General features: G+C 45.4%; 3 protein-coding genes across 3 annotated transcripts; 1 reads left to right on the forward strand and 2 right to left on the reverse strand.

Moving 5' to 3' along the window:
- Positions 1-42,606: 42,606 nt before the first annotated feature.
- Positions 42,607-66,040, reverse strand: C5H8orf89 (chromosome 5 C8orf89 homolog). The gene is made up of 5 exons (XM_028864615.2): positions 65,645-66,040; positions 50,950-51,113; positions 48,810-48,951; positions 44,441-44,496; positions 42,607-42,893 (listed from the first exon to the last, which is right to left on the reverse strand). Exons 2-5 carry the CDS (start codon positions 51,074-51,076, stop codon positions 42,745-42,747), a joined length of 474 nt encoding a protein of 157 aa, XP_028720448.1. The 5' UTR covers positions 51,077-51,113; positions 65,645-66,040; the 3' UTR covers positions 42,607-42,744.
- A 7,533-nt stretch (positions 66,041-73,573) lies between these two features.
- On the reverse strand, positions 73,574-76,933 carry Rpl7 (ribosomal protein L7). The gene is made up of 7 exons (XM_028864618.2): positions 76,828-76,933; positions 76,062-76,170; positions 75,663-75,829; positions 74,989-75,126; positions 74,780-74,889; positions 73,976-74,185; positions 73,574-73,638 (listed from the first exon to the last, which is right to left on the reverse strand). The coding sequence occupies exons 1-6, from the start codon at positions 76,875-76,877 to the stop codon at positions 73,977-73,979; spliced, it is 783 nt and encodes a 260-aa protein (XP_028720451.1). The 5' UTR covers positions 76,878-76,933; the 3' UTR covers positions 73,574-73,638; position 73,976.
- Positions 76,934-78,217: 1,284 nt separating this feature from the next.
- Rdh10 (retinol dehydrogenase 10) lies at positions 78,218-106,033 on the forward strand. Its single transcript, XM_028864621.2, has 6 exons — positions 78,218-78,781; positions 80,288-80,523; positions 100,902-101,000; positions 102,141-102,286; positions 104,503-104,634; positions 104,719-106,033. Exons 1-6 carry the CDS (start codon positions 78,493-78,495, stop codon positions 104,840-104,842), a joined length of 1,026 nt encoding a protein of 341 aa, XP_028720454.1. The 5' UTR covers positions 78,218-78,492; the 3' UTR covers positions 104,843-106,033.
- Positions 106,034-143,821: the final 37,788 nt, after the last annotated feature.

Raw genomic sequence — 143,821 nt, forward strand, 5'->3', positions numbered from 1 at the left:
GTGATCAAGAGATTCACTGTTGCATTATAATTTCTCTTTTAAATGAGTGTAGATTCAAAAAGTTGCATACATTGCTTGGAATCCCACACCTGCTTTCCACAGTAGTAAGCCCTTCTACAAAAATCTTACCAGTTTTTTTTCTTCCCTTCATTCCTTCCCCTGTCCCTCCTCTCCCTCCCTCCTTGTGCTCTGCTATCATGTATATGACTTGAATAACGAGGAAACAGTCCTGTGATGTAAAACTATGGTACAGCCCTAGGGCAGGTACCTCCCTCACCAGCACTTACATGCAGGTGGGTCCAGCGGGGCCCTGGTGGTCTCGCTCCGCCATCTGCCCGGTGGTGCCTGCTGTCATGTCAGAGCAGCATCTTCCATCTTTGTTTACACTCGGCCCCCACCACCGCTTGACCATGGCATGCTCCTGCCGCAGCTGCCCTCTGCAGTCCTGTATGCTGAGACCCTGCCCCTGTGATGGCCCGTGTTTATCACCAGGACAGAGGGGTGTGGCTCTCAACCCACAAATGGGATCCCTTCAAGACTAGATGCTCCCTAAATGTTTTCTGTGCAACACAGTCAACAGATGCCACATCAATCCTCCCAGGGTCCGGAACATGTCATGGCTCCATGCAGGTCATTCTGAGCCTCTTGACAGCGTGCCCCAGTGGTAGATACAAGCAACATCAAGTGATGATTCTCTTTTCCTCCTCTCTACAGACATTATGGAGATTTCCTGTCCAGTGTGAAGCTCGGATGTCTTTATCTTATTTTGTTGTAATAAGGTGTATATATGTGTATTTGTGGACATGTGTGCAGGCAGATGCCCTCAGGTGTTCAGATCTCCTGGAACCGGAGTCCTGACCTAGGTACTGGGAGCCATTCAGACTCTCCAGAAGAGGGGACTGTACTTCTAACCACTGAGCCATCTCTTAGCCTCCTATCTCCTCCCCACTCCTTTTGAGCTGATGCTAACCTGATTCTTACAGCTGTCCCCCTGCCTCAGCCTCCTGAGTACTGGGGTTACCTGCCTGATTCGGATGCCCTTGTTTTCTGTCTTTTGTTCCCCTTTTCTTGGCTTTGATAGCTCTACAGGCTGGGATAACCTCTTAGGGGTTGGCTCTTCTGACAGTCACACAGAACAGGGCAGATAACCTACCTGAAACACCAGCGCTGGTGGCATCCTTATCTTCTGTCATGTTGACACTCTGACCTACACCAAGCTGTCCCGCTGAGCAATCAGCTAGAACTTCATTCCTGAGACTCTTGGAACAGACCTTAAGTAGCTGAGCCTCATGGACTGCTCCAATAGAGTTCATGATTCTATTATAAAACATGCTTACATGATCGCTTGTGGCAGTAGTGCCTCCGTTATCCAACTTTTATTTTCCATTATTGCAGGACTCAGGAGTAACTAAAAATAGTAAGGAGAGGCTAGAAAGATGACTCGGTGTTCGAGAGTGCTTGCTGCTCTTGCAGGGGACATTCATAGCACCCACGTCAGGTGGCTCAAAACCATCTCAGAGTCCAGCTTTGGGGGATCTGACATTCTCTTCTGACCTCTGTAGGCATGCATTCATGCACGAATGTGAGTACACACACAAAATAATAATAATGATAATAATAATAATAATAAATTCATTAAAGTAAATCTTTAAAAAATGGTTAAGTAGAAAATTCCAGAAATAAGCAGTTTGTTGGCAGTGTTGGAGAGCAAACCTGGGACCCCCAGCTTGCCAAGCAAGTGCTCTACACAAAGATCTCCCCCAGCCCACTGTGAACAGTGATTACATATGCATGTCTTCCTCAGCGAAATGATGCTCAGTAGAGTACCTAATGAGACTGACTTGTAAAAGGAAGAGAAGGTCCAGGACCACAGCTCCAACATCTGCGTATCTTACACAAGGCTCTGGGTTCAAAACCAGTTGGAGGGACAGTGAAGATTGAAATTATAGATTTAAAAAATCTGTATGAGAAAATGTCTCTACCACAGCCAGCCTCTGAAAAATCCCTGTTTCAGTCACTCCAGGCCTGAAGATGTGTGAGCTATGGACATGAAGCCGAACAACCCAGAGGCAGAGACCATCAGCCTCTTCCCACCTTCCGGCCTGCCCATAGTGACTCCTGGTTGACAACAGACGAACAGTGCCATACCTGCCTTTTCATTCCCAATGTGCTCCTGAGAAATTGCAAAGATGTCACACTTCTCTGTCTCCTAGTCCCTCCCTCTTCTCTCCCCCTCCCTTCCTCTCCCTTTTCCTCTTTCTGTCTCCTTCATCCCCCTCCCCACTTGCTTGTAATTATACATGCAAACAAAATTGGGCACCGTGGCCCACACCTGTAATGCCAGCCCTTGGGAGGTAGAGGCAAGAGGATCAGAAGTTCAAGGCCATCCTCATCTACATAGCAAGTTTAAGGCCAGCCTGAGACACATAAGATGCTGCACTCCCAAACACACACTCAAAAAAAGAACATCAAAGATACAAACATAGCCTTAGTCCTGCTCCTCTGTGAGCTCTGACCTGTAGAACAGAGTGTAGAGCAGAGGATAAAGGGTATTTCTACTCTACTTTCTCAAGGAAACTCAATCTGTAACACATACTCATCCAAGTGGTTATGCATTTATGCATGTATGTGTTAACACAGGTATGAACATATTTTAACCAAAGAACAGGGCTAATCTCCATGTGCGGGTGGGTATAACTTGGAATAGAGGAAATAATTGGCAAGACAGGTATGGTAGCACACACCTTTAATCCCAGCAGTTGGGAGGTAGAGGGAGGCGGAGGTTTGTATGTCTGAGGCTAGCCTTGTCTACATAGCAAGTTCCAGGACAGCCAAGAACACCACAGAGAGAGAACCTGTCTAAAGAAAACAAACAAACAAACTGGCAGAAATATATGGCAAGACAGTTCACACGCTGGACCAGTCGGGGGAGTGGAGCTGGGTGCCATGCAAAAACAAGCCATTGGTGACTGCCCCGGGAATTTGCACAGCTGTGAGGCGGGAAATAGTTCTCTGCAACATTCAGGTCATATTCAAAGAGGTCTTCATAAATGAAGAGGGAGCGTGACCCTCACCAACATAGACATTTGAAGTCTCTAGAATCCAAACCATTATTTTTCTTATAAATTCACAGGCTACAGTCTATGATGTGTCTTGAGCTAACACACTTCAAAGTATAACCACACGATACAAGTTTGCTGGTCCCATCGTGATTTTAATTATCTCTACTCTCTCAAATGAAGCAAGCACATCAATGAACCAAAGCAAACAATAACTTAAAGAGAGGCAATGTGTAAGGAGAAGGGACCATGGATACTTTGATTGGTCTAATTTTTGAGACATAGTCTCGCTATGTAGCCCACACTGGCTTCGAACTCACAATGCTCCCACCTCAGTTTCTGGAGAGCTGAGATTACAGGTGTGCATCATCAAACAGCTGGAGTTACATTCCACAGAAAGACCCATACTGCTCAGTTTGGGTCTACATACTCCATGCCAATGTTCGTTCTTACCAGTAGCTCCCCCTTCTGGGTAGGGGTGGAAAGACAGAACAAGGAGAAGGGTTTTTGTGGTTGTTCCAGCTGACATGGGACCACCTACCATGGTGCTGTCACCGTATACCAATGTCTGGGCTTTGACAGAGAAACAAGATGCTTCAGGTGGCACGAGACAGCAGCAATACCTGAACTAAGAAAGGATCTTAATCTAAATGCTGTTCTTGGTTCCAAGGAGAGGATAAAGATCAAGAGGGATTTTGGGTTTATGTTTCTTAGGAGAGGGAAAAATAGTAATTTGGGAACCCAGCGGTGGCCTGTATTCCAGCAGAGCTCATTTCTTAGGTTTTTGTGACAGATCCTTGGATAGGAGTGCTGTGTTTTAGGCTATGTTGAAACCCATGACCCTTTACAGTTGCTGGGTAACAGTAGCACATGGATGGTGTTGGCTACTTTTGTAAAAACAAAACAAAATTCACCCCTGCCTCCATATAACTTATCCCATCCCTTCCTCGTCTCAAATAAAATACTGTTTTGTTCTGTTTTGTTTTGTTTTGAAACAGGGTCTCGTGTAGACGAGGATGGTTCTGAACTCATCATCCTTCCTCTACCTCCTGAATGATGAGATTATCGACGAGCACCACCACATCCAGTTTGTGTGGTCTCGGGGATGGAATCTGGGGTTAAGTACAAGGTACTCTACCAGCTACATCCCCAACCCTCACAATATTGTTCTTGATTCCCTGAAGTTTTTTTTTTCAAAAGTCCAAACATGACAATATTTTTTTTTCCCAGACCTGGGGACCTAACCCAGGGCCTTGTGCTTGCTAGGCAAGCGCTCTACCACTGAGCTAAATCCCCAACCCCACATGACAATATTTTTTAACTTCTAAACTTTCTTAGCAAGTGTAAGTCTATGTACAATTCAAAGGCCAAATGAAAGAAATGTGAGGTTTGTGATTTATTTTTAAAACCCAAAACAACATGTTATCAGGGTTAAGGAGAAAGGTCACTACCAATGGAGGCATCTGATGGGCCTTGCTACCATGGTTCTTCAGCCGCATTTCTCTTACTCAGCAAAGCGAATCTCCTCTGACTAGCTGGTGGATTTCACAATAACACACGCAGAGACCAAAGCAGGAGTCTGTGCAGGGCAGCCGGTACCCATCAGACCAGGGCTGTGCGCCTCCTCAGAGGAGGGGTGAAAACCAGAGAAGCATCAGGTTCCCTCTGTGTCTCTGTGTCTGTCTGTCTCACTATCTCTGTCTCTGTCTCTGTCTCTCTCTGTCTCTCACACACACACACACACACACACACACAGACACACACACACACACACTGAAAAGCTTGCTAAGATTTCAGTGAGATGTCCCTGCACACAGCACAAACAGCAAGACATCAGGGGGGCTCATTCTCATCTTGTGGGATAGGAAAATCAGAATTTCCTTCAAGAAATTTAACTCTCATGGAAAAGAGATGTTCTTGCCCCTGCCTAGCAGTAGCAGGCTTCCACTTGGCATCAGAGAAAAGAGCCTGGCCTCAGATTCTAGAAGCAACTAGAAATTCTACTCTGCTAATTGTCAAAGAGAAAGTAGAGTTTCATTATCCGAATTTAACTTTGGATGAAATGGCAGTGTTTTGTGACTTACAGGTCGTTACCCGCGATGGCTAATAAGTTCAACTTTACAGAACCTCAAGTCGTCTCAGAGATAAACTTCAGGCACGCCTGTGAGGGATCGTCTAGATTAGGTTAACTCGGGTAGGAAGACCCACTTTAAATGTGGTGGCGCCATTCCCTGGGCTGGGGTCCTGAACCAAGTGAAAAGGAGGAAGCAAGGGGAGCGTGGGCCTTCAGGACTCCGCTTCCTGACTGGATGTGGTGTGACCAGAGCATTGTGTTCCCTCTGCAACACCTTCCCTGCCCTGGTGGACTTCCCCACTGGAACTGTCCCCAAATCAACCCTTCCTTCCTTAAGTTTTGCTTTTTTTTTCAAGTATTCAATTTCAGACACACGACAAATAACAAATGACTAATAACTAATAACTACCAAATAAAGATTAAAATCACCCCTAAGGGACCAATAAGGGAGTCTTTCTGCTTTGTCCCTGACCACTGCTTCTGTGTCTCCTTCGAGTTCCCTTGTCCCTTCTCCATCCCATGTGCAATGTTAACTGTCCCCGGCCCAGGCATGGACAGTGCTCTGTTTGTGTCCCATCCTCAGGAATCCCATCCAATCCCAAGACTATCCAATTGAACCTTTGTGGTGGTATTGTGTTCCCCAAAATATTGTGTACCCTAATAAATTTATCTGGGGTCAGAGAATAGACAGCCACTAGATACAAAAGCTAGAAAATGGTGGCACTCACACCTTTAATCCTAGCATTCCAGAGATAGAAATCCCTCTGGATCTCTGTGAGTTCAAGGCCACATTGGAAACAACCAGGCATGGTGACTCACACCTTTAATCCCAGAAACCCAGCCTTTAATCCCAGGGAGTGGTGGTAGAAAGCAGAAAGATATATAAGGCGTGAGAACCAGAAACTAGAAGCATTTGGCTGGTTAAGCATTTGGCTGGTTAAGCATTCAGGCTTTTAAGCAGCAGTTCAGCTGAGAGCCATTGGGATGAGGACACAGAAGCTTCCAGTCTGAGGAAACAGGACCAGCTGAGGAATTGGCAAGGTGAGATAGCTGTGACTTGTTCTGTCTCTCTGATCTACCAGCATTGACCCCAATAACTGGCCTCGGGTTTGATTTTATTAATAAGAACTTTTAAGATTCCTGCTACATCTGGTGCCCAACGTTCATGTTGCGATTTCATGAAAAAGCTGTTTGCCTGTGGCCTTGTGAGCCCCAGCTCAGGCCCAAGCTACACTCAGCCAGTTGTGGTGGTGCATGCCGGTAGGATTTGCTGAAGGAGACAGAGGCAGTAGGATCCCGAGTTTGAGCCGGCCTAGGAGGCTTGGGAGAAGCTTTGGCCCGGACTGAGCCACAAACAGTGGTGGGACCATGGAAGCAGTGGCTACTGCTCCATGTTGCCAGCTCCTTCTCATCGTGTTGGTGACTGCGGTGATGCTGCTACCTGGGACGAAAGGTTTACTGCTGCTGGTTCAGAGAAGAATCGCCAGGACCATCGTGTTACAAGAAAGCATCGGCAAAGGTCAGTTTGGAAAAGTTTGGCAAGACAAATGGTGGGGAGAAATTGTTGTGAAGATTTCCTGTTCTAGGGAAATGTTCATGGTTCCAAGAGACAGACATTTATCAGACTGTGATTGCTCCAAACCAGAGGAGGCACAAAAAAAAAAAAAAAAAAAAAAAAAAAAAAAAAAAAAAAAAAAAAAAAAAGGCTGCATGGAACCATGACCACACCTAACAGCAACTTTGAAATCTTCAAAAGGACTATGGTAAAGCCATTAAGCTGATTAACACCACGGAAAGATCTGCTTTGGACTACAAACTGCTTAGGACAAGTTTGAGATGGCTAGCTGAGATGATCCAGCCTGACAGACTACTTGAACAAGGCCTTGAAACAAGCCCTGAACTTTCCTTTTATGCAGAGACTGGACAAATGATACAGGACTTGATGATTAACCCCAAAATTTTCTTTTCAAGATTCCCTAAAGATATCTTCACCCCTAGTAAGAAAAAAAGAAAAAGAGAATAAGATATGAGATAGATCATTGAATCTACTCTGAGAAAAAAGATAAAGAAATAATAGGATAAATAGGTAGATCATTGAATCTACACTGAAGAAAAAGGGGAGATATAAAAAATGACAAAAGGTAGACTACTGAATGTATCATGAAAAGAAAAAAGAGAGAATATGGATATAATAAGATAAAAAGAGAGATTATGGAATCTACTTTTAAAAAGGAACCACTTGTTTTAAATAAGATAAGTAATGAAAATTTTTTGGTCTGAGTTTATTAGATGTTACTGGACTGGACATTGTTAATATATATAATGGAGTTTTTATCTGAATCTGTCAAATGTTAATGGACTAGACATCATTAATGTGATTTTTGGCTGTATATATTGTATATATTTATTGGATAGTTTTTCTTGTATTAGTTATAAGCTTTCTTTAATTTTAGACAAAAAGAGAGGAAATGTGGTGGTATTGTGTTCCCCAAAATATTGTGTACCCTAATAAATTTATCTGGGGTCAGAGAACAGACAGCCACTAGATACAAAAGCTAGAAAATGGTGGCACTCACACCTTTAATCCTAGCATTCCAGAGATAGAAATCCCTCTGGATCTCTGTGAGTTCAAGGCCACATTGGAGACAGCCAAGCATGGTGACACACGCCTTTAATCCCAGAAAGCCAGCCTTTAATCCCAGAGAGTGGTGGTAGAAAGCAGAAAGATATATAAGACGTGAGGACCAGAAACTAGAAGCATTTGACTGGTTAAGCATGTGGCTGGTTAAGTATTCGGCTGGTTAAGCTTTCAGGCTTTGAAGCAGCACAGTTCAGCTGGGATTCATTCTGGATGAGGACTCAGAGGCTTCCAGTCTGAAGAAAGAGGACCAGCTGAGGACTGGTGAGGTGAGATAGCTGTGGCTTGTTCTGTCTCTCTGACTTTCCAGTATTCACCCCAATAACTGGCCCCAGGTTTGATTTTATTAGTAAGAACCTTTAAGATTCATGCTACAAACCTTCACAGGTAAGTTGTCGAATCAGAATTTCCCTGTGTCCTGAGATCAAGTATCTACTCCTGGTGACTGCATACCAGCTCTTGATCTAGAACCTCCCATTTGGTGCCAACACTTGATCTAGAACCTCCCATTTGGTGCCAACACTTGATCTAGAACCTCCCATTTGGTGCCAGCACTTGATCTAGAACCTCCCATTTTGTCCCAGCTTAGTTTCTGCTGCTGTGATCAACACCCTGACAACGTAGCAAAGAAAGGGTCGCTTTAGATCACAGTTTACAGTCCATTGTTGTAGGGACATTAGGACAGAAACTTGAAGCATCCAATCATATTACATCTGCTTTCAGGAGCAGAAGGAAATAACTTGTACTCAACCCCCTCTACTGTCCAGGATCCAAACCAAGGGGTGGTTCCCACCTCAGTGAAAGCGATCAAGACAATTCCACCAAGCCAACCTGATTGGCTTTGTTTGCTTTCTATTGCTGTGATAAACATCATAGCCAAAAGTGACTTGAAGGGAGAGGACTTATTTTTCACCTCCCAGCTCATAGCCCATCATGAAGGAAAGTCAGCACAGGAATTCAAGGCAGGAACTGAAGCAGACGGTATGGAGGAACACTACTTACTAGCTTGCTCAGCCTGCTTCCTGGACTTTTAATATTTTTTCATTTTCTGAAATTAAAATATAATTACATCATTTCCCCTTTTTTTCTTTCCTCCCTTCAAACCCTCCATGCATGCCCCTTCCTCCTTGACCTCTTTTTCTTTAATTGTTTATATTCCTAAATATATAAATTCAACCTGCTCAGTCAATATAATATACATTATACAACACATATACATTACACACATGTATGTAATATATAAGATTTCAGGGCTGACTACTCAGTATTGGATAATCAATTATAGGGCCCTTCCCTGGAGAAGACTATTTTTCCTGCTCTCAGTATTTCTTAGTTCTCTCTAGTTATTTGTCTAAAGTTGGGATACCTAGTTTTTAGTTACTGTTTTAGTTTTAGTTGTTCTATTTCTGTGAGGAAGCACCATGACCAACGCAACTTATAAATAAAGCATTTATTGGGGGACTTGCTGACAGTTTCAGAGGGTTAGTCCATGATCATCATGCTGGGAAGCAGGCAGGCATGGCGCTACAGTCATAGCTAAGAGCTTTACATCCTGGTCCACAGGCAGCATGCAGAGAGGAATACTGGGCCTGGTGTGGACTTTGAAACCTCCGGGATACTCCTCCCCCAACAAGGCCACACCTCCTAAGCCTTGGCAAACAGTTCATCAACTGGCAGCTAAACAGACAAATATACGAGCCTATAGGGACCATTCTTATTAAAGTCACCACAGGACGTTCATGTCAGCAGGTGTCTTAGTGTCCTTGTTTGGGTCTTGTTTAGGCAGCCATATTGTTGAGACTTCATGGGTGTAGCTTCCCTGACATTTCTAGAAGACACAGTCTCGTAGCAGACTTCCATCCCTCTGGTGCTGACAACCTTCCTGCCCTCTCTTCCATGATGTCCCCTGAGCCTTAGGTGTAGGGGTTATGTTATAGGTGTATCTGTTGGGGCTAAGCATAACACAATCACGTGTTCCCTGCATTTTGATTGGTTGTGGTTTTCCATGATGGTCTGCATCTGTTGGAGAGAGAAGTTTGTTCAATGAGAGGTGAGAACTGTATTTATCCTTGGGCATAAGGATCAGTATTTAGAATGTAGCTAGAGATTATGCTGGTTTAGTGAAGTAGAGGTTGTAGTTTTTCATACCAGATCATTAGCCTCAGGGTATTGGCTAGCTTTCCGATAGCAGGCATGATTTCCCTCCGGTTGAATAGGCCTTGCTTGAGTCCAGTTGGAGAGCTGTTGCTTACTACCAAGGTGTGCATGGCACTGTGTCACCCTTAGGGATATTGTGCCGTCCTGGTCATTGCTGGAGTTCACAGGTACCGCAGTTGGGTAGGACCTTAGCTGCTTCCCTTCCTTGGAAGCTTACAAGGTACCTTCTAGTACCATGAAAGCTGGTCCTCAGGGAGGAGGCTTTCGGGTCCGATCCCCTGGGCCCTGTGTCAGACGTGCATGGTGTCTTCAGTGATGAGGACTGTCTTTCCACCTGTAGGAGGTAACCAAGGGTCATAGCAACAAAAAGGAGCTTTTCATGTCTGGTTTTGAGGTTTTGGTTAGATAGTTTTGTTAGATGGCTCTTGAGGAGAACATTGTCAGCCCAGATGAGAACATTTCACTTAAACTATATATCTATACACATAGACTTACATGTATTATATGTGATTTGGGGTACATATATAATATTATTCCTTACAAATTTTCAGGCACCCTTACTGTTATTTACCCCTCTGTGTATCCTCTCCTTACTAAGTAAAGTGTCCCCAGAGAACATGCAAACTGGACAGTGGTGGCACATTCCTCTAATTCCAGTACTCAGTGATAGAAGCAGGTGGGTCTCTGAGTTTGAAGCCAACCTGGTCTCCAGAGCCAGTTCCAGGGCCACACAATGAAACCTTGCCTCAAAAATCGAAAGAGAGAGAGAAAGAGATAACACGTGAGATTTGGCTTTTTGTGTCCTGGTTGCCTCACTCAATATATTGTTTTCTAGTCCCATTCATTTATCTGCAAATTTCTTGGTCTTGTTTTTCTTTACTGAATAGTGTGCCATAATGTATATTTACCACATTTTCAGTTAAAGGACATTTAGGCCATTTCCATTTCCTAGCTATTGTGACTAGAACAGCTGAGGAAACATCTATAAGGCAGGATGTCGGGTCCTTTGGCCATAGGCCATGGAGTGGGATAGCTGAGTCACATGGTATGTTTATTTTTAGTTTATTGAGGGTTCTCCGCACTGGCTCCTGAGTGGCTGCACCAGTTTGTAATCCCATCATCAGTGCACGAGGGTCCCTCCCTCCAGCATCTGCTGCCCATTTCTTTGTTGATCTTCATCAGCCTGAGTGGAATAAGATGAAATCTCAAAGTTGCTTTGATTTTTCAGCCATCTTTTTATACAACTCGGGACCACCTTCCCGCAGGTGGCGCTACCACTCACACCAATCAGTAATCAAGAAAATGCCCATAGAATTGTCTGTCTACAGGGAACCTGATGGGGGCATTTTCTCGGCCGAGGTTCTTCATACCATTAGCTTGTGTCCATGGTGATGGAAAACCAACCCGGACGCTGATCTAGACAGTCCCTCGCTGAGGCTCTCTTTTGTGGTGATTCTGGGTTATGTCAAAACTAACCGTTAAAACCAACCACCACACTCGTCCAGCCTAGAACCTCGGCTCCACATTCTCTCCAGGTCTGTTTTCCTACCGGTAATATTCAGTCCCATGCCCCAGAGTCATTAGCTTTTCCTGCTCCTCATTCTTTTCATCAGTCCTTCATTAAGTGCTCTTAGTTTGCTTTTAAAATGTGCCCTGGGGCTGGGGGCATAACTTGGTTGTAGAATGCTTGTCTAGCATGCACAAGACACTGTGTTTGATCCCCGGTACCCCATAAACTGGGAAAGGTAATATACGTGTGTCATCTAACAGGAGATGGAGGCAAGAGCATCAGAAATTCAAGGCCAGTCAGGACTACACAGCATGTTCAAGGCTAACCAGGATACATGAGACCCTGTCTCAATAAATAAAATAAAACATGTCCCAACTCTTCCCTTCTCCTCTTGCACCATCTAGTCCAGACTGCCATCCCATCACGACCAAACTCCTGCCTTGCTAGCCTCTCCTCCCACTCTGCCTCCCCAGAATGCATTTCCCGTGAAACAGCCAGGGGCAGCTTTTGAAAATATGAATCAGATAATATCCTTCTGTGGTTTGAAGCCTTCCAGCAGGTTCTGTTTCCACTTAGGTTGATGGATGCCATAAGAGAACACAGATCCCCAGAATGGAAAAAAAAAAAAAAAAAAAAAAAAAAAAAAAAAAAAAAAGTAGCAGGGCGTTTGCAAAATTGTGCTTCTCCAAGCTCACCAAACAATTGAAGTCACAAGGCAAACAAGTACCCTGAACTCCAAAGGCTGATGAGCCTAAGAGAGAGGAGGCTCAAATAGCATTTCACCTTTGGCCATGAACAGAATGAAGAGTTGGCTGCCATGCCACTCTATGATCTAAATTTTAAGAGGGTTGTTGTTTTTTGTTGTTTGTTTGTTTTTGTTTTTGTTTTGTTTTGTTTTTTGCTTGCTTGCTTATTTTCAGACAAGGTCTCACGATGTAGTTCAGGTGGACCTAAAACTCATTCAGTTTAAGACTAATGGCAACCCTCCTGCCTCAGCCTCCTAAATGCTAGGATTACAGGCATGAGGCACTATCTTGGCCTAACATAAAAGCCAGTGTCGGTGGGTGTCAGTTTGAAATAAGTAGAGTCACCAGATGCAATGGGGGGCGTGCTCCGCTGAAAGCTCTTCCCCATTGGCCTCTCTCAGATGCCCATAGGGAAGGTGCAGCAGGAGTCAGAGAGCAGTGAGCCATTGTTCAGTGGGACAGACAGACCTGAAGCCCGACTACAGCCAGCGTCGTCAGACCGGATCTTCTTCACAAGTAAGACCCAAACATGTGCAACTTAGAAAGACATTTTAAAAATAGAAATGTGTTTGGATCTTCATTCACGAAGAGACGTCGGTTCTCTTTACCATGTGGCTTGTAGGTATCGAACCCAGGTTGCCAGACTTGGTGGCAGGTGCTTTTACCCACTACGTCTCACCTGCCTTTGTAGGTTGAGTAGAGCGGTTTCTAAACATCACTACCGTCTTACACATTTTCTGTTTGTTTGTCCAGTTAATCACTGAACAGGCCCACAAATATATGAAAAAGTTAGTGAAATATTACCTCTCACTTGATAGCTCTTAGAACAACAAAACAAAAACAAAAAACCATAATGCAAGTATTGGCATGAGTGTGGAGGAAAAGGAACTTTTTTATACTATTGATTTGAAAGAAGGCTGGAATTGCCATTAAAGAAAGAAGTATGGATATTGCTCAGAAAATTTAAAATTTTCAGATGACCCAGCATCACTGTCTGGCATACAACCCAAGAAAACAAAGGTTGCCCTTCACAGAACTGTGACTACAATGTTCATTTCAGACAGGATGTAGAAGCCACCTAACCGTCCACTGGTAGATAAATGCATAACAAGTCATGAAGAACATACCTTACATGGATATATATTTATGCAACTATATGACATGTTATTCTACATTTGAAAATGAGATCTTGCCATTTCAAACAACATGGATGAAACTTAAGGACATTATGTTAGACGAAATAAACCAAATGCAAAAAGAAAAATGGGATGGGGGAGCAGTGGGCTGGCTCAGAGGGAAAAGGGGCTGAACAAGTCTGATGACAGAGCTTACATAAAGGAGGAAGGAGAGAACTAATCCCACAAGGATGTCCTCTGATATCCACATGTGCACCTTGTCTGTGCACACACACACACAGAGACACACACACACACACAGACACACACACACACACACACACACACACACACACACACACACACACACACGGGTAGTGATAAATTTTTACAAAAGTCTAGGAGAAATATTGGGGTTTTTTTCTTGTTGTTTTTTTTTTAAGATTTATTTATTATGTATACAGAAGAGGGGTGCCAGATCTCATTCTAGATGGTTGTGAGCCACCATGTGGTTGCTGGGAATTGAACTCAAGACCTCTGGAAGAGCAGTCAGTGCTCTTAACCTCTGAGCCATCTCTCCAGCCCTTTTTCTTGTTGTTTTTAAGATTTATTTATTTGCCATGTATATAGTATGCCTGTACACCAAAAGAAGGCACAAGATCTCATTATAGATGGTTGTGAGCCATCATGTAGGTGCTGGGAATTGAACTCAGGTGTAGCTAGAGTTTTCCTGCCTTGCCCACAGTCAGGACAAATCTTTGTCACCCGCCAGTCCCACAGCTGCTCAGACCCAAACAAGTAAACACAGAGACTTATATTGCTTACAAACTATGGCCGTGACAGGCTTCTTGCTAACTATTCTTATAGCTTAAAGTAATCCATTTCCATAAATCTATACCACGTATTGCCATGTGGCTCATGGCTTACCGGCATTTTCACATGCTGCTCGTCATGGTGGCAGCTGGCAGTGACTCCTTCCGCCTTCCTGTTCTTTCTTTTCTCCTGTTAGTCCCGCCTATACTTCCTGCCTAGCCACTGGCCAATCAGTGTTTTATTTATTGACCAATCAGAGTAATTTGACATACAGACCATCCCACAGCACTCAGAACCTCTGGAAGAACAGTCAGTGCTCTTAACCCCTGAGCCATCTCTCCAGCCCAAGGAGAAAATATTGTATCATCTCCCTTATTTGAGTAAACTAAATAGTAGGCTCAAAACATAAGAACAGAGAGTAGATAGCTGGCTACCAGGATAGGGTAGGAGAGCAGGGGCTGAGAAGGTTTATCAAAGGATTCAAAGTTACACTTATGAATAATTCTAAAGTTTAATATAGCAAGGGTACATAAATAACCATGCTGCGTGGAGGGGAGGGAGGGAGGGAGGGAGGGAGGGAGGAGTTTACTCTAGAAATGTCAAGAATTTAGGAAAAGCAGAGAATCTGAAAAGGCAACTTAGAAAGCCAGCCCTGTGTGACCTCCACACTCACGTGAGGCTTTAATAACCAAGACACTGTGGTATCGGTGTCACACACAAAGTGATCAGTGGCTGTGAATGCAAGACCCGTGAGGGACTCATACAGATGTACACAACTGATTGTTGACACAGGTGCAAGGTAGGCAAAGAGAATCTTTTCAACACGTGGCGCTGGAGCTGCTTACCTCCTCTTATCCCCTCTGCGGTCGCTGATTCACTTTCTTGCCCTGGCCAACAGGGCTGCAACGGGTTCTCGACCACCCTAAGGACGGAATGATAGGAACAGGAGACACAAAGGAAATACACTAAGGCAAGATTCTGATCAAGGTGCAACTTTATTTTTCTCTAGAAGGGTTTATATAGTTCCCGCAGGGTAGGGGGAGCAAGAAGCTGTTATCTGCGGCAAGCCCACAGGATGTTTATGTAGGATGTTTATGCAGGATGTTGACAGGGTGAAAGGGTCAAGGGTTCTGACTCAATGTCCTGTCGCTAGGCAACCTGACCGTAAGATGTTCTAGTCCCCTGTCTTATGGGGATCTGTATTTTTTCACTAACTAGGGATTCTGTCCTTGTCCCTGACACTTTCTCTTCCCAACTCATCCCCTTTCTAGTTCCATGTTTTAGTGTGTGTGTGTGTGTGTGTGTGTGTGTGTGTGTGTGTGTGTGTGTGTGTGTGTGTATGAGAGAGAGAGAAAGAGGAGAGAGAGGGAGAGGGAGAGGGAGAGGGAGAGGTGGGAGGGAACATGAGTTTCCCTGGGCACGTTTACAGGAGCATGGTCACCTATAGCTACATCACTGAAGAAAATGTCTCTCCTTCCCCAGCAAACATAAACTGCATACGAATCCCCGAGAGTTCCTCCCTCTTCCGTGACAGCACACTAACAGGCCTGATCTTGTACAGACTCTGTACAGATAGCCATGTTTGCTATGAGTTCAAATGTGTACTACCCTGTCATCCCCGGAAGTCAGCATTCCATGTCACTTCACTTCACCCCTTCCTCCAGCTCCTGCATTCTTTCTGACCCTTCTTTCACGCTGGCACCCTGTGGGGGTGACATAGGTGTCCCATGTACAGCAGGGCACTCAGCAGTCATTCATTCTCAGGACTCTGACTGGTTATCTGTCTCTGCACTCACCAGTGAGCTCTTCAGAAAGAAGGTTCTCTGAGCAGAGCCGTGAGCGGTGCCAAGCTACCAACACGGGTGTCCAGGAGGCGATCTGATGTGCACATCATATCCATTTAGCAAAAGGACAGCAGTGGCCTTCCCCCACTAGAGCTTATGACTGCCCTAGCCACAGGCTCTGACTGCTTTAGAGAACCAAGCCTAAATCCCCTCTGAGAGCAGTCCATCACCCATGACAGACCTGCCACAACGGCACCGGGGGGCACATCTGGACCGGAAGTTGGTGCCGTTGCAGAGTCCGCGGCTGAGGAAGACAGGTGACAGTTCTTCCCGACGGGTGTCATGGGATGTTCAAACACTCTGAGGGTTAACCAGCTGGGAACAAGTCTGGCCTAGCTTGGGTTCTCTTTGCCCTGCAGCCAGGGTTTGTGGTGTCTTCAGAAATAGGTTCTTCAGTTTAGTGGGCCGCCAACACCACGGCAAGAGCCTGTGGTGTCTGGGGAACCATGTGGAGGTGGCCTGCCCACACACTGGCATTTTAATTAATAACCTGTGGCCTCTGAATCAGCTTCATCCCACCCACAGAGGAGCCTCTATTCAAGCTCTCTTTTAAAGAATTATTTTTGCATTGGCTTACCAATAATCAGATTTCCTGGCATCCTTTTCAGGCATCATTACTTTTGATTGACCCTCCTATCCCTCCTGGGCCCCATCCTCCTGCCCCATCTCTCTGCTAAAGCTTTTCTACCTCTGGTATTCCTCCTTCAATTTTCCTATCACACACATCCCACTGCCTGTTAAGGAATCTTTTTCCCTTCTCCTGAGCTCCTTTCTAGTTTCCCTGGCTCTACAAAATCTCCCACATAAATGCATATGCATAAATGTAAAAATATGGGATAGACATATGAGGGAGAAATATGATGTTTGTCTTTCTGAGCAGGGGCTACCTCATTTCGTATAATATTTTCCAATCCCATCCATTTCCTAGAAATTGCATAATTTCATTTTCCTTTATGGCTGAATTAAATTCCGTTGTGTATATGTACTACATTTTCATTATATGTTCCTCAGTGGATGGACATGTAGGCTGACTCCACATCCTTGATACTGAGAACAGAGCCACAGTAAACACTGATGAGCAGGGGTCTCGGTGGTAGAACACACAGTCCTTTGGGTTTATGCCCAGAAGTGTTACAGCTGCACCTTAAGGAAGTTCTGTTTTTAGTTCTTTGGGAAACCTCCATGATGGTTTCCTTAGGGGCTGCACTGTTTCTATTTCCCACCAACGTGTGTGTCTGTCTGTCTGTCTATTCTGTCCAATTGATCTACAGAACATCTAGCCTGGTTTTATTACTGAAGCTCTGAAGTATAACTTGATATCAGTTATGATGAAACCTTCAAGTGCAGTCTTTGTGCTCAATGTGAATTTTAAGATTTTTCTCTATTTCTGTAGAGTGATTTCTTTTATTTTTATTAAAATCCCATTGACTCTGTAGATAGATTTAGGTAGGAGAGCTATTTTCACAGTATTACCATCTCAATCCATGAGCATGGGAGGTCTTCCCATCTTCTAGTATCTACACCAGCTTTCTTCTTCTTCAGTATTTTAAAGTTTGTATCACAGAGATCTTTCACTTCCTTGGTGTCTTATTCAGTGTCCTATTGCTGTGAAAAGACACTGTGACCATGGCAACTCCTAGGAAAGAAACCATTAATTGGGGCTTGCTTACAGTTTCAGAGGTTTAACCCATTATCATCCAGGCAGGATGCACGATGGCACACAAGCAGGAAGGAAGAGACACTGGGCCTGGCTTGGGCTCTTGAAACCTCAAAGCCCACCCCTACCCCTAGTGACACACTTTCTCCAAAATGGCCGTCTGTTTCAGTAAGGTTCCACCTCCTAATCATTTCAAATAGTGTCACTCCCTGTGACCAAGCATTCAAATTTATGAACCTATGAGGGCCATTTTTATTCAAACTACCATGCTTAGTTAGATTTATTGCAAAGTATTTTTTGAGATTATTGTAAATGGAATTGTTTCCTTCATTTCTTTCTCAATATGTCATTGATAAATAGAAAAGCTACTGATATTTCTATGTTAATGATGTGTCTTGCATCTTTGCTAAAAATATTCACCAACTCTAAGATTTGGGGGGGGCGGTCTTTAGAGTCTCTGATGCATAGGACCATATCGTTTGCAAATCAAGACATTTTGACTCCCTTTCCTATTTGCATTCTCTTTATGGTTTGTTTAAAAGAATGGTTTGGATCCGGTGTTCTGTAGATGTTCATTTTGTCTCAATATTTCTCTATTTACTTTGTGTCAGGATGACCTGTCTATTGGTGATAGTAGATTACCAAAGTCACTCACTATTACTGTGACATCCTATCTAGTAGTATGTGTTTTATGATAGTGGGTGCACCTTTGTTCAAGGGGTAGATGCTTATAACTATAATGTCCTTTTGATGGACTGTTCTCTTGTCAAGTGACCTTCTCTGTCTCTCCTGTCTAATTTTGGTCAGAAATACCTATTTTGTCAAACATTGGAATAGTGACACCTGCTGGTCTCCACTTCAGTTTGCTTGGAACACCTTTTCTATCCTCTTGCCCACTCACATCTGACTTGGATGATGAGTCATCACTGTCAGAAACAGCATGAATCCTTTTTGTCGTTGTCTTGATCTGTACTGGTTTTTGAGACAGGGTTTCAGTCTATGTCTTTTGATTGGGGAACTAAGGCCATTAATATTCAGAGTTATTATTGGAAGGTGAATAATATTTCCCGTCATTTCGTTGATTTTGTAGTGTTTGATATTTTCCTGATTCTCGTTTATTTACCTATTGACCTAGCACTTTTATTTTCCCGTAGCCTCTTTAATACATCTATAATTCTCTTCGGCCCAAAGAATTCCTTCCAGTATCTTCTGTAGAGCTGGACTGGTGGCCAGAAATTCCTTATCCTTCATCATGGAATCTTTGTATTTCTCCATCAGTATGACAAACAGTTTCACAGAGTGCAGTGGTTTGACTGGGCAGCTGTGTGTGGTCTTTCAGTCTTTCAGAACTTGAAATGCATCATTAATGCCATTCTGGCTTCTAAAGTTTCTCCTGAAAGATTAGCTGTTGGTCTGATGGGCCTGCCTTTCTATGTGGTGTTCTTAAGTTTAATGTTCTTACTTTCAGTTTTCGCATATTTTCTTTGTTCTATACATTTAGTGTTTTAACTATAATGTGGCACAAGGAGTGTGGTGGTTTGAATGAGGATGGCCCCCATAGGTTCATATATTTGAATTTCCCCAGTTAGTGAAACTGTTTGGGAAGAATTAGGAGGCATGACCTTGTTGGAGGAGATGTACCAATGAAGTTGGGCTTTGGGGTTTCAAAAGCCCATGCCAGGCACAGTCTCACTGTCTCTCTATCTGTCTGTCTCTGTTTCTCTGTTTCTTTCTGTCTCTCTGTCTCTCTCTTTGTCTCTCTGTCTCTGCCTACAACTTATGGATCAGGTTGTAAGCTCTTAACTACTGTCCAGCATCATGCCTGCCGGCAGCCACATTCTCCACCATGATGGCCATGGACTAGCCCTCTGAAACTGTAAGTAAGCCCCCTACTAAACGCTTTCTTTTATAAGAGCTGCTTTGGTCATGATGTCTCTTCCCAGCAGCAGAACAGTGACTAAGACAGGAAGGTTGTTTGTTTGTTTGGTCCTGTTTGCTTTGTGGGCCTCTTGTTCTTGGACAAGCCTCACTTGACCTAGATTTTGAGAATTTTCTGCTCATATTGAAAATATTTTCTATGCTTTTAGCATGGAGTTCTTTTCTTTCTTTTATGATCATAAGTCATCAATTTGGTCTTTTTGGTGGTATCCTCATATTTTTTCATGTTCCATTCATTTTGGGTTTTTGTTTTGTTGTTGTTTATTATATTATTACTGTGTGTGCATGGAGGCAGGCTTGTGTGGAGGTCAGGGACAACTGTGAGAACTTAGTTCTTTGCTTCTGAACTTGAGGCAGCACTGCTCTGTGTACCGTACTCCAGACCGTCTGGCCCATGAGCTTCTGGACAATTCTCCCATCCCTGCCTCTCACTATAGGAGTTCTGGGATTACAGATGTGTGCCACTACATCCATAGGATCTGGGAATCAAACTCAGTCATCAAGTGCTTGTAACTGATGCATCACCTTGCTGGCCCTTGTTCATTTTTTTAAATTTTTATTATTGTTCTTCACCAAAGGTATTGATTCCTCTTCCTCGTCTTCAAGATCTGATAGTTTGTTCTCCCCATGATCAATTCTGATTTTTATTTCTTTATACATCATTCTGATTCTTCCTCCTCTCTCCCACTCTCCAGCCCCTGTGAGTTCCCTTCTTTCCCTAGATAGATCCCCACTATTGGTGAAATTATTAAGGCCACTCCACGTAGTTAAAAGGGAGGTTTATTTTGTGGGATAACTTACAAGTGAAGGGATAGGTTACAGGGTCTGGGAAAGGTGTAGCACAGTCCGGAGGTGTTCTCTGGAGAACTCTGCTCAGTCTACCTCCACCGTCCAGGGTCCAGGAACCAAGAGAGCCGGCACATTCAGATCTCAGGTCTTCAGGGTCCTCTCTCGGCCCTGCCTTGTAGGCGTGACAATTACCGAAGCCTCGATGGGAGTTGGAACTTCCAGATCAAAGCTGGAATGGCTACCCACTACACCCCACTCTGCTTTTTATTCTATTACTCTTTCTTCTCCCCGACCCCAAGATTTTCTGGCCCCCTCTCTACCTTCATAACACACACACATACACACACACACACAAAAAAAAAAAATCTAAATTCTGCATATGAGTGGGAACACGAGTTTCTCCATCTTATTCCATCCCACATAATGATTTCTGGTCTATTCTTTGTTGTGATTTCATTTTTCTTTATGCTTGAATAAAATTCTGAGTTTTATTTATCTATTCATCTGCCAGTGTGAAGGGGACCCTGCAATGTCTAGGGCAGGGAAGTGAACCACAAAAATTTGAAAATGAAAATTCAGTTCTAATTGACTTAGTCACCCTGGACCAGACTTGGGAGTCCAATGCCAGGAGGTTCATTGTCAGCATATTTAAAACAGTATTATTTGGGGGAAGCTTCCAGGCAACAATCATTTCAATTCTAGGTGCACAATAAAGCTTAAGGAGTGACTACATAGAAACTCCTTCGCAAAGTACATGTAACCATGGGGTGTCGGGGATGGTTCTGTAGCACCCTAGAATCTAGTGTGGTCTCTGACCATGATAGCATAGAGATCATCAAGCTATAAAGTACATGTGACATCTTCCCTAAGGATAGGTGCTATTAACTGGGAGCTAAAGATAAAAGTCTAGGAAGGGAGAGTCTGGAATAAACATTTTGGAGAATTTGAGTGAGGTCTGCCTCTACAGCAAAGGGTAGGTATGATCTGCTGCCACAGATAACAAAAAAAGTTCAACAGGTAGTTAACAATACCCACTACCAGCCTTCGGGGTGGAAAACAGTATTCTTCCTTTGAGGAGAGGCCCCTGTGTGTCTATTCCTGCCTCCCTGGTGCTCTGAGGGCACAAGGACCTCTGTGCCCCCGACACCAGTGGGTAGCTGGGCTGGTTCAATTTCCTGGCTATTGTATGGCAGTCCTATTTTGAGTTTCTTCAGAAATGTCCATGCTGGTTTCCATAGTGACTGCAAGTTTGCATCCGCAGTGAAGAGGGGCTTCTTCCTCGGCACGTACTGCCATTCACTTTCTTTCTTGTTTTCCTTTCTTTTAAACATACTTTAAACATTTGTCTGCATGCTCTGGCTGCAGCTGAACTTCTTATACATGCATCAGAGAAGTCAACCTTTGAATCACCTATCACTGTCCTCTCTCCTCGTCACTGGTCCCATCTTCTAACACACAAGGGTCTCCAAACATTACCCCCATCCCAAGTCCTCTCCCTTCAGGTAGCACTGGTAGAAGATACAACACTTACCCTTTAGTCAGGTCTACTTCTTTCTTAACATTTCAAAAATTCTCCCCTGATCGATCCTGGAATAGTCCACATCTCACTCTTGACTGAGACCCTAAAACAAACCTGGAACCAGGTATTGGGGTGAATGCAGGAAGATCAAAAAAACCAGAACAAGCCACAGCTACCTCACCTTGCCAGTTTCTCAGCTGATCCTGTTTCCTCAGACTGGAAGCCTCTGAGTCGTTATCCAAATGAATCTCAGCTGAACTGCTTCTCAAAAGCCTGAAGCTTAACCAGCCAAATGCTTCTAGTTTCTGGTCTTCACGCCTTATATATCTTTCTGCCTTCTGCCATCACTCCCTGGGATTAAAGGCTCACTCCCTGGGATTAAAGGCGTGTGTCACCATGCCTGGCTGTTTCCAATGTGGCCTTAAACTCACAGAGATCCAGAGGGATTTCTGCCTCTGGAATGCTAGGATTAAAGGTGTGAGTGCCACAATTTTCTAGCCTCTGTATCTACTGGCTGTTCTGTTCTCTGACCCCAGATAAGTTTATTAGGGTGCATAATATTTTGGGGAACACAATACCACCACAGTGATTTTGTGGTATTCCTTGCCTCCCATACCTTTCTATATTAGCTGCAATACTAACAGTTTTTTCCTGAGCATTTATTGTCATTTGTTTTCTTTTTTTAACATAACTTTTTATTGATACTTTGGGAATTTCAGATTATGCACCCCAATCCCACTCATTTCCCAGTCCCTCCATATCTGCCTTTCACCCTTGCGATACCAAAAAATAAACAAATAAAATATTAATTAAAAAAAAAACACTTTGATCCTCTGTCTTTCACGCCTCTCCACCACTTCTTCATTTGTCTTGGTGGCCCTTTTGTTCAAATAGTTTTACTTGCAAATGTTCATTGAATGAGTTGTTGGTCAAGTTCAAGGCCTCTGGCTTCTGGCACACCATCAATACTTTACCCTCACTGAAACTCTTCTTGAGTCTCCTGCTGTTGCCTGAGTCATGGAGATCATGTGGCTGTGGTTCCACAGGACCAGTCCCTTCACAAGCTCCAGCTGCCCTATACCAATATCTACCCCATCTATGACCAGCTGGAGAGGGTCATTTGTTTTCTTGATGATGACAATTCTGACTGGAGTAAGATGGAATCTCAAAGCAATTTTAAAAATAAAATGTACTCAAAGCCAAAGAAAGAATAAGTGGGCAGAGGCAGGTGGATCTCTATGAGTTAGAGTCCAGTTTGGTCTACAGAGTGGGTTCTAGGACAGCCAAGGCTGCCTCAAAAAACAAACAACAACAAAAAAGAATAAATAAAATACAGTTTCCTCAAAATCACACATGGAGAGAGAGAATTTCTTCAACATCAAAAGAATGTTATGACTTTAGACTTCAGTTTAATTTGAAAAGCAAAATGTAGAGAACTGAACTGAATCTCTTGCATCTTGGTGTATAAGATATACCTAAGGACTAGAAAACAGACTGAGGTTAATTCAAAATTATCTAGAGTCATCATCCACAGGTTGTTCAGAAAGAACGAAAGTGCATTCTTCTGTTTTCTTTCTCAAGAAAAGGTTTCTCTGTGTAGCCCTGACTATCCCAGAGCTCACTTTGTAGACCAGGCTGGCCTTGAACTCACAGAGATCTGCCTGCCTCTGCCTCCTGAGTGCTGGGATTAAAGGTGTGTGGCACCCCACTGCCAGACTAAGTGCACATTTTTTAAAATTATTTGTGATTTGCACTTGGTTTTCAACACTAACATCATTTGAAAGTTCTGCTTATCTGTCAATGTATGATAAAAAGCTGTGACATCTCTCAGTCACCATTTCCTCATTTCCACATACGCAAACAAAATCTGGATTTGTTTCACACAGTCTCATCTCTCAAGGAAATCAAAATCTGACTGATGAGTTTGCCGGCAAATCTTTAATGTAGTGGACACTACCTTCTGTTTTTGTTTTTTATTTCAAGCTTTGTTTGTATTCTTTGTCTGTTTGTGTGCGCATGTGTTGGGAGATGGGGCACACAGGTCATGGAGCATTTGTGGGGGTCAGAGGACAACTCATTGGAGTTGCTTCTCATCTTCCACCGTGCAGATCTAGAAAACCAAACTCCCTTGTTTGGGCTTGGTGGCAGTCATCTCCACCAGCTGAGCCATCTCAGCGGCCTCCTTTGCTTAGCCTTTAACCACAGCTCTCTTCATTAGCCTGTGAGGGCCTGCAAGGCAGATCAGGTTTTCCCTGGAATACTCATGGAGACCACCTGCTGCCGAGTCTAGAAACAGACTACAGATTCCGCCTTCTCAGATGCTGGGAGGATTGTTTACTATGCCGTGGATGCAGCAAGGCAGTGTTTCAGAGCCCTGGTTTTGGAAGAGGAGAATGTGAGTCTGAATCCCAGCTTTGCCACTCATATGTTGTGTGAGCTTTTGCAAGTGACCTGACCTTTCTTTTTTCTTTCCTTTTTTTTAAAGATTTATTTATTTATTTATTTATTTATTTATTTATTTATTTATTTATTTATTATGTATACAGCATGTAAGACTGCAGGCCAGAAGAGGGCACCAGATCTCATTGCAGATGGTTGTAAGCCACCATGTGGTTGCTGGGAATTGAACTCAGAACCTCTGGAAGAGCAGTCAGTGCTCTTAACCTCTGAGCCATCTCTCCAGCCCAACCTGACCTTTCTTAACCCCATCTACAAATATCAATGCCTTATTTACATTTATCTTATTGGGCTAGTGGGAAATTAGATTAGATAATACATATAAAGTATTTTGCATCTCACTGACATGGTGAGATGTAAATATATGTATAATAATATGTTATTATATTATGTCTTAATGAAGAGAAAAATCTGATTGCAGAGTTTATATATATATATATAAATTCACTTCTGTTTGTATTTATTACAAAAGTACATATGATTAATTACCATAGTTTTCTTTTTTTTTTTGTTGTTTTGTTTTGTTTTTTTCGAGACAGGGTTTCTCTGTGTAGTTTTGGTGCCTGTCCTGGATCTCGCTCTGTAGATCAGGCTGGCCTCGAACTCACAGAGATCCTCCTGGCTCTGTCTCCTGAGTGCGGGGATTAAAGGCATGCACTACCACCACCCGGCTACCATAGTTTTCAACAGAATTATCAACAGACATTTCTAACATCCCATTTTGTTTAGGTCACTCAGTGCCATAGCTTGCAGAAAAGAAGAAGTAAATAATTATTTAGCTGAAACAGGTCTTAATTTAGCCTAGAGAAGGACTAGAAAGGATCTTCACAAATGAGAAGAATTAGTTCTTGAATTAGCTTATCAGTTATTTTTGTCAGGTGGTGCTTATATGTCTATAAAAATTATTTTATTTTTATAGCATTTTATTTATAATTTCTTTACACTATGGAAGATCTTCAAAGAGCCAGATACAGTGACTCACCTTTCTGATTCCAGTGCCCAGGAAACTGAGGCAGGAGGACTGTAAGGGTGAAGCTAGTCTGAGCTACATGATAAGAGTCCCTCAAAAAAAAAGTATAAAACCAACAACACACCCCCTATCATTTTATGACAGATAGAACAAAATTAAATTTTAATCAGTAGCAGTGTGAGAGGCACCCGCTGAGCGGACAGTGTGGATTGATGTGCTTCTCTGTATGCGTATCATGACATCCGTATGCACACACAGAGACAGAAAGAGGGCTCAGAGGAGATGCAAGCACCCAGGAGTCAGACCATCACTTTTAACCAAACCCACAAAACCTTAGTGCAACAAAGCCTTCTAGACTAGGTCTATAGATGTGCAGAAGCTGCTGGGCCCATCATTGCTTGAATTAGACACCCATCTTACCACTGGCAACTTCTGGATCCTGTACCTCCATGTTCAAAGGTAAAGAGGTGTTTTTGTACCCCTCCTAACAGTTCAGAATGTATGTTTGGCTAAGAGACTTGTTCTCGCACCACAATGCCTTGGAGAATGAACCCTTTTCTTTGGGGTTCAGGAAATAGATCTTTTTCAAACTCTTGGGCTGCTATTATGAAGCACGTCCCAGATGAAAGGCAACCTGTGGTTCCCTCTCTCGGTCCCCTGGCTCTTCCCCACCTTCAGATGAAGTCAGGAACCCAAGGCTGTGCAGAATTCAGCATCTGTGAAGACTGGGTGGGATGCAGCACAGAGCATGCGAGGATCCCAGCCATGTTCTCATGACCGAGAGAGACACTTTGAGGAAGCCTCACTGGCTAATAGAGAACAGGGCTGACCCTTCAACCTGACGAATTCAAATGCAATTTGTCATCCCATGTCCAATGAATCTGGCTGTGTGTAATTATCAAGAGTGTGAAGGAGGAGCATTGAGAAACCAGAGGCACAAAGTGGCAGCAAACGCAAAGCGATATGCACGTACCAAATTCCTCTTCCAAGTCATGAACAGCCCTGCGGTTCCTTGGGCTGTGTGGACTCCACTGACACAAACGGGTCAAATGGGAGCTTCTCCCTAGGGTTTGGAATGTTTCTCGAGTTTGTTTGCTATTTTCTCCTTCTTCCACTCACCATTAAGCCCTCGTGGTACAGTTACTTTGCTCCCTTAGTGACCATGGAAGGAGAAGGTTTGAACCGCAGCAACCTCTCTTTAGTTACTGAAGCTTCTTTCTGAGAGGCCGTCTCAGCAAATCCAGAGCCAGGACTGAGCATATCCCCTGCAGAGACTCTGAGAAGTGAGTCAGATCGTCCACATCTCTCGAACTGTCTAAGGACATAGCCTGGTGGCGACTCCAGAAGCTGTTCTTTTTCCATCCAGAGAGTTACTGACTGCCTCACATGACTCAAAAGAAAAAAAAAATCCTTGCTAATCGCCATGGCTCAGCCTGCAATCACAGATACTTGACAGTTCTACATGTCCATTGGAAATCTGTCAACTGTGAAGCAGAGCATCCTCACACATTGCTGTAGATAATCTACCACTGTGTGTGTGTGTGTGTGTGTGTGTGTGTGTGTGTGTGTGTGTGTAAGCATTGTATGCATATGAATGTGCTTCAATCAGTGTGCATGTGGAGGCCAGATGTTGACATCAGTGTCTGCCTCAGCTGTTATGATGCAGCACTCCCAAACACTGCTGCAAATAATCTAACCAGTGGTTTCTTTGAGTGTGTATGGGGGTGGGGGGGGGGAGTCCTATGTGTGTATACATGTATGTGCATGAATGTGTGTGAACATGTGAGTGTGGAGGCCCGATGTCAAACCCAGTGTCTTCTTCATCTGTTCTCTGCCGTATTTTTTGAGACAGAGTTTTCAATGAACCTGGAGCTCACGGTTGTGCTAGGAGGGTTTGGCAGGATCGGGAACCTGCCTGTCTCTGGCCCGTTGCACCAGAGCTGCAAGCATGCTGCCACACCCAGCTTGTCTGTGGGTCCTAAGATCTGAACTCAGGCCCTCATGCTGTATAGCCAAGCATGTTATTGTCTGAGCCTCTCCTCACCCCCAAGTAATCCACCAGTAGGTTCTTTTGCACAAACACAATTACTGATGGACATCACCCCGATGACTAGAGCAAGAAACAGGGAGCTATGGATTTGACCCATTTTATCTTTGTTTTCTTGTGAAGCGTTTTAAAATGTCTTCCCTTACAAGGTGAAGAAGATGCTCAAAGATCTCAGCTGAGCATGCCAGAAACACTTCAGACACCACAGTGAGTCCTTGTCTTACTTAGGGTTTCTTTGGCTGTGATAAACACCATGACCACAAGCAACTTGGGAGGAAAAGGTTTATTTTATCTTACATTTCCAGGTCAGGGTAGGAACTCAAGCAGAGCAGGATCCTGGAGGCAGGAGCTGATGCTGAAGCCATGGAGGGGAGCTGCTTAGTGGCTTGCTCCTCATGGCTTGTTCACCCTGCTTTCTTATAGAACCCAGGACCACCTGCCCAGGGGTAGCACTGCCCACAGTGAGCTGGGCCTTCCCTCATCAATCAAGAAAATGTACCATAGGTTTGCCCACAGGCCCATTTGGTGGCAGCGTTTTCTCAATTGAATTTCCCTCTTCCAAACCATATCTTGTGTCAAATTGACATAAAACCAGCCAGCACAGTTGCCATTAATCTTCTTTACAGGAAAAAGGAGCACTAGCACCTCTTAGGGTTTCTACTCTAATGGAGAATGTATTAGATAAAGTCTTCTAGCTCAGTGGTTCTCAACCTTCTAGTCCTGGTCTAGTATTTAACTTTAAACTATTAATTATACAGCCATAATATCCCAGCATCTCTACCATGTGGACAGTCAGTGTTGGGCCATGTAAGCTAATCAAATAACGAACCTGTGCAATATAATGTAGCTAGAGTTTTCCAGCCTTGCCCACAGTCAGGACAAATCTTTGTCACCCGCCAGTCCCACAGCCGCTCAGACCCAACCAAGTAAACACAGAGACTTATATTGCATACAAACTGTATGGCCGTGGCAGGCTTCTTGCTAACTGTTCTTATAGCTTAAATTAATCCATTTCCATAAATCTATACCTTGCCACGTGGCTGGTGGCTTACCGGCATCTTCACATGCTGCTGGTCATGGCGGCGGCTGCAGTGTCTCTCCTCAGCCTTCTGCTTCCCACAATTCTCCTTGTCCCACCTACTTCCTGCCTGGCCACTGGCCAATCAGTGTTTTATTTATTGACCAATCAGAGCAACAGATTTGACATACAGACCATCCCACAGCACTTCCCCTTTCTTTTTTTTTAAAAAAGGAAGGTTTTAACTTTTACACATCTCCAAAATCAGCTTGGTATATTTGGGAATTTGGGTGTAGCTTCTCTTACTACTTCCTGCTGGAGGGGGGCGCTGTATCTTATGGGGACACAAAGAAAATTTTAGGAGCATGGAGTAGTCCGTGAGACCGTATCGTCTGAGCCAGTTGCCTTGAAACGATTCTGGATGTTGGATCATCTGGGCCATGGTGTCATCGGAGACCTTTCAGGTGGTCTTGGCTGGTCAAACCTGATGTATCTTAATCTGGAACAAATCCATAGCCTCTGGCTTTCTGTAGAAACAAAAGCAGAGCCTCTTTTCCAAAGCAACATATCCTTATAGCCAAATTTTGAAGTCAAGGTACCTTTAAAATATACATTTTGGCATAACTCAACAGCTTTTGCAATCAAATATTTTTCTTCAGTTATGAATATCAAAGAGAACATAATCCAGATTCTCTGTGTGGTAGCCATCTTTATGTGGCTTATGTTTTATATTTCCTTGAGCCTATTGCTTTAAACTGCAGCCTATTAAGCCTGAAATGGCACTGTGGCTGCTGGCTCCGCCCACTTCAGCTTCCCAACATGGCGGTGGTACGTTTTCCGCCAGCTCTTGGAGCCATCATGGGTCTGTGCTTTTATCCAAGCAGCGTGTAGCCCAGAAACCTCTTTTTTTGTTTTGTACTAGCAAAGGCTAAATCCACCACGCAGCTTAATGTGCCACTTGCAGAGGCCTCATTCCCACCATACTGCAGACTGAGCTCACACGCTAGGAACCCGCCAGTAGCTCAAACCAGCAGGCTGCCGCTCATTTGAGAGAGACAATTAGGAAGCTGTTTTTAGCTCCGTTTTAGAATCTTTTCTCAGGTTTTAGGTAGAAACTTTTGCCAACACGTTGGGCGCCATTTGTAGCTAGAGTTTTCCAGCCTTGCCCACAGTCAGGACAAATCTTTGTCACCCGCCAGTCCCACAGCCGCTCAGACCCAACCAAGTAAACACAGAGACTTATATTGCATACAAACTGTATGGCCGTGGCAGGCTTCTTGCTAACTGTTCTTATAGCTTAAATTAATCCATTTCCATAAATCTATACCTTGCCACGTGGCTGGTGGCTTACCGGCATCTTCACATGCTGCTGGTCATGGCGGCGGCTGCAGTGTCTCTCCTCAGCCTTCTGCTTCCCACAATTCTCCTTGTCCCACCTACTTCCTGCCTGGCCACTGGCCAATCAGTGTTTTATTTATTGACCAATCAGAGCAACAGATTTGACATACAGACCATCCCACAGCAATATAATATCCATCCTATCAGTTCTATCACACTAGAACAGTGGTTCTCAACCTGTGGATCCTTTAACACAGTTCCTCATGCTCCGATGACCTCCAAGTATAAAATTATTTTTGTTGCTACTTCATAACTGTAATTTCTACTGTTATGAATCATAATCTGTGTTTTATGATGGTCTTAGGTGACCCCTGTGAAAGCGTCATCCGAGCTCGGGGTTGTGATCCACAGGTTCTAGTGTGATAGAACTGATAGGATGGATATTATATTGCACAGGTTCGTTATTTGATTAGCTTACATGGCCCAACACTGACTGTCCACATGGTAGAGATGCTGGGACATTATGGCTGTATAATTAATAGTTTAAAGTTAAATACTAGACCAGGACTAGATTTGTGCTTGAGAGACTGAGACAAGATTAAGGGTTCAGGCCAGCTAGGCTGCATAGCAAAACCCAACCTCAAAAAAAAAAAAAAAAAAAAATCTAGGGCCAGAAAGATGACAGCAAGCAGATAAAGATGCTTGCTGTCAAGCCTGACAACCAGAGTTCAGTCCCCAGGACCCACGTGGGAAAAGCAGAGAACCAACTCCTACATGTCGTTCTCTTGCAAGTGTGTGCTATCAGGCCCTGCTTCTTAATGTGGACTGTGAGGATCCAACTTGGGTCCTCATGTGTGCATAGAAAGCACATTCCCCCAGCCACCTCTCCAGGCCTGCACTAACCCTTAAGTGGGTTACGTTTGCATCTATAATCCTGGTGTTTTGTTTAGGGCTGACTTCTCTTTTGCTTCTTTTTCTTGGCTTTACTCCTGAAATTCCAACAAAAAGGCAAAACAAACAAAGACGCTGAAGCTTTATATAAAAGGGAAGAAGCCTGATGCATGTCGCTCTTCTAGCAGCTACCACAGAAATTTTGAGTGGAGAGAGGTGCCCAGATCTTGGGCTTTGCTTTCTGCAGCTACAGTGGGAGGCAGGCAGCAGAATCTGGCTGGCAGTTGGAGGTTCTTCTGCGTCTAAGTTCAGGTTTTCCTCAACCTTATAAAGGCCAAACAGAACTTCTCCTGCCTTGAGACCTGATGACTGCCAAACTCTAACTGGATCTGAGCTACTTGCCTTACCATGCTCTATGATGCTCTATGTCATGTTATGATGCAATAAGAAAGCTTCGCTGGATGCTGAGTTGATTCTCTGACTGTCTTTCTGATCTCCAGAATGGGGAGCCAAATAAATTTCTGTTCCTTATAAAGTACCTGATCTCAACAGAAAATAGACTGAGACCAAAGACTTGGGCAGGTGAATTCTGGGAGTTCTGAATCAATCAAGTCATATAGCACTGTTATATATATATATATATATATATATATATATATATATATATATATATATATATATAAAATGGAGTTTTGAAATGTCGGTTAGAATGCAGATGAACCATATGGGCTTTGAGGTCAAATCCTTACTCTGAAAATTGCTAGTTGTTTAACTTTGGTCATCTGGAATATGAAGATGTAAAAAAAAAATCACTCAAATAAATAGTACCTATTTCTCAGGGGTATTGGGAGACTGATATCCTTCATGCAGCATTGGCTGCATGGTATTTAATTTTTTAAAAACCCTTCAAGATGGCTCTACCCCACCTCTCAGGAATTGAACAAAACCTTTAGAGTATCAGAGGTAGGGTAAGAGCAAAATAAAAAAAAAGCCACATGAATAGGAGTGTAACTCAAGAGGGGCTGACGGGCTACTTTCACTCCATTTCTGTAGGACTGGGTGGGATTCAATTACCAAGCAAGCCTTGGTTTTGTGTCCCTTCTAAGCAGAAAGGATGTAATTTTCCCAAGATGAAAGAAGATTGGTGCCTGCTGATAACAAAGACTACGACAGACCACCTCGGCATGTCTGTGGCTTCCCAGACCATCCTAAGGAATTCAGATTAAGGGATCTGCTGCACAGGGGTGGTGCTGGAGTCTGGTAGTGACAGTTATGAGCATTCCAGCACTCACTTGGCTAGACTGGCAGCTCTGGTTTCTTAAATTGCCTAGCAGTCTATAATTTCACTCACTTTGAAGTTTAATTAAAATGTTAACATAGTCCCCTACATTAGTCATTTTTATAGTTCATAGATGATTTATTTCAGTGTGTGTGTGTGTGTGTGTGTGTGTGTGTGTGTGTGTGTGTGTACTTGTGTAGGTGGGGGTACACAGACACAGACAGTCACGCTAGCATAAGCCCCAGGCCAATATGAGACATAACAAACAAGGAGGTCAACTGTTCTTAGAAATAGCATCCAAGGTTGAGCTCTGGCCTCTGGACACACACACACACACACACACACACACACACACACACAAATACACACACTTGTTTCCATACACACTTGCAACACATACACACAGTGGTCAATGCAGCTGGGTGTGGTAGCTGAGGGATGTAATCTTAGCACTTAAGAGGGTGAGACTGGAGGATTATCAAAAATTTGAGGACAGCCTGTGTCTTATGAAAAAAATGTTTTTGGTATTTTAAGACAGGGTTTCTCTGGATCTGGCTGTCCTGGAACTTACCCTGTAGACCAAACTGACCTTGAACTTAGAAAGATCCAATTGCTCTACCTCCCAGGTGCTGGGATTAAAGGTGTGCACCACCACTGCCTGGCATGAAAAATAATTTTTGAAGACAAAAATAGTTAAGATGAACAGGTATGATGGCATATGCCTGAAATACATCTGGGGAGGTGAGGCAGGCAGGAAGTCTGTTTCTCTCTCTCTCTCTCTCTCTCTCTCTCTCTCTCTCTCTCTCTCTCTCTCTCTCTCACACACACACACACACACACACACACACACACACACACACACACACACACCATGAGCTAGAGAGGTGGCTCAGTGGTCAGTGGCTAAGAGCGCTGGCTGCTCTCATAGAATGTCTGGGTTCGGTTCCCAGCACCCACATGGTGGTTCACAACTCTCTGTAACTCCAGTTCCAGGGGATCTGATGCCATTTTCAGACCTCTGCAGGTACCAGCCATATATATGGTGCACAGACTTACATTTAGCCATCCATACAAATTTATAAACAGAATGATAGTTAAGATTATAAATGTTATGTTTTACATACATTTTCATAATAAAATTTTTTAAAGGGGTCAGGCACGTGCTATGTGATCTTAGCACTAGGGAGGTAGGGGCTGGAGAATCAAAAGTTTAAGGCTATCCTCAGCGACATAGTGAGTTCAAAACCAGCCTGGATTAAATGAAACACTATCTCAAAATAAAAAAAAAATTACAGAAACATGATTTATATTTGGGGAAGGAAGTTTTTTGAAACTATTTTAAGCATGTGTACAAATTGTCTAATTTATAAATCAAGTTGTAAAAATTATTTAATCTGCTAAAAATATATTTCTATTAGATGAAATCCTATTCATGAGCCAAAGCTAATGTTCTGTTCTTCGGTCCTCTTAGTTGTCATCAAAACAATACCCAGAAAGCCCAGGCCTTAAGTCTGTCAGCCACATCAGAAACTGTCAGCTCAGGCTACAGTCTCTGGGGACTCATCTTACCACAGCCAGACTTTGGTCTCTTTTCATGTGCACAGTGCCGAAGCTTTTACTCAGGTTCGTAGAGTTAGGGGGAAACACAGGCAGGCTCTAGTTTCAGATAAAAACATAACATGAGCAAAGCCCTCTGGATGAGTCAAAACGCATCCTCCCAACACATACCTAGTTGGAGTTCATGTCAACTTCTGTTCCAAGAACTGTAAATTGCGCCTGTGGTTGGGAATGCATTCATTTTCTTTGTTTAGCTTAATACCCTGGTGGGATCATCAGGTACCGATGCCATGCCTGTAGTTCTCTAAACAGACACATCCATCAGGATACAGGCTATAAGCATTTTGAAAACGCCATACATTAAGAGGCAAGAACTACTGGAGGAATCACAAATATTTATTGTAAAGCATGTCTCAACTCCGTTCTGCTCAGCGCTGTCTGCTGACATCAGTTACACAACACTCAGAGCCCGTTCAAGGAGGAACCCGCTCTCCATGTTCCCAAATGCAGAAAACTGCTCTTTGCCGGATAGTCTCTGGTCCTGGGTCTCTCTGTGCGTTCAGCTCTGTGCTCAGCGTCTGGTTCCCGTGGAGTTCATCACTCAGGCTTCACCGTGGACAGACTTCCAACTGGAGCTGGCTGGTGGGAGGCATTGGCAGGAGGTGGAAAGAGTCGGGGATTTATCCGCTCAGCGAGGCACCATCTCTAGTAACCCTCTTAACGACAGCTCTCTTCTAGAACACCACTTGCACTGGGTCGGCTGACACTGTCTCTCTCTGCCTTTGACTCTTTGGCCCAGTGAGGAGTGACAACTTTCTGTTCCTTATTCTCTGGATATGCCCAGTCTTAGGATTCTTTAATTCTGTCCATAATCCCTCTTCATTTGAGTCATTTCCTAACAGGAGCTTTACCAAACATGGCCACGCCATATTCTTTTCAAAATTGTTTCATTGCATCCCCACCCACCCCGCCTCTCTCTCTCTCTCTCTCTCTCTCTCTCTCTCTCTCTCTCTCTCTCTCTCTGTGTGTGTGTGTGTGTGTGTGTGTGTGTGTGTGTGTGTGTGTGTGTGTGTGTTACAGCACCATGGTATCCTGGTATCCATGTGGATCAACTCTCTGGAGCTCTGTCCCGGGATCACTCAGATCATCAGGCTTGGAGACAGGGCCCTTTACCCACTCAGCCATCTCACTGGCTCCAGGCCATTTTCTTTGTCCACTCTTAGACGCATGGATTCATTCTCTCCGTAACCTTTCTGTTCCTCTGTGCACACATATAGTAGATCCTGTCATGTGCTCTCAGAAAGCCTCACTGGAGCATGTGTGTGCTCCAGTTGCTTACCATGCTTGCTTCAGAGCCCTCTCTAGGAATTTCTCTCAGAAGGCAGCCACTTTGTTCAGGGTCTCACCCTTCAAGAACAGTTCACATTCTATGATCCAAAAATTGATCGGTGTCAGCTGGACAGCGGTTTTATAGGTGAAATCTCCTTGTTTCAGGATGAGACAATACTGAGGAGATTTTCAGCTCCCAGGGTCCTTGTGGAATTGATGAGTCGTCCTTCCCCAAGGCTGTCCTGGTGCATCATCATGTTCCTCCTTCTGCTCGGTGCAACTGAGTGACAGTACCCCCATAAACGTCCTGTACACTCAGCTCCAACTTGGAGTCTGGCTCTTCAGTAACTCTATCCTTAGACAGTGCTGAGTAAAGACCAGAAAATTGTCTCCCATGCTGCTAGTCTTCGAAGACCACGCTTGTCAGTCAAGACTAGGTCTCCTTCTGTCAGGTGCTAACCGAAGGCTGCCTACTGACTTCACCTTCTTGGGTCTCCCAGCTCTTTCTTGCTCCTCAGAAAGCCCGCTAGTTGGTCCTGCGTTCACGTTACACAGAGTTCAGAGTCTCGTCTGAACTGCATCATCATCAATGGACTTCCAGCTCCGACATTTTGTGAAAAATAATAAAACTTTTCTCAGTCCACACCATATGTTAAGCATAATAGAACATATTGAGAATACAGCAATAAACAATCATTAGTATCTGCCTTTGAGGAGTTCAAATCCCAGACATACCACAGGCTCTGTAAAATACCTGAGAAGTGACCAGAAAGGGAGGAGGAGGATGGAAAGCGAATAATAGTGCCTGAAAGTATTCTCCTCTTTGCTCATAAAAGGAGGAGAGCTCTATCAAATGCCCCTTTATTGGTCAAGTAAGGTAACAATGACAGTTCTCACTGGCTTGGCTACAGGGAGGTTACAGAAAGCTTGACCAGGGCAATTTCAGTGACATGACTGGAATGGGTAGAAAGAGAAAGGGAGTTGGGTCAAAGAAGCAGAGGCCATGGACAGACCACACATTGGAGGAGTTTGCTGTAAAGGGGAAGAGATGCAGAAGTACATCCCAGGGTGTGTGTGCGCGTGCGTGTTTGCTCAAGACGGATGCAGTAGTGCATCCCAGGAGCTGTGTGTGTGCTTGCCCTTGCACTGAGTTTCATACTGGCAGAAATAATTAAGAGGGGAAACTGTGGGACTGGAAAGATGGATTAAGCGCATTTACTGCTCTTGCAGAGGACCTGTATTCAGCTTCCAGCACCCACATGGTGGTTTACAACACCCTATATACTCCAGTTTTTCCTGGCTCCCACAGGTTCCTGCACAAACATGGTGCACATACACTTAAGCAGGCATGCAAGCATGTGTGTGCACACAGATGAGCACAGGGCCAGATGGTCTCTGTCTAGTTTGCTTTAGAAATAAAACAAGAAGGGTCATAATCTTGAAATGAGAGGTTAAGGAAGGCAATCACTTGTAAGGATGGTGTGAGAAGAAGAGAGCTGACAGGGATTATACAGTTGGAATGTTGTGAAGATTCAGTAAGACAAAAGATGAAAAGCATTTTGCACAGTGTTCTGTGCATAATGAGCATGTAAAAAAAAAAAAAAGAACAGTACTTATTAAATCAACCTGGTAATGATCAAGATGCCTCTGAAGAGGCATCCACAGGAAAATATGTTAACTAACCCTCAAGGCAGGGAATTAAAATCTGATCTTAATGAGGGAAAGAGGAACATGCTAGTAATCACTTAATGAACAGTATATGCTAAACCATTCTACAATTAGGAATAAATTAGTCAATGCCTTTTTGTAAATAAAGTTTTATTGGCACACAATCATACCTATTAATTGACAGTTTTCTTGCTGTAATGTCACGAGTTCAGTGGTTGCATTGAGACTGGATGGCTCGTCAACCCTACAGTATTTCTCCACTTCAAAAAAAGTAGATTGCTAATCTCCGACACAGAATTAGATAAAGAGTGATTGTAGACCTAAAAAACACATAAATTGAAAACAGGAATGATATCATTACAGAATTAATAATTAGAAACAGCGAGGAAGCAGAGCTGGAGGCTAGATAGCTGACCTAGAACAATGCTAAGATAATCAACAATGAATGGGATGGAAAAGCCCACAGATTAAAGCAATCAGAACGAAAATCGAAAATATTCACAAATTCCTTTTCTCCCTCTGCAGATATTTAGAACAGATGAAAGTGATCCCAAATAAGGATATTTTGTGCCTCTCGGGGAAAAGGGAGACTTAAAACCACAGAACAGAAAGAGTTAAAATTTCATAGCTGCAGGAGAAGATTTCCCCAAATGAAGAAAGGATTGAATCTGGGATCTTGAAACAGTCCACCATTCATCAGGGGACTTTGCTCTGAGACTTGCTACAGCGAACTATTCTTTTTTTTTTTTTTTTTTTTTTTTTGTTTTGTTTTGTTTTGTTTTGTTTTTCGAGACAGGGTTTCTCTGTGTAGCTTTGCTCCTTTTCTGGAACTCACTTGGTAGCCCAGGCTGACCTTGAACTCACAGAGATCTGTCTGCCTCTGCCTCCCAAGTGCTGGGATTAAAGGCGTGCGCCACCATCGCCCGGCCCAGTGAACTATTCTTACTTAGCTTTAAGAACCAAGAAAATCTTCAGGCACCCAGGCAAAAGTGACAGATAGGGTACAAGAGATTCGAGGAGGTCATTTACTCCTTATGGGGAGTCTGACGTGGCGTTATATGCCTGTAATCCCAGCACTTGGGAAGTTGAGGCAGGAGGATCGTGGGTCAAGGTCAGCCTGAACCACAATGCAAGATGCTATCTACACACACACACACACACACACACACACACACACACACACACACACAACGAATCCAACAGAGCATTCTGGGAAATCACCAATGTTAATATTCTGATCCCACCCCTTGGGGCCGCCCTGAGTCCTGACATAGAAGCCTCTTCTTAAGGAAAAACTCTGCCCCTTTCTCTCCTCCTTTTCCCCCTACCAGGTGTGCATCCATCCATCCCTCCCTCCCTCCCCCTCCCTCCCTCCCCCCCCCCCCCCCCCCGCCTCTCTCTGTCTCTGTAATCGCTCTATTATAATAAACTCTTCACGTGGATGCAGCGTCTGGGTTGTGAATCCCTGGCAGCCGCCACTGCCGCCATGTCCACATGGCACCCAGCCCGCCACTGCATCTGCCCAGCATGTTTCCCGGCTCGCCGGGGATATTCTCGCCCCCCCCCCCCCCCCGCCTCCACCCTGGCATAATAAATCTTAACAACCATAGTACCTTGTGGCGTGCAAAGCCGACAGGCGCAACCAGGAGGTAAACCGTGAAGAGCGTTTATTACTATGGAGGGAATGACGGTACTGTGGTAACTCCCAAAGCAGCATCTGAAGGAAGGAGGCAGAGGGATTGCACTGGGAAACTTGCTGATTTATGCCAGGAAGGCGAATCCCTGAGACAGTCTCCGTGGGAGAGCATGCTTCTTCATGCATACAAAACTGAGAGAGAATTTAGTATTTTAACAATTAGAAGAACACTTCCCTGTCATTGTGGAAGAAGATTAAGTCAGAGTGACTCCTTGTAGTTTTCCACTGAGAGCCTGAAACATACCAACAACTTGAGGGATCTCAACAGTTCCTAAAGGGACAGCCAGCAATCCCCTCAGGAGCCCCTCAGGGCTTCCCTCCAGATTTCCCAGCCGGCAGCTAACAGCACAGGAAGACAAGGAAACAACATCCATGGAGTTCTGGAGGAGAGAAAAAGGCTTATTTCGGTGTCTATTTTCCATAATTTCTCAACCTAAGAAGAGTATTTCTCTTACCTAGCTACACACACACGGTGCACACACACTCATGCCAGCACACACATATACACATAAATGTAATAAATAATAAGTGGAAGAGGGGATAATGTGATGATTTAGGGCTTCAACTGCTAGAGAGGAAATGGAGAGGCAAAGGAGTTCTCTTCAGAATGTGTATGGGCAATCACAGGGGCAGGAAGAGTTTTTCAAAATTACCCATGTCCAAGGGGGCACCCCAAACCAATTGGCTCACACTCCAGGATGGTGCCCGAATGAGCGTAGCTCTCCAAAGTTCACCCAGTGACCCTGAGTGTAGGAGTTGCTAACACAGGCCACTTACTGAAAAGGTGGTCCATCCAATACCCTGAGTGCAGGACATGCTAAGGCAGGGCTATTGAAACGGTCCATAATCAGCATCCTTAGCATCACAGGCGTTCAATCCCACTGCCACAGGAATCCAGAGTGTAAGAAGTTATCTGGGAGATTGGGACCCATTTGTCAGTTTGAAAGACCTCACAGAAGGATCTTTTAGAAATGAAGACTTAAACCGGGCGGTGGTGGCCCACGCCTTGAATCCCAGCACTTGGGAGGCAGAGCCAGGCGGATCTCTGTGAGTTCAAGGCCACCCTGGGCTACAGAGTGAGATCCAGGAAAGGAGCAAAGCTACACAGAGAATCCGTCTTAAAAACCAAAAAAAAAAAAAAGAAAGAAAGAAAGAAATGAAGACTTAGCTGGGTGGTGGTGGTGCACACACCTGTAATCCCAGTATTGGGGGCAAAGGCAGGTAGATCTCTATAAGTTCAAATCCATCATGGTCTATATAGTGAGTTTCAGGCCAGCTAGGGCTATATAGTAAGACCCTGTATCAGAGAGAGAGAGAGAGAGAGAGAGAGAAAGGGCAGGGAGGGAAGGAGGGAAGGAAACAAATTCAATTAACATTACCACTCTAAATCCACGATATTTCATCTAGAGAAAGCATTGTTTTTAGTGGATATGTTTACTGGGAAATCAAAATTACATATGAGGAATCTGCTGGATTTTAAAAGGAATAAAGAAAAGAAACTGAGTCTCCTTAGAAAAATAATTTGGAATAATCGTTGACTAGGAATTTTTCCTCCAGTGGAGTAACTATTCTGTGTAAAGAACTTTGATCTTGGGCTGGAGAGATAACGGAAAGGTTAAAAGCACATACAGCTCTGCCAGAGGACCAGAGAGTGGTTCCCAGCACCCAGGCCAGGTGCTTGTAACTCCAGCTCCAGGGATCCATCACTCTCTTCCAGTATCCTTGGGCACTGACCTCATATAAGCATAACACACACACATACATACATACACACACACACACACACACACACACACACACACACACACACACACACACACACACACCATACTTAAACCCTTAAATGAGCTGTTTTCTCAACTCCATTTTCCATCCTAAACATTATCATAAGGTTCAGGTCCTCAAGGTTGGAAATGGTGCTGCTTACTCTGGAGGGAGTTTCCAAATCACAAGGACAAAACACTTACTGTTCATGGTGACTGCAGTAATAGAAGTCAGTCTCTAGGGGCTGGAGAGATGGCTCAGCAGTTAAGAGAATGGGTTGCTCTTGCAGAGGACCAGGAGTTCTGTTCCCAGAGCTCACATCAGGGCTCACAACCATCTGTAACTTCAGTTCCAGAGGCTCCAAGGCCCTCTTCTGGCCTCCTAGGGCATTACACACAGATGGTGCCCAGCTATACATGGAGGCAAAACATCCATATGCATTAAAAATAAATCTTTTTTTTTTTCAGTTGGTTCTGATCCTTCTCTAAGTCCTTGGTTTGTCCAACTTGGAGGTGCCTTGTGCTTTTTGTGTTCTAAATACATACTAGTTTTCCTCAAAGTTCTATCAAGTACAAAAGGTAAGTGTGGCCGGGCGGTGGTGGCGAACGCCTTTAATCCCAGCACTCGGGAGGCAGAGGCAGGCGGATCTCTGTGAGTTCGAGGCCTGGGCTACAGAGTGAGTTCCAGGACAGGCTCCAAAACTACACAGAGAAACCCTGCTCGAAAAACAAAACAAAACAAAAAACAAACAAGAAAAAGGGTAAATGTGATCTAAAGTAGTAGAGTCTGTGAAATTTTTTTCAGCCTAATGAACCTGTTTCCTTATATGCTAATCATACATGCCATTATCCCCTGCACTTGGGGAGGTGGAGGATGAAAAATCTGGAATTCAAGGTCATCCTCCAACCTCATTTCAAGTTTGAGGCCAGCCTGAGCTACATGAGACCTTGTCTCAAAACAAACAGCAAGAAAAGATTTAATAAAAATCGTAAGCTAAATTGGATTCTAAGGCTAAACAAGTGATCAACTACTCTCAGTCCATCTCATTTGTTAAAAAGAAACAATAGAGGCTGGAGAGAGCTCAGTGGATAAGCATGCTTGCTGTTCTTCAAGTGGCCCTGCGTTTGGTACCCAGCACCCATGTCGGATGGCTAACAACCATTTGTAACTCCAGCTCCAGAGGATCCAATGCCCTCTTCTGTCCTCCAAAGACTCCTACTCACATGTGGTATAATTCCCCACAGTCCCTATAATAAATAAAAACAAATCTTTTTTTAAAAAAATACCAAAATATTCCACTCTGGAACTGGCTTAAGTTGATTTTTTTCCTAGGGAGACAGGGTGGTTCGGACATAGTAATCCATCCCAGGTTCCCATTCCACAGGCATGAATCCGTGATATCATATTGTCATGATTTGAAACAGCTATTTTTGTCTTACCCTAAATTTTAATCAATTGAACCATGGTTATATTTATTATGTATTTATAATATTTAATATAATATATATTATCAGCTAAATTTGAGGTTGGTTGATTGATCAACCACACAGTTGTAGTATTTGGCTATATTTGTTACTACAGCTCACTACATCTGCTGTGATAAAAGGATGGTCCTGTTGGCCTCTGACAGGAAGAGGATACTCAAACCATTTTGATGTGTCTTTTGGTATAAGTTGAAGATTTTTAAAAATTATTATTCCCAAGAGTTTATGTATATGAACTAGACCCTAGGTGGGTAGAATCCCAGTTCTTCCACTTTCTAACTAGAGACTCTCTAGATATTTGTTGGAAGTGTGGTATTTTGAATAGGACTGGCTCCCATTGGCTCAAATATTTGAATGCTCCGTCATCAGGGAAGCGGAGCTCCCTGAGAGAGGTTAGGAGGTACTACCTGCGTGTGTTCACCTGCTCCGTTCTAAAGTTCAGCACTGGGAGGTCCATTGCTGTCTCCCAAGCAAAGGCAGGATTACCCACCCAGACTTCATCAGCAAACAAAGACAAGACTTTGCTCTTCATCTGGCTGAATAGTTTCCACACAGGAAAAAACCCTTTCATTGACCCTTTCATTAAATAAAAACAAAAGTTTTTATTTTATGTGGCTGTATGCCACAGCTGAGGAGGTGAGTCAGATCCCCTGGACATGGAGCCACAGATGACTGGGCGCAGCCTGGTGTGAGGCCGGGCTTTGGGTCCTCTGGAAGAGCGGTGAGCATTCTCGCCAGCTGCGCCATCTCTCCAGCTACTGGTCCCTTCTAACGCCCACACTTACTTCCCTTTCATCTGTTTTCTTTGGTTGTTTTGAGACAGAGCCTCACTCTGTAATCCAGACTCAAAAAATCCTTTGGCCTCAGCCTCCTGAATGATAGGGTTCCAGATGTATGACACCATCCCTGGATTCTTCTTAAACTTTCTGCAACAACTAGTGAGGTCCATTGGAAAGATAAGTCTCAAAAGCATTTATCAAATTAGATCAAAAGACATATAATGTGCTTAAAACTTGTAGAATATAACTTCTATCATGCATATTTTGCATAATTCAAATGTTTTTTATGTAATATGTATAGGTGGGCAGAAAACTGAACTAGCACACACAGACATTTGGGTTCAATACCTAGTACCATTTTTATTTAAAAAGTAAAATCATTCCATTTTAATAATAAAATATCCATTTTCAAGAAAAAAGTAAAATAAAAGATGAAACGCCATGTTCAACAAAATACGAATTATCCCATATATAACATAAAATATTTATTTGCTATTTACATTTCCATTTGTATTATATCACATATCAAAAAAGACTGAAAGAAAGAAAAAGAAACACGGCAATGTGAGCCACAGCCCGGAGAGAAGCGTGGCGCGTCGTGGGACCCATCAGCAGTCTCGGAGATCTCGCTTCTTGCCTCGCTTGGCCTTCTTGTGTGTTTCCTGGCGAATAGTGTCATATTCCAATATGGCCATTCTGGAAAGCCTCTGTAGAAACTGAGAGGGCGCTCCTATGAAAGGGTCACTGAAGACAGAACCTGTGAGAGAGAAAGTCAGCTCTGTATATGATGAGGGAGTGTGGTTCCTTCCACTGATGCCTAGGAAACCCTACCGAGTCTTTGCAGGCACACCTGGAACTTTCCAGAAAGGCTAATGCCTACTTCTGACAAAACCAAAGAATGGAAAACTTTTGAGTATATGGCTCAGGAAACTTTACCACTAACTTTGGTTACCAATTACTTCAGGAAAATGTTAAGAGCTGATTACAGGGCTCACACACCAGATATGTCTATTCTGTCACATGCCATATGCATTGCCTCTGACACTATACCTCCAAAATCTAACATGTACAGGGAGGAGGCAGTAAATGCAGACGCCTGAATTCCTAGAAGGTTCTCTGTAATCTTGTAGATGTAATTAAGTTACCTGACTCAGCAGAGGTTTTGATGTCTACTCTCAAAAAACAAATTTCTAATCAAGTATATCAGAAGTGAGAAACTGGGAATGTCTGATTCTAAAGTAGCAAAGGACAGACTCCCTCCAGATATGGTAGGAATACTCAGTGGTGCTTAGAAAGAAACTGATTTAAGAGTCAGTTGGGGGGGGGGGGCAGGGCTGGAGAGATGGCTCAGAGGTTAATAGTACTGACTGGTCTTCTAGAGGTCCTGAGTTCAATTCCCAGCAACCACATGGTGGCTCACAACCATCTATAATGAGATCTGGTGCCCTCTTCTGGCCTGCAGGCATATATGCAGGCAGAACACTGTAAACACTGTATACATAATAAAAAAAAAATAATAAGAGTCAGTTTGGGGCTCTAAACAATTGCAATACAGACAGTTGCTGTAGCGAAATGTGTTCAGTACACAGAATTAATTTAAAAAAGAATAGAAGATAAGGATAGGGGGCTGGAGCGATGGCTCAGCAGTTTAGAGCACTGGCTGCTCTTCCAGAGGACCCGGGTTGATTCCCAGGACATGGAAGCTCACAACTGTGGATAACTCCAGTTCCAGGGGATCCTCGCATGCCCTCTTCTGGACGCTTAGTGCACTACACACATGGTGCACAGTACTACACTGGCAATCAAAGCACCACACACATAAAACAACAGTTGTTCTTCTAAAAAGATAAGGATAGCATGGAACTTTCTGGGAAGGTGGTAAAGGGTTCAGTACTGCATTCACATTTTAGTCCGTGGTAAGGAGCAGGTGTTTCTGAAATAGGGGGTAGCGTGATTAGGCGTCAAGGCTGCATGCTTCTGTTGCAGTGTTGAACGACTTTAAAACTCAGAAATTTAAAATAAGGTGGCCAGCTTGAAGGCTACTAAGTGGCCCAGGTGAGCTATGTTGGAGGCTGGCCTGGGTCCTGAGACAACAGAGCATGTGTAATGAACCTCAAACCCCCTAAATTTACAGACTAAGCAAAGCTTAACAGAAGCATTAACATGCAACCGGTGCTTGTAAGAAGCACTCCAGGGGACCGGGGCAGGAGGATAGCTGGGAGCTTGAGGCCAGCCTTGGCTACACAGGAAAACCCTGTTCAAAAAGCAAAGGTGTGGGGAGCAGGCAATGGAACAATGGAGTACCTTTTGACTTCTCCTGAAGGGCTGGCACGGTGCACGGCTCCTTGGTCTTCTTAATCCTAAAGATTACAGATGGTCATAAAATGGCATAGAGTAACCCACAGGCTGTTGACTTTGAAAGACACAAGAGGCTAACAGCAAAGTCTCAGTCACGCTCACTGGCTTCTTACATTTTGTGTGGCTCAGTTTGTTTCTGTGCGGGGACAAGTCCCACGCTCCTGCGTCTGGTTAACATATGATGTGTCCCACTAAAACTCACCTTGTCAAATGATATCACATGGGGACAAAAACCAGTGGTGCAGGAGAGACACAACTCCCCATCATTAACCCCAACAGTGGGAATGAACCAACCCAACGGTAGATTTCCTGATACATTTCACCAGGAGCTAGGCACTGAGTGTAATTCTTCACAGGCGTCTGTGGTAACTGTAAGTAGTCAGGACAGCAGCTACACTAATGTGTCTGGATGTGTTAGATGCAGATGCCCGGGTCCCATATTTTTGCACTTTTTTTCATCAGTCACCATGACCTGAACTTTTGCTATAATTTTGCACCTAAACGAATAGACTGGCATAACAAATTATGAGGGGAAATGGGTAAGGAATTGTAAAGATTCCACATTTCATATAACTATGGTAAACTTTAATCTTTACCTCTATGATGCTATTGTCAGTTACAGTCCTTGTGTGTTGTGAGAGTCACTGAAAATTTCTGGTCCTCATTAAGAACATTTGAGAAAAGATTAGACATTTACCAGAGTTTTGGAGTCAAATATTCACACATTGGAGGGCCAAAAAGAAGGTAAGAAACTGTGCACAAACAAATAACAGAGTACTTCCCTGCTTTGCCAAGATTGTTTTCTCAGAGAACGATGTGCAACATGCAGAGGGGAATAACACACGTGAGGCAACTTGGCGCGTCCTCACTGGAGTGGCTGAACTCAAGGCATTTCGACCAAAGGCAAGGAAACTCATGAACATTGACATCTGCCTAGAGTTCACAGACACCATGTCACCTAGTCCCCACACTCCTCTTTCTATATGAAGAACACTGGCCAGACTGTGATGAAATTCACAGCTGTCAATGGAAAATGTCAGAAGTGATTTCCTGAACAGCCTGATCACAAATGATAACCAACACCGGCTCAAGCAGGAAAGAGGGTGAAGATTCTCTGTCACGATCTCTATTTCTGCCTTCTCTTTTTGAGATTATTGTCTCATGTAGTTCACGTAACTGTACAACTGAGGATGACTTTGAACTTGTGAATGCCCCTGCCTCTACCTCCTGAGTACTGGGATGGCAGGATGCTCTACCAAAGTTTATACAATGCTAGGTATCAACTCAGGACTTCAGGCTTGGCAGGCAAACACTCGACCAACTGTACTAGATCCCCAGCCCCGCCTTTTACATTTTGATTCCAGAAAATCTGTCTTCAGAAAAATATCGAAAGTACTGACAAACGTTATATGTTCCCTTGTGGCATTATTTACAAAATTAAAGATGTCACAGGAACTCACAAGTCTAAAACAGGAAACGGTTGGGTAAACCACAGAGCAATACATGGACAATAGTGTGGCTAGCAAGACTATGTAAAGTGAAGATTATATGACATGGTGAGTATCAAGCTCAGCAGTTGGGGGGCGCTGGGTTTGGATATTTTTTGCTGTGATTTTTTGTGTTTTGTTTTGTTGAGTCAGGGTCTCAGTATGAAACCCTTGTTGGCCTGGAATTCACTTCGTAGACCAGGCTGGACTTGAACTCACAGACACTTGCCTACTTTGGTGCTGTGATTAAAGTCTTGTACCATGATGTCTGGTCAATAATAACTTTTAAAAAGCATAAAAAGGGGCTGGAGAGGTGGTTCAACAGCTAAGAGCAAAGAGTGTTCTTCCCCAAACTTACATCTATCTGTGGGCGCCAACACTTCTGGCCTCCTTGGGCACCTGAACTCATGTGCGCATGAGTGTGTATTCCTGCAAACAGTCTTTGGGGAAAGGCGCAGAATGAAAAGTACAGGGACACTAAAATCACAACTAAAATAAAAATCCATGAAAATGAAGTATAGAAAAACATTCGAAATTGTGTTTCTTTTTTTCTCTCCAGATTTTCTGTAAACTTGAAAATTTCCACATCATCTGGATAAATATCTTCCAGTATTTTTCAATTTATTTATTTATTTGGATATAAGGTTTCCCCACGTGTCTCATCTGTCAGAGAACTCACTAAGTGACTGAGCAACACTTGGGACTCCCCTGACTCTCCTGAGTTCTAATATTACAGGCCTAAGCCAGCGATCTGATCTGGTAAACTCAAGAAAGAAAGCTGAGAGCTGGGGAGGTGACCCAGCAGGGAAGAGCACTTGCTGTTCTTGCAAGAGGACCCAGATTCAGTTCCCAGCACCGGCATGGCAGCTCACAACTGTCCATAACTCTAATCCCAGGGCATCTGACTTCGTCTCCTGGCTTCTTCAGTCATGCATGTGGTACACAGACGTACATGCAGGGGAAGCATGCACACATATAAAATAAAAATATCTTTTTAAAGGAATAGAGTTAGGTGTGATCCACGTGCCTCTAGTCCCAGAACTTGACAGGGTATCAGGGATTCACAGAATACTCTGCTCCACTGTGAGTTGAAGGCCAGCCTGGGCTACATGAGACCATGTCTCAAACAAAATAACAAAGCTAAGGCCGGGAATGTGGCTCGGTGGTAGATTGCTAGCCTAGCATTCACAGAGCCCTGACCTCAATCTCCAGCAGCTCAAAACCAAACAGTACCAGGCGTGGTGACACACACCTTTAATCCCAGAACTTGGAAGGTAAAGGCTGGCAGATCTCTGTGAGTTCAAGGCCAGCCTGGTCTACAGAGTGAGTTCCAAGCCAGTCAGGGCTACACAGTGAGACCCCATTTCAAAGACAATTGAAAAAAAAAAAAGAAAGAAATCTCAAATCCCAGTCTTAAATGCTGTCTGTGGGTGAATGATTACAGTTTTTTGTAGTAGCAAGGCCATACAAAACTGTGTGCCAGGTATGGTGATTTGTGCCTATAACAAACAAAAAAACCCACCCAGATATATATGTGTGTGTGTGTGTGTGTGTGTGTGTGTGTGTGTGTATGTGTATGTATATGTATATACATTGTATACTTCCTTCAAAAAAGTTACAACTCAAATAATGTTTCTTTTCTATAAGAAATGAGCAAGAACTAGTCTGTGGTGGCTAATCTCGGTGCTCAGCAACCTCACCTGCGCGTGTGTCTGACCCCCTGGAGGTGGAATTACACGAGGTTGTCTATGTAAAGTGCCTGAAGAAGGTGCCAGAAGTCAAACTCCAGCCCCAGAAGAGCAGTGCACACACCTAACCTCTGACCCACCTCTCTAGGCTGGCTTTGTGCCTGCCTTATCCTCCAAGAGTGAAACAGTGAAAGGCCCACGCCTTTAATCCACCACTCAGGGACACAGAGGCAGGCGGACATCTGTGAGTTTGAGACCAGCCTGGTCTACAGAACTAGTTCCAGGGCAGTCAAAGATACACAGAGAAACTCTGTCTGGGGGAGGGGGGGACTCTTTGATTAGTATGTCAGAGTTATATTAATTATATTAGAAAAGTAGGGTTCTCTTTTTTAGGGGGATGGGGGCCTCCTTATGTAACCTAGGCTAGCCTTGAAGTACAAATCCTCCTGCCTCGAGCTGCTGAGTACTGAGATTACAGATATGTAGCCAAAGCTCGGACTTTTTTTTTTTTTCAGTACTGGAGATGAAACTCGGGACCTAGACGGCTGGATAAGCACCATGCCACTGAGCTACATGCCCAGCTCTTGAGCCAGACAAGGCTTTTAGTGGTAGTTTACAAAGGTGGGTGCCTGGCAGAAGCTCTCTCTCCTGATGGTGCAAGGTTTTATCACCCCCCCACCCCCCCACCCCACCCCCACCCCCCCACCCCGTCTCACCCACAATCTTCCAAAACCTGCCAAGGCTGTAGAGTTAAAACCCTTATAGATAATGACCCCCGTGCTCTTATGCACTTGAACTAGGCTCAGACAGTAAATACACTTAAAAGGAGGTCCGTTAATCCTTTCTAGCAATGCCACTTCAAAAGAGAGAAAAGTGCCTATTTGTCAACTTGAAGGAAATGGCTAACTTAGATGGAAAGGAAGGAAGGAAGGAAGGAAGGAGGGAGGGAGGGAGGGAGGGAGGGAGGGAGGAAGGAAGGAAGGAAGGAAGGAAGGAAGAGAGAAAGCTAAAAATTCAATCCTTTATGAAAAAACTTCAATAAGCAAGAATCAGACTTATTAGCCCAGAAAGCCCTCGACCTTCAGCATCTTTACTTACAAATAAATACTCGACCAAGGGAGTCAGATTCAGGTCACCTACCTGATCGGAGGGATCTCCGTCTCAGCGTGCAGCAGGTGCTTATGAATCTCGAGTGTAGTTGAATTTAAGTTCTTGGGGCAACTTGGCAATTCTGGCAAATACGGCATTTTGTGACTTTCTTTGGGCTCTTCTAGACCAAATGCTGTGGGGCATTGTGATTAAAAAAAAATCATAATTCTCTTGGTTAAATGCACATTTCTTCTACCACTTACTAAAATGCATAGTATTGCAAAGGAAATCGGGCACGGAGGGAAGGGCCGGAAGCTGCTGCCGTTTGCTCTCCCAGGAGAATGACTGTCAAATGCAGTCAGACTGAGCACAGGGAGGAGGAGACTTGGAGGGTGGATAAGAATGGGAACAAGGAGAGTCAGGCATGTTGCCTCATATCTGCAATCCCAGTGCTGGGAAAGCTGAGGCAGGAGGATCATAAGTTCAAGGCCAGCCTGGGCAATTTAGTGACATTGGGTCTGAAAATAAAAAGCACAAAGGGATTGGAAAGCAGCTCAGTAACAGGGCTCGCCAAGTGTGTGCGAGGCTCTAGGTTCTGCCCCCAGAATCCTACCTGCCCTTCCCCCCAAAACAAAAATATGAGCAGTAGCAGCAAAAGAAAGGGTGTCCAGCTCTCCGCTGCCTCCTCTGTTTCATTTAATTAGAGTCCACAGAGTATGTAGATAAAATCACTTTCAAGACTTCTGCATTGCCTGCTGCTGCACACTGCTGCTCAGTGTGTCCTGCTCTTGTGTAAATAACCACAAAGCAGAAATTACATGATCTGAAATCCTACCCTTAGCATCGATTTGAAGTTTCTCTCCATGAAATTCATACCAAATACGTAAAAACCAACACAAAGTGTCCAGATTACTCCCACTGACTCCACAGTTTTTTTAAAAATTGTTTTGTTTGGGTTTTAGGGTTGGTTGGTTGGTTGGTTGGTTGCTGGATTGGTTGGTTGGTTGGTTGGGATTTTAATCGAGATAAGGTCTCTCTATGTAGCTCAGGCTGGTTTTGAACTTGCAACAATTTCCCTGCCTCCCAAGAGCTAGAATCACAAGTATGCTCCACTATACTTAGCTTCAAGTTGTTTTCTTTTTTCTTCATCTATCCTTTTCACCTCACTTACTAAGGCAGAACCCAGAAGAACCCAGAGCTGTCAAGTTAAACTAGTTTGTTCTGGTAATGACCACTCTCTTCCTCCCGTGTGCTGGATTACAGGAGGGCTGCCATTCCTACAGACCTGTTCATGTGTTCTGGGGACCTGAACTTGCCTACTCAGCAAGTGCCTTACTGGCTGAGTTCTTTCCTCAGCCCCAAGTTAAGAAATCAAGACAGGGGCTGGAGAGATGGCCCAGAGGTTTAGAGCACTGGCTGCTCTTCCGGGGAAGAGGGTTGCTTTCCTAGCACCACAGGGCCGCTCACAACTGTCTGCAACTGCATTCCAACAGATCCTACACCCTTTTCCGGCCTCCGCAGGTACCAGCTACCACCTGCTACACAGACGTACATGCAGCAAACACTCATGTACAGAAAACACAAACAATAAACACATCTTCAAAAGAAATAAAAACAAAGGCATTAAACAGAAAAGGTAGATTAAGAGGCTAAAAGCTTAAAGGTCACAGTGGTGCAAGCCTGAAATCCTAGCACTTGGGAGGTGGCCGCAGGAAGATGAGGAATTAAAAGACCAGCCTAGACTACAAGTTCAGGAGTAGCCTAGGGTATGTAAAACCCTGTTAGAAAGAAAAATAGGAGAAAAAAGGTAATTGTTTAAAATCTGTAGCTGAACATTGTAGTGCATGCTTATAGCACCAGAACTTGAGATGCAGAAGCAAGAGGATTTCAAAGATTCGTGGCAAGTCCCAGGCCAAGACAGCATAAAGAGGCTGCCTCAAAATAATTGAAAAATGTAAGTAATAAATAAAACAATTTTAAAACATAAGTAAATAAATAAAACGCATTTCCATTGCTCACAGAATATTAATCTTAACTTGCTTCCCCTTCCCCTTCCATAAACTTAATATGCTAGCCCAATATAAATGTCCAGGAGTTCATGATGTCTCTTGACCGCTTAGGGGAGAAACGGAGGTCAGTTCCAGGCATCCCTTCTGTTTCTCCCAGAGAATTACAACTGAAATGAAGTTACCTTTCCTCATCTTCTGGGTTTCCAAGACTGCTTTCCTCCAGCTACTCTCAAACAGAAAGCAGTTGTCCAAGGAATGTCTACTGACTTTGGAAGCCTCAAATTTGATCTCAGGAGATAGTATTGCCATTTTCTCTTCTTTCAGTAGCCCGGATGAGAAGGACACGCTGCTCCGGGGCAGGGGAGGCAAGAACACAGGCATTTCTTGTAAATACCTTTTCTCATATTACCGTGAAGACTAAATATTAACACACATTTACTATCATGTGGAAATATGCATTCTTGGAGGTTTATTTTGCTTATTGAAAGTCTCACTATATAGCACTTGACTAGCCTGGAACTCACTATGTAGACCAGGCTGGCCCTGAACTCACAGAGATATAGCTGCCTCTGCCTTGAAGTGCTAGGATTGAAGCTGTGTGCCACTGTGCCCAGCATGGTCTTGGGATTTGAAAGCTAGAGAGTTTTAAGAATAAAGTTTGCTATGTTTTAAGCATTTAAATGGATGTTTTCATTTGGTTGGCATTTTGAGACAGGGTCTCAATTAACTTAAGCTAAAGAGAACTCTGCAAGGATGGCCTTGAATTTCCGATCCTCCTGCCTCTGCCTCCCCAGAGCTGGGATAACAGGAAGATACTACCACTTCCAGTACTTTGATATCCTTGGAACCTCGTAAGTGCTTTTGATGTCATAGGATTGGTGGCCAAAGAGGCAAAGGCCAAAGGAGACCACTCTCTGAGTGACACCCATGAAAATGACCTCAAATGAAACATGAAGTCACTGATAGCTTCCAAACTCTTCAAAGACACTCAGTTCACCTGGCATGTTGGCACACACCTTTAATCTCAGCACTCAGGAAGGAGAGACAAGCCAATCTCTGTGAGTTCGAGGCCAGCCTGGTCCACATAGGGAGTTCCTGGACAGTTGGATCGACATAGTGAGACTCTGGCTCAAAGAAAAAAAAAAAAAAAAAAAAAAAAACCCTCTTAGAATCACAATCCAGACTCCATTCTAAGAACTTCCTTTTTATCTACAGAGAGAACTGGATAACTGTCAGCTTCCAGCCTGCCTCCTGCTCCCTTTCAACAGCCCAGGAAGTGAGGCAGAGATGTAAGGCTGCTTTCTTTCAGTGGCGGAGGGAAGACAGGGATGCTCAGATGGACTTCCGAGCATCTCACACTGGAACGGCCTCCTTGAGGCATTTTATCCTGCTAAAATGTTCTTAAAACTGGCTTTTTTCTAGAACATCCACACACTAAATACACAAAGACCCATTACACTAATCTCTAATCTCTAAATCTATGTTTGACATTTTTTTATGATAAAATTTGTTTGAAAGTCCACATTTGAGAGCCTGGGATTGTGGTGAAAAGCTTTAATCCCAGCACTCGGGAGGCAGAGGCAAGGTGGGAAATTCAAAGCCATACTGGTCTATATAGCGAGCTCTAGGGCAGCCAAAGCTACAGAGAGAGAGAGAGACAGAGAGAGAGAGACAGAGAGAGAGAGAGAGAGAGAGACAGAGAGTCCATACTATGTAAACTGTAATCCCAGGAGTGGAGAGGTAGGAGAATGGGAACCTTAGAGCCATCCTTGGCTAGTTTGAGGCCAGCGTGGGTGGTATAAGACTGTCTCCAAAAAAAGCTTTTTTTTTTAATAAAGAAAGAGAAATAAATTTAAAAATATAAACTGAAAAATAATAATCCAAATTTGCAAATATCTACAACTTCAAAAATGTATTGATATAATAAAAAACAAAATACTAGCCAGGCGTGGTGACATACATTTTTAATCCTTGTACTTGGGAAGCAGAGACAGGTGGGTCTCTGTGAGTTCAAGGCCAGCTAGGTCTATTTAGAGAGATCCTATCTCAAAAATAAAAAACAAAAACAAACAAACAAACAAACAGAACACCACCCTGCACATTCCACACCACACATGTGGAGGTCAGAGAAAAATGTGGGAATTGGTTCTCTCCTTCCAATTTGTGGATCTCTGGTATCAAATTTAGGTTATTAGGCTCCTTCATCTGCTAAGCTCTTACTGGCCCCAAACCAAATGCTTTTCTGATGTTTCTCATAAACACAATCTCTACCAAAGCAGGCAAGCAGAGGAATTAGACTGATGCCCTAAGATCCCCATTTGCTTTGGGGTTATGCACATACATCCTCTTGTCATAAGACAGTAACTGACTTCCTTCCCTTGCATATAACTACTCACACACGCCCTCTCCAAACGATGCATCTAGTGACTTCAGAAGCCGCCACACCCCCAACCCCGCCCACCATCTGCATTAGACCACACATACTCCCATCTCTGAAGTTTTCAAATTTGGACAGTTTTGCTCAGGTGTATTCCCAATGTATCTGGTATGGAGACAGAAGGGCCAGTCGGACCTAAACTAGTTTTGGTTGCATGCATAGTAAGGCAAAAAGTGTCTTCTAGTAACTTTATAGGAAAGATCCACGATTTACCATCTTATGCTTATGCATAATTGGGTGTGCATATGATGAAAATCAGATGCAATGTAAGGAAGGACATGCCCAATGGGGAAGTCATTATATAACCTACCAATCAAAATAGATAACCATCAAGAAAAGCCCTTTAGTAACCAACCCCTTAAAAGGAAGCTCAGAACAACAGTCAGGGCCTTTGTCACTCATGTTGTCCCATGTCAGTCTTGACAGTGTTTACTCCTATATCCTACACTGCTGCTTTGCTCTGAAGAAAGTCATCTCACTTTTGAAAATATGTCTGGGCTCTTACGTTCAATTCTTGGATAAGAGGCCAAGAACTTGGAATCACCTGACCCAGGCTTAACATGATGGTCTTTATTCATCCATTCCCTGCAAATGACATCATTTCATCCTCTGTATATCTGGCTAACACTCTAATGTGCCACATTTCCTTTATTCATTCAGCCACTGCTAGGCTCCCAGGCTGATTCGATAACCTGGCTGAATGCATAGTGCCATAATCAGCACAGCATTGCAGGTATCTCTAGTGTATGATGGCTTTGATTCCTTCAGTTATACGCCAGGTATGGGTGGATACGGGGAGCAAATGCACCCCTGTATGAGTGAGCATTCATGACATGAGCACAGCCATGTCAAGGACCCTAATACCTCCGACCTATGGGAATGGCAAGGCCTTCCCCAGATCCCTGTCTGGATGCGGACCATGTGTGCAGAATGCTTCTTCATCCTGGATGACTGAAGCCTGAGACCACTCTCCTGCAGAGACCTCCCACTGAGATCAGCTAATCTACCCATTCAGCTGTAAATACCAGTAGGCTGCTGATTTGTCTCACATAGCCCACCCCATCCCAGTCGTGTCTGCAGTTCCTTCCCTCAGTTACCCCAGTAAGGTCCACCCCAGAGCTGTGCGGGTCATGGAAGGTAGATACTATAGTAGTTCTATTTTAAGTTTATTGAAAAATTCCTGATAAACCTGTTGGATTTCTGCTGTACTATAATATCTTGCTTGTCATCTCTATCAGTTTATATCTTCTCTCTTTTGGTGAGCTTCTCTAAGGGTTCATCAGTCTTGTTAGCCTACTCACAGAACCAGCTCCCTGTCTTCCTGGTTCTTTGTATTGTACTTCTGGCCTCAATTGCACTGAGTTCAACTCTGGATCTGTATTCCTCCTTTCATTCTACTGGTTTGGGAATTGTTCTTGTTTTTCTAAGACCTTGAGATGCATCATCAAGCTACCTGAGAACTCTGTCTTTTTAATGTAGGCTCTCAAGCTATACATTTCTCAGAACTGCCTTTGCTACATCTCACATGCTCCGGTAGAAGGTGTCTACATTTTAAATTTTATTCTAGTAGCTTTTACATTTTTCTCCTTATGTCTTCAATGACCTGCTCACTCTCCAGAAAGGTGTTGTCTACACGTGTGTTTATGTGGTTTCTGTAGTATAGATTGCTGTTGATTCCTAACTTCATTTCTTTATGATCTGATAAGGTGCCAGGAATTATTTCAAATGTTTTAAATTTCTTTTTCTTTTCTTTTTCTTTTCTTTTAAATTTCTTAAGACTTGCTTTGTGGCTTAAAAATAACTATTTTAGAGATATATTTTTAAGGAAATTTCCATAAAATATGTGAAAAAATGTGTATGATGCAGTTTTTGGATGAAGCTTCAGAGTCTGTTAGCACCATTCATTTATCATCTATAATTTATAATATTCTATAATCTATCATTATTAGTTCATCTCTGAAGTTCCTCCAGTGATCCCCCCATGGGGTGTTTCTGGGCCACCAGCCTATTGGTAAGAATAGGGTATTAAAGTCATTCACTATAATTATACTGGGGCCTCCATGTCTCTTTATGTCCAGTAATTTTTGTTTGATTGTGAAGTTCTAGTGTTCTGTTTGTTTTATAAATTGGTTACATCAACATTTGGTGCATATATATTTTCACTCGTTATGTCCCCTGATGATTTCCCTGTAGTACTATGAAGTGGTCTTGTTTCTTCTAATTTTGCCTTGAAATCTGCTTATTAAATATGAACACAGTTCATTTTGCTTCCTTCCAGATTCCAATTGCTTGGAGTATTATTTTCCATTCCTTCAGCGTATGTGTGTGTGTGTGTGTGTGTGTGTGTGTGTGTGTGTGTGTGTGTGTCTTTGCTGGTGAGGTGTGTTTCTTACAAGAACAAACAGTTGAAAGTTGTTTTTTAATCTAATTAGCCAATCTATATCTTTTTTAAAAGATTTATTTATTTATTGTATATGAGTGTGTAGTAGAACATTTTAAGGTGTGTTACTTTTTTTTTGGGGGGGGGGGTTTCGAGACAGGGTTTCTCTGTGTAGCTTTGTGCCTTTCCTGGGACTCACTTGGTAGTCCAGGATGGCCTCGAACTCATAGAGATCTGCCTGCCTCTGCCTCCCGAGTGCTGGGATTAAAGGCGTGTGCCACCACCGCCCGGCAAGGTGTGTTACTTTTGTTCCTATTGCGTTTGTTTCACTCTGTGAAGCTGTGTTACTGTGCCTGTGTAAAACACCCGATGGACTAATAAAGAACTGGCCAATAGCAAGGCAGGAGAAAGATGGGGCTGGCAGGCAGAGAGAATATATAGAGGGAGAAATCTGGGAGGACAGATCTAGCAGCCAGAGAAGAAGGACACCAGGGGTCAGCTGCCCAGCTACACAGCCAGCAAGCCACAGAGTGACAGATTTACATAAGTAAAAGAACAGGAAAAGCCCAGAGGCCAAAGATAGATGGGATAATTTAAAGTTAAGAAAAGCTGACTAGAAACTAAGCCAAGCTAAGGCTGGGCATTCATAATAAGAATAAGCCTCCGTGTGTGATTTATTTGAAAGCTGGGTGGCAGCCCCCCCCACCAAAAAAAAAGAGCAAAACCCTCCAACAATATTAGTTCTTTTTTCTGCATATATGACTTTATTCCAGAAGAGGGCATCAGATCCCACTACAGATGGTTGTGTATAGACCTGCAGAGGCTTCCTAGTGAGACCTTACTAAAGGTCAGAGAATCTGAACTTGCTTTACCTAGCAGGGTTAAGTAAGGAGACTTGGTCACGGGCGTGTTTACCAGGTGTTTGAAAGAGTCTACACTTGGCTATATGGTGTGCTTTGATCTTGCAAGGGGGAGGTCTTTTGCCTCTCCCCTTGGCATATTATAAAAAGCCCTTTTGCATAAAGCTCTGGGTAACTGGGTATTGATTCAGGGTCCTCCTGAAACTATCTTGTGTCTCTTTCTCCTTGCTGTCTAGGTCTGTCTTTCTAACTAATTTTCTAATTCCTCTCTCCTCCACCCAAGAACCTTTCAAAAGGTGGGAGCAGGTTGGAGCTGGACTCTCACAGACTCCCACAGTTGTAAGATATCATATGGGTGCTGGGAATTAACTAGGGTCCTCTGGAAGAGCAGCCAGTGTTCTTAACCACTGAGCAACCTCTCCATCCAGAAGTCTGTATCTTTTAATTAGAGAAATAAAACCATTTACACTTAAGGTTATAATACAGAAGTGTGTCCTAGTTCCTATAATTTTTTTCTTTCTAATGTTTGATGGTCTTCATTTTTTATTGCTTATCTGTTTTTCTACTGGGATTTATTCTTTCCTGTGCATTCATGCTTATAGCTCTCTTCTGAAATGGAACTACAGGAAGTTGTGAGCCACCCAACAAAGGTTCTGGGAAGGTAACGAGTCCTCTAGAAGAGCAGTGAACACTTAGTGCTGAGCCATCTCTCCAGCCTCTGCTTTTTATTTGGGGGCAGGGTTAAGTTGCTCAGGCTGGTCTTGAACTCACTCTGTAGGCAGATAGGCCTCGAGCCCATGATTTTCCTACTCCAGCTTCTCAATTACTACAGATTCTTTTTTTATTCCTGTTTGAATCATTTAACTCATGAACTTTATCTTCAAGTCCCCAAATTCTCCCATCTTGATTTCCTCTATTGGTGAAGCTTTCCACTGAGTTGTTTTAATTTTGACTTACTCAGCTTTTCTTTTTTTGTAAGGTTTATTTATTTATTATGTATATAGTTTTCTGCCAGCATGTATGCCTGCAGGCCAGAAGAGGGCACCAGATCTCATTATAGATGGTTGTGAGCCACCATGTGGTTGCTGGGAATTGAACTCAAGACCTCTGGAAGAGCAGCACATGCTATTAACCTCTGAGCCATCTCTTCAGCCCTTACTCAGTTTTTCATTTCTAAAAATCTGTTTGTTTTCTTTTCAAAAATCTATTTTTATTGAACTTCTTGTTCATATCCTATATTATTCTCCTTAATTAGTTCAGGCCCTCCTTCCCTTGGAATTCATTGATGTTTTAATTTTTTACATTTATTCGTGTGTGTGTGTGTGTGTGTGTGTGTGTGTGTGTGTGTGTGTGTGTAACGTGTGGAGATCAGAGGACGACTTGTAGCGATCAGTTCTCTCCAGGAATCACACTCACGTTGTCAGACTTGGCAGCAGTACCATCGCTGTTGAGCCTTATCTCTAGCCTCCATTGGTCTTTTAAACAGTCATTATTTGGAGGTTTTTAATCCAGCATTTCATCCATTTCAATAACTTTGGAGCCAATTTCTAGAGAATTATGAATTTTCAGAGGAGTCATCCTGCCTGTTTTTCACGTTTCTTGTATTTCCATGTTAGATGGATATATTTCCAATTCATGGGGTAACCTTTTTAGGAAGAGATTTCCTTTGGTGAGATATCCTATGACATGAGAATGTTGAAGTGGTGAATATATTTCCTAATGGATTTAATAGTATAATTTCCTGCTTGTGTATTGGTTAAGGACTAGTGTATTTTCAAACAGGACAGACTATTTAGAAAGCTGAGGGTCCTGCTTTCTCTGAGGCTCCACAGGAGTGGATCCAGAAGATGTAAACACTAGAATACCCTGGGCCCTCCTCCTTCCATTACAGCTCTAGCCTGGTGAGAATGTGTGTTCTGAGGATGTGGGTTCAGCCTGTGCTGTGGTCCTTATAGAAGCAGGGTCCACAGACTTTTCAGTTTTTCTCTGCCATTGCCAACACTGAGGAGCAGGTCTTCAGCACAACTGTGATAGCTTAAAAACAAACAAACAAACAAACAAACAAAAACCCTCCGTCTTACGCTAGGCATCCGTCTTGGTACCCACTGGTTGTTTGTCTCTGACTCCAGTCCCTGGAAAATAAATTCCCAGGAACTCTGACTTAGTGAACACCCACTCAGAAATGTACAGTGAGGACCATCTACTGGTTATGTTGTGACCGACTGCTTTTTGGCTTCTGTAACCTGCTTGTGCCCAATCTTGGCAAAGCAAAACAACTCCTTTTTTTTTTTTTTTTTCCCCAAAACAGCCCTTAGCTTGCTTGTGCAGATACTCAAGGTCTTCTTGTGGGTTTTGCCTTTAAAAATCCTTCCCTTGACGGGCGGTGGTGGCACACGCCTTTAATCCCAGCACTCGGGAGGCAGAGGCAGGTGGATCTCTGTGAGTTCAAGGCCAGCCCAGTCTACAAAGTGAGTTCCAGGAAAGGCGCAAAACTACACAGAGAAACCCTGACCCTATCTCGAAAAAAAAAAAAAAAATCCTTCCCCCAGGGTAGAGAGATGGCTCAGCAGTTAAGAGCACTGGCTGCTCTTCCAGAGGTACTGAGTTCAATTCCCAGCAACCACATGGTGGCTCACAACCATCTGTAACGAAATCTGGTGCCCTCTTCTGGCCTGCAGGCATATATGCAGGAAGAACAATGTATACATAATAAATAAATCTTGAAATTAAAAAAAAAATCCTTCCCCCACCCCCATTCTCACAGCAAATCTTAAATTTATCTCAGAGACTGTTGTCCTGCTAGGAGAAATCGATAAATCCTTTAATCATAATTAGATTAAATCTATGGTTTTCACACACACACACACACACCACGCTTACTTAGAGCCTGGTCCCTGGCTTGGGATTTGTATCACTTCTATTCTTTGAGTTTATGTATTTGCTTAAGTTTGAGCTAGGGAAGGTTATGTGCAGAGCAAAATGTACTGACTGTCGGCTGGGCTGGGTGTGGACCCTTCGGCAGCATAAACACGACATCCACACAGCACTCTCCAAACATTGTGGGAAGGAGAAAACCAAAACAGTAACAGCACATAACAGTGAGCCAGATACAAAAATACAGTAATGACCAAGTCCCAACTACAGCACCCACAACTCTAAGAAGGACAGCAACTGGAAAATAGTGGAGAAATAGTATAAACCAAAGGATTAGCATAACAGTTACATTTTGTTATGATAAAAGGTTGTGAGAGAGAGAGAGAGAGAGAGAGAGAGAGAGAGAGAGAGAGAGAGAGAGAGAGAATGAGAACACTGGGGAAATGCTCAGCAGTTAAGAGCACTGACTGTTCTTCCAGAGGACCCGGGTTCAATTCCCAGCAACCACATGGCAGCTCACACTGTCTGTAACTCCAGTCCTAGGGCACTAAAACATCAATGTACACAAAATAAGTAAGTTATTTAAAAAACAAAAAGAGAGAGAAAAGCAAAAATTTTAATATTCAAAACATAAAAACAGGGGAAAAGTGGAAGTGAAAGGCTTGATCTTGAGAGGGAAGAAGGGAGACAGGGGAAGAGAAGGGTTGGAGGGATGGAGGAAAGAGAGACAGAGGAGGAGGAAAGAGAGATGGAGGAGAGGTGATTTCAGTAGGAGAGGAGGAGAAGGGGAACGGGAGAATAAAACGAAAACTACTTGCACTTATATGGAATTACACACACACACACACACACACACACACACACACACACACACACACACACACATACACACACTCCAGTTAACCAGTCAGCACATACAAAAAGCAAACACACCCCAAAGTTATAAAACCCGGAGTGGTCATACAGGGAAGGACAGACGTTCACTCGGCCAATCTGCACTTCCTCCCACCTCTTCTTGGACTTTGAGCTCCTTGGAAAGAAGCCTGCTGGGGGACAGACACCCTTCCCTTTTCTCAGCAGCTGCTTGCTGGGACCTCCTCAAGATGGCTCCCATTGCAGCGCCCCCTTGCGCTTTGAAAAGCCTTGCACTTCTCCAGCGGCCGCACACAGGGCAGGTCTGGGAGCAGTTGCAAGACACCCTTTCTTTACACTGATTCCTGTGCCAACTCCTCGGCACACCTCTCGGGTGGCTCTCTGTTGCTCCTCTCAGGAGTGCTGCTGGGCCCAGAGGGGCTCGGAGCTGCTGCTGGACACAAATATGCCAGTAACTGCATGTGCTGTCTCTCCTGATTGTGGTTAATTTCTTTACATCACTTGTAACTTTTCACGTGAGACTTGGAGAGCGGGCTGCCTCCAGGTGTCAACTGTTGCTTCAGCAATGGATACTTTCCTAAACAGAGAAGTTTCCCACTGACCTCTGCCTGGCCTGGGGTTTCAGAGTTACAGGCACAATCAAGCCATCTTCTTGGGCTGCAGTCTCTAACTATGTAGCAGTGGGAACTCTGGCCCCAGAGCTGAGCTGGTCTAGCGTAGAAGCTCCACCCCTTGGCGGCTCACTCTTTCCTAGCATGGCTCAGATAGATGGCAAGTTTTCTAGCGGCTTTCGCTGGCCAATGGCAGCTTGCAGTTTGTCTTCTCATGGCACTTGGGAAACTCTTTGTCAAAGACGGATGGATATGCTAGTATGAACTTAGTCTCACATGCTCGTCCTTCCCATGTGACGTCAGGGTTCGGTGATGAGATCGGTGCCCCTTTCCCTGAAATTAACTTCTGCAGCCATTAACTAGAGATGAATGCATAAAGCAGAGGAAGTCAGTGTGACTTCCAAGATTAAGTCATAAAAATACAATACAATTGCCGCCCGGATCACTGAGGAAACTCTCTTGAAACTTAGCCACCACGTGTGTGCTAGCTGGATTTAGATAACAGTGAAGTGCTACTTAAGGGAGAGCCTGGGTTCCTCTAAAAACTGGAAGAAAGCTGCCTTGGGATTGTTACAATGTGAGCAAGAACAACTTCTATTTATGAAAGTAAACAGCATATTGGAATCTGTATGTCACCATAGCTGGGAAATTGCTAAAACAAGTGATTTTCTTTCCTTTTTTTTTTTTGTTTGTTTTGGGTTTTAGGCGGGTTGGCTTTTTTCCAGACTAGGTTTCTCTGTGTTGTTTAGGTGCCTGTCCTGAATCTCACTTTGTATATCAGGCTGGCCTTGAACTCACAGAAATCCACCTGGCTTTGCCTCCCGAGTGCTGGGATTAAAGGTGTGTGCCACTGCTGCCTGGCATTTTCCTTCTCTCTCTCTCTCTCTCTCTCTCTCTCTCTCTCTCTCTCTCTCTCCCTCTCCCTCCCTCCCTCCCTCCCTTCCTTTTTCTTTTTTCTTTATACAAGATCTGTCTTACTATGTTACCCAGGATTACAGAAAAGCTCACACGCCTCCTACCCAGCCTCTCCAGTCCTGGGATTACAGGTGTGCATTGCTACCCTGCTAGGAAGCTACTAAAACAGTCCAGTGAGAATGTAATTGACAATGGATCGAATACTGACATTCTGACCCGGAAGAGGGAGATAAAGGTGACTGTGGCTGTTAACTGGGCAGGAGAACCTGACCAATACAGAGTCCAAAGAGACTGAGCTGGAGTGGAGGTTGGCAGGTGATGAGAAACGCTGTTTTACAGAACACAAGTACAGAAGAGTAACCAGCGGACATGCACAACCCGGAACCACGCAGCAGAAACTGGGGGTAACTGGTTTGGAGACAAAAGGTTAAAAACTATCTATTTACAGATGAGAAGTAAGGTTTTACTAAAGTTGGCAAAGGAGATTTGAGAGAGAGAAGAAAAGCAGAATAGTTTTGAAGATATATGCGGGGTACGAAGACAAAGACAAGGTTCAGGAGGAGGAGTGACTAGAGAGACAGACAACCCAGAGCATCGTGGAGGCAAGGGGCCATATCTGAGTGGACAGGAGTTAGCATGGAGAAAGACAATACGTATGCCTCCAACTACCCAATTGCCCTGGTATGCACCCCCATATCAGGCCTAGGTTTTAAGGCTCCACTTGATGGGACCAAATAGGTCTGAGGTTTAGGCCTGAGGAAGAAGTCCCTGCAGATGGATGGGTTCTTAGGGATGGGCCTATGCCTGTCTTCAGCTCTCTGCCTTCTGCCTCAGGCTCAGGAGAAACTGACTGAATCTAACCAAAAGTTGGGCTTGCTGCATGAGTCACTGGAACAAGGCTTTGAAGCCTACAAAACCCAGCGTTAGAGTAAAGTGAACCTGGATTTTAGTCTCCACTTTGTCTTCTGATAGTTACATACTCACAGGGTCATGCCCCTGCCTCTCATAAGTGGACAAAGACTGAATTTCTAAAACACCTTTGAGCATCAGGCAGTAACATGTAATAAGCACTCTGCGAACAGAAACTATGATTTTAGTTATTTTTAAATACTAATAAATATTTTTTCCCTCACCACAGCCTACTGATGCAAAGGTAAACCAAGCTCTGCATGATGGTACAGTTATAATTGGGAGGTAATAGGAAGAGGACCAGCTCAAGCTACATAGTGAGTTCAAGGCTAGCCTGGATGACATGATACTGTCACACACACACACATACACACACACACACACACACACACACACACACACACACACACAAGAAAATGCAAACCAATACAACCTTTTTAAAAGCAAAATTCTGTCAAAAATTTTCATGTACGTACATCTGACTCAGTAGTTCTGTTTTTTACTCCCTCCCCCCACCATGTATGTGGAGGGGAGCGGGGAGGTCACACATGCCACAGCATGCCTGTGGAGGCCAGAGGACGGCCCTGTGGGGTTGTCCTCTCTTTCCTCTGTGTGAGTTTGGACATCAGGGTTGTGCTGCCAATGCCCTCACTTGCTGAGCTGTTTCCCAGTCCCCATCCGACCCGTGGAAGAATGTTCACTGTTGTGTGTAGCACGAATCTTTTTTCTTAAAAAAGATGTATTTATTTATTTCGTATACAGTATGTATGACTACAGGTCAGAATATGGCACCAGATCTCATTACAGATGGTTGTGAGCCACCATGTGGTTACTGGGAATTGAACTCTGGAAGAGCAGTCAGTGCTCTTAACCTCTGAGCCATCTCTCCAGCCCCCTGTAGCACAAATCTTAAAAGGTCTTATTAATAGAAACAAACCTGGAGCCAGGTATTGGGGTGAATGCTGGAAGATCAGAGAAGCAGAACCAGCCACAGCTAACCTCACCTTGCCAATTCCTCAACTGATCCTGTTTCCTCAGACTGGAAGCCTCTGTGTCCTCATCCAGAATGAATCTCAGCTGAACTGCTGCTCAAAAGCCTAAAAGCTTAACCAGCTCTAGTTCCTGGTCCTCACACCTTAAATACCTTTCTGCCATCACTTCCTGGGATTAAAGGCGTGAGTCACCATGCCTGGCTGTTTCCAGTGTGGCCTTGAACTCACAGAGATCCAGATGGATCTCTGCCTCTGGAATGCTAGGATTAAAGGCGTGTGCTACCACTGCCTAACCTCTATGTTTAATATTATGGCTGTTCTGTTCTCAGACCCCAAATAAGTTTATTAGGGTGTACAGCGTTTTGAGGAACACAATACCACCACAGTTGTGTTGTTTGTCAAAGGGAAAAATGGGAACCATTGTCAACTGGGATTGTATAGGTTCTACCATCCATCCATGGCCAAAACCAAAGTTAAAACAGTGGAAGACAGAAGAACACTAAATGTATTAAAAGGTAAAGAAAGTGGTAGCAAATAAGGAAACCTTTGGGTCTTGCTCACATATCTCTGCTGAGTCAACGAGAAGCCCCAATATACCATAATGTAATTTCAAAACCACAGATAACTTTTTAAAAAGGCAACAACAAAAGTCTTATGAAACATTCTTGTTGTAGAATATTATTTTAAGGTGTTACTTTTGTTTGTGCTGTGGAACATTTGCTTTAATGATGCAAAGATGTGTTGCCTTTTTTTATGTTGCATTTGTTTAACTCGGTGAAGCTGTGTTAATTTGCCTGCCTAAAACACTGGATGGTCTAATAAAGAACCGAATGGCCAATAGCAAGGCAGGAGAAAGGACAATCGGGGCTGGCAGGCAGAGAGAATAAATATGAGGAGAAATCTGGAAAGAGAAAAAAAGGAGGTAAAGAAAAAGGAGGATGCAAGGGGCCAGCCACCCAGTCAGCCATGCAGTAAGAGTGAAAAGTAAGATTTACAGAAGTAAGAGAAAGGTAAAAGCCCAGAGGCAAAAGTTTGGTGGGATAATTAAAGAAAAGCTGGCTAGAAACTAAACCAAACTAAGGCCAGACATTTATAATTAAGAAGAAGTCTCCGTGTGTGATTTATTGGGAGCTGGGTGGTAGGCCCCAGCAAAGGGCAAAAACAACCAGCAACATGTTGGTGTTCCAATGTGGGGCTAAAGTAGAAGAAAACCCAACAGCAGGTTATTCTAACAGTTGATAACAGGGACTACACATGCACACGTGCATATAACCCAAGACCTGGGGCTCTTTGCTTCTCCGAGTACAGTGGCCGAAGACCATTTGTTTGCAAAGCTGTTTGCATTTGTCCCTATGGTTTCAAAAAGGCTGGACAACCAGTGTGGATGACCAGTACATGAAACAGTCTACCTGCCCAGCACAATCATTTCCTAGTATCTTCAGATTCTAGTGAAAATAAAAAATATACCCACAAATATGAGCACATCAGAAATTATACAAGACAGGACTGGCAACGTCGGGAGTTCTGGTCCATTTAGTTGAGACTATGCGGGAGAAAGGGGGACACACGGAAGTCAAGAAAGTGAACACATCTCTGCTCCCAACCTTAGGTTTAAGCTCTGGAAGAAGTGGAGGGCAAGCGTGTAAGGGTGTGTCCAGTATTAAGAATACTCAGAGCCGAGCGGTGGTGGCGCACGCCTTTAATCCCAGCACTCGAGAGGCAGAGGCAGGCGGATCTTAGTGAGTTCGAGGCCAGCCTGGTCTACAGAGTTCCAGGAAAGGAGCAAAGCTACACAGAGCAACCCTGTCTCGAAAAAATAAATAAATAATAAATACTCTGGGTTTCTTCCTCACTTCCTGCCATCTTACCCCACAAGTGGAGCATGCTTGGTCAGGTCCCCATGCCCAAGGCATCCTGCCGAAGTGCCTCGAGAGCAGCTTTGGCGTGGCCCACGTGGCTCTCTAGTAGAGGGAGGGAGCCCTTCCTGCCTCCAGCCTGGAGCCCCGACTCGACTCCCTGAACTCACCGTCCCCGCAGCTGCACCGAGGAGATGGGCTTCTTCAGGTGCCGGACCCAAGGCACCAAAGTGTGCTGCTCGGCCAGCGGGGGCAGCGGGCAGCGTGGGAGCCAGCGGCGGCCTGGCTCGGACCCGAGCCCTCGGCCCAGGCCAGCGGTGTCGCGGGACTGTCCGCCGCGGCGGGGCGGGGCGGCCCGCAGCCTGCTCGCACTGGCACCACTCTCCGGGCGAGCATGCTCAGCGGCCGGCAGCCCGGCGACGCTCGGAGCGCGGCCGCCGCTCGGCACGGCCCGGTCCTGCCGGAGCCAGCGAGCGCTTGCAGCCGTGGCCCCGCCTGCCCGGTGCGCCGTTGGTTGCTAGGCGCCGGTAGCCTGGGGCCGCCCCACTGAGCTCGGCGGGTACGGCAGCTAAAGGACCTAGCGACAGGGTACCCGGCCAGGGTGGATGCTGGGATGGCTAGGAGATCAGGAAAAGGACATGGCGTCAGGGTACCAGGCCAGGGTGGATGCCCGGATGGTTAGGAGACCGTTGACACTGTTGCTGCCTCTAGGTGACTGCTGAGTGGCGAGCTCTGCAGTCTAACACTCGTCCTAGGGTAGGAGAGAGAATGGACCGTTGGATAAAGCGGGGAGTTTGGCTTCTTAGGCCGCTGGCACATCGGCTGATATCAACCTCATCTTTCAGATTCAGAGTAACTAGACTCTTTCAAGTATTTTGTGAAAAGGGTGTCCTTTCCATACCTTGGAAGTCTAGCACCCGCACCTACTCAGTAAGATTTCAATGCCTCATTGCTCAACACACAGGATACCAGTCCTCAGGTCCTCTGGTTAAGAAAGCTAACTCAAATTAGACCCGGACTGTAATACTAAGTAGTAGATAAAGCTAACCCCTCTTCTGAAACTAGGCTCAGTGGAGCTGGGCATCTAGACTTTTTGGTGGATCCTTTTCTTAGCACGTACAAGGCTCTGGGTTTGGTGCTTAGCGCCACTTATGCATGGTGGCATATGCTCTGTAATCCCAAACCCTGTGGAGGCAGGAGGAGGATCAGTTCAAGGTCATCGTGAGTTCAAGGCCAGTCTAGGATACATGAGATCCTGTCTCCAATAAATACATGTATGTGTATACTTTATATAAATAAAAGAATTATTGGCCAAAAAAAAAAAAAAGGCTAATGAGACATATAGAAGACTGGGCTGCATATTAACTTAAAGGAAGAATTTAGTGGGTAGAAATTAAGAGAAAACATGTCTGAGTCCATCTCAAAATCAATTATAAATTCAGTTCTGGGTTTGCAAAGTGGAGAATCACATAGAAGAGATGATATGGATCAAACAATATACCAGGATTCAAATGTTTCTTTCACGTGTCCTTTTGGCTCCTGCACCATACAAACTCTGCCTTTCCCCAACTGCTCTTTGCTGAGTATCTAAAAATCTCCCTTAAACCTTTTTGTTTGTTTTCTTAAAGTTTTATTGCTAAGAAGTCCAAGATCTTGCCGGGCGGTGGTGGCGCACGCCTTTAATCCCAGCACTCGGGAGGCAGAGCCAGGCGGATCTCTGTGAGTTCGAGGCCAGCCTGGGCTACCAAGTGAGTTCCAGGAAAGGCGCAAAGCTACACAGAGAAACCCTGTCTCGAAAAACCAAAAAAAAAAAAAAGTCCAAGATCAAAGGGAAGGCAGGGTGTTTTGTGAGGGCACAGTCTAGTTAGTCCCTTCTTTCAAGAGGGCACCTTGAACGCTGCGTGCTCCAGAAGACAATGTCAAATGGGGAGGGGCAAAAAGAGATCTACCATATTGCCCCCAGCCAATTTATACAGCACTGATCCCATCCATAAGGACAAAGCTCTCAACCTAACCACCACAAGGTACAATCTTGTACTTCTTAATGATGTTGAGCATTAAGTTTCAACATGAACACAAACATTCAAAACACTAGAAACAGAGGGAGCCAAGTCTAGAAAATGTACTTCATACTATTTGTGAATGACATAAAATCCAGAAAGGCCACATTATTTTATGGTTTTACCATCTCTCTTTAAAGTCTTTTAAAGTATGTGTGTGTGTGTGTCTCCATGTCTGTGCACATGCGCACATGTTGGTGGTGCACATGAGCGTTTGTCTGAGTGCAGGCATGTTTGTTGGTAGAGAACAAGCATGGATGTTGCCCCCCTTGTTTGAGACAAGGTCTGTGCTGTCCACACCAGACTAGCTGGCCCTGAGCGTCTGCGGATTATTCTAACTGCCTCCCATCTCCCTTTAGGAGCAAAGGGAGGGTAGACATACTCAATCCCATCCAGGTTTACATGCGTTCTGCCGCTTCCAGACCTCACACTTGGGCAGCAGGCAATCAAGCCACTGAGCCATCTCCCCAGCACAAGCCTGTCCACACCCCAGTCAGAACCAACAAAGGCAAAATGGGAAAATAATTCACAGAAAAGTGGCAAACTCACATGTTTACTTAGACTTTTTAACACAATGGAAGGTGCAATTACATTCTTCTAGCCAAAAAAGGTTTAAAAGCAAAACAATGATGCTATTTAAAAGGTAAAGGGTACCTAATACCTTCCACATACAGTTAGTATAAATAACCTAACAATTACTAACATGTAATGTTTGATGACAAGTTACTCATGGTGCACACCTGTAATTTCAGCATGTGGGAGGGAGACTGAGGGAGGATTGTGAGTTCAAGGCCAATCTGGATTTCACAGTCTCTCTCTCTCTCTCTCTCTCTCTCTCTCTCTCTCTCTCTCTCTCTCTCTCTCTTCTTCTTCTTCTTCTTCCTTCTTCTTCTTCTTCTTCTTCTTCTTCTTCTTCTTCTTCTTCTTCTTCTTCTTTCTCTCTCTCTCTCTCTCTCTCTCTCTCTCTCTCTCTCTCTCTCTCTCTCTCTCTCTCTCTCTCTCAAGTAAGTTAGAGACGATGAGATGGCTCATCAGGTAGAGATACTTTCCAGGGCCTGATCTGAGTTCCATCTATCCATGATCCCACAAGATGGCAGGAAAGGAATCCCAGGTGTTTTCCTCTGACCTCTCCAGGCATGCTGTGGTTTGTGAATAACATACACATATACAAAACAAATACAATATCTTAACAGTAAATTAGGGGCCAGCAAACGGGTAGAAGTGTTTACGATGCAGGCTTGATGAGTTAAGTTCAATCTCTAGAATCCTCATAAAGGTGAGAAACAACTCCACAAGATTGTCCTCTTTCCCCGAGATGCGCATGCATGAACACACGAACACACACATACACACACACACACACACACACACACACACACACGCACGCACGCACGCACGCATGCACACGGACAGAGTGAATGCATGCACATGCATGCATAACACAGTAACTTAAATTTTAAAAACTTAATTGATTTAATGGGAAATACTACCTACTAAGCCTAAGCAGTCCACAATTATTTCATCTCATGTCTTGGAGACAGTATCAATAGAGATCTGTACCCCAACTTCCTTTATAAAATTTTTCAATTTATATAATATGAATTGTGTTCCTGTAATGTTATTCTGTCCCATTACTCCTATATAACTGTCCTACTGTTACATATATATAGTATGTATATACACACACTTATACACAGATGCACACTTCATGTTCCATCTTACTATCCTCTACCACAAATACCCCATAACCACAATGCGCCAGCTAACTGGAGGCCTGGAATTTCAAACGCTATTGTTCTAAATAAGTTGACTCACTGGATCTTCAGCAGGCACTGGGGACCTCGACAGTGCTAAGGCAGTCCCAAGGCAGACAGATCTGTCCAGGAGGTGCTGGCAACCCGAGAGCAGCAGGGCCTGTGTTTGAGGGAGACCTGGTAGCTTTCAAGAATATGGAGTCAGAGAAGTCTGTTTGGGGAAGAGAACGAACCGAGGCAGGTAACAGTGGATGTTTCAGTGCTCGATCCTGGGGTGGGAAATGGCTTTTCTTGGCAAAAAGGAAGTTAGGGGGCTGACACTGGTAACTGGAACTGATGGCTGCTTCAGCGATTCAGCTTTATCAAGTTTTTTAGAGAAAGATAATCTAGTGTTCACTTGAAGGCAGGAGACTGGGAATCTTCCCACAAAGCTGTCTGTATTTCCTATGTATTAACTGTTTTAAACCAAACCAAGTTTATTTCCTCTGTGCACAAGCACATGTGAGGGTCAGAGGACTTCAGGAGTTGGTCGGTCCTTTTCTCCCACTCTGGGGAGCAGACTCAGGCGAGGCAGCATGAGACTCAGCCTGCAGAGCCACCTTGCTGACCCAGCCAAAGGACTACCGGTGTCATGTCTTAATCCCAACAATGCAGAGGAACAAATTGTGTGTGTGTGTGTGCGTGTGTGTGTGTGTGTGTGTGTGTGTGAAATCTCTCTGGGGTGTTGCAAGGAAATGGCTTTTTTCTAACCTCATAATTGAACCAAGAAAGACTTGTCAAGTTGATTTCATGAAGGATTTGAACTTTTCCAAGAGTGGTCAAACACCCTTGCTCTGCTTTATAGAGTAGTAGCATCAATTAAAAAAAAAAAAAATTAAGACATGCTTGGACAAACGCGGCAGCATTCTAGGTGACGCACAATGACGTAAATGTGACAGAAGTAGGTGCCAACAGTGCTTAGTAAGAACCCCAGCCACACGGACCGAATGAATTGGTTGGCTTTTGGAAACCAATTAAGAACAATTTTACATTTTCTTTTGAAGTATATGTCTTGGTGTTTCTACTGATGTGATAAGCACAATGACCAAAAGCATCATGGGGAGGAAAGGGTTTTTAAGCAGGAACTGATGCAGAAGCTGTGGAAGAATGCTGCTTACCAGCTTACTCAGCCTTTTTAAAATATAAAAACCACCCAGAACCAAGTGCCCCAAGGTGGCACTGCCCACAATGACCTACGTCTTCCCATATTAATCAAGAAAACGCACCCCAGGCTTGCCCAGAGGGATTTTTAAGATGGAGGACCCCTATTCTCAAAATGACTACTGTCAAGTTGACAAGAAACTAGCCAGGACATAAATTTTCCTTGTTGACTTAAAACGACTTTCTTAATTGATTGCTAATCTATTTAAAATCTTTACGTCAGTTAATGAATGTACAGAAAGGGTGTGTGAAGTGGTTACAACTCCATCAGGAACTTGAATGCTACTCTACAGTGGTTAAGCATCAAGCCTTACACTGGTGGATAGGAGGAGCAACCAAGTTTCAGATGTGCCAAATGCTTCCAAGTTAGGCTAGGGACCGGTGGGGGGTAGACCGTGGGCCCAGTGCTTCAGACTCAGGACTACAGCTGACAAGGTAGTTTGGGCATCCCTTTGTGAAATTTCCATGCTCCAAATCCTGGAGCCTGTGAACACCACACAGACCAAGACTGCAGATGTATTTAAAGACCCTGAGATGGAGAAATTATCTGGGCTTTTTCCAGTGGCTCGATGTCACAAGGCCCTTAAATAGGGTACAATGAAATGGCTCAGTAGGAAAAGGTGCTTGTCACCAACCCTGATGACCCACGTTCAGTTACTGGTACCTCCATACACACAAAACAAAGGCAAGTTTAATTTTAAATATTTCCATGCATGGGTGTTTCATGCTTGTCTGAGAGGCCCCAAGACTGGAGTTACAGGTGGTTGTGAGCTGCCACATGGGTGCTGGGAATTAACTGGAGTCCTGTGGAAGAGCAGCCAGTGTTCTTAACCACTGAGTCCTCTCTCCTGTACCATTTGTCTATTTTACAAGTGAGGGAAGATGTAAAGGTAAATCAGTTTTCATTTTAAAGGCGATTACTTTCCTTCTGAAGGATCGTGGGTCTGCTGACACCGTGACTGGGCTTCCCATCTCCAGACCTGTTTGTCCTGTCTGCTGGATGGATGTGCAAAAGCAGAAGTTGTATTGTTTAGTGTTGGACAAGCTAATTTTGTGTCCAAGCTACACTACCAAGTAGCTTTTTAGATGACCACAAATACTTAACCTTCATTACCCTATGAGGCTATATCCAAGAATTTTCCCCATTTGACAAGGGAGACTTCCTTAAAGCACAGAGTGCACTTTCCAATAGCACATGTGGAAACTATCAGTCCTCATCTCCAGCTCCGTTTGAGGAAGGATGCCCTGTATGCCTGTGCTGGATACTCCAGACCATGGGGTACACAAGCTCCTGGGGGCAGGGTGTGTGTGTGTGACTCCCATATCTTGCTGTAGGAGTGCTGAGATTATGCACCCCATTATACACACGGATTCCCGACACTTAGGCTATCTGTCTAGCGTGTGTGCCACACATTTTTTAACCCACCCAGCTACCTCCCAGGCTCCAGACTTCAGCCCAAATCAGTGTGGAGATGGGTTATGGACCCATCAATTCTCATCCTAAAACTCAGCTGCAACCACAAATGACCTGTTAAATGTACTAGGAAGAAACAATGGTTAAGTCCAGCAAGTGCAGAAAACACAGGAAACTGATCCTTGACACCAGTTTATCTGCTTATCTTAGTCACAATGGTTTTCCTGCAGTTACTTCATCTTCTCACTGGTTCTGAATGCCTGATTTCTACATGCAAACCCATCCCCCAACACATCTGCAGAAAGAATGTAGTCCATTTCTTCATCTCAAGCCTTCCTACAAATCAACTTATGCCTAACTTGCCCAGAGATTTCCTAATTTTGGTGATAATGTAGGTTCATATATTCTTAAAAGTACAGCAGTTAATGATGGGAAATTTCTGTGAACATGTAGCTGCAGATGGTGGTACACACCTACAGTGACAGCACTCAGAAGAGTTAAAGCAGTCTGGACTATATGGGCGCCAGGAAAAGCTATCTAAGACTATCACAAGATAGCTCTAAGATTTTGATAAGGGCCACCCACCCACTAGTTTACTGTATTCATGATTCTGATTGCTCAGAGGCCATTCATCACCCTCATTATTCCCCTAAAACTTGGAAACCAAGGAGGCACCAACAGCTGAAATGGGCCGACTTCTCAAGACAGTTGATTGACATGCCAAGACAGACTATATATAAACTCTGGCTCCACCTGTTCACTAAGACGAACTGGGCAAGGGGCTGGACGTGGCTCACTTCTCAGCTCACAAGACCCTTTTAACTCCACTCACAAGCACACAGATGAGCTTTCATACATCTTTTTTGAGACCAGGTCTCACTATGTACCTTTAGCTGGCACAAATTCACCTGTCTCTGAAGTGCTGGGATTCAAAGTGTGTAGCACTACATCCAGATTAATTAAGTCATCTATTTGACAATGCACTCAAGACTTTTGGTACAACTAATGAAGACCAGAAAATCTTTACTATGTTATCTATTACATTCTGAGGTAGGTAGTTCATAGCTGCTGGGTGAGGGGGAGTCATATCCCTTAGTGGTAGTTACTGGTAAACTGCCTTCCGTCAGGGCACACAACTCTACATTCTGTGTGCACACAGGCAACCGAATTAAATGCAGTAGGCAACACACACAAGAAGACATGAAAGTACAAGGACCCACGATAAAGGGGTTTAGTGTGAGGGGATGAGACATCACACGTCCAAAAAAAAACTTTTAGGTTTTGTTCTCCAATCTCACAGTAACTGCTTAAGATGCTCTGAAATAATGTCTATACATTTAAACTATACATTAAATGGAAGGGCTAGGGGGGTTCAGCAGTAAAAAGCAGTGGTGGTTCTTCCAGAGTCTCAGCACCCACAGGCAGACAAAGCATCCATACATAAAAGTACAAATTGAAACAAGATGGGATACAAAAGGAAAAATGTATATAGGTGTAGGTTGCCAGGAAAGCCAAAGCTGGAGACATGCTTATCAAGTTTGACTCAAGTTTGACTTAGCACAACTTAAAAGTAAAAAACATAACACGACTGTTGATCTGACTGAATTTTTCCTGTTCTAAGATTTACTACTAGTGGTAGGACAGAGGCGGGCCAACAAAGACTCCAACACATTTCAGTTTGCCAAGCTGTGACTGTTTATTAACTGACCAGATTACAAAAATACCATGGGCAACACCTGAAAGGGAAAAACACACACATTAGAGACTACCCTCCACACTACAAGTCAACAGCAGTTGTAAAGGAGCATACTTCATTCAAGGCAGACAGACAGATTCCCCCATATTAAAACCCAACAACACACCCAGACAACATTTCCCAGAAACCATTCAAGATTACAGGTCCTCCCTTAAAACCATCTCTCAGCCAGGCATGGTGGCACACGCCTTCAATCCCAACACTTGCAAGGAAGAGAGCAGTCAGATCTCTGAGCTCTAGGCCAGCCTGGTCTATACACTAAGTTTCAAGACAGCCAGAAATATGTAGAGATCCTGTCTCAATACACCATCTCTCACCTTAGTTCATCCGTCTAATAAGCCTGTTTATCTGGTCCTCCCTGTTGCCAGCATCTCCACCTTCCACAAAATGAGTTGTCTTTTTCTTCATTCCGCCTCGTGGAGAAGATAATTTGAAAGGCCACAGGAAGTTATTCGCTTCCTTGAAGCGTTTTCCAACTGTATAGATCTCGTGAATCAGATCCTCCATGCAGATGATGCCGTACTTACCTGAAAAAAAAAAAAATTGAGTCTAAGATCACCAAATGTTAAAAAGCACTCAACAAATACCATTATAGGCAGAATTAAATGATCAATCATATAAAGAAGGACAAGCCAGGCACGATGGCACACACCTTTAATCCTATCAGTTGGGAGGCAGAGGCAAGCAAATGAGTTCCAGGCCAGCCAGAGACACAGGGAGACGGAGACCTTGTCTCAAAAGTAAAAATGTGAAGCCTCCTTCCATTTAGTTTTCTTAAAACCAAGAAGGATTTGGGGGATCATGCAAAGATTAGTCATTAGAGGCCAGTCAGGGGAAATGGCAGGGGATAAAAGAGCTTGCTGCACAAGAGCAGTGACTGGAGTTCACAAACAATGAAGCACCCCCCAAAACAAGAGGGGGCCAGCGGCCTGCCTGTACATGATTGTCTAGGTCAGAATGCAACTCTAGTCTCAGTGAGACCCAGCCCCATCAATGTAATGCAGTGACATCAACTCTAGGTCTCCACCCACATGTATACAAATAAAAGTAAAAATACAAGTGTGGCCAGAAAATATGGCCTTGGTCTAGCATCAACCCCTACCCCCAAAAGCACAACCTACCAAGAGATCGAGCAATCAAGGAGTTATCTGTCAAGGCAATTCTCTTCTTATGGATTTTGCCATAGCCGCGTTTGTAGATGAGCTCATTCACTGACTTCAGGTTGGGATACCTGAAATAGGAAAATCAGGAAGTGATCAGTAAGGATACAGCCACCGAAGTATCTAAATTCATCTAGTCATATAACTAACCTACTAAACAGAAAACTCACCCCCAGGCAATGTAGGGTTCCACAATCCTCAGCATGTTGATTGAAGCCTTGTTGAGCTTAACAAAGGTCCCGTTGAAGATCTGACGAAGACGGAGAAGCTGCAATACCTTGCGGACCTTTGGGCTTACACCATTGATACTGTCACAGAAAGAGACCAAAAATGTTCACCCAGCTTTTACCATATTTCAAATAAGAACAGGAAACTAAACCACAACAGACTGTATGCAAGTCCCAATAAACAGACTTACCAACTTGCCCCCTCTAGCTTTGAATTCCTATCTTTGTTTTTTTTAAACATTTATTTATTTATTATGTATACAGAAGAGGGCACCAGATCTCATTACAGATGGTTGTGAGCCACCATGTGGGTGCTGGGAATTGAACCCAGGTCCTCTGGAAGAGCAGTTGGTACTCTTAACCTCTGAGCCGTCTCTCCAGCCCTGAATTCCTATCTCTGTCACACAACAATCTGTGCTGCAGTACTACAGTGTGTCGTCAACTCAGACCCCGCGGGACACCCACTCCTACCATGCCATCACAGTGGACAGCTTAGGTACAGGTCTTACAAACAAACCCTCAACAAATCCCTGGTCCCCCTTCCAGCCTCATCCACAACACTGTCTGTCGACGCCTCCACACCAGTGCTCCCAGAACGTGATTCCAAGTGCACTCACCCTCGGATTCTGATGACAAACGCCAACTTGGGTTCTGCAGGCACGTAGAAGTTGCCGGCTTTCCTTGCCATCCTAGCCATCCGAATCTCGGTCCGGTACATCTGCCTGTACTCCTTGTGATAGTGCTTTGCCTTCTCATAGATAAGCTTCCTCCTGGCCTTCCGCAGCTGAAAGCCAATCAACGTTTGTTCACAATTTAGCTCCCAGGCACACAGAGCTAGAAAACTGTCTCGCCACAGTGTGCACTGGACTTCTTAAAAGACAGATATTCCAGAACGACCCACCGGCCACATGACCACGATAAAGCCCCTTAGCGATCGTTTGTTAGGAAGCAGATAAACCTTACTAACATCTCATTCTCCATTCTCAGTCGCCACCAAGGGCCCAAAGTTTACTTACTGTCTTCAGGGCAAACTTCTTCCGAAGGCGCTTCACCTTCAACTCTGCGAAGTTCCTTCGCTTCTTCTTGAGGGTTTCCGGCACAGCAGGAACCTTCTTCTTCTTCTCCCTGTCATTAGCAAACCACATCGTTAGTAAGTCCAAACCCTCCTGGTGCTGTACTAAACTCGCCAGGTCCTCGGCACTGCACGGCGTTAGGACACTCACTCACTCTAACACTGCCGTCTCCGCCGCTCTTCTATACGTCCTGCTTTAACACACGCCTTACTTAAAGGCAGGCACATGACGTTAAGACGTATGCCCACCCGGGCATCAGTCCTGGCCTGCAACACTGGACAGCCACAAAAAGTCGGCCAACCGCACTGCAGAAATCGCTCCCCACGCTTTCAGGGCAAGGGCTCCAGGGCTCCAAGAAGCTTCCCTGGTTCAAGTCTCCAGTCCCACATGGGGAAGGTACGGGCGGTAGGCAGACGCCTAAGTCAGCTTTGGCCACAGAGGCACCTAACTCCGGGTCCCTGGAAATGCTCCGCACCGGGAAACGGACCTCCGCCCAAGGGCCGGGCTCCGCACGCGTTCCGCCCGGTTCGCTCCTGGGGCTCCCGAGGCCTCGGCCCCCCACTACCCCGTCCTGCTGTCCCGCAGCGTCACAAACACCCGGACAAGTAGGCAGTGGTGCGGGCGACAGTCAGAGACTGGAGGAGGGGGACGAAAGGGCCCTGCTGTCGGGGATGGAGGAGGATTCGGGAGAAGCGCAGAATCTACTTACGGTACAGCCTCCATGGTTCCAGTCGGAAAAAAGAGAGGAAGCCGGCGCATGCGCGCTGTCCCCTTAAAGGACCGCGAGCACGAAGCCCCAGGACTTATAGCTGTCCTAGGATAAGCCAGAAAAGAATCTAGAATTGGGAGCGCACTTTGCAGGCGCAACATTAACAACAGCCTGACTTAGCCACTACCAATTAACTTCAGGGTAAACCTCACGGGAAAACAAAAGCACTGAAAACATTTTTTTTTTCTTTTTTTAATGAGCACGACGCTGACACCTTGTCAGCTCGGGGCGTAACTCCCCCAGGTTGCGTTGACCACGTTAAGCTCAGGCTCCGCGGACTTGTCGGACCCAAGAGCCACGTTCAAGGATGTGAACTACAAGTCCCAGCATGCACCACTCCCCAGCCCCCCGGGCTGGAGGGCGATGTTGACCCGGCCTCTGGGCAGCCTTGGCGGCGATGATTCCCGTTAGGCTCTCTGGAGTCGAGGGGGTCCCCGTCCCCTGCGGCTCGCTGAGCTACGAAGTCACCGCCGGCCACCTCCGCGGGCTCCCTGCCGCCCGCGGCCGCGCAGCCCGGCAGCCCCCACCTCGGCCGCGCTGCCGAGGTCCTCGTTCCGCCCGCCAGTGGGGCTGTCCTCCGCAGCGCCTGATCGCAGGCCGCGGAGTCCACAGTCCCTCGGCGGGCGGAAAGTGGCGAGAGCGGCGACCTGACGGTCCGAGGAGGATGGGGGCTGCGCTGGCGACCGCGGGACCCGGCAGGAGCCGGCCGCGGCGACCCACGGCAGGGGGCGTGAGCCGCCAGGAGAGACGCGACGAGGGCGGGGAGGCTTCGGCCACGGTCGTGGGAGAGGGGCTCGCCCGGCTCGGTGCGGGCGGCCAGCGGGCGGAGGGCGGGAGGCGGGGGAGCGGGGCCGGGGGGCGGGGTGCGCCCGGGGACTGGGAGGGCCGATGCCACTGCAGCGGCCGGCGCGTCCCGGCGGTGGGTTATATAGCGCCGTGTGTGCAGCGCGCTCAGAGCCGGCTGGGAGCGCTCCGACTCGCGGGCGTAGCTGCGCTGCGGAGCCCGGTGCCCCGAGTGACAGCGGCGCGAGTGCAGGGCAGGGGCCCCGAGCCGCGCTGGCAGCTCGAGCGGTTGGCAGCCCCTCGCGTGCGCCGCCCCACGAGTCGCCCCTTTCCCGGCGCTGCCCGCCCTGCAGCACCCTCCCGCAACTTGAGTCAAGTTGACAACTCCCGCGACCCGAGCCACCCGCACGGCGCACCGCTGCCGTCCTCGGAGCAGGGGGAGCCGCTGCAGCGGCGCAGGGGACGATCGGGCGGCGGCGGCGGCTTGGCCATGAGGGCAGCGCGCGTCGCCTAACTCGTGGCTGTCACCGCCGCTGCTGCAGCGGGACCGGACGGCCGGGCGGTACGGGGCAAGCAAGCGGCCGCCAGCAGGAGGCGCCGAGCCGGGCGGCAGGCACAGCCCGTGGCCACCGCCGAGCCCGGGCGGGACTGGCCCCGCGCGCACTTCAGCCCCGCGGCAGTTCGGGGGCGGACTCGGGGTGCAGCCTTCGCGTCCCGATCGCGGTGACAAGCGCTCCCGGGGCCAGGAGCTGGGTTGTCTGGCTGGGGGAGAGTGAGGAGGAGGTCACGGCGCTGGGCTCGTGCGGGACCCGGGGCGTCGCGATGAACATCGTGGTGGAGTTCTTCGTGGTCACTTTCAAAGTGCTGTGGGCGTTCGTGCTGGCCGCGGCGCGCTGGCTCGTGCGGCCCAAGGAGAAGAGCGTGGCCGGCCAGGTGTGCCTCATCACCGGCGCGGGCAGCGGCCTGGGCCGCCTCTTTGCTCTGGAGTTTGCCCGGCGCCGGGCGCTGCTGGTTCTCTGGGACATCAACACGCAGAGCAACGAGGAGACCGCGGGCATGGTTCGTCACATCTACCGGGACCTGGAGGCGGCCGACGCCGCGGCTCTGCAAGGTAAAGTGCCCGTGCATTGTTGGGTCAAACCTCCCCCCAACCCGGGAGGGTCTCCGCACACCCCTGTCATGGGCAGCCCGGCTCTCCTGGAAAAGAACACCCCGCTGGTCTTCGGGAAGGCGAGTGGAATTTGCCCCCTTGATGAGAGAGCACGGTTTTCCGTGTTATCGGACTGGAAGTGCGTTAACCCCAGTCATGTAGGAGAGCCTGATTCTTAGGCACCACGCTGGGGTTTCCTAAACTCTGCTAGTAGTGGAAGGCAGCGGGGACCTTGCTACCACCACAGGTTCAGATCCGAAGGCAATCTCTCAGTCTGACTTGCATGTGGGAAGCTAAAATGTCTTTGGGAAGTTGTTCCCACGATGGACTGAAGCAGTTATCTGTTTCTGTGAGGTCTGAGCAGCTTAGGCTGGAGCTCTTTGGATGGTTTCACTATAACTTTAACTCCGGGAAATTATTACATTGTTTCCCCATCCTTAAGTAAATGCTTTAGTTACCAACCTTAACTGAGAGCCAGTCCCTTCCTCCTGAGAAAGGGCTTCAGTGATTTCTGATCTTTTGTCAACTTCTTTCGTGGTTTTGGGGTACCCCAATCTGCATCTAATGTGCTTAACGACGAGTTAGCATCTGAAAAAAAAAAAAAATGTAAGCCTAAAGTGGAGATCATGATCAGTTCTAGATACCGGTCTAGGAAATTTGATGGTGACTGGATTGCCTTGGGCTCTACTGTCCGGCATGCCTGTCATTTGATACCAAACTTACCAGAACCTGTGTTTTTATGTGAGGTTCAAAATGTTACGTTTTCAAAGCTTGCGTGAAGAGACAACAAGTTTGGGCATTTGTGCTCCCTGCCCAAACCTAAGAGAAAGCAATATTCATTTTTAGGAAAGGGATTTTGATTTTATATTGTTTGAACGCCAATGTGGTAAACTTGCATAATAACTTCTAAACTCCATCTGTGAGATTAATTCTTAGGGGAATCAGTTTCCAGACAAACCAGTGACCTCTATTCTTTCATTAGAAACTTCCCATTCATTTCTTGGCTTTGAGTGAGCTCAGATTGTTGCTTACAGTTTGGATTTGTGAGCCTTGGAGGGACTTTCAGTTTTGAGGGTAGAGCTCTCTAGCCACTGGCTTCCTCCCCACCCCCATCTGAAAACAGGAATGTGTAATGTGTGTTATTCTCTGGGCTGAGATCAGTTCTTTGCAGGTGTCTAGCTCCAGCAAGTTGATCCCATGTGGTCTACTTGTATTGGACTTGCCACAATTACATGACTTTCCCCTAAGCAAGGTTGTCCAGTAAATTGCTGTAATTCCCAAAGACTTTCAGGGGAGGAAGGCAGCTGTAAGCTGAGTTATTGGCAAGCGTTACAGTGTTAGAAATTTGAAGCTCACTGTAGTGTTTTGGCTTTGTATGGTTTTTGTCCTACTGCTTGCCATGTGGCTCACTTTCTGTACCCCTTCTCTCTTCCATTCTCCCCTCATCTGGACTTCGGCGGCGGACAGCTGGCAATGGTGAGGAGGAAATCCTGCCCCCATGTAACTTGCAGGTTTTTACCTACACGTGTGACGTGGGAAAAAGGGAGAATGTCTACCTGACAGCCGAAAGGGTCCGTAAGGAGGTCGGTGAGGTCTCGGTCCTGGTCAATAATGCCGGTGTGGTTTCTGGACATCACCTTCTGGAATGTCCGGATGAGCTCATTGAGAGAACCATGATGGTCAACTGCCACGCACACTTCTGGGTAAATATCAATGTCTTTGTTTTTATTCCTGGGTCCTCAGTGAGAAGGCGGGGAAAGAAAGAGTCGGGTGCCGCCGTGAAAGCCACTGCACCCTCCACCTCTCACGGGGTCTGTGGTTAGTGGAAACTGCTCTCCTTTGGTATTCCTCAAGAAGGTAGAACTTGACTGGTGAACTAGTTTGAAAGATTGCTGTAAAAATAACAGGGGGAGGATAAGCCCTGGCTTTGTTTATTTAGCTTCTGTTGAGTTTATAAAACCCTGGTTCTTATGAATTCGTAAAGTCGGGTTAGGCTTCCAAACTACCGCTCAGCCACATTTTAGAAAGTGCCAGAAATTCTGAGATCAGCATCTGTGGTTCACTGGGAGTGGCCAGGCCATCCTAGCAGCTACTCAACGTCCACTGGCCATGCACATTGTTCAGATGGTGGACATCTCAGGACCGTGTCCACTTGTCCGGTGCCTCAAGATGAGGAGTCACCTTGAAAGGACCACGGAGAGGGGAAGGGGATTTATGAGGCGTGGTGAGCCAGGGATTCAAAGTATCCTGCAGCATCCAGAGAGAGCGAGCGGTCTTCTGTTCCCAACTTGTTAGCTGAATTGTCAATAAAGGTAGAGGTGACACTTTCTCCTCTAATTCTGTGCATGCTGTGTTGATCCGTTTTATGGTTTTTTCTTTGTATTTTCCTTATGTAGACAGAAATAATCCAGTGAAGAGAGGTGAGGAGAATTCGAGGGAGCTCAGTGGTAGAATGCTAACGGAGCTTGTGCAGGGCTGTGGGTTATACCCCTGCACTAAGGGAGAAGGAGGAAAGGGTAAGGAGGTAGGATTCTACCCCTTTCCCCCCCAGGCAGAGATGTCTTCTGATAGAACTCAACAAAGAGTCGTTTCTCCTAAATAGGTCACATTAAACCTCGTTAATTTTTTAGCAACTGCTTACAAACTTAATCTGGCTTCCGAAGTGTTCAGGTATTGCTTGTCCAGTATCAAGGCTCTTCTCTGGTCCCGGATGAAGCTTATCCTAATGTTTTATTTGGAAACGTGAGCTTTATATAATTTATTTCCAAGCTTCTAGAAATGAAGATATGAATAAGCTGAGCTCGCTCGTTGCGGCATTTTAAATGAGTGAGGAGATCACCGTGTAGTGTTTGGGGGATTGAGCACACACATGTACATAGGTGTGCAAAACAGTGGGCGTGCAAAACAGACAAGACTTTGCTGCTGCAAGAGCAGGCATCAAGTGTCCCAGCACTGACATGGGTGAGTATAGGCCAACTGAGTGGATTTGGCAGGTTAATTTGTCAAGAATCCTGTGTGTTTATAATTCTGAGTGAAAAAAACTCCCCAGGCCAGGCATAGCAGCACACACCTTTAACCTCAGCACCCGGGAGACAGAGGTAGATGGATCTCTATGAGTTCAAGGTTAGCCTGGTCTAATAACATAGTGAGTTTCAGGCCATCCAGGGCTACATAGCAAGACTCTGGCTCCAAAACAAACAAACTAAAATAGGGTCAGCATTTGATTAGAAAACAAATTGCCGGAAGAGTATGGTGTCCATATTTGAAACCTCTACGGTTGAACTGCCACAGAGATTCCAGTTGATTTCAGTTACCTTGTCCGCCTTGAAAACATGCACATCCATTGGAAGATTAATATTAACCAGACACTGATTTTTTTTCCCCTCAATAACCTTTGAGGTGATGCAAGATTTCCTAACTATAAACTTTAACCTTCACCAAGCTCCCTCAAGTTTCACCTTCTTGGCTATTCTCTGCATAATCATTTTGCTAACTTACAAAATTGTAAATATATCCAGGTTTTTAAAGAAACCGGTTGCACAGCCTTCAGTGAAGTATGTACCACAGAACAGCAGCATACCTTCTTCAGATGTGAGATAAGTGTTGATTTCATGTTAAGAAAGACAGTCCGTGGCCTCCTGTGAAAGGGTGCAGACCGATCTAGTGCAGCCTCTGGCTTCTCTCTAACCTAAGGAAGAAATCACACCACCTCTTCCCCTAGACCCAAATTCATGTGCCAGGGTGAGCGCCACCTTCCTACCCTCCTCGCTGAGCTTTGGGAAGTTGCTTAACCACACAGTTTAGGGAGTTCTTGGAAGCCTGGTTGGTAATGACATCACTTTGTATTAAACTATGGGAGGCTCCTGAATTCTCCAGCTGTTTTTCCTCTAAGCATCTAAACTGAAGAATTTATTTTCAATATTGAGTCAGAAAATTCATTTTAGTGTTGGAATTTCTGACTTCTTGCCAAGACTTCACAAACCTTTGGAGAAGCTGAGAGTTAGCAACTGAAACATAAAAGAAGGCTGCTTTTAATCTTTCCGGTGCTTGCTGTGGGGGTTGAAATAGTATTGCTGAGCGCCACCGCAACTCAGCTTCCCTTCTGGTTTTCTTAGTCGAAAATGTTAGTGGTGGCTTTTCCAAGCTGTATTGCCTTGGCTTCTACCATTCTTGTTCCAGAAGAAAATGACCAGTGTGTCTTTTGACTATGCCTGGGCAGGGAAAAGAAGTTGCCCCATCCAGTTAAAATTGTAGATCCACTGAGCAAAGAGTACATTCATCTGTTTGGACAGATCATCTCGAGCCAAACTCTTAAGTAGCCGTCAGTGTCTGTTTTCATAGACTAACAAGTTGTGTGTTGACCCTGACTCAGAGTTCAGGTCTTGTTCATGTGGGCTGAACTAGCCTAATGTAGGACTTGCACCTTGGCAGTGCCCTGCAAGCTCCAGCCACTGCTCTTACTGGCCAGCGCTCCCTCCTCCTGCACCTGGGATTTGGAGCTGTAAGGAGCCTTAGCATTGCCTCTTCAACACCCTGTGTTCTGGGCCCTGCACATGCTGGGTGAGTGCTTTACCCCGAGCTACGCCCCCCAGCCTCATCCTTTTTTTTCCAGTGAAGCTGCAGTTAAATGAATTATGTAAAACTTTTTTGTTGTTTTTATTTCCTTTCTGCTAACTTTTTGTGGCATACATTGTCATTTTGTCCTTTGGTGCATAGTAAGTGCTTTTTGAAATAACTTTGTCTACATTGTGCCGTACATAACAAAGTTGATGACAGATTGTCTGATGGCAGTTTGTTATACCTGACCCCCCCACACCCCCACACCCACACCTGGAACTGTATTCTAACTTAGTTAATAAATATTTGATCATATGTAGCGGGCTTCTGCTTAAATATTTAGAGGGTAACTTATTCAGAGAGCCCTCACATGGGCCCACGCTGTGGGTTCTGAAAGGGGAAACATCATTCTGGACCAACTCAAGCTATCGACTTCAAATCAGAGCTGCCTTCCATTCATTGTCTGTATCTCCTTTTGTTTCCTACCCTCATTTTTCATTCCCCTGCCCCACCTCTGTACTCTTTTTTTCCTTAGTGTGCTAAGCCTAGTCCTGGGTGGATGTAAGGCTCAGGCTTTTAAGAAGACAGCTGTTAGTGTACCAGTGTGAATCAAACACACATTGAATCCACGGCGGCCATCATTCATTGTCCTGTGACTCAGGCCTCAGGAAGAGAGCCTGCCTGCATTGCCGTCATCGTTTCCTGCCCGCTGAGCCCCGCACACTCCCGCAGCTCACACTCCCGCAGGCTGAGCCCGCACACTCCAGCAGGCAGGAAGGCATTTCCATTAGCTCTCACTCCGTCAGTCAGCCATGACACCAGCCTTCAGAGTGGGTCTGTCCCTAGCAGATCTTCCAGGGGCCTTCTCTCGGTCTCCAGGCAGGAAATGAATGATGTGGGGGTCGGCTTTAGTCAGCCTTGTCTGCTGTGCAGTAAGACCACCGAGAACAAGTGCATGCTGGCATCGAAGTCCTCCACACAAATGCTGTCTCAGTGAGAGCAAGAACTTGAAAACACGCTCCATTCCACCAAGGGACGTGCTAGCCTGGCCTCCCCACACAGTGGCTGCAGTCTCACATTTCCCCCAAAATAATTAACTCAGCTTCACTTACTGTTTTTTTCTGGAGAGGAGTAGAGTCTTAGTTTGTTTCTGAGCCAGAGTTTATCTGTAGGTCCTTTTTAACCAAGGAGCTCTGTTTGGCCTTTATCAAAATGGCAAACTGATCTCCTGATTACCCAAAAGAGGAAAGCAGAGGTATTCAACCCCAGGCCTTTTCTGTGCACAAGAAATTCTCCATGGTAAAGGACTAAATCTGTCAGATTGCTAGTCAGTAATTTACTTCTATTGATATGGTAGTCAGACAGGATAATTGGTAGTTAATTAATAGACCACTTAACTTAAAAGGTTTCACAGGTTTAAAATACTAATTACTGAATTCAGCATTTATCTATATCCAAACGTCTAGAGTGTATTTAGTTAAAATCTATCCAAGAAAAGTAAAAGCCCACCAGCTAGATCAGAGTAAGGCGGCACTTAGCGACATTAGTGTGCTACCGCTGAACCTAATGTCTCCAGCATGGTCTCTGGTAATTAATGCTGGAGTTCTTACGGGATTTACTGCCTTTTCATCTTCTGTGCTGTATCCCTGTAGTCCCTGACTGGAGAAATCGAGTTTGGCTTAAGCTCTCTTAGGCTTAGAATTTAAAAGTTGTTGTTGTTTTCTAAAGTACTCATAAAATTATTTGTCTAATGCTTTCTCCTTCATACTATAATACTATAAAACTAATTTTTTTTTATAGAATATCACTTTCCTGTTGTAGAGTAACTGCTGAAAATGTGGAGTTTGTAACCTACTAATAAGTATGCCAGAACTGACTTCTGTTCCCCAGTTCGTGTCCTGTTCGTAACAGTGTGAGAGCACAAGAAATCAAGACAGTGTCTGAGCTGAGGTCCAAGTTGGCATACCTTGTCAGGTTCTTGGGGTAGTTGGAAACTGACGTAACATCTCTTTAGATGGACAACTGCCTGGAGGCATGTTGCGACTGTACTTTGCACACAGAAAGAGATCACATTTGTATTGAATTTTGAATTTCTATGTTTGATGTATGCTGGGCCCAAATCTGTTGCTCCTAAAAGTTAGATTTTACAACATGATAAAATGTACTTTTCGTTACTGGTGTAAGCAGGGAACAAGATGCTATCTCTATCAAAGCTCCGCCCCATCTTTAATACAGTGTGATCTGGGCCTGGTTATCAGACTTATTTGGGAAACACTGCTGGGTGGCCAGTTCCTTCGCTTCTCAGCTGTCTGGACAATGAATTAGCAGTGCCCCCTCATTGCCTGATACCAAGGGAAGCCTGTGTTCTCGCAGAATCTGGCCTTGATCACCTCCTTGACATGCACAGGTGTAGGCACCTGCTCCCCTTCCTCCACCTCTTAGCTCTCTCTCCACCCTTAAAATACTGGCTCCTTGTGTTATGTGCTCACACCAGTTCTCACTGTGTGTCTATCTAACTGGGTGATCGGTCTCAGTTGCCTAACTGATTTCTTGGCCGTTAGCAAGCTCATGCTACTCTCCCTTGGCTGGCCCCGTTCCTATGAGGACACTAAGCTAACCCCCTCTTTACTCCTTTCTCCTGGCTAAGTCGCCAAGCTTGACAGCACCTGTCTAGTCTGTGCTCATCCATGGGCCACCAAGTCCTCGTTGGACAAATCTCTACTTCATCCTCATGCCCCCCGTCACCTCTCACCTGGACTCTAAAGAGCCTCCAGACTTCTTCCCTGTGTCGATTTGCTGCCCAACCCAGGTTATCTAAACAGTGTTGAGTTTGAAATATGCCACTGGAAGCCTTGTGTGACCCTCTTGCTTACAGTGGGAAGTCGAAGGCCATTAGCATGGTGTCTTGAACGGTCCAAAACTGCTTGTCATCTATCTCCCCGGTTCAGCACCTGTCCTGTCCCCTGGCACTTATTCTCTCAGCCTCAGCTGGACCAGATGCCTCGCTGTCCTGAGAGCCCTGGGTCGCTTCACTGAAGCACTTCTGCCACTTGAGAAGAATTGGTTTTATCGGGAGACAACGAAAGTCAATCGTGTTTTCCCAAAAAACGTCAAATATGGTGGCTTAGGCCTGTGATCCCAAATTTTAGGAGGCCGAGGCAGGAGTGTCATGAATTAGATGCAGTATGGGCTGCAGAGTGACTCCATGTCTCGGAGAGACAGACAGATGCACGTCACACGAGTCGTGTCTTTATCTAAAGATGGAGGCCCTGATAGACAGTCCCCAAATTCTTGGTTCAGGGAATGGCTCCTTGTTGTTTGATCCCACGTGACTTGTGCTGTTTATCTCCATTCCTTGAAGCAAAGTTGGTATTTATTCTCTGTGCCTGGGAGTTTCTCTACCCAGGGCTTTATTCATCATCTGCCCAAGTAGAAATTAATCTAGAAGATGTATCAGAGTGGGACACTCTAACCCATGCTGATGCTCACAGAGTGGCTTTTTCAGAAAGGCTGAATGGAGAGTGCCCTTGGCACAGTCTTTAGCCATTCTTACAGGACTGGTTCCTGGGGAGGGGAGGAGCCACAAACGCCACAGTTAAACATACAGCCGCCCACAGTCTCTGGCTTTATTCTTTCCCCTTAAATTTCTTTGCGGTCCAGTTGTTTGTGAGCCATTCAAGATCTTTACAAATTCCAGTGGGTTGATTCTGTGACCTTAGTGAATTAATTTTCTGACTGTCAGAAAATTACCAGAAGCACTTTAATAATCTTACTTGAGAATTAGAAGAGATTTACGTAGGAGTCCCTTTTATTTAAAGCTTTTCTTGGGATAAGGGATATAAATAATAGCAGAGTCACCTAAATTCCTGCCTCAGTTCTTTCAGAAACTAAAAGGAAGCCTCTTGAGTGGAGGCAAACGGCCGGCTTGCCTTTCCTCAGATCCTGTTTGTGGGTGAATCTGCAGAGGCCATGCTTCGTTTATTTACTTGTTTTTGTTCTGTTCAGCGATAAGCAGGAGGCAGGTGACTGTGGTACACATGGCCGCTGGCCTTGAGAAAGTCCGTTTCACTGGAAGTCCAGAAACAAGAACACCCCTTGATCAGAAACACTAACCATATGATAAGGTCAGAATAGAAGCACAATATGGACATAAAATTACCTTTGGGCTAAATATATATGAGAAACATAAATAAAATTTGTGTTTAGACTTGAGTTCCACCCCCAGGACATCACATTTAGCATATGCAAATACGAAAAAATCTAAACCCTTCTGGCTCCAGGCATTTTGGATTAGGGAAACAACCTGTACCAAGATGTTTTTGGGCCCCCAAACTGTACTTTGCTAAAGTTCCACTAGGGGGTGTCATGGCAGGGCAGATTTATATCTTATTTCCTACAAACATAAAACAACTAGTTTTTCCCTAGGAGAAAGGACACTTTGTTGTTAATCTTTAGAGTATGGCAAGAGAGAGAGAGAGAGAGAGAGAGGAGAGAAAGAAGAGAGAAGAGAGAGAGTCTTAACCGTCACCAGGAATAGGGATCTACCGTCTGCCTCACTTGAATGAGTTAAATCCAGTGTTTGAGCCTATAATTCCCAAACTCAGTCTAAAATGTGTTAATCTTGTTTGGATTAATTAGTGATTCCTTATCTCAGAGGGTAACACAGCATGTTAACTATTCAGAGAGCCTTGCCTTCTGACTTCTGTCTGCCATCCCAGAAGCTCCTTTCAGACTGAGTCCGGCCCCTGCCCCTCCCCCCAACGTCCCCCAAGCATGATTAGCAAATAACTCAAGGAACGGGAGCTTGGACTTTTTTCTCTGAACATATAAAGTAGGAAGGTAACATCAGAAAATGCCCCTGTATTGTGACTTAACCCTGGCTGGCAGAGCTTGGCCTCAAGATTTAGTCACACTTCCTGTGGCATACCTGGCCGACCAGTTTCGGTCACCTGGATCTCCGGGTTTGTGCAGGCTTCCACATCCCCACTGTCAAGAAGGATTTCACCCACAGGAATGCGCTTCCTAAGTGTGGACTGTTCATGAATTCCTTTTTTCATTTTCATTGTATTTATCAATTCTCTTAAAACTCAAGTGCACACCTGTCAGGGCCCATTTTTCTAAATGCTTGGAACGTAAAATTAAGTGAACAGGGAAAAAAGGAATCTCCTTTGGAAATCACCAAAGTGTCAACATATGCTGCTAGAACGTTTAACAAGTGAGGGCCATTAATGAGGAATCCTGAGTGCTGCCACACCAGCCCTTACAATGACAAGACACTTAGAACAGACTCACATTTGAAAACCAAACGTTCCTTGGTCTGTGAACTTTCCAAGCTCACGCAGATGCTTTTGCTGCTTGCACAAAATACAGATTTGTTGCTTTTCCTTCAAATACCTTAGTGCTGGAGGTTCTGAATATTAACGAGGTTTGGTTTCTTAGTGTTATTCTAAGCAATGAGGCTCAAAATAGCACTTCCCAAATCAGTGTAACTGGGAAAATATTTGTAAGTGTAAGTTACGTAAACACATGGGTATTTTGAGGACAAGTGAAACTTAAAATTCAAAGCCTCAATTTTCCCACCTGCAAATTGTAATTAGCATACTGCCCCCTACTGATTTCTCAAGGGTTTTTAAATGGGATGCTTCTAAGGTCTCTTGGGAAAGAAACATAAAGGGTAATTGGTGTGATCAGTTCTTTTAAATACTTCTGCACAGACTTGTAGTAAGGTATTTTTAACCTGTATTCAAGTATTTTGGTTCACATCTAAAACAGTTGCTTTCAGCTCGCAATCCAAAAGGACTGAAGAAAAGAATTAGAAGAGAGGTGTTACTGTGAAGTGTTTCTTCTGTTTCCCAGCATCCTCTGGGATTCTGGAGGAAAGGGGCCAGGCGTGTGAAACAGCTGCTCAGCAGTGTGAGCCACAGGCTTCCTCTGGTGCTGACATCCGGGGTTTTAACCCAGAGTATGGCCTGGTGCTGTGCGGAGGGCAGGAAGGCCTGGCAGCTATACATAGTAAGAACCAGGAGCTGCAGGAGCCTGAAGAAAGAAGCGACCCAGCCGAAAATAGACACCACTCAACCCACACAGCCTGCAAATAGACCCTTAACAAGCCTGCGTCCATTCACTGTCCTTTCTCTATGGCATTTGAATGCACTGGCAGAGTCTTCATCAACACGAAGCCGCTTTCATTTGAACAAGCTTGAAGCAAGCCTGAGTCAAGTAGGGCCATTATCCTTTCAGTGGTGGGCAGAACAGCAGTCTCAAGGTCTCCTACCAGGAAGGCAGGCAGGCAGGCAGGCGCTAGGACCCAGACCCTCTGCTGAAAGCTCCAAGTTAGAACGCGTAAAGTACTTACTAAATGTTCAAAGCTCTTGTACAGTAGATTTTCCTGTGACTCACTTACAGTTTTTGCCCTCTGGTATAATGTAAGAATCTTCAAATGTGATTTTTTATTAGCATGGTAAGTTTAGCAATAACTTATTAACCCTAGCTAATATCCCCAGAAAGTTTGCTCTATAAATTAGACATGCATGTAAAATTCTAGATTGAAGAATCAATGTCACACTAGAATTGTATTACCAAAGTCCGGCTCCAGGCTTTTCTGTGTCCTTTCTGTGATTGCCCATGTCTCTATTGGAGGCGGCCAAGATCTTGGAGAGTCATGTGGTGGCATCCTTGCTCACCCAGCCTTCTTCCTGGTTTATGACAGCATTGCTAACTGGGCCTGAAAGGATGGCTCATGAGAAGGCCTCTTCTGCATGGACAGATGAGCAAGGCCCTGTAAGTGCATGGTGCAAAATTCAGTCACAGTGGGTTGATTTTGTTTGCTTAGCTCCTGGAAAATGCAAAAACCTTTATTCTGTTACATAAGCATCTTACGAGATCAAAATTCACATCGCTCTGTAAGGCTTCTCGTTAAAAACCTTAATCGTGGATTTTCAAAATCCTGGAGTTTCCACCAGCTGACTGTTGCCGAGGCACCTGACTTGTACAGAGGTAATCTCTTCCTTGGTGGGTTTCTCACAGGCCCATCAGAGCATAGAAGCTGGGCTTGGCTTGCTCCGAAGAAAGCTAGGGAGTGGGAGGGCCACTGTCTCAATGGCCCCACCTTCAGAGCATCTGTTGGATCTTTGAGACCTTGTTCTAATGGAAATAGGGGCATGCAGAAAATGATCCAAGGCACAGAGACATACTGTGGACCCCTCCCTCATCTCTCCATACAAGGCACTGGGGCCCTTTAAATGGTGGCCCAGTGCTGGACAGAGCAGGTGCCCTGCTTTGCTGGGTAACTAGAAGGAGATCCAGAGCAGTGGCAGCATGGGAGTCCAAAGGGCGGGCAGGGCAGTCCCAGCCTCCCCTCTGAGAATCTGCTTCTGACTAGGCAGTTGCTACTGTCTGAAGAGGAACGGCTCTTCATTCTAATCTCCCAGCTTTCTCAGCCCCCTCCTTCCTTTTTTCTTAAGCTAACCAGCCTGTTAAACCAGGCAAATGGCCTGTGGAACACTGTGGATGGAGCCTACCCTCATCAAGATTTCTTTCTTTAAACAGAAAAGACTCTGTGTGTGTCTCAGTCTCTGTCTTTGTGTGTGTGTTCATGTGTATGAGTGAGTGCAGAGGCACACACTCCACAACACACCTGTGTTCCCATGGAGGTCAGAGGACAGCCTTGAGTCTCTGTCCGCACTCCCACCCTGTCCGAGACAGGCTCTCTTGTTCGTCATTGGGTATGCCATGGTGAGTATCTGAGCTTCTGAGGGTGCTCCATCTTGCCATAGGAGCTCGGGAATTAGAGACACACACTGCTGTGCTCAGTTTTACTTAGAGTCTGACGATTCACACTAGGGTCTTCCCACTTACACAGCAGTTTCTCTACTGAAACTACCCACCCGAGTCATTTATTACCTATTTTCCAGTCAAAGTCTTGCTATATGGCCTAAGTTGGCCTGGAATTCAGTGTATTCCAGCCTCAGCCTTTCAGTGAGTGCTAGGCTTCCAGAAAAATACCACCACACCCAGCTAGGTTTATTTTTTTTTTAATTTAGGTTCAGATCTAGGGTGAGAAAGGGCAAGTCTAGGGTTGTCCTTGTTCCCTTGTCTCTCTAAGTCACTGTTGCCCTCTGCTGTAAGCTGAGTGGCAGCAAATGAAGAGCTGTGTTCTTCCTGCTTAGAACTGAAACAGCTCTGGCCATGGTTTGCTGGCTGGAGGGCAGGGCTATCACCCGTGCTGCTCTGCTTGAGCCCCAGCTCCCAGCCCAGGGCCCTGGCACTTTGTGAACATTCAGGATTGAAGCGGAGGGGGTGGGGTGGGGTGGCAGGTGTCACATATACTTGCTGTGCTCAAAAAGGACATTTTCTCATTCAGAGTTCACAATTTAATAATAGCATTTGGGGTAGGTTAGCTGGAGCTGACTAATGTGATTCCTGCAACCTTCTTGTTACCTTGTAGTGTTCTTGTTGAGGGATGCAGCTCAGTAGTAAAACACTTAGTGTGCACACCTAGTGTGCGTGGCATGGAACTCCAGCATCACACACACACACACACACATACACACACTTACACACACTCACACTCTCACACACACACCCTTTAATATTGTTCAATTCCCAGGTGTAGCCTCAACATTATTGCCCTTCCCAAAGAGATTTCTTAGTTGTAAAGTAGTAGTGTAAAGCTATAGAAACTAAATGTGATGGGATATTGAGCACAAAAATTTGTAGGTTTTTTTCAGCACAGAATGTATTCCTAACCTTAAGAGAAAATCATTCTGGTTGTATATAGAACTTGTTTTACTGACGGCCATGTTCCTTAGAGAATGGCTTTTAAGAGGCCGCTTTGCCTTCATGGGGCATGGGCAACCTTTGGAGACATTTTTTCCTGTCAGCTTGGTGGACTTGGCATCAGGTGAAGGGGAGAGGCATGCTGCATCAGCATCCTGAGGTGCCTCCGGGACACCAGACTTCCCGGTGGCCCTGAGTCTGTGACGGTCTGCTCTAGCACCAGATCCCATGTTACCACAGGCACCTGGGGAATATCCCGAGCCTGCTTTGCCCCTTGGGAATTCTGGGATAGCTGGTGGTATGTGGCTGGACATCAAGAGAAGAACTTCCCAGATAGTTCTGGTGTATGGCAGGATTTGAGAAGCACTGTTTTATAGGAAAAGGTGGTTTCTGTAATTCCAAAAGTTCCTTAAGAGTCGCAAGTGTTCTGTCTTTGCGGTTTTCGCCGCACCTAACTCAGCAGAGGTAGCATAATACATTTTCAGGAGTTAACCCCTTGATTGCATTTACCCCGTGTTGAATAAAGAAGTCTTTTTAAAGTCTTGTTGTAAGCACATTAGAAAGCAGAGAGGAATTTGAAGTATTTATACTTGTGAATTACAAGGGCTGATGGTCATGGGGCCTTTGGAACAGGGCAGAGACATCCTGCGGTAAGCAGCAGCTAAGCTGGCGTGGTGTGTTTGTGCCTTCGGGATGGGGTTCCTGGTCACTTGTGCACACACAACCACAGTGTCCGCCCTTCCGAGGCTCTGTCTTCATTATGGTTTCCGGGAAGGGCACAAGGATGAGACATGGGGTTCGGCAACAGCCTGCCACTCATCGGGTGATAGGGCTGAAATTTTCTGAGCTGTTTTCATTATTCCATACGAGTTATTAAATAGGTGAGGGGCCTGAACTTGAGCGCTCTGGACCTCTGCTTTGATCATCCAGGGAGCAGCAGGGAGCAGAGGAGAAACAGCATTTCAAAACCCATGGTCACTGTTTCTCTTAACACATGAAACTGCCCCAGACTCAAGTAAAACAGAAAAAAAATAACAAGTGTTTCTCACAGACAGTTGGTCGTTTTTTAATAGATAAAAGGTATGGATGCACGTTAAACTATGTGAAAAGGTGCAGCTACAACAACAAATAAATATTTAATGAGTCCATGTTTTACTGATCACCAGATGCTGGCAGCTGCAGTAATAGAGCTGATTCCCTATTGAGTCATTTACGAGAAGCTTAGGGAAGGAATGGTGCAGTGTGAGGACCTGTGTGGAGTGCCCAGTGCTGAGGGACGAACGCGAATTGTGACTAAAGCATCAATCCTGGAGGTCGGTCTCCTTTTGTATCACCAATGAGTCCTGTCAAGCCACGGAGAGGAAGGTTAAGTAACTGGCAGTCAGGACTTGTGGCTTCTGGGTTCCGAAGACCAGTGCACTTTCCCAGCAGCTGGTCTTGTCACCTCCTTCCTGATCTCTGTACAGCAGGCCCTGCAGTCTAAGGGGATGTTGGAATCAGCTCCTGCCCCAGGCTACATTCATCCCGTCTTTAACAGTGGGAAGACAAGTTAATGAAGCATTTATTTTTGCTGAATAACTAATGTGTCATCATCTAGGTGTTCATTTGAAAAGCTGAGCTTTTATTAGCTTCTTGGTTGCAGGGCAACTGTAGGAGTCTTCTTGTGCATGTGTGTCAAGTATTAACTGCTGATGCTGTTCAGATTTAAACCATTCCCTACAGCTTCACAGCCACAGGTGGCTTAAAGGCCGGGAAGTGCAACTCCAATACAAATGTGACTCTGGTGACATTCTTCAACTGCCCCCCCCCCATTTAAAACAAATGTTGTGTCTCAATGTAATGGAAATTAAGTGGTGTTAAGGCTAAGAGGATAGGAGTCCCAGGCTCCAGTGCCTTGGGGCTCTGTTGCACAAGTATTCAGAGACCTTTCTGCTTCTGCAAATGTCCCAACTGGGACAAGGAGCATAGGCTCTCGGGCAGCTCCATGAACAGCAGGATCTGTCAGCTGCATCTGAGAGAATTTGTCAGTACATTCCTAGCAAATATACCTTATCTCTCAGCTAAAAGTATGTCTGTAATAAACGTTGCCTTAACCAAGTAGCACTTGTCTATGGCCAAAGTGATACCTTCAGATCTGTAAAATTCAAAGGATTTAGCCATTTATTCCTTACATAGAGTAACGTGTCAGTGTGTGTACTCTTTGAGCATACTAGTGATTGATCCTATTAATCTTCCTAAACAATTAGCTCTATTTGTAGTGCCTTAAAAAGTTTTCTCCAGGGGCTGGGGAGACGGCTCAGTTGGTAAAGTGCTTTGAAGGACCCAGCACTGGGAAGATGGAGACAGGTAGATCCCTGAAGCTCACTGGCTGACCAGTGTAGCCTTATCCTTGATCCCAGGTCCCGGTGAGGGGCCTTATTCAAAGGGGGGGGGGGCGGAAAAAGGTAGATGGCTCCTAAGGAATGACTCCTATCTCTGGCAGGCACGCGCACACACACACACACACACACACACACACACACACAGAGAGAGAGAGAGAGAGAGAGAGAGATAGAGAGAGAGAGAGAGAGATGGATGCACCCACACAGATACACATATCCAGAAAGTTTTCACTGTTGAATCAGTTTCCAGGAGCAGTGACGGGCCTCACCGAGGAGTGCCACCAGGTCCCATGATGGTCTGGTAAAGAAGCAGAATGTTGTTTTGTGAGCCTGGTAAAGACTCTGGTAGCAACACAGGTAGACTGAGCAAAATACAAGGAAAGATACTATTAAAGAATGTTATTGCCACTGTGGGGACATAACATTCCCGTGTGTGAAATATTTGCTCAATGGATTCTCGATGGTATTCCTCCCCCTTCTTCCTCTTCCTCCTCTCCTGCTCCTCCTGCTCCTCTTCCGCCTTCTCCTCCTGCTCCTCCTCTTCCTCTTTATTTTTTCCTTCCCTAACTTGTATATCATGCTGTCATTTGGAGATATGAAAACCCTTAACTGTGTATGTCAGAGCTGTTAATCCATTTCCCACTGTAATATAATTCATGATCCCCTTTGGCAATGAGTCTCTACTCATCTTTGAATATTCAACTGAGAGACAATACTCTGAAATATTTTTTTAAGATAGCTTTTCTGAAATTGCTCATAGAATGGTCTGGCAAATATATAAAAATGTAGTATGAAACCTTTTTTTTTTTCCTGTTGAGAGTAATTAATTTTCCCCTTAGTGTCTGAACCTGAAATAGTTCAGACACGTTCTGCATGTCTCCCCTGCACCTCCACGGTGCCTCTCCACATCTCAGAAGTTAGACTTTCCCGGTCCCCCACTCTCCACGTCCTTTTGTTGATCCTAATTGGTTCTGACAGTGCAGCTGCAGGCTCCATGCTGCCCGGTCTGTCATTAAGGGCACCCAGAGCACTCTGGACAGCGGGCTGTTGGGAGGTAATTTGGTGTAAACGTAGCTTTCAAAGACTCCTCAAGCTGCGGCATGCAGTGTCCTCTGCAGCCTCTTGCTTCTCTGTTAGGAAGGCCCTGCTCAGAGTGTAAATGGGACCCTGCAGTCCCTTCCAGAGTGCCCAGAGCTTGAAGCGGGCCCCCGAGGGACTGTGCGGATAGTAATATGGAATGCCACTTTCTCGTTCTCCTCCTTTCTAATCTCACCACTACCCCTTAGCTGCCCTCAGATTGAGGTGTTGGAGACTTGGAATAAAATTAATCACGGATTATTGAAGCCCTATCTTCACACTTTACAGCCTGAGTCAATTATTGAAGCGTTTTCGTTTTTTACAAATGGCAAGGAGGGCACAGACACTAAACAGGCCTAGGTCCTTTCCAACTGTAAAGGCACCGAACCCCCTTGTTTCAAATCAGAGTTATTGGCGTTGTGACCAACTGTGGCTTTTCAGGTGAAACAGGAGATTTCTTCCTCTTTCTTAGACATGTGAACAAGATAAAGCAGAGTACAGTTGTCTGAATTTAAGTCAGGACCTAGGAAACCTTACCAGCCACTGTGGGCATCAGCTAACAAGCCCGTCTAGATTCTGGTCTCTCCAGCTGACTTAGCACAGGCTTGGTGGTCAGTGCACTTCCCGAGGCGCCCCTTTCAGATGGCACCTGCAGCACATGCTGGAGTTCCGACCTGAAGTCACTTAGGTGTGAGGCTCAGATTTGCCCTGTATGTTCTTCTAATGACTCTTTGAGACAGAGGTGACGATCGTGAACCTTAGCTTGAACTGACTGGTGTCATGGCAACTAGCACTTCACCTCTTGCTGGTCTCCACCTCACACATGCTGCAATATTTGTGCACATTAATAATTCATTGCCAAGTGCCAGGTTTCTTTGTGCTGTCAAGCTGTGTCAAGGACGGAACACTCTGCTTTCTCAGATGCCATCGAGCCGACTGTTGAGGGCAAGAAGAGTCAGAAAGGAAAACTAGTCGGCTTGCTCTAGAAAATTCCTGAAAATGCCATGTTTCCTAGTCACCCATTTGCAGTATTTTTCTTACAAAGTAAGAGGCAAAGTTCATTTAATAGCATACCTGATACCTCAGGCGAGTGTGCGTGTGGCAAGCTGTAGTTGCCCATATTCATTCAGGCAGCAGGACAATAAATAATAGCCTCAGTGCGCAGTCTCATGTACTTGACTTCAGCGGGGCCAGGCGCACAGGCTTCAGGGCACTGGAGAGATCCTGATGTGGGCACCAGTTACCTCAGACTTGTCACTGCTTAGCAAAGGGTAAGGCAGGAAACCTGCAGGCTGACTGTGTGGCCTCAGGTGGCTTTACCTCTTAGTGTCAACAGCAAATTATAATGGGTATCATCAGGAGTGTAGTGCCTTGTAGCTTCACCTCCAGTTGGACACTTTCTAAGTAAAAATATGGGCCTTTGTCTTAAAATGTCAAATACACAAAGGCACATTCCATTCCCTTCATACAGAGGTTTGTGCCTCTGTATGGGCAAAGAAGTCATGTGCTTCAAATTGAATATTGACCACTGTTACTTTAAAAACTAAGACTAAAAAGAGGTTCCTAACTGAACAAAAGACCCCTCCCTATATCATATTACTAGCCACTCATTCTCTCCAGCAGTGTTGGTAGTGCACACATAAAAACTAATTATATCGCCATGTTTGGATTGTTTTATTTCTGCCCCCTGTCTTAAACACAAAGTAGCTTTGCTTTCCAGATGACATTGCTGGAGGGTGAGATGGTCCAAGGACACCAGAGCAAAATTACATCCAAGTCACATTGTTTTGACACTGTGTACCAACTGTCTTCTGTGAAAGGTAGACTCGAACTGACTTAGATTTGATGCACAGGTGAGTATAGAATTCTGCTCAAAGACAGGAATGCAGGAATGGGACACCAGCTCTTGTCTTACTAATTACTGCTTGGCCAGATCATTACATGGTACCTGCAGATAGTGGATGTGGAGGGAATACCTGTCAAGTGGCTACGTTGATATCACCAGACTCCTTCCTGGAGGGAGGAGGGGACCTTAATCAGTTTCAGGACTCTGCAACAAATTGCAGTTGAAATCTACTTGGGAACTTGTCACCTGCCTTTGTTCTGTGCTGGGGATCTGGGTTAGTCACTTAACACCTGTAGACAGGATCATAACTCAGAAAGCCTGGCCCTCATCAGGATCTCACCTACGCTGGTGTATGGGTTTTCAGTCAGCAGTTGCCGAACGCAGTCACCTAAGCAAGAAGACCAAGACCTTACTGGCATTTTAGACTGTGCAGTTTCTTAGCATATAATGTCAAGTCCTTGTACTTACTGACATTAAGAACTTTTAAAACAAAAAAGTTAAAAGGCACTAAATTTATCCCTGTCTTTCAACACTAGGCAAACTTAATATAGACGATCCCTCCAACTCAGAATGGTTTGACTTGGGCTCCTTTGACTTTGTGATGATTTGAAATGGTAATATGCTCAGAAGGAATTGTGCCTTGAGTTTTTATCTTTCCCCGGGCTAGCATTAGATGCTGCAGTCAGTCTGTGCTTGTGCTCAGCTATAGACTTACACAAGTGGTCTGAGCACGCTTAGAGTGGGTCAGGATAAGCTAGAGTGTTCAGTAGATTTGGTATAGTAAATGCCCTTTCAGCTTGCAGTGAGTTTATAGGTTGGCTCCTAAGTCCCTAGGAAGGACCTCAGATGAGTATTAAGAATACATTCTCGGGCCGGGGCAGTGGTGGCACACGCCTTTAATCCCAGCACTCGGGAGGCAGAGGCAGGCAGATCTCTGTGAGTTCGAGGCCAGCCTGGGCTACCAAGTGAGCTCCAGGAAAGGCGCAAAGCTACGCAGAGAAACCCTGTCTCGAAAAACCAAAAAAAAAAAGAAAAAAAAAAAAGAATACATTCTCCTGGAGCTGGGGCAATGCTCAATGCTCGATTGATAAGGTGCTTGCTGTACAAGTGTAAGAACTTGACTTGGTTCCCCAGCACCCACAAAGAGTCCAAGTATGGCAGTGTGAATCCAAGCCTGCTACGACTTGCGGGGGACACAGATGATTACCACTCAGCCTGTCTAGCCAATCGGTGAGCTTCTGACAGTGAGAGACCCTGTCTCAAAATCCAAGGTGGAAAAGCAACAGAGGAAGATACCTGATGTTGCCCTCTGGCCTCTGCATGCACCCGTGTGCACCTTAACCCCACACGTGCATGCAGAAAACAGTTACACATACACAGTTTTTAAATGAGCAAAGCTAAAACATAAGCTTTAGGCCTTTAGCTAATCTTAACTAGACATTTAGAAGATGTAGATACTCTTAAGACTTCATACTTACGGATATATTTTCTACTTTAGTTTGGAGTGTATATGCTCTGCAAATTACATTTCAGTTCTGTGCTATAACAACCACATGTAAGTTATAGAGCCTGAAGCCGAGCCTTTAAATGGCCTGGAGCACCAGCTGTCTTGTGGTATCAGGTTGACGAAGGTAATTATTAGTAAATGTTTGCCCTGCTCCTGTTTACTGCTACAAAGAAACTCAATAGAACGGAAACCCTGGTGTTCCTGACAGCAGCAGTGTGCTGGCCCCGTGTGGTGTGGGAGGGATTCCGCCCCAGTGTTGGAAGACTGATGGATCTGTGTCTCTGAGCTTGGCTGGGACAGCCAGACAAGTATAAAACAAGCAGACTGAAAACACTGTAAAATATATAATAATCTCTTAGGGTGAATGATATGCACTATACAACTTTAAGAAATGTAGATAAAGTCAAGTTGGTCTAGAATAATATTAAATAGCATGACCTGGGGCTGTATTTTGAGTGGCATGCGTGCTATATAATGCTTTGGGTTCAATCTCTGATATCATATACACGAAGACCAAAATACCTTAAAGAATTATAGGGATTTTAAAAATTAGTGAAGATATTATTGGAGATTTTAGGGATAAGGAGCATTTGAAAACCATCTAAAAACTAGGTAAATAAGTAATTAATATTACACTTTGGTTTATATAGGACAGGAATGAGGGCAGATAAAAGTGAGCTTGGTGTGGGTTTCAAAGGAACCCAAACAAACGGGATGTGGTTTGGGGGGTGGGGTGCTATGTGATGATCCAGGAGACAGTCTGGGCAAGACCCTGAGACACTTGATGAAGATTCATCGATGAATTGGAGCATGGGAAGCTTCGAAATTAATGGACTGCTGTTCTTGATCTTGTCCACAGGAGTTATCCAAACACTAGAAATGCGTGCTCAGAGCCTGATACCTTAGCAGGAGAGTGTCTGAAATGGAACGCAGCTCTTCTCCAAGGAGGCTGTGCAGTGTTTTGTCTTTTAAGTTCATAAATCATGGGGACCAGTGCTGGCGGTAGACCATAACTCAACCGTGGACAGATTGCTCTTCGCCGCTTTCTTTTAAGAAGCGGGTTATAAAACTGTTGGGAGCCTGGTGGGATGGTTTATAGATCATCTTAAGTAATTCGAAGGATCTTTTGTTTAAACACAGCCTGTGTCTTGGAGACAGGAGGCAGTAGTTGAGTAAGAAGCGCATGCCCCGCTGATTTTGCCACCTTGTTATGGGCCTGCTCTGTCATCTGCTACCCTGAGTGGGTGGACGTCTACCTTTGTGGGAGAGACTCTGCAGGTGCCCCACAGGGGACTGTGATCCTTCAGTGCGACAGGTTCCCATCGGTGCAGCATTCACATCATGACACTGTTTTTCACTAAAATGGGTCTGTACTTTACCAATGCTTATGTTCTAAAATACCTCACCTCCTGCTAATCTACTTTGACTGTAAACCTTGGGTACTGTCACAGAGTGCCAGGATGGCTCTTCATTCATGGGTCTGTCACCTTGGAAACATTGTCACAAGGAAACCAACAGTATGGGGCACCTGCTTGTGGGTAGGCAGGCAGTTGCTCATAGACCAGAACACAGCTGAACCAGGGCATGAGCATGAGAAGGCCTCTGACCCAGGAGTGGTTCAGATTAGCAGATCGCTATCACTTGAAAGATGATAAAGAGCCTTCTCCTAATGACTTTCTTTTCATCTCTGGACGTCAGCCCCCAAAGCTCCTGGGTTATAGCTTTGTTGGTCACAGTTTATAATAGGCCTAGCAGGGCAATGATAAGGTGCTAAGTTAGCCAGACACTTAAAGGAGCGTCTCTTTTTGATAGATGGAAGATGTTTTCAGATGAACTGGGAAATGTAATTTTTACAGCTTGGAGATTGTTCTGTGATCTGGGCTTTAGAGGAGATGGGGCCTGTCAATTCTAAAGCTTGCATCTTGCTTCTTTCAGACCACCAAGGCCTTTCTTCCGACGATGCTGGAGATTAATCATGGCCACATTGTGACCGTCGCCAGCTCCCTGGGACTGTTCAGCACTGCTGGAGTTGAGGTTTGTCAGCTTAAAGCATTTTCTTCATTCACACAGTTTGTCTTGCAGTGAACACATCACAAGAGACCTGCTTCCACACCGTCTGCTCAGCCAGCAAAGGTGTTTCCCTCTAACACAGGACCAGCTGTGGAGGAGCAGTCCTCCTCCCTGCCATAAAATTACCGGGACCAATTTACCTAGTTGTCACAGCATAGAGGGACAGGCCGGTGCTCACAGAGTCCATTTTCACAGTATAGAAGGACAGGCCGGTGCTCACAGAGTCCATTTTCACAGTATAGAGGGACAGGCCGGTGCTCACAGAGTCCATTTTCATTAGCAGCCTTGCTGGATGGAAGAAGGCACAGGGTCGAGAACGGACCCATGGAGTGACGTGGCAGTGTGGGGAGAACGGATAGGTGAGATCAAAGGCTCACGTTCTGTTTTGGTGCACAGAGTGAGCTGCCTGCGGCTCGTTCAGTAGATGAGGTGCCCGTGGCCAGGGGCAGGTGCTGTCTAATTGTGTAGAACTGGGCTTCTTAACCCATTCTCAACTGTGTTCAGATTATAAAACATCTCCACACATTGTTCCCCAAGACTTGGCTTACAGATGCCTAGAAAATTGAAAACAGCACTTCTTGCAAATATGTCAATATTTCTGTATCATGTGCTCTTGAGTTCTAGTTGAAGTTCAGAAGATGTGGTGGCTCTTGTGTTTTAACTTTAGATCATAATAGCTTGTAGCCCAAGTTAACTTGGCTTTGTTCTCCTTGTGTTAACGTAAACAAGCAGGTTTGTCAGTCTCCTTCACTAAACAAGAGGCCATTTGTAAGGTTTCCAGCACTTCAAAGGGAAGCTCCCTGCATGTTTTCACTGCAGCCTCTTAGCTTTCATAGAACCCTTCGCAGTGACTTCCCCCAAAGGAACATGATACTTGGTTGATGTGGCAAAAAGCCTTCTTCTGTTTCTGTTATCGCCTGAAAAATGTTGTTTCTTTTCTGAACCACATCAGATAGAGGTCCTTTAAGACAATTTCCTTCTCTTGCTTCGTTACCTATAACCTTTTGTCATGAACATCTAACTAAACGGGACCAGGAAGCTGCAGATCAGTTGGGAACATGTGCGTAGACTCAGCATTTCTGTTCTCTCTCTCATCTTGCTCAGGATTACTGTGCCAGTAAATTTGGAGTTGTGGGTTTTCACGAATCTCTGAGCCATGAGCTAAAGGCTGCTGAAAAGGATGGAATTAAAACAACTTTGGTTTGCCCTTACCTTGTAGACACAGGCATGTTCAGAGGCTGCCGAATCAGGTCAGTGGAAACCCATCTTCTTACTGATATGTGCTGATATATTGTGTACCCTAATAAAATTTGCCTGAAGATCAGAAAACAGAACAAGCCACTAGATAGTGGAGGCACATACCTTTAATCCTAGCACTTGGGAGGCAGAGATCCGTCTGGATCTCTGTGAGTTCAAAGCCACCCTGGACTACACGAGATTGACTCATGATTCTAAGAGAGAAAACAGAGCCAGGCAGCAGTGGCACATAGCTTTAATCCCAGTCCTGGGAAGCACACAGGCCTTTAATCCCAGGAAGTGATGGCTGGGCAGAGAAAGCTGCATAGACCTGAGGAGACAGGAGCTAAAGGTTCTTTGGCTGAGGAACCCTTTCAGCTGAGGCCCTTCCAGGCTGAGGAGCCGGTGACGGAAGAGGTGATGGCCGTGGCTTGCTCTGATTCTTTGATCTTTCAGCTTTCACCCCAATATCTGGCTTGGGATTTTTTTATTGAAAGACCTTTAGTGATTTTGTTACACTGATACAGCAGAGTAACATTGGGAAGATGTGTGGGGTTGATGTTCAGCCACTTTAACTGTCAGTAGATGATCAGCCTGTGCTGAGTGGTGGCACATGTCTGTAATCCCACAGCACTTCTTGAGGGGCGGGCGGGCGGGGGCAGGAAAATTGTCCCAAGTTGGAAACCAGACTAGTCTACATGGTGAATTCCGGGCCAGCCAGGGCTACGAAGTAAGACCTAGCTAAGAGACAGAAGTTCTCCAGTTAAGGTCTGTAACATGGATGTCTAAGACTGACAAGTGAGGGTTTGATGCCATGCTGGGATTAATTCCGAGTATCAGACAGGAATGGGCGTCTCTCCATCTCCGGGAGGACGTACAAATACCCAGGATTTTTCTTAAAAGCTACACCATTGAGAGTTATTTTATTTCTCTACTATTAGTGTTGGCAGATGATGGGTCCAGGAGAAAAGTCCTTAATGTGACTTTAACCTGGATATAAAACAGTATCACCGTCACAAAGGATTAACATGCCTCTTTTTCTAAAAAGACTGAATGTCACACTACAGATTTGAAAGTTTTTTTTTTCTTTTCTCTAGCAAGTGTATATAGCTAAGATGAAATCATTTAGAGCTACTAACAATAAAATGGAATCCTCTCACACTTGAGAAGGAGGCATATGGGAATGTAAATACCTAACCATTGGGTTTTACCTGACAGGCTTTCAACAGAGTAAACACAACCATGAATCAGCAGAGACACTTGTTGACACGGAGAGCTTTGCTTGGGTGATTTTGCAAGGCAAAGGACAATAGGCAAGTCCCCCTGTTTGTTGGGGACTGTTCTTAATGAGCCAAACAAGTGATGGAGAGTGGTTTGAGTCATTTCAGTCTCCTGCTGGCACTGAGTCTAGACTGAGAAATTGGCTCTAGGGCCTGGGATGTGGCTCAGTGTTGGAGCATGTGCTTAGCATGTGCAAGGCCAGGGTTTGGTTCCCAGCTCAAAAAGGAAAATGAGAGAGAGACAGGAAATTGAATTCGGGGTCTGCCTCTCATCCTGGCCTGTGCCTGTGGTGTGCCTGTGTGCCTGTGCTGTGTGAGTTTGGTTCTGCATGGGACCCTGTCGCTGAGGGTCCTCTTTTCCACTTAGCAGAGTGGCAGGTGCAGAGCTCCAAAGCTGTGATGAGACGATGAGTGGTAAGAAAGCAGTGGCTGTGTGAGGTATTTAACCTGCGATTTACCGCATTAAAATGAAGTGGGTCCTTAGACTATAGCTTGGCAGGCCTCTGCCAGCCTCGTGAAGTGTGGCTCTGGCAGTTTCATACTAGAAAAGAAAGGCAGCAGAGTTGCTTATGCACAGTTTTAGCCCTGTCTAGTAGAGAAAGCTACACCACTTGATAGAGTTTAATGTTTGTGATAACAAGTACCTCCTTTTTTATTCAAAGAAAGCATCAGAATGATTTGAAATTCTTACAAAGCATCTCAACAACCGAATCTCATTTTACAGAAGAGTCAACTTATTTTGCTTATTTTTTTCCTGATTTATTTACTAGATGATAAAAATGAAGTGTGTTTATAATAAGAAAATGTGAGGCAAAACAAAAATACCATGAAGAAAACAAAATGTTCAGAAAATCTTGTCCCTCGATTCACATCACAGTATTTTGCTGTATTGTTTTCAGTCTTCCATATTGTGTTAATTCTGAATTTTGTTTTTTAATACAAAATTCCAGAAAAGAAATCGAGCCCTTTTTGCCCCCTCTGAAACCTGATTACTGTGTGAAGCAGGCCATGAAGGCCATCCTCACTGACCAGCCCATGATCTGCACCCCCCGCCTCATGTACATCGTGACCTTCATGAAGAGGTAAGTGAGGGGCCCTGCCCTGCCTGCCCCAGACCTGAGGGAACGCATGGCCTGCCATTTGCTAACTCTGCCTTTCCTTTGCAGCATCCTTCCCTTCGAAGCAGTTGTATGCATGTATCGATTTCTAGGAGCCGACAAGTGTATGTATCCCTTTATTGCTCAAAGAAAACAAGCCACAAACAATAATGAAGCAAAAAATGGAATCTAAGAGTGCTTTGTATGGAGCGCCCTTTCTGTCAGGGTGGTTCAGTCCATGCACATCAGCAGGACTGACAGCCTCTGGATTCTAACCCCACGTCAACTTTTTTTTCTAATCAACTTTTTAAAAAATAATAAAATGTAAATTAACTGACTAGGGTGCTTGAAAAATGTGAGCTTGGGTTTTTGCCAATGGGGCCTTTTTTAGACAGGGCCCTAAAAATGAGTCCAGTATTTAGACAAGCACTATGTGACATCATTATTTTTTTAATGAACAGAAAGTCTAGAAATGATGACTACAGTGTGTTTCATGTGTATGGTTCTTCTGAATTCCCACAGAATTCACTCATTCATTCATGATTGTGAAAGTCTAGGCAGCTGGCCCCTTGTGCGTTTAAGGACTGACAGTGCCGTGCTTTGTCTTGGGTTCTGGGTTCCACTCATGCAAGTGTGGGTGGCTTGCTCATGGTGTCTGGGGTTTAGCTCTGATAGAGGGGAATTTCTGATGTCAATTTGAGATCAGTGCTGTCTGAACATACAGCCAAGGCCAGAGGGTCTCTCTCTTACACTACTATGACTGAAATACTAGATGATTTTTAAATTCGATCCCTAGAATACTAAATGGAATGTTTAAAGACCTGATTAATCAAAAAGATTGTACATTTTCTACCTGTGAATTTTGCTGCATATAGAAAGTGCCCTTTCCTCGGGGGGATGCAGAGTCGTGTTTGGGAGAGGGGGACCTTGTCGACAGAACACAGCAGCTCTACAAAGAAACTTTCTGAAAATGGGAATTTCTGCATTAAAAAGTACCCATGTTTGTGCCAACTCTGATTAGTGTGGGGAACAAATCTTGTATGGAGTATTGTGGAAGGCTGTAAAGATTTCTTTGAAAGGTTTATTCACATTGTAGAACAGCAAATGACATTTTTACAGTATTTTTTTGTAAAGCAAACTATTTTGTGCCTTGAATTTGGTATATGTGTATTAGTGAAACATTGTAAAAGTGAATCTCTACCTCTGTATCTACATGTGTACCATCCTCTTGTAAATGACTATGAACTATTATGTGATTGCTTTTGTTTGTTTGTTTTAGGATGTCTTGTTTAAACAGTGACCAATGTTTAAGGCTATTAAAATAAGCCTACTTTTACTAATCGGGAGGTTTTCTAAAGGACTAATTAAATACTTACATAACTGACTCTGTGGTTATTAGCTGTTGGCAACATTATAAAGAAAAGCATTGTGGGTTTTCCCCCTCCTATCCTTTCCTGAGTTACTTAAAGAGAAATGTTTGGATGGGGCCGCACTTGGGGTGGGTTTCATGTACTCCAGTCTCAGGCCACCGTCTACCTGTAGTAGGTACTTCATCAAGAGCTTGCTTACAGGTGGGAAGAGAAGACCCTATGGCCTGTGTCAGTGTCCGTCACTGTTTGGTGTCCCGTATTCTGGAACAGCCCTAGCTTGCACATTTGAATCTCTCTTCTCTTCTCTTCTCTTCTCTTCTCTTCTCTTCTCTTCTCTTCTCTTCTCTTCTCTTCTCTTCTCTTCTCTTCTCTTCTCTTCTCTTTTCTTCTTCTTCTTCTTCTTTTTCTTCCTCTCTCTCTCTCTCTCTCTCTCTCTCTCTCTCTCTCTCTCTCTCTCTCTCTCTCTCTTTCTCTTTGATATTTCCAGTGTTTCTCTGTGTAGCCAGAGGACCAGGCTGGCCTCGAATTCAGAGAGATACACCTGCCCTCTGCCTCTCTAGTGCTGGGATTAAAGGCATGAACCACTACCCCAGGCCGAACTTCTCTTTATGAATGACAGCCAAGTATGCCTTGAGGCATTGTAACAGTGAATTTACTGGCTGCTGCTTAATTTTCAATTATGGATTTAAATAAGTGCTTTGAAGTAGTGTTCTAACTTGGGTGAGACAGCTATTTTTCAAGTTATCAAGGTCTTTTCCCAGCTAGCCTAGGGTGTGCAAAACCATCCTGGAGAAGTTCCTGCTAATTTAATAGCCTGTTCGTCAGCCTTAAAGCCAAGGATAATCCTTGTCACATTCCATTTTGTTCTCATGTGTTGGAATTTAATCTGTTTCTATTTTTCTTTGGTTTTCTTTTATAAAGCGCCATCTCCAAGTTCAATAAGCCTAATTCATTTAACTTTTCTGTCTCTCCATGTCCCATCCCAGTTTAATTACTTCTGGACTAACTCACACTGTGCACCTGTCTTTCCCGTGGCTGAGCCAGTCTGGAAGGGACTAGTGTTGTGGGCAGGTTGACAGGTGCAGGGTCCCCCTTGCTGGATGTCTTCACCTAGCACCACAATCAAGTAGTGACTAGTGTGTACGTGTGCACCTCTGTACATCCGCGCTGTGTTTCCTCAACGCGCACTCTTCTGCTCAGGCCCCATGCTTCCACGGGTCACTTCCGTGACGGGCTGGCTGATCATCTGTACCCAGGCCCCGCCCCCACCCCTGTCCCTCTCCCCCACTTGCACCTTGACCATAATGCTGACCCTTGAGTTCTCTTTGCTGTCATCTGGCGGTTCATGTGAGTGCCGGGGCCACAGGCCTCAAGGCCGACCCCCTGGGGAGCCCCACTTCTGTCTCTAGCCAGCACTAGCCCTGGCTTCTCTAACTTTTCAACTAGTTTAAGGATAATCGTATTGAGTAGGACTCAGGAATCAAAAGTTTCAAAGCTGACAAAGATGAAGTCTAACTACTGTCACCCCCTCGATCTACTGGGTCTGCTGCTCTGTCATAGAAGATTAGATTGCCTTGACAGGATTGAGCTACCTAAAGCCAGCCTGTGTGTGTGTGTGTGTGTGTGTGTGTGTGCACATGCATGTATGTGTGTGAAGTACCCTGTTTCGAAAGACGTTACCTTTCTAATTTTCCCAAGTTAAAAAAAAGTGAAATGCCTCTCTCTGCCTCTCTCTCTCTCTCTCTCTCTCTCTCCTCTCTCTCTCTCTCTCTCTCTCTCTCAATTTGTTTTTTCAAGACAGGGTTTCTCTGTCCTGAAACTCAATCTGTACACTCTGGCCTCAAACTCAAGATCTGCCTTCTGCCTTCCAAATGCTGGGATTAAAGGCATATTCCACCACCATCTAGCAAAAATCTTTTTTGGGTTGTTTTTGTTTTTGAAGACAGGGTTTCTCTGTGTAACAGCCCTGGCTGTCCTGGAATTCAGCTCTGTAGACCAGGCTAGCCTTGAATTCATAGAGATCCACCTGCCTTTGCCTCCTGAGTGCTAGGATTAAAGGTGTGTACCACCACCACCTGGCTGTGAAGTGCCTTTTTCAAAGATTGTTTTCCTACTAGCAGAAATTATTCTAAACTGATGCTGACCTGGATCTTGGATATTTGTTTTGCTTCCAATACAACATAAAATCGGTGGGGCTTAGGGAGACAGGTAAGCCCTTTCTGTGCCAAATGCATTGCCCACACTGTACCTTCATACAAAGATGAGTGGAGAAAATCAATGCTGTAAGGGCCAGAAGTGGCCAGGTCACACAGAGGCCACGCCTAGCCACAGATAGCATCTACCCCAGGCATCTGCACCAGGGCCTCGGTTTACAGTTCATTTCAGTGCCAGTACCTTTGTTTACACGTGGCAGACATGAAGCTTCAGACTCTAGTGAGGTCTCAGCAAAGTGGGGAGGGGACAAATGTCGGCTGGCATAGGGTTGGTAGCATTCCAGGGAAGCCCCAGGAGTCAACAAATTATATTCATTGTGGCTAAAACAGAACATAGGGAAAAAGTGGCCTCCACTCTCTAAGAAGGTCCCATCTTGAGAATAGCCATCCTTCTGGATGGGAACCAGCTCCTTTCGATATGGGAAGAAAGTGAAATACTCGAACTGATGGAATCTGCCAGGCTTCTGTGGATTCCTGAGACGCCAGAAGTGAGCAGACGCTGGGCAGACACTACGGTAGCCAGGCCGATGGAGAACGGCTGTCTGTAAGTCGGGGGCAGTGAGAACAGAGATCTCGGGTTGAACTGCACAGATTTAACTTGCCAGCTCCCGGGGCTGAAGAGCAGCATGCTACCCACAAGGAGTCAAGGGGTTTTCAGTGGAAAGAGGGGGCTCCACACAGCTTTAAAAATTACATTTTGGGGTGTGCCTGGCAGTGTAAGTCCATATAATCTTGGGAGGCTGGGGCAGGGGGAGCAAAAGTTCTAGCCCGCCTGTGCTACAGAGTGAGTTCAAGGCCATCCTGTGCAGCTTAGTGGGCCCCTGTCTCAGTAGGAAACGGCTGAGTATGTGGCTCAGTGGCAGAGCACTTGCCTTAGCACATACACGGCTCTGGGTTCCAACCCCGGGACTGGGAGGAGAGAAGGAAGTTATGTTTGGGATGCAGCGTGCTCGTCATTGACCTATAACTGCACATGGGCCCTGCCCTTAGGAAGGAGATTGGTCCTGGGACTCTAGAGTCATAGAAGCTGTGAAACAGACAAACCCAGCTGTGGGGAGGTGAGAGAAGAAGAGATCTGGGGACCCAGCCTGGCAGCAGGTCATAAAAGCTGACAGACTGAGGTTTGGAACTTCCTCTCCCAAGGTAAAACCCAGCTAGAAACAGCGTCCTCCTGCCTGGACCCAATCTCTAGCCTGAGTCACACTTCAGCAACCTCAGTTTGTCCCAAGAAACAGAGTGTGTGTGGCCAGCCCTGGGGCAGGGGCCCACAAGGTTGAAGAGCGGTGTTAGCAGATTGCACATGGTGTCTTTAACCTTCCACTTGGGTTTCTAGTAACTGAATCCGTTGTTAAAACACCAAAGGAAATGTTCTTGCTAAGTGAAGCCTGGAAGCTGTTGTTCTCTGGCAGGAACTGCTTCGATGTGCAGTCAGTGTTTGATGAGAACCCAGGGGGAAAACAAAATACATCTCGAGATTCGCCAAGTAGATACATGGTGACTTAAATGCACTCTTTATGTGACAAAGCATGAAACAGGGGCAGCTTCTCTCAATCTGCTCACAGCAGCGAGTTCCTATCTAGTCCCTGAAACATTATCCTCACTGAGGCCAAGACCTGCCAAAGGCAGGGCCCAGATCCAGATGTGTGTGCCTGCCCTCCAGAGAATGCCAAGGCAAAGCGTTTGGGGCCTCGGCTCTGCTCCTACATACTCTCAGCTCTTCCTGGGTCTACAGTTACTTAGGGATGGCAGAGCACTCGAACATCTCACGACCTGTCTTTCAGAGGACGCTGAAGGACACATGGCCCCACCTTCCAGCAAGTCCTGCTTCCCAGGGTGTATTTCTCATTGCTCTGTTTCCATAGAGAGCTTAACATAATGCCTTCCAGGAGCGCCTACCAACCTTTTTAGCTATGGCTGTTGAAATCTTTGTTACCATGAGCCAAAAGCAAGAGTCTTGATTAGCAAGAAAAACAAAGCATCCTCGGCCCAGATTTGAAACTTGAGGTTTTGCTGTCAGGGTGATTGAAACCATGCTGCAGGGAGAGATGTGTATGCCTACAGCCAAGAAAAATGCCCCCTTCCCTTGCCCATACATCCTGGGTGGTCCACCTAGACTCCACTGCAGGCCTCCCCTCCCCCTAGAGAAGAGCCAGGAGCCTAGCTCCTTCACCTCAGCCCCCCCCTCCCCACCCCGACACACACATGTGCAAGCCTGCCCTGTCTTCAGCCAGCCCGTCTCACTCCGAGCCCGAGTGGTCCAGGTGCCTGCTGGACAGGTGATCATCCTAGGCCCTACATGGACACGTTATGTGTGTCAGCAGCAAGGCGTCCTGTGGAGTTGTGCTGAAACAGACTGAAACGTGTCCTCCAAGAAGATGCAATGAAGTTCTGAAAGTGTACCCAGGTGCGGAAATGGTATATCTGCAGGAGGAACCAAGATGAGACCATATTGGATCAGAGTAGCCCTAAATTCTGTCACTGGTGTCCTTACCAAAAGAGACTTGGAGGGTGAGGGATGTAGTCCAGTGGGTAGAGTGATTGCCTAGTATATACAGAAGCCATGGGTACCATCCCTAGCACAGCATGAAGCCAGGTGTGGCATACACTTATAATTCCATGGGGAGGCAGGAAGATCAGAGATTCAAGAACAACCTCTGTTACATAGTGAGTTCGAGGCCATCCTGGGGTATATGAGACCCTGTCTCGAAAGAAGACACAGAGGGGTAGGGTAGGGAGGTGCAGGGGGAAGTGACAACAGGCAGAGGCCGTGACACAAAGCTGACACAGAGGATGTATACCAAGTACCAGGGCTAGGAGAAAGGTGTAGAGGATTGTCCCTTAGCAGAAAGAGCCAACCTGCTGAAACTCTGATTCCGGTGGCCAGCCTCCAGAATTGTAAAAGAATAGACCTTTGTTATTTCAGTTTTTCAGTGCTGGGATGGAGCCCAGGACACTGCGTGTGGAGGCAGATCCGTGATCATTGAGCTGATCCCCAGCCTGATGCCTCTCATTTTAAGCGACTCAGACTGAAATGCTTTTCCCGCAGACTCAGCCTCAGCGTCTGCTGTCAGTTTGAACGCAAATCCTGCTTTGCCTGTCCCTGACCAGATGCTCGGGCCTGTTTCCACGTTCTTACATCTCAGTTCCTTCGTGTCCAAGTTGGAAATAACAGCAGGCCCTCTGTCAAGAGTGCTGAGGAGAGGGGAGGGTGTGCAGAGTGGACTCGGACGGTGCCTCCCACACCTTGTACTCTTTCTTTTTTATCTGTCATCCATCTATCTATCTATCTATCTATCTATCTATCTATCTATCTATCTACCTATCTATATCTATCTACCTATCCATTCATCCATCTATCTATCTATCTATCTATCTATCTATCAACTATCTATTTATCTATCTATTTCACTCTATTTATTGAGACAGGGTTTCTCTGTGTATCTCTGACTGTCCTGGAACTCACTCTATAGACCAGGCTGGCCTCAAACTCAGCAATCTGTCTACTTCTGCCTCCAAAGTGCTGGGATTAAAGGTGTGTGCCACCACTGCCTGGAATAGATTTTTCTTTTCTTTCCTTCCTTCTTTCTTCCTTCCTTTCTCTTTTTTCTTTTTTCTTTTTCTTTTTGAGACAGAGTCTTACTATGTAGACCAGGCTGGCCTCAAACTCACAGAGATCACCTGCCTCTGCCTCCTGAGCACTGGGACTAAAGGTGTGAGCCACCACCCTGGCCTTCCTTCTATGCCTTCAATAGATGGAGCTAGGCTGAAACAATGAAGCCACCCTTACTCAACTTTGTATCTACAGAGGAGCAACTGCGCATGCTCACCTTAACAGCAGGCAGGACGGGCAGTGGCAGGCAGGAGTCATACCCCAGTCCCTGTTTTCTAGCATTGTTTTGTTTCGGATGGCATGTGCCTGCCTGTTCTCTGATATTGTCTGGGCACCAGACAGTTCAGTCCAATTTCTTTTTTTTTTTTTTTTTTTTTTTTTTTTTTTTTTTTTGGTTTTTCGAGACAGGGTTTCTCTGTGTAGCTTTGCGCCTTTCCTGGGACTCACTTGGTGGCCCAGGCTGGCCTCGAACTCACAGAGATCTGCCTGACTCTGCCTCCCGAGTGCTGGGATTAAAGGCGTGCGCCACCACTGCCCGGCTTCAGTCCAATTTCTGACACTCCCCCAGAGTGAGCACCGACGCCCAGTAAGTGGTTCAGTAACAAAACACTGCCCCTATTCCAGCTGCCTGCAGCCAAAGGGGTTCCCAGGCTACTCACCTAGATGATTACAAATTCGGGAGCTCCCATAACCCCACTCGGGGTCACTAATTCCCTCGCATGGCACAGAACTCAGGGAAACACTGTAGTATTTCTGGTTTGTCGTGGGAAAACGCAGATGAACAGTGAGCTAGACAATATACAAGGGAAGGGCTCTGGGAAAGGGTCCACACCCTCCCCAGGAACCCGATGTGTGTGCTCAACACCCTAGAACTCTCCACCTTCTTAGAGTCCTGGCGGTTTCTTTTGGTCATTGGTTTTCATTGTTCTGCCCTGTGTTGCCTTGTCTTGCTTTGAGACAGGCATGGTAGTGTTATTCTTGTAGCCTGAAGCTAGCCTGGAACTTGCTCTATAGCCAAGGCTGGCCCTGAATTTCTGATCCTCAGGCCTTCACCTCCAGAGTGCTAGGACTGAATACCTTCATCATCACACCCAAAGAGCAGTTCAAGAGGTTGGGTTTTTTGTTTTGTTTTGTTTTTTTAACAGGTGGGTAGAGAGGTACACTTTTTTTTCTCCCTAGCACTCAGGAAGCAGAGGCAGGTGGGTCTTTTTGAGTTTGAGGCCAGCCTGGTCTACAGAGTGAGTTCCAGGATAGCCAGGGCTACATGGGGACTCTGTATCAAACTAACTAAATAAACAGTAGAGTAAAGATGTTTTATCTAGGCTTTTGTTATGTGGTTGCTCAAACCATTGACCACTCCTGGATGGATTCCATTTCCTCTGCTTGCCCCAGAGTAGGATGGTGGTTAAAACTTCCTTCACCCTCTAAGAGAAAACATGACACTCGGCACGTGCCCAATCTCTGTTAGCATAAACTCAGATATGATTCAAAGAGGTGCCTTATGCATAAAAAAAAAAGACTGCTACCTCCTTAGAAGCTAAGTTTTAGAGCTCTGTGCTGGGAACTGAAGACAAAGCTCAGATATGTTTGGAGTGGCATTTAATTTTTTATGTGTGCGTGCGTGCGTGCGTGCGTGCGTGTCCAAATAAGTTTTATTATACTCTAACTTCTCCACTGGAATTAATTACTGTGTACCTAAGGACATGGCCTCTCTTGTTTATCTCAGGGGGCTTGGTCCTAGCATTGCACAGAGCCAAATACATAGTACATGTTCAACAAATATGGCCTGGGCTCCTCTGCATTCTTCAGATACCTATAGTCTATAATCTAGAAATAGGTTCATGTCAACATCTGCCTTAAAGGAACTTCCCACATCTCCTGCATATGAATGCATTGGTTTTCCTCACCTCCATTGCTTCCAAGGAGCTGCTAGAAGGAAGAAATCCGTGATATATAGACCCTAAAGGCCTTGGCTCTTACCAGTCCCTCCTGGGTGCAGAGTTAGAGAAAGCCAGAGAAGTTGGTGAGGTCCTGCCAAGGCCAATCAGATCAAACAGGGAAAGCCTTCCCAAGCCCTCATGCTATCTGGCATTTAAGAGAATAAAACAGAAATTAGGCACACAGAGAGAAACCTATAAAACCACTTGGCTGGAGTGACAAGGAAAGCTGTCTATAAGGGAAGAAGGAGCGGAAGTCTGGTGTCTGCAGCCTGCTGCTTCATTTCCGCCCTGTGTTCTCCGCCTTCGGTGCCGGCTGGCCGTTGTCAGGTTTTCTGAGACAGAAGGCAGGATGTTGAGGGTCTTGGAAAAGCCCCCGGAACTGCACCTGAGGTGCTTTCCTCCTGAGGGCTCTGGAGCCCAAGTCACTGCCCTCACATTCCTGGAGGCCTGAGAGCCAGGAAACGCACGATGTGGCCAGGGAGTGAAGAAATGAATATGGCTGTCATGGAAGGAGCTGGATGCAGCAAAAGCTGCGGCCCAGGGGAGATTCCCTGACCACAGATCCTCCAGCTGCTCCGCTTCCTGTGCTCCACCGCCTGGATTGCGTCTCTGGAGACCTTCCCCGGCCAGCTGAAAACCCAGAACCGTGTTCCTTACCTGCAGCGCACACCGCATGGAGCTCAAGTGAACTCAGGAGAGCCGAGCCTGCAAAGCCCTAGAACAGAACTTTTGGAAAGGAGTTCCATTCAATCGTCAGAGGGTTTATTTGAGTGAGCCACAGATTAGGAAGTTTGTTTGTTTGAGATCCTTCTGTTTATCCTCCACAAGGGAGTGTCAGTTTGAAATAGCTTATCGTGGAAAGGAAGAGGTATTTTATGGACGGGTGGGATACTAAGTGACTTTGGAGATCGGGGAGAGGTCACCTAAAAACGGAGAGGATGAAGTTTAGAGCAGAACCTGCCTGTCAGCCTACTAAGTGCTCTTTGGCTGCATAGGTTTGCAGGTCCAGGTTTGTAATCGACCTTATTGCTTCTAGCATTTTCTCTTTGTTTCACACCCCTAAAATCCCCTCCTGGGAGGCAGGAAAATACGAGAGAGGGAGAGAGACAGAGAGACAGAGACAGAGAGAGAAGACAGACAGGCATAGAGACAGAGAGAGAGAAGAAGAAGAAAAGGAGAAGAGGAAGAGGAGGAGAAGGAGGATGTGGTGGTCCACATTTTCCATGTCAAATGAAACGTATAAACCTATTTGGGGGAACATATTCCAGTTTTAAAATGGCCATGGAAAAGACTAGAATGCTCCACTGTGTTGTCAGGGACAGAAAGTGAGCTAGCCCTTTAAAACTTACAAACGAGCCAGGCATGGTGGTGTATGTCTATGATCCCAGTATTTGGGGCATAGAAGCAGAAAGTTCTTGAAATCAAGACCAGCCTGAACTGTGGTCTCAAAAATACAAAGTAAAAGCAAATAAAACCAGAAATTGCATGTGAGCCAGCAGCTCCGAGTAGATGCCCCTCCCCTCAAAACCGAACATGCTCTCAACATGAACACTCACTTTTGCAGCAGATCCCACGCCACAGCTGAAAGGTGAAAGCGGCCGAGGCAAACACAACAGAAATACTCAGGAATGTTAGGCAGCCTGAACGGGTCAAGAAGTGAGGGCTGGAGAGACAGCTCCGTGGGTGAAGCTGACCACAAGAGCAGGAAGCGTGAAGAACCGAGTCTGTGTCCCCGGCACCCATAGAAAAGGCCAGTCAGGGCAAACAGCCGGGGATCCGGGCGCTGCATCCTCTAACTCCAGTGCTGGCTACTGTGGACAGGAAGGTCTCCGGGCTTTGCTGGCCAGCCGCTGCTGCCAAAAGGAAGTTAGTCAGGCGTGCATGGTGTGTATCTGTGGTCCCAGCTATTTGGGAGACTGAGGCAGGAGGATCCCTAGAGTTCCATAGGCTGAAGACAGCCTCAGCAACATAACAAGACTATGTTTGACAATTCTCCTCATTGTCTTCATAATATATACTCTAACATGGATGAACCTGGAGGACCTTTGTGCACGACGTAACACAAACCAGTTACAAAAGGACCACGCTATATTATGATTTTTTGTTTTGTTTTGTTTTGTTTTTCAAGACAGGATTTCTCTGTGTAGTTTTGGAGCCTATTCTGGAACTCACTCTGTAGCCCAGGCTTACCTCGAACTCACAGAGATCCCACCTGCCTCTGCTTCCTGAGTGCTGGGATTAAAGTTGTGCGCCACCACTGCCTGGCTTATGATTCCATTTATATGAAACACATAGAATTTTTGCAACCATGGAGGTAGAATAAGGGTTTGTGAGAGCTGGTGGAGGGAGAGCGATATTGTTTAATAGGTCCAGTGTTCCTGTGTGGAAGACGGAGAGTGACTGGACATTGGTTCCATAGTGACATTTACTTCAAATTGTTAAGATGGCAAATGTTACCAAGGCGACAAAATGTGAATTTTACTTTTTTTTAGGTTCGTAGGGATTGAACGCAGGGTGTTGTGTGTATGAAGTGCATATACTCTAGCATTGCTCTTCCAGCCAAAATAGCATTTTTATTTTAAGAGCTAAGGATCTCTATGTTGCCTAGGATGGCCCTGCACTCCATACTCATGTGATCCTCCTGCCCCAACAAAAACTGTAGATAGCCACCACCACACTTGGCCACCGCAAAGGGACTTGAGGTTCTGGTGGATATAGCCACGGATACGTGTAAAATTCTAGACTTGCCTGGCGTGTTTGGGACATTTAAGCAGTCACACCTCATGTTCTCCAAAGCCAGTGTCACCCTCGCCTGTGTATGACAAGAAAGGAAGAAACCACCGGACAGACACTGGGGCTCAGCCTGCCCAGCCAGCCCAGCCAAAGTAAGTGAGCCCCAGGTCAGTGAGAGATCTTCTCCCCAACAGCTCCTGAAGAACCACAGCAGGGTTGGCCTGGCCTCCACACATACAAGTGCACACACATACATGCACCTGCACACACTAACATGCACACACACATACACAAACAATTGACAGGGTAGGCTAGGCGCTTAGACCCTGAGGGATAAGAGTACGTCAGTGTCTTCATGCTTAGGAAGGTACTTCCCAATGGGAATGATCTGGCTGGCCTCCGGTAGATGGAAATGGAGAATCAGTCTCCTAAATCCTCCTGATTTCCCGCTCCATAGCAGATGGCCTGAGATATGAGAAGCCACAAGGCTGGGGTGCTGGCAGGCACCTGGGAGCTCGGAGGCAGCCTGCAGAGCCCAGTGTGGCTCCTGAACAGCCAAGCAGTAACCCTAAAGCAGGAACTGAGGCCACACAAAGTCACAGATCCCTATTCCAGTCTGGAATTTGATGCCAATGATCCCTGGCAGGAACCAGGACACCCTGGACTCTATCCTCAGTAACTCCTATAAGCCTGAGCAACACAGCCCAGGCTTCTATGGACTCTGATTGCCTTCGTGAGGAATATCAGTTGGAAGCCTGTATATTGCTTTTTGGAATATGCAAGGTGCAGTTGTTCTGGCAATAGTCCAGAATAATAGTTGGAAGTCCACGGTTACTACTGGTGTCCCAGTACTAACAGTCATGGGGGTTTTGGTTTTTGCATTATGCCTTTACCCGTACAGTTTAAAATTTACTTTAGTTCCGTTTTATTTTTTTTTATAGTACTGGAGACTAAACGTGCTAGGCAAGTGTTCTACCACTGAGCTACGTACCTAGCCTACCTTGTCAATTGTGTGTGCGCACGCGCGTGTGCAAGTGTGCTCATGTTTATGTGGGAGAGGTGCATGTTAGTGTGTGCAAATGCATATACGCGTGTGTACTTGTATGTGTGGAGGCCAGGTCAACCCTGCTGTGGTTCTTCAGGAGCTGCCAGGGAGAAGATCTCTCACTGACCTGGGGTTCACTTACTTTGGCTGGGCTAGCTGGGCAGCAAGCCCTGGGGTGTATATGTCTCCACCTCCTTCACAGTGGCGTTAAAAGCCTCTGCCACCGCGCTTGGTCCAAGTCCGTATGCTTCAATAGCAAGCATCTCCCCAGCCCAACAACGTCAGCTTTTAATTATATATCTCCCCCTTCATTTTTCACTCCCACTTACATGCCTTCCTCCACCTCCACTGTTAGCATTCTACACTCAGGACCTCCCCAGGGATCCCTGGACTCTGGCCAGGCATTCTTACCATTTCCCTAACTCCAACTGTGGCTCCTGAGTTCACTCAGCTCAGGTTTTACCCCCTCCACAGGGCCCCAGGATTATCTGGCTGAAAGTGCTCCCTCCTGCTCGGCACTGACTCTCAAGAGGGTAGACTCCCTGTTCACATGACAGCTAACAGGAGTCTCAGCCGCTTCATCTTTACACCCCTCCTCCCAGCACCAGAGCCCAGGAACTCGACATAATTTGTGCTGGGAAGACAGGAATTTAAAGCACATCAGCACTCATCCCTTAAATGCTAAACAGCCTAATTAAAATAAGGAGAGGAGAATTGAGTAGGCATATCTTTAAAGAAGGTACATAGATGCCCAGTGGGCCATCTTCAAGATCGCAACATCGTAGTCATTAGAGAAAAGGAATTCAAAACCGTAACAAGGCATCATTTTGTACCCTCTAGGATGGCTCTGATGATACTTTCATTCCCTTCCACTATCATCCCTTGCCCCTTCCCCACCCCCACCCACACAATATTTTTTAACAGGAAACAAAAGCTGATGAGAACCTGGGGACCCTGGAACACTCTCCCTTGCTTCTCTAGGTTCAATTGTATGAAATGTCCAGAAGAAACGAATTCACAGGACAGAAAGAAGATGGATGGTATACTTCCTGTAGAAAACAATTTGGAAGCTCCTAAAAAATTAAACACAGAATTACCATGTGAACTAGGAATTACTTTCCTAGGTAAGTTTATACTCTAAAAAAGTAAAAATAATTTAGACCTGGGTATGGTGGCACATGCATGTAATTATCAGCACTGCGGATTCTAAGGCAGGAATTTGAGTACGTAATAAGAACCTATCTCAAAATAAATAAACAAAAATTGAAAATAAATAAAATAGGTATTCAAACCAAAACATATACATGAATGTTCATAGAAGTCCTGGTCCAGATGTCTAAGAAGTAAAGACAGTCCAAATGGACATCAAAGGATGAATGGATAAATAAATGTGGTATATCCATACAATGGAATATTATTTGACCACTAAAAAAGAATGAAACGTTGTACATGATATAACAAGATAAGCTTTGAAAACACTGTGTGAAGTGAAAGAAGCCAGTCCTAACATACCAGATAGATGACTTCACTTTTATGAAATGTCCAGGAGAGGCAAATGTATAGGCACAGAAAGATCAGTAGTTGCTTGAGACTGAGGGTGTCCTGGAGGGAGAGCAGAGAGGTAGTTACAAGGAACCAAGTCTGTCTTTGGGTTGGTGAAGTGACCTGGAACTAACCATGGTGGTGGGTGTACATAACTCCAGATACTGAAAATCGTTAAACCACACATATCAAGGTGGCAAATTGTATGATGAGTAAAATGAGGTTCCAATAGAGCTCTTTAAATAAAAAAGAATATATGGAAAAAAGTAAACGAACATGTATAATCAACTTACACATACATTGCTATTTAGTGTGTGTGTCTGTGTGTGTGTGTGTGTGTGTGTGTGTGTGTGCCTTCACACCACATCTGTGGTATGGAGGTCTGGACTTGGTTTTCTCCTCCTATCATGGTCCTGGGGATTGAACTCAGGTCATCAGGCTTGGTGGCAGGTGCCTTTTCCAGCTAAGCCATTTTGTCAGCCCTTAATAAACTTTTAACCGTCAAATGTTGCATTAATGGGTGGGAATACCCCAAGGGCTGTGAGGTGCCACCATTTAAGACGTGCAAAGATCTAACATCTACAAACCGAGAGGCTGAGCATCCCTTAGGGGTCCCTGGACCCAGTGGGGAGACTGGATGCTAGCCAGTGCCTTCTGTGCAGGTGGCTTGAGTGTTTTGTTTTGTTTTTAATTTTCTTACTCATTTTACATACCAGCTACAGCTCCCCCCTCTCATCCCTCCTCCCGGTCCCCCCACCCCCGGGCTTGAGTGTTCTTTAACAACTACAATAAATGATGATAAAAATGCTGTTACTTTCTTTGTGAAAAGAAGTGAAAGAAGCATAGAATTAACAGGTATCTCAGACTCAAGGCTGTTCACACCCTTAGGGTGCAGTGGAAGCTTTTGCATTTTTTTTCTTTCTGGGAAATACCGAGACTCTTTATGTGTTGAGAATCCTGGCACTAGTGAGGGAGGAGGTGATGGGCGCCAAAGGGCAGAGCGTTCCGACTCACAGCGCTCACTGCACGAAGGGCCAAACAAACCATGCTGGCAGGAAGAGTATCGGAGGAGCTACCAAGCCTTTGGGGATTTGGCCATTGTTTGTGGACAGTTAAAGAAAGGCCCCTTAGCCTAGCATGGTGGCACACACCTTTAATCCCAGCACTCAGGAGGCAAAGGCAGATGGATCTCTGAGTTCGAGGTCAGCCTGGTTTACAGAGTGAGTTCCAAGATAGACAGGGCTACATGAGAAACCCTGTCTTGAAACACAAAACAAAACAAAAAGGAAAGTTGCTGGGGGGGGGGGTAGTGGCAGGGTGCAGAAGGAAGACAGACAGGCAACACAAGATGATGGCACCAGAGAATGACTCCTGCAGCCACAGGCAACCACAGAATGGTGAAAGAGGCATTGTGGGAGCTGGGGCCTGGAGCTCAGTCATGGCGCACTTGCCTAGACAGCACAAGGCCCTGGGTTTGATCCGTGGGACCTCAGAATGAAAAATAAACAAATATTCTTTGTAGGGCTATTGAAGCTATTCATCCCTTTAAAAAAATAACCAGATTAGCTCTGCTCATGAGTGCAGGAGATAGAAACCACAGCTTAGAAAATCCTGCAGGGAAGGGTCATCAAGTGAATGCTCAGCCTTACTGACAATCAGAGAAATGCAATTTAAATCCAGAGAGAGAGAGAGAGAGAGAGAGAGAGAGAGAGAGAGAGAGAGAGAGAGAGATTCATGTCTATCAAAGTCTGACAGTCAGAATGGTTCTCTGGGGTGTGGAGGGAGAGACATTCCCATCATTGCTGGTGGGAGTATCTGACCTCCCACTCTGCAAAGATGCACGCATGTGCTACGTTATCCAGCCACCCACTCCTACAAAGAATGCCTGGAGAAGAGTTCACACGTGCACTCTAGAGGATGTGGCAAGACCGTCTCTCCAGCATGCTTGTGTAGATAAAATGGAAGCAACCTTTCCATCAAAAGGAGGATGGGCCCATTAGGACATGTTCATTCAGAAAGCCAAGAAGGAAGGAATGAACTGTTTGTATATAAACCAATATACTGCTGAATACCAAAAGCAAATGGCCAAAGGCTACATTATATGGTGTCATTTATTTACAATTCAGAAGATGTTGGACTGTTTTGTTGACAATGGATGCACTTACTAAAGAAAAATACCTATGTGCTAAGTCGAGCTCCAATGGTCAGACTCAGAGGACGAGCTGAGGAGGGCTGAGTGTGTGAGGGCATTGGCTATCAAATGCCTCACTTTTTATTTAGTTATTTATTTTGCTTTTGAGACAGGGCTTCTCTGTGTAGCTCTGGCTATCCTGGAACTCACTCTGTAGACCAGGCTGGCCCTGAACTCAGAGATCTGCCTGGCCAAATGCCTTACTTTTAAATACACAGGCAAAAACAATAAAAGGCACCATCCAGTGTTCTTTATACTGTCCTTCTTTGCATGATTGAAATACTCCAGAGTTTTCTAAAAGTAAAAAGGTAAAGGAGAAACAAGGAAGGAAGTTAGGGAGGCAAGAAAGAAGAGGAAGGGAGGGAGGAAGGGAGGGACAGAGGCAGGAACAGAGGGAGGAAAGGAAAGGAAGGAGAGAGGGAGGGAGGGAGGGAGGACAGAGCACTTTGGGTGTGGTGACACATCTCTAATTCCAGCATAAGCAAGGCTGAGGGCTCCATAGTGAGACCTTATCTCAAAGAAACAAAATAAAATAAATAAAAGACGGGGGGAGGGGGACGTAGAGGTCTGTTGTGCTCTCCTTCTGTAACTCTTGAGAGGGGAAAAATGTTCTTGGGCTCACGAAGTTTGAAGAGGCTCCCCGACCCCCTCACTGCACAGCAGGAAAGTATTTCCAGATCCGGGGAACACAGAGAAAGAGGTCCTTGCCCTCGCCTTGCCAAGACAGCTTCTTAGGACTGGGGTGTCGGAGAGACCTGTGCCAGCGGCATGGCTTGCGTCTGTGCCCTCAGCGTGGCAACGAGGCAGTCTGTGAGTTCTCGGCTCCAGGTCGACCTCCAGCATGACTTTTGTGTTCTGAACATGGAGCTGAACAAAGCCATTAGAGAGGTGTAGAGTCCACCTGGGTGTCACTCAATAGCTTAGCGTTGTGGCCCCACTAGACGGGAGTAATGCACAGGGGGAGGGGTATGAGGAGCAGAGTCCAACCAGGATTAGGCAATAAATAAACACATCTGAGGAGAGAGGGAGGGAGGGGGAGAGAGAGAGGCCGACAGACAGAGACAGACAGACAGAGACAGAGCGGCAGAGAGAGGCAGAGAAAAATCTCAGAACAGATGGAACACTTAGGCAGTGTTGAGCCCTAGGGATTCCAGCCCCTCCACAGACATGGAGTTTCTGTTACAGTGATTTCCCCTTGTCTGTGCCTGTCACAAGAGAAACGGAATCTTCCACGTTGCCTCAATCTCTGAGGTGGAAACTGCAAGTTGCTGGGGTTGACCTGTTTCCTCTGAGCATAAGTGTCTGTTGACCTTGGGAAGAGTTCAGATGGAGTGAGCACTTTTCTACGTGGTTTAGCAGTGGTCTGTGTATACTGGGCATTTTCAGTGTCTGCCATGTTTAAAAGGAGTCAGTATTAAAGAATTTAATATATGAGCCTCATGATTCCAGTTTAAAATGTGTAATTGAGTAATTGTTTAGATTTGTGATTTTACTAGATTTGTAAACAATATTGGAATGTTTATGAGTACTTGAGATGTACTGTATTTTAAAGTGTAATTTATTATCCTTATTAGAATTGTTTAAGTGTTTGGGAATGTTCTGATTGTTAAGCATTTGAAGTCCTTATAAATAAAGTCAAATATACTACATTTATAAATTCACTTTAAAATATATAAGGGGATTTAATTAAGTGAAACATAAAATGTCCCCTCAAAGCAATTGTTAAGATTTAGGTTCATAAATAAAATGAAAGTTTTTAGTTAAAGTTAAAAGTTTAAAGAAAATGAAGAGTTCTTTCCCCCAGTGTATTAATTAAATACATTGAGTACAATTTTCATGTGTGCAAATGTACATATTTATGCGTGGTTGTATGTGCACCAGTGTGGAAATGTCAGGGGTCGGTCTTCCTCAGCCACTCTATACTTATTTTTCTTTCTTTTTTTCCCTTTCATCTTCCTTTTCTTTCCTTCTTTTTTCTTTTTGATACAGGTCTCATTGGGACCTGAGTGTAGCATGAGTCTTAAAAGGTCTTATTAATTAAAACAAACCCAAGACCAGTTATTGGGGTGAATGCTGGAAGATCAGAGAAGCAGAACAAACCACAGCAACCTCACCTTGCCAATTCCTCAGCTGATCCTGTTTCCTCAGACTGGAAGCCTCTGAGTCCTCATCCAAATGAATCTCAGCTGAACTGTTGCTCAAAAGCCTAAAAGCTTAACCAGCTCTAGTTCCTGGTCCTCACACCTTAAATACCTTTCTGCCATCACTTCCTGGGATTAAAGACATGAGTCACCATGCCTGGCTGTTTCCAATGTGGCTTTGAACTCACAGAGAGCCTCCCAAGTGATAGGATGAAAGGCATGTGTGCTACTATTTTCTGGCCTCTATGTCTATCTAGTGGCTGTTCTGTTCTCTGACCCCAGATAAGTTTATTAGGGTGCACGATACATTGGGAAACACAGTATCACCACACCTGAGTCTTATCAATTTTGGCTAGACTGACTAGCCCTAGCCCTCCAGGGCTCCACCTGTCTCTGCCTCCCCAGCACGGGGATTACAAGCTACAACACCTAAGGATTGAACTCAGGTCCTTTCACCCTTGCACAAAAAGCAATTTGGCTGCTGAGCCGCCTTCCCAGCCCTAAATATGATTTCTAAAATCTGTCCTCAAATAGAAATTCTTCTTCTGCACACAGAGCTCCTCTCAGGGAATGTTTTAAAAAACCAACTCATGCCAGCAAAACACCTTCTAGGTATAGTCTCCCAGAGGACCCTGATTGAGAAGCAAGGGATACCCAAACTGCTCACATCCCTCATAACATAATCACAGGAAAAAGCTGCTGTGTGATATTTTGTTTGTGTTCTGATGAATAAAGCTTGCCTGGAGATCAGAGGGCTGAGCTAGCCACTAGTTAACCATAGAGGCTAGGCAGTGGTGGCACACACCTTTAATCCCAGCACCCATGAGGAGGAAGCAGGAATATAAGGTGGGTGGAGACAGGATCTGGGGGGCGGGGGCATTCAGTCTGAGGATTCATAGAGGTAAGAAGTCTCTAGTGGCTTCTGCTCTGCTTCTCTGATCTCCAGGCAAGCTTTATGTGTCAGAACACAAATCAAATATCATACACAGAAAGTTCCATGGAGGGGTTGGGGATTTAGCTCAGTGGTAGAGCACTTGCCTAGCAAGGCCCTGGATTCGGTCCTCAGCTGGGGGTGGGGGGGAGTTCCATGGAATTCCTTCCCTCTCTCCCTCTCTCCCTCTCTCCCTTCCTCCTTCTCTCCCTTTACTATTTCTCTCTTTTTAAAAGTTAGTTCTCACCATGTTACTCAGGCTAGTCTCCAATTCCTAAGCTCAAGCAATCCCCCTGCCTCAGTCTCCTCATTATCTGGGACTATAGGCACACACCAAGATACCTATCAGTTTATAGAAATGTTCTTTTGCATCTTTTAACTATAAAAATTGTCTAATACCCCCCCCAAAAAAAGTTAAAACCAAGGCTGGAGAGATGGCTCATTAGGTAAGAGTGCTTGCTGCTCTTCAGAGAACCCAAGTTTGGTTCCTAGTAGCCAAGATGGAGAATTGGACCTGCCTTTAACTCCAGCACCAGGGAGATCTGACACCCTCTTCCGGCCTCTGAGGGTGTTGCACTCACATTCACAAACATGCACTAAAAAACCATAATTTTATTTATTTATTTATTTATTTATTTTATTATTTTTGCTTTGTTTTGTTTTTTCGAGACAGGGTTTCTCTGTGTAGCTTTGTGCCTTTCCTGGAACTCACTCTGTAGCCCAGACTGGCCTCGAACTCACAGAGATCCTCCTGCCTCTGCCTCCCGAGTGCTGGGATTAAAGGCGTGCGCCACCACCGCCCGGCTCCATAATTTTATTTTTAAAGACCAAGGCATACAATACAATGGATGCCACCCAGCTCCCATGCCTGTCAACTGACCACAGTGCCGGCTTTACTTCTCTCTAACTGGATCAATGCTCCCTCCCCTCTCCTTTCCTCATAGTTCTCCCTCTTGCTCAGTGTTTCAGAGGAATGTGCATATGTCTCAAAATGCTTCAGAATTTAAATCTCCTGAAACACATTGCCAAAATCTCCTATCACAGCATTAGCAACTTCCTGACATCCTTTATATTATAAGCCACACTGTAGTGTGTCAGATGATAGGGTTTTTTGTTCTTCTGAGCTTGGTTTATTTAGTTGGCATTGTGTAATTAGACACAGGGCTTGGGGTGTATCTCAGTGGTAGAGTACTTGCCTAACATGTACAAGGCTCTGGGTTCTATCCTCAACACCACAAGAAAAAAAAAAAACATCAATATTGAGATAGCACTAATCTTTGGGTATAAACGTAGGTGGAAGGCAGTTGGACAACATTTAGTCAAACAATAATAGTGGTTGGTGCCCCTGGAGTCTATGCCCTCCGGAACCAGGGCGTGCATTCTGTGCTAAGAAGCAAGCCTCAGATCCAGTCACAGCACTGTGGCCCCAGCGTGCACAGCTTTCCTGGCAGGTCACTATTATAGCAGTCAACATGCAGGGACTTGTAACTGGTAAAAATGATGAGACTAAGTAGCTGCTGAATGCTTAGCCCCAAGTGGGGCACCCATATTTCCCCCTTAGCCAAGGCTCAGGGGTCATCACGTAAAAGGGGGTGGGCGGTGTGTAAGAGCCCGGGGGTGGGAAGGCATACCGTGAGTGCTCTCTTCTGGACACGGCATGGCTGTTGCTCTCACGAACCCACAGCAGTTATGGTTACCTGCGCAAGATCAAGCCAACGAAAGCAGCCAACATTCCAGCAGGCAGCTAAATGAACTCAGTGAATTATGGGAACAAGAGACAAAGGAGACGAGGGAGGAGGGCTGTGGGGGGAGGGGCAGTCGGAGGTGGAATGATCAAGATACGGTGTACGCATGTATGAAGCTGCCAAAGAACAAATGAAAGTAAGTTATTCTTTCAAAGGGGAGGTGCTGGAGAGACGGCTCAGCAGTTGTTATTGCTCCTCTGGGGACCTGAATTTGAATCCCAGCACCCACACCAGGTGGCTCACAACTGCCTGTAACTCCAGCTCCAGTGGTCCAATACCTCAGGCCCTTCAGGCACGCGCACTTTGTGTGTGCGTATCCATATAAAGACACATATGTATACATATGATTTAAAATAATAAAAATAAAGAGAAAAAAAGGCTTTCTTAAGAAGGAAAAAGCCAGTCAAGGCAGTGGTGGCACACACCTTTAATCCCAGAACTTGGGAGGCAGAGGCAGGGGGATCTCTGTGAGTTCAAGGCCAGCCTGGTCTACAAAGTGAGTTCCAGGACAGCCAAGGCTCCACAGAAAAAAAAAAAAAAAAAAAAAAAAAAAAAAAAAAAAAAAACCCGTCTCAGAAAACAAATCAAAACAAGGAAAAGCGTATAACCCAGGTGGGCTTGGTTAGATGGTGTGTCCGAGACCGCACTGTACAGGGAAATGTCTCTGGAGAGCAGAAGCTTCCTCTCATCTTTCCCTCCACGACTGGGGTGTGGGGTTGCCTGCCTGGCTCTTTTATCTTCAGGCATGGCACAGGCTTTGGAGGCCGTCCTCTGTGTGAGACAGGGAGGCTGAAGAAGGAGGAGGGGATCACAGGGTCAAAGCCAGCCCGGGGGTTGGGTGGAGGGAGCATGCAATGCCAAGCACATGGTTTGTTCAGCATTTTACACCTTGCTATCGTTTCTAGGCTTTGCCTATATAGATGATGGAGAATTTTTTTCCTTGTCTTTTTTGTTTGGAAAATGGATCTCACTGTGTAGCCCCAACTGGCCTCCAACTCATAGCAATCCTCTGGCCTCAGCCTCCTAAACACTGGGATGGCAGGCCGTCACGCCTGGCCAAATGATGTTTTTAAAAACTACATTCCAAGCAAGGATCATGCACGTCATGCCTCTTGAGTTGCTTGTCCTGCTGCTGTGATAAATAAAATACCCTGACAAAAAGCATTTTATGGGAGAAATGGTTTGTTTCATGGTTCAAGGTACGTCATGATGGAGAAGGAACAGCGTCAGGGGAGGGGAGTACTGGTCATGGCAGCCATAGTCAGGAAGCAGAGAGTAATGAATGCTGATGGTCAGCTAGCTTGCTTTCTCCTTTTTTATTCATTAATTTTTAATTCTATGTGTATGGGTGTTTTGCCTGTATGTGTATATGCACACCACAAGCATGCAGTACCTGTGGAGGCCAGAAGAGGGCTATGAATCCCCCAGAGCAGGAGCCACAGATGGAACACTGGGAACTGAGCCAGGTCCCTTGCAAGAGCAGCAAGTGCTTTTAACCGCTGAGTCGTCTCTCTAGCCCTGAATTTCTCATTTCTAATCCAGTGCAGGACCCAACCCAGGAAACGCTGCTGCCCACAGTTAATTCGGGTCTTCTCACCTCAGTTAAGCTAGTCTAGATAACCCCTGGACAATAAGCTCAGTGGTGATTCCAGGTCCTGTCAAACTGACCATTGGAATTAACCATCACACTTCCTAATATTATTTTAATTGAGAACAGTCCTTCCCCTTTATAGTCATTTTCATAAAGCCAACATGCTTCCAATGGCTGGGCCAGGTGACTTGAAGAAGAGTCCAAATTCCGAATTTGCTTGTTTTTACCCCATGGTATCATTTTAGCCAGTTCCTGATTTTCTTACCAAGTAGATGTTAGGCCAAGTGGCTTGTTTATGTTGAGGTTAAACATTTTTAGTGCAAACAAAAACCTATGTGAACTGAATACTGAATGACTTCATGAGACATGAATTGTACCTGCCTGGCAGGTACGATGGCATGTTGAAAGTGCTCTGGAATGTCTTCCAGGAGAGTAGGGAGTTGGAGCCTGCCGGACGTGCCCAGGAATCCTCCTGCCCTGCTTGTGGGTGCTGCAATCCGGATTTCCACCCCAATCTATTGAATTGGGAAGCATGGGAACATCTACCTCAAGACCCATGGAATCAGCCAGAGCTGGCCTGACACCGTGCTGACCACAGACCCAGCCATCAGACCCATCATGCAGATGAAGGTCAGCAACAAGAAGGCCCCAGGTTTGAGCCTGGCGCTCCTCTGCTGCTGGCTGAAAGGGGTCCTTGGGTGCCTATGCTGCCCTACTGTGAGCAGGAAGAGCCCTCACAGCCAGGGCATTACCCTGAGTGCTCCCCACCACCCCCGCAGTCCATTCAGTATCTGGCGTCTTTGCTACAAGTATGGTTTCCATCTTGGGCCTATATAAAAGCTTCCCCCACCTGCCTTTCTGATGGATACACTAGTGTATTTTAAACTTGCCTTGATTTGTGACTTTCTTTGTTCTGTAAAACTATAAAAACTTTATGAAACTGCTTCCACATTGGAACACGGAATTTGGAGTAGCCTAAATCTGTGTTGCTAGCCACGGTTACTCAAAATGGCTCCGGGACAGCCTATCTCTTATCCCCCCACAAAGAAGAGTGACTTCCAGTGGGCTGGGCTTCCACAGCACTAGGGAGGCCTGAGCTCAATCCTAGCACTACAAAGAAAAAAAAAAGAATAAAACTAAAGTGAGTTTGGTTCATTGTAGCTAGGGAAAAAAGACTTCAAAGGGGGTAGTTCAAGTGAAAATTCAAAGGAATATTCTTCACCTAAATTAAGAGCTTTTCTGTCTAATATGTTTCAGACCCAAAATGAGAACATGACGGAATCCCAGGTTGGATAGAGGAAACCATGGTTGGAAATGGGCAAGGTCAAGGTGGATTCTGGAATGCTCAGTTATGCTAGCCCAGCTGCATGCCATGGGGTCTCCGTGAGGTCGGAGATGGAGGGGGTGAGCTGGAGAGAGGAAAACCATCCCCCGGCATTGCCCTGGCAGCTGTGGTGTGGTGAGGGAGGTAGGCTCTCCTAACTCCACCTCTCCCACTCTGTTCCCAGTCCCTTTAAAAGCCTTCATCAAAGTCTTGCTCAGACACAAATGTGCCATCATACGAAGGCACGCGTTTTTGCTTTGAAGACTGGCACAGACAAACAACAGAGATGAGTCCTTATGTAGTTCAAATGAAGATAGTTCATCCATAAAGACCTCCAAGGAGATTGAGAACAGGGCAGAAGAACACACAGGCACTTAAGGCCATGTCCACGGGGAGCTGAAATACAGCATGCTTCGGATGGCACCAGACAGCCCCTTACTGAGTGCTGGTTTCAGGTATTAGTTCATCTCATCTAATGACTCTGTGGGACAGTCACTGTTATTAAAGTCAGCAGCAGACAAGGAGCCAAGTCAGACCCTTGGACTGCTGCAACCCAAGGACACAGCTCAATGTAAACCCACAAATCCTCACTCTCAGCTACTCCACTGTCTAATACATCTTCAGTCTGAGCCAGGTGCCACTGACAGTGGACACACCCAGAGGTCAGGCAGGACCCAGGCAGGGAGCCCCGCATCCTGGCTATGAAGGGCAAGGGGAAGGGAAGCTTGCATTCTCTAAAGACATTTCCTTGTGTTGTCCAAGGTCATCAAACCAAAATCTGCCTGAGATTCAACAACTCAGTGTGCGGGAAGAAGCTAAGTCATCAGGGAAATGCAAATCAAGACCAAAGTGAGATGATGCCCGTCTGTACTGCACCTCTTAGACAGTATGTATGGTGTGTGCTGGAGTTCCTTTGAGGAGCAGGGCCCATGGGAAATTAAATGCATTCATGGAATTGGTTTATATGACTGGAACCTGGGCTGACCAGCAATAGCTGTCTGAACACTGGAGAAGTAGAGTGCCTTGTAGTAGCCCCAGGAAGTTGAAGCCTCGGAAGAGCAGCAATGATGCAATCCCAGTCCCAGGCTGCAGGCCCGGGGCTCCCCCAAGTCCTGCTGGTGCCAGTGCCGGGAAAGGCTGAGGAAGCTTTCAGTGCTCCCGCCCAGGAGGAGCAGAACCTCACCCTCGGGCTGTCCCTCTCTTCTATTCCGTCGGGGACCCCAGTCTTGGATGTTGCTGCCCACGATCAGGGTGGGTCTCCCATCCTCAGGGACTGTCCTATCTGTCAAGCATCTCTGGGAACTCCCTCACAGACACACCCAGAGATATACTTTACTCTGGGCATCTCAATCCAGTCAGGTTGACACTAAGACTGTCACAGCTATGGCCAAACCCAAACCAACAAAAACTCCAGAAACTAAGTATCATTTGAGTGTAGAGAGACTGGAACGCTCCCTGTTGCTGGTGGGAATGTAAAACGCAGCAGCCTCATTTGGGAGCAGGCTGTCGAGTTTTCATAGAACCCAGAAATTCCTAACATACCCCAAAGAATCCGAGGGGTGATGCTAAAGCAAAAACACTCATTCACAGTTGCCTTCCTTTGTCTGAATCGTCGCTCTCCACGATTTCAGGTACCCAGTGTCAATCTCGATGGGAAACACTGGATGAAAAATTCCAGAAGTAAACAATTGAGAAGTTTAAATTTTTTTTTCTTTTTTCTTTTTCAAGACAAGGGTTTTCTGTAGTTTTGGTGCCTGTCTTGGATCTCACTCTGTAGATCAGACTGGCCTTGAACTCACAGAGATCCACCTGGCTCTGCCTCCCAGTGCTTGGATTAAAGGCGTGCGCCACCAACACCCAGTGAGAAGTTTTAAATTTTTATCCTGTTCGGTCTGGCTCGGGACACGAACCTTCCCTTGACTCAGCATACACAAGCAGCGTATACTCCCATCCCTTCAGTTACCAGAGCAGCTCTCAAGGCACAGGGGTGCCGGGGTTCAATAACCCTTATGTAGCAGCCTCAAACTAAAGCATGCTGCTGACTCCATTCACAAAGGTGCACATCACCTCTCAGCCACCTTAATACAGAATTATTTCAAGGGACAAAGAAAAATGACACTATCTTTTCTCTCGCTTGCTTCTCTGATACTGTTACAAAACACTGACCAAAAACAACTTGGGGGAGGGAAGGATTTATTTGGCTTACATCATCAAGAAGAGCCAAGACAAGAATACAAGGCAGGAGTCTAGAGCCCGGATTGAAGCAGAGCCATGGAGGAATGCTGCTTACTGGCTTGCTCCCAGACTCATGTTCAGCTATGGTTTCTACACAGCCCAGGCCCACCTGCCTAGGGATGGTACCACCCACTGTGGGCTGGATCCTCCTACATCAATTAGCAGCCAAGAAAATGTCTCATAGACACACCCCTAGGCAATTCTGGTGGAGGAAAGTCCTCAATTAATATTCCCTCTTCCCAGGTGTCAAGCCAACAACTAAGCCATGACACTGCTCTATTTTACCATTAATTATTATTGCTAATCTCTAACTTACTAATTGAACTATAGCATAGATGTGCATGCACAAGAAAAAAATAGCACAAACAGAGTTTGTGGAATACCTCCTCTGCAGTAAGGGGAAAGACACTGTTCATCTTCATAGAAGCACTACCGGAGAGCATCAGAAGGGCGAGCACCCAAACGCCCTCCAACAACTGAATAAGTGGGCTATCCGTAGGTGGTCTATACATTGGAATACTATTTGGCCAGAAAAGGAATTGGTACCGTGTGAATAAGCCTCAAAAATATGCTCTGAGTGAGTCAGGTGTGATACACACTCCTGTAATCCCAGCACTGGGGAGGCAGAGGCGAAGAGGATCAGCTTCAACCCTACAGGAAGCTTGAGACCAGCCTGGATAGCATGAGACCCTGTCTCCAAAAGTAACAAATGAAAACATGTTAAGGGGAAGTCAGTCACACACAGTCACACACCATACACGTCTGTGGTGTGAAACATCCAGAGCTGTCAGTTCACGGACAGAAAGTGGACAGTGCTGTCCAGGGACTAGCAGGACAGGAATATGCAGAGGATCCACTTTGGCTGGAACCCCATGTGCTACATGCACCCCATGGTTCCAGCAGAGTCTCAAGGAAACAGGAGATGCCCAGAGGAAATGGGGGACAGGGAGGCTGCTGGTCCACTGTCTGGCTCTTCCCTGGCCAGTCTGGGTGCTGATTTGATAGGTGGCCCTTTCTACCAATGAAGAAAATGAAGGCACAGACAGCTTTCCAAGTGTCTTAAGGAGTCAGGAAGGAGGCCTGGAATTTGGATTCAGACAGTCCCAAGCGGAGCTAAGGTATCTGTCCCCAGGACATTGCGTGTGTCTGGCTGTCCAGCCACCCTGCTTCTCTTCCTCTTCTGCCACACCAAATTTTCAAAGGTGTCTTTTTGCCAAGCCCCCTTGCCTGTGGCCAGGTCCTGTGGCTGCCTGGCATCCACTGCTTCCCTCTTCCTCACACCCAGCCCCCTCTGACGCTCATGTTCTCTTACTCACTAACTGGGAATGCAAGTGGGACCTGATGGGCCCCACCCTCCGGGAGCTTACTGTTTGGTGGGCAGATAGATGAGTAGCAGTGAGTAAGTCCCTGGGAAAGGATGATTCCAAGAAGTGCTGATGGAGAGCTAGATAACCTCAGGAAGTCAGGGAGGGCTTCCTGGAGGAGAGGAGGCCTGGACTGAGACCCATAAGACAGAAGAGACATTGGGCCTTAGCTGTCTACATAACTAACTTACAAAGAGGAAAGGGCTACTGTAGCTCAGACGTGAGGGTTCCAGTGCAAGGTCAGGGCAGTCTGATACTTTGAGGCTCTGGTGGGCTCCTGAGCGGCCATGAGGCTGGTGGCAGGAAGGCATAGTGAAGCAGAAGGACGAGGGACAGGGCAAGGGGTCAGGAATCCTAATAGTCTGAGGCTGCCTGATGGTGGACCTCCTTCAGGTCCACCATCAGGCAATAGCGCTTCCCTGTGGACCAAGTCTTTAATTCCCGGGTCTCCAGGAGACCGTGCAGACTGTTGACTTTGGATTTCCCCCAACCTGGGATTTCAACCTCCTTCCCAACAATAATTAGAGGCCGTGGGCCAGTTATTCAGCCTCACTAAACCTTCTTTTGCTCACTCGTAGGCACGGAGATGTCCCAGTATTAGCAATGATGACCTTCGGAAGCTGCTCTTAGAATCACAGGTGCGAGCGGCCAGAGTGCTTTTCCCCTAAGAAATCCTCTGCTCTGCCCGCTGCCTCCCTTCTCTGGGAGGAGGCTCTGCGCAGCCCAGAGGCTGTGGCACAGCTGACTTCCTGGCTAGGTGCAGCTGCTGGGAGCAGTGGTCGTGCATGGGTCACTGTGTTTAACTCTCAGGACTCAGAGTAAGAGCTCATGGTAGTCCTGACCCCAGTAAAATCTCAGCTAAATCTGAGGGGCGATGCAGGAGGGAAGCCATCTTGGACGCAGGACTCCATGGTCCGCGAGTCAGTCGGAAGAGGTTTGATCCAGAGAGAGTGAGTGTGACAGGAAGAAAATTCAAACCAATCCACACGCCTGTTGTACAAGGTCTTTCTTATCTTCTAAACTGGAGTCATTTTGCTTCTCAGTGGGAAAAAAAAACCTCCCATAATGGGCCTGTGAAACAACTTAATGGGTAAAGGTGCCTGCTGCCAAGGCTGATGACTGAGTTTGAGGGAAAGAATTGATTCCTGTAAGATGTTCTATGACCTCCACATGCATGCAACACACATGCACGAAAAAAAAAAGCATAAACAAAATAAAAATTGCCAGGTGGTGGTGCACACTTTTAATGTCAGTGTTTGGGAGGCAGAGCTAGGGAGAACTCTGTGATTTTTGAGGAAAGCATGGTCTACATTGCATATTCCAGGCAAGCCAGGGCTCTATACTGTAAGATTTTTCTCTCAAAGAAAAAAAAAAAAAAGGAATTAATATAAAAAAAATAAAAGATTTCCACAAATAAGCTAGCTTCACTGTAATTTAAAGTAACATTAGACATTAGACATGTAGAAGGGGACCCCCAAACTCTAGAGGTCAAAAGTAAAAACTAGATGGAGTTGGATAAAGGGCTCAGCTGCTAATAGCTCTTGCAGAGGACCTGGCTTCAGTTTCCAGCACCTCCTCATAGCTACCTTTAACTCCAGATCCAGGGGGTTCAGACGCCCTCTTCTGGACTCCATGGGCACTGCACTCACATGCATAAACACACACATACACGCAGCATATGTGCCTGATTTTAAAAATCAGAAAATTGGCCGGGCGGTGGTGGCGCACGCCTTTAGTCCCAGCACTCGGGAGGCAGAGCCAGGTGGATCTCTGTGAGTTCAAGGCCAGCCTGGGCTACAGAGTGAGTCCAGGACAGGCTCCAAAGCTACACAGAGAAACCCTGTCTCGAAAAACCAAAAAAAAAAAAAAAAAAAAAATCAGAAAATTATTTTAAAAAGAAAAACACAAAACTAAAACAAAATAAAAATCTCAAGAGTAGTAAAGACGAAAAATAATGTATATGGGGCTGGAGAGATGGCTTCACCATTAAGAGGACCCGGGTTCAATTCTCAGCACCCACAGGGCAGTTAATAACCGTCTATGTAACTCCAGTTCCAGGGGATCCAATGTCCTTCTCCTGGAATCCTTGAGCACAAGGCATACACATGGTGCTCAGACATACAGACAGACAAAACATCCATGCCCATAAAATAAAAAGTTAGAATAAAAAATGTGTATCTCCATGGACTTTTTTTCACAATTTTTTAATTGATTCTTTGTGAATTTCACATCCTGCACCCCAATCCCACTCATTTCCTAGTCCTTCCATGCCTGCCTCCACCTTGTAACCTCCTCCCCCCAAAAAAAATTAAAAATAAAAAACAAGAAAAACAAAAATCTTACTGTGGAAGCTGTGGTGTGCCACAGTGTGTCACACAGTGTATACTTTTGTCCAAATGGATTTACTTGCAGATGTTCCTTGCAGTGGGTCAGGTCTGGTTCCAGGCCTCTGGCTTCTGGTATACCATCGATACTGGACCCTCCCCATGACTCCTCTTGGATATCCTGATGTTGCCCTGAGTCATGGAGGTCCTGTGGCTCTGGTTCCACAGGACCAGTCCCTAAGAACTCTCTATCAGGTCACAGATGGGGTAGATGTTGGGGTGGGCCAACTCAAAGCCCTGGATCTGGGCTTGGGTGGTAGCTGAGTTGGGTCAGATCACCCGCTCAGCTCTCCTATGCCCACACCACTGGAGCCAGCTCTCCTGCACCCGCTGGTACCATGATGAGGTGGCCGGTGAGGGGCAGGGCCAGCTTAGCACAGCACTAGGTCATCAATATGTCCTCAGACTGCAGCCCTGACCACAGACATCCCCATGGCCTTAGATGGTAACACAGGCCATGGACATCAACACCGACCCCAGCTGCTTCAGGGATACAGACCCAGACATGGCCCTCAGCGGCAGCACAGGCCTAGACATCACCATGGCCTCAGGTGGCAACACAGACCTCTCACATCAGGCTGGTCCTCATCACCAGTTTCAGGGTCTCCTACCTGTCTCTGCCTCCTGAATGCTGGCATTAAAGGCACGCAACATCGCACCTAGCTTGCATTGAGACTTTCTGTCCATGGCCAGAAGGATGTAAATTGACTCAGTATAGTATTCACATCCTTCAATTCTATGCTCTTACTTCAAGGAAATTCTTTTTAGGAATTATCAAACAAAATTGATTATGCACAAAAGCGTTTGGGATAGCTTTGACTATAGCAACTGCAGATAATAGCCAACAATCAGTGTGCCCTGTTGCTGGAGGGCTTCTCTCCAGGTTCCCCAAGCCCCGCAGTCCCACAATCCACTTATAAAATAATCACTCAGACGCTTATATCACTTATAAACTGTATGGCCGTGGCAGGCTTCTTGCTAACTGCTCTTTTATCTTAAATTAACCCATTTCTATAAATCTATACCTTGCCACGTGGCTGGTGGCTTACCGGCGTCTCTACATGCTCTTCTCCTGGCGGTGGCTGCAGTGTCTCTCTCCCAGCCTTTCGTTTCCCAGAATTCTCCTCTCTCCTTGTCCCACCTACCTCCTGCCTGGTCATTGGCCATCAGTGTTTTATTTATATAGAACAATATCCACAGCACTTCCCCTTTTTTCTTTTTTTTAAAAAGGAAGGTTTTAACTTTAACATGGTAAAATTACATATAACAAAACAATTACCGAGCAAGAATTATAGTTATAATATTAAAGAAGATGTCCTATCCATCTTATATTTGTGAGTTTAAGGTTTTATAGCTAACTTATCTTTTATCATAACTGAGGAAATTATGACTATCTAGCCTTCAACCACATCAAAGACCTGAGAAGGAACATAATGGTACCTGAGAAATGGTAGACGGATGCAAGCAACTTTGGGAATCTTGTAAGAGTAGACCAAGACAGCTGGCAGCCTGGACAGTCACCTGATGTTTTTCAGCATTGTTGGTGCATTTAAATTGGCTACAGGCCTAGAGTATCTGACAGACCATTTTTAGAAGCAGGAATTCTGAGAGACCATCTTACCCTGTCTTGGCAGAGTACAGTGGTCGCTTTTCTTGTGTCCCGTTTGTCCAGAAAGGACAGCATTGCATTTGTACTGTCAGCCGTCAAGGCAAGGGCAGTTCTTTGCCCAGTAGGCCATTTTGTGCCAAAAAGACAAACTTCCAAATGGAAATGTCTTAGAAGCCCAACATTCTCTCGGGATCAATTGGTGCAGCCAGGAGCAATTGTGTCTCACATCAACAGAATTCTAAGTTATTTAAATGCCATATTCTCCAGGTCTATGAAGTGTTTGAAGATTACCTATCTATCTGAAATATATCTATGTATACCTAGAAGACTTAACTAACATGGCTACAGATATGATTATCATAGATGACTAATTATTAATCTATTTTTTAATTATCCATTACAATTTTAAATGAGTTATAAAACACAACACCTCAAACAAGAATAGAAATATATACATATATAGAGAGAGTATAACAAAATTAACTTCAAGTTTGTATCAATGAACCAAAATTTACACCAATGTAAAACATTTTAAACATAAACTAAAATCTATACCAATGTAAAACATTTTAAACAAGTTATTCTTTAAAAGTAGGTTCATTAATCTACCCTTTTATCTTATCATCTCCATATCCTCCTATATATCATATCCCCTTTTCTTTTTTAGAAAGAGATCACATTTATAATCAACCTGTTTTAAATAAAAATATTGGTTTTTCTGTGTCCCACACCAGAGGGCTCTTCTGATTTGGGACACAAGAATCCCTTAACCATTTTTTTTTTTTAAAGCAATATGTCTGGGTTTAGAGGGGGAGTGAGCCAATTCCACCTCTAAAGCCAGCTTGGTATATTTGGGAATTTGGGCGTAGCATCTCTTACTACTTCCTGCTGGAGGGGTGCGCTGTATCTTATGGGGACGCAAAGGAAATTTTAGACCTACGGGGTAGTCCGTGAGGCTGTATTGTGTGAACCAGTTGCCTTGAAACCGATCTGGATGTTGGATCATCTGGGCCATGGTGTCATCGGAGTCCTTTCAGGGGTCTTGGCTGGTGAAACCTGATGTATCTTAATCTGGAACAAGTCCACAGCCTCTGGCTTTCTGTGGAAACAAAAGCAGAACCTCTTTTCCAAAGTAACATATCCTTATATCCAAATTTTGAAGTCAAGGTACCTTTAAAATATACATTTTGGCATAACTCAACAGCTTTTGTAATCAAATATTTTTCTTTAGTTATGAATATCAAAGAGAACATAATCCAGATTCTCTGTGTGGTAGCCATCTTTATGTGGCTTATGTTTTATATTACCTTGAGCCTTGAGCCTATTGCTTTAAAGTGCACCATTGTAAGCCTGAAACGGCGCTGTGGCTGCTGGCTCCGCCCACTTCAGCTTCCCAACATGGCAGTGGTACGTTTTCCGCCAGCTCTGGGAGTCATCAAGTCTCAGAAATAGTGGGTCTAAGCTTTTATCAAAGCAGCGTGTAGCCCAGAAACCTTTTTTTAAAAAAAATACTAGTAAAGACTAAATCTACTACACAGCATAATGTGCCTCTGGCAGACCCCTCATTCCCGCCATACTGCCGGTCAAACGCACTCGCCAGGAACCCGCCAGTGTTCAAACCTGCGTTTTGCGGCGTCTAGCTGCCTGTATGAGACAAGAAGCAGGAACCTGGTTTTGGCTCTGTTTAGAATTGGTTATTAAATATTCTCAGGTTTAAGGTGGAAACTCGAGCCGTTGGGCGCCATTTGTTGCTGGAGGGCTTCTCTCCAGGTTCCCCAAGCCCCGCAGTCCCACAATCCACTTATAAAATAATCACTCAGACGCTTATATCACTTATAAACTGTATGGCCGTGGCAGGCTTCTTGCTAACTGCTCTTTTATCTTAAATTAACCCATTTCTATAAATCTATACCTTGCCACGTGGCTGGTGGCTTACCGGCGTCTCTACATGCTCTTCTCCTGGTGGTGGCTGCAGTGTCTCTCTCCCAGCCTTTCGTTTCCCAGAATTCTCCTCTCTCCTTGTCCCACCTACCTCCTGCCTGGTCATTGGCCATCAGTGTTTTATTTATATAGAACAATATCCACAGCAGTGCCCGATAACAAACAGGATCCTATGGATAAATTATGGGAAATCCATACACCAGAATATTACATAGTTTGTCTTAGGGTTTCGATTGCTGTGAAGAGACACCACAACCACGGCAACTCTTCTAAAGGAAAATATTTAATTGTTAGCTTGCTTACAGTTCAGAGGTTCAGCCCATTATCATTATGGTGGGACATGGTAGCCTGCAGGCCGACATGGCACTGGAGAGGTAGCTGAGAGTCCCACAGCTTGCAGGTAACAGGAAATGGGTTGTGACACTGGGCGGTATCTTGAGCATGTATGAGACCTCAAAGCCCGCCCCCACAGTGACACACTTCCTCCAACAAGACCACACCTACTCCAACAAGGCCACACCTCCTAATAGTGCCACTCCCTATGAGATTATGGGGACCAATTACATTCAGATTACCTCATAGCTCCAAAAACAAAGTGTGACGAGTCTGCATTTCTAAGCACTGAACAGTAATCCCGGTGTGATAAAAGTGTTGGGGAGATGTCATGTTATAAACTGGTGCCGTTCTATCTTGGTATTGGTTGTAGACTGAATAGTCATATCTCTCAGCCTCAAGTTCATCTGCTGAGCCCCTCCCTGGGACGTGACAATGGTGGGAGGTGGGCCTCGGGGAGAGGGTTAGCAAAGGCGGAGCCCTCATGACCTCTGCCGTACAGTTTGGCTCCTAGATGTCCTCCAAAGGCCCATGTGTCAGACCCTCAGCTTCCAGGCTGTGACGACGCTATTGGGAGACGGAGGAATTTTTAGAGGCGAAGTCCTAGCAGAACGAAGTGGATCATTACATCACACCCTTGAGGCGGATGTTGGGACCTTGGCCCCTCCCCTTCCTTTTTTTGTTTCGTAGCTGCCATGAGATGAGCCGTTTCCTCCACTGCACCGCTTCTCGCTTCTCGTAGTGTCCTGTCCTGTGCCCCACAGCGACCGACAAAAAGGAGCTAAGTGACAATGGTCTGAACTAAAGTGAACCTTTTCTCTTCATAGTTCTCTCTCTCTCTCTCTCTCTCTCTCTCTCTCTCTCTCTCTCTCTCTCTCTCGCTCTCTCTCACTCTCCCTCCCCCCCTCTCAAATTTATTTAGCTTTATTTTATGTGCATTGGTGTGAAGGTGTCAGATCCACAAGAACTAGAGTTACAGACAGTTGTGAGCAGCCATGCGGGTGCTGGGAATTGAACCCAGGTCCTCTGGAAGAGCAGCCAGTGCTCTTAACTGCTAAGCCATCTCTCCAGCCCTGAGTTGTTTCTCTTAAGAATTTTGCCCCAGTGATGGAAAGCTGATGAACACACCATCTATGAGGAAACAGGCCCTCATGGAATCTGCTTCTGATTTGCTATTGGATTTCCAAGCCAATGGAACTGGGAAAAATATTTCTTTTCTTCATAAGCCATTTAGACTCTAATCTTTCTGTTACAGTAGCCCAAACAGGCTTAAATACATGGCATCTATAGGTGCAGAGAATTTTATGTTACTCTTATTTCTGCAGAAAAATAAAATATATGTTGAGTTCCATGTAGGGTGTGACCAACCTGCTCTTGGTGAATCAGGTGGCTGCCTCCCTCTGTGGCACCTGGCTGCCCTGCCCACAGCTGAGATGCTGCACCCTGTCCTCATCAAGGTGTGAATCTAAGGTCCACAGCAGAGAAAGTCTTCCCAGCCCAGTGCTAGTCAGACAAGGTGGTGGACACATCCCTCCTCTCGGTGACAGCAGAACAGCATGAATTTGCTCCACAGAGGAGGGAGCTGTCGGAGTTAGGTCCCACACTCTGAATTGCACTAGGACAGCATGGGTGCTGGATTCCCTTCCTCCCCTGAGGGCGATTATCCAGCAAACACCAGTTCCTACAGTGTCTGATTCCATGGTGCAGATAAGAGAAACATATGTCACTTTAGGTATGGCTGGATATCAGTCAACCTCCTGACCACCTTCTCTAGGAGCAGAGTCACACAAATGTGAGCCCAGGCACCAGGTAATGTGAAGCACACCCCGGCTAGCTGAACGCCAAGCACTGTCTGGATAGAAAGGGAACCAAACAGGAAGGAGTTTGGAGAACAGGTCAGGAGGACCCCTAAGGAGAGTCTCACATCTATTTTAGGCTTCCATCTTAGATATTGTTCAAAGCTCCAGTGTGGAAGGCAGAGTCTCCAACCTCTGGCACTATGGGAAAGCCATGGAACCTTTGGAAAGTGGGGCATCATGGACAGAAGCTGCTCACTAATAAGAGTCCAGCCCTCTTCTCCAGGTCTCCTGCCTCACAGATCTGACCCAACCCCTCCTGGAACCTCCCTCCTTTCTGGGTGCTGCTGGGAGGAGCTGACAGACCACCCACTGTTCTCACAAACACCTAGGTCCCCCTTTCCTCTTGCCCCCAGGGGTCCCAAGCAGCCTGGCTGTGGTCGCACATTAACTAACTCCATTTCTCTATCTGGTGCCTCTGTGACTTCTGTCACGTAGCTCAGATCACATATTAACCATGCCAGCTGCCTCATGGCACCAGGCTTCTCTCCTCCCTCAGAAACCTTTAAGGATAGGTTCCTTGACTGAAGAAGCTTTCTTCGGAACTGCCCTCAACACACACACCTTACTCCTGTACTTGTTGATACGTCTCTTAACCAAGCTCTGAAAACCTAACAGTCATGGAGTCAGGCTCTTGAGGGAGACATTGGGGCCCCAGCCTCTTCCTCTGCCATGAGTTCCTGTCATGATCGTCTATATGGCCTGAAGCAATATGGCCAACCAATCATTGTAATGAGGGCTCTGAAACTGTGAGTCAACGCAAACCTTCCTTTTCCTTAAGCTGATTATCTCAAGTAGCTTGTGAGAGACAGAAATCTAACTAACACCCTCCATGACCACCACAACTCTTCTTCTGTTAGTCTCTGATAGCTGCTCCTCCATCTTGGAAGCACGGTCTTCCCATTGATCTGGAAGCTTTTCACATCATGCACTCTATCAGGCTGGCCATACCCAATAAGAGGAGGGCTGGTCTCACCTGTCTGTTCATCCCAATCCTTTCCCACCAATCCTGATTCCTTGAGTATGAAATCATTCCCTCAGTCCACAGTGGTGGAGAGCCTGCCTACTGTGTACCCGGCACAGCCATGGGCTCTGGGGAGTGTGGTGTGAACAGCGCTCACTAAACGCATTCTAGGAGGTGAACACAGGCACTACACAAACAAACCGAGGTCACAACATTAGGTGCTTCCTGGGTTCCTATGGTTTCAACTGTCTTGTCAGTAGTGGAAAAGAAAGAGAACAAAAAGGAGCAAGCAGTACCCCCTTGTAGCATGAACCTTAACAGTACTTATTCATAAAAACAAACCTGGAGCCAGGTATTGGGGTGAATGCTGGAAAATTAGAAAAGCAGAACCAGCCACAGCTTCCTCACCTTGCCAATTCCTCAGCTGATCCTATTTCCTCAGACTGGATGCCTCTCAGCTGAACTGTGCTGCTCAGAAGCCTAAAAGCTTAACCAGCTCTAGTTCCTGCTTTTCATGCCTTATATACCTTTCTGCTTTCTGCCATCACTTTCAGGGATGAAAGGCATGTGTCACCATGCTTGGCTGTTTCCAGTGTGGCTTTGAACTCACAGAGATCCAGGTGGATATCTGTTTCTGGAATGCTAGGATTAAAGGCCTGTGTGCCACCATTTTCTGGCCTCTATATCTAGTGGCTGTTCTGGTCTCTGACCCCAGATAAGTTTATTAGGGTGCACAATATTTTGGGGAACACAATACCACCACACTCCCTGTCACCTGCTTCGGTGAGAGCACATCTCAGACACAGATAGGTGGACTGGCGCGCCTGGTCCCTCCTGAACATCTCACTGCACTCAGTTTGATGTTAAGATGTTTCTCAGTAAGCATTGCCTTCTAGTAAGAGCCACATGTTCAACCGAAGGAACAGTAACATGTCCAGACCTAGGAAAACATGATTTTGCCAATTTTACCAACTGGTGGTAGTAACTTTAAAGTGGATTCCCCGGAGAGATTTCAAGGGTTATGCTGATTGTATGGGACTTCCCCATGAGAACCTCAGCAATGTGGACTCCCTTATATGCCATGCTGTCCATTAACTCAGTCTGTGGTGTTCACTAATCCAACGCCACGTGTGGTGAAGTCCCTACCACGTTCAGGCAGATACTCTGTGTCCTGTAACTAGAGCAATGAAATCCAAGCAGAGTGTTCTCGAAGAGTGACCCATATCTTCTCCGCATATAACACTAGAGGATGTTTTGGTGCTGTGTAGCCAAATTTGGGCGGGGGGGATGTGATAGAGGGTTGCTTGCTATTTTAATTTGAGGCACTATAACAAAATACCATACATTGGGTGGCATAAACAATAGACATTTGTTTCTGAGTTCTGAGGTATAAAATATCCAAGACGCAGTGTGCTGCCTAGTTATATGTCAATTTGACACAAGTTAGAATCATTTGGGAAGAGGGATTCTCTTATATTTTTGGTTAGTTTTTAACAACCGAGTCATCACTCCAATCCAGAGAAGGGACTTTCAATTGAGAAAATGCCTCCATAAGATCTGGCTGTAGGCAAGCCGATGGGGCTATTTTAAATTCTTAATCGCTTGATCATTGATCTGGGAGAGCCCAGCCCATTGTGGGTATCGGCACCCATGGGCTGGTGTTCCCTAATGAAATAAAAAAGCAGGTAGAGTAAGTCATGGGCAAGAAGAGCCGGTAAGCAGTCTTCCTCCACAGCCTCTGCTTCAGCTCCTGCCTTGACTTCCCTCACTGATGGACTATGATCTGGACATGTGAGACAAGTTGCCTTTGTGCCTTGACTTCCCTCACTGATGGACTATGATCTGAACATGTGAGACAAGTTGCCTTTGGTCATGGTGTTTTATCAAGCAATAGAAACCCTAACTAAGACATGCAGGCATTGAAGAGTGTGGTTCTTGGAGAATCTTCTTCTTGGCATGTAAACATTTTTTCCTGTTTCCCTGTGCATACAAAACAGGTCCATCTTCCTTCTCTTCTGTTCCTCAGCTTGGGGAAGGAGCTCTGAGTAACTAACTAAGCTCCCATTGCTACAGAGAGAGAACAGTGGCATTTCTAACACTGCTTTAGACT

Source organism: Peromyscus leucopus, chromosome 5 (assembly GCF_004664715.2).
Source record: "Peromyscus leucopus breed LL Stock chromosome 5, UCI_PerLeu_2.1, whole genome shotgun sequence".
In the NCBI taxonomy this organism is placed as follows: Eukaryota; Metazoa; Chordata; class Mammalia; order Rodentia; family Cricetidae; genus Peromyscus; species Peromyscus leucopus.

Bases quoted from the DNA above. Each gene is read 5' to 3' on its own strand.
- Rdh10 (XM_028864621.2), top strand. From the start codon at position 78,493: ATGAACATCGTGGTGGAGTTCTTCGTGGTCACTTTCAAAGTGCTGTGG. The intron at 78,782-80,287 runs GTAAAGTGCCCG...GGCGGCGGACAG, and splicing joins CGACGCCGCGGCTCTGCAAG to CTGGCAATGGTGAGGAGGAA. The intron at 101,001-102,140 runs GTTTGTCAGCTT...CATCTTGCTCAG, and splicing joins TCAGCACTGCTGGAGTTGAG to GATTACTGTGCCAGTAAATT.
- Rpl7 (XM_028864618.2), bottom strand. From the start codon at position 76,877: ATGCGCCGGCTTCCTCTCTTTTTTCCGACTGGAACCATGGAGGCTGTA. The intron at 76,171-76,827 runs GTAAGTAGATTC...TGCTAATGACAG, and splicing joins GGAACCATGGAGGCTGTACC to GGAGAAGAAGAAGAAGGTTC. The intron at 75,830-76,061 runs GTAAGTAAACTT...ATTGGCTTTCAG, and splicing joins AGAAGTTTGCCCTGAAGACA to CTGCGGAAGGCCAGGAGGAA.
- C5H8orf89 (XM_028864615.2), bottom strand. From the start codon at position 51,076: ATGGCAATACTATCTCCTGAGATCAAATTTGAGGCTTCCAAAGTCAGT. The intron at 44,497-48,809 runs GTAGGTGACCTG...TGTAATCTTTAG, and splicing joins ACGGAGATCCCTCCGATCAG to GATTAAGAAGACCAAGGAGC. The intron at 42,894-44,440 runs GTACTCCATTGT...TCTCTCTCACAG, and splicing joins CCTTCAGGAGAAGTCAAAAG to GTTCTGTCTTCAGTGACCCT.